General features: G+C 35.8%; 10 protein-coding genes across 14 annotated transcripts; 3 read left to right on the forward strand and 7 right to left on the reverse strand.

The window, feature by feature from the left end:
- The first annotated feature begins 17,355 nt into the window (after positions 1–17,355).
- Positions 17,356–20,259, forward strand: LOC133854482 (beta-carotene 3-hydroxylase 2, chloroplastic-like). Its single transcript, XM_062290708.1, has 7 exons — positions 17,356–18,009; positions 18,114–18,173; positions 18,329–18,400; positions 19,180–19,314; positions 19,441–19,566; positions 19,915–19,971; positions 20,049–20,259. Exons 1-7 carry the CDS (start codon positions 17,626–17,628, stop codon positions 20,139–20,141), a joined length of 927 nt encoding a protein of 308 aa, XP_062146692.1. The 5' UTR covers positions 17,356–17,625; the 3' UTR covers positions 20,142–20,259.
- A 7,725-nt stretch (positions 20,260–27,984) lies between these two features.
- Positions 27,985–29,756, reverse strand: LOC133854421 (uncharacterized). Its single transcript, XM_062290622.1, has 6 exons — positions 29,272–29,756; positions 29,073–29,187; positions 28,909–28,990; positions 28,777–28,828; positions 28,585–28,639; positions 27,985–28,491 (listed from the first exon to the last, which is right to left on the reverse strand). The coding sequence occupies exons 1-6, from the start codon at positions 29,647–29,649 to the stop codon at positions 28,313–28,315; spliced, it is 861 nt and encodes a 286-aa protein (XP_062146606.1). The 5' UTR covers positions 29,650–29,756; the 3' UTR covers positions 27,985–28,312.
- A 9,901-nt stretch (positions 29,757–39,657) lies between these two features.
- Positions 39,658–42,764, reverse strand: LOC133854850 (pentatricopeptide repeat-containing protein At4g13650-like). Its single transcript, XM_062291116.1, has 2 exons — positions 40,031–42,764; positions 39,658–39,735 (listed from the first exon to the last, which is right to left on the reverse strand). The coding sequence occupies exon 1, from the start codon at positions 42,677–42,679 to the stop codon at positions 40,250–40,252; it is 2,430 nt and encodes an 809-aa protein (XP_062147100.1). The 5' UTR covers positions 42,680–42,764; the 3' UTR covers positions 39,658–39,735; positions 40,031–40,249.
- Positions 42,765–53,838: 11,074 nt separating this feature from the next.
- LOC133854839 (uncharacterized) lies at positions 53,839–57,118 on the forward strand. Its single transcript, XM_062291108.1, has 3 exons — positions 53,839–55,066; positions 55,943–56,485; positions 56,792–57,118. The coding sequence occupies exons 1-3, from the start codon at positions 54,179–54,181 to the stop codon at positions 56,891–56,893; spliced, it is 1,533 nt and encodes a 510-aa protein (XP_062147092.1). The 5' UTR covers positions 53,839–54,178; the 3' UTR covers positions 56,894–57,118.
- A 4,644-nt stretch (positions 57,119–61,762) lies between these two features.
- Positions 61,763–73,371, reverse strand: LOC133854714 (mitochondrial import inner membrane translocase subunit TIM44-2-like). The gene is made up of 14 exons (XM_062290969.1): positions 72,987–73,371; positions 72,737–72,843; positions 71,919–72,002; positions 71,711–71,786; positions 71,109–71,153; positions 70,546–70,959; positions 70,356–70,424; positions 69,486–69,550; positions 69,345–69,413; positions 69,173–69,245; positions 68,906–69,010; positions 63,632–63,703; positions 63,462–63,524; positions 61,763–62,160 (listed from the first exon to the last, which is right to left on the reverse strand). Exons 1-14 carry the CDS (start codon positions 73,200–73,202, stop codon positions 62,029–62,031), a joined length of 1,590 nt encoding a protein of 529 aa, XP_062146953.1. The 5' UTR covers positions 73,203–73,371; the 3' UTR covers positions 61,763–62,028.
- A 6,673-nt stretch (positions 73,372–80,044) lies between these two features.
- LOC133853826 (uncharacterized) lies at positions 80,045–82,306 on the reverse strand. The gene is made up of 3 exons (XM_062289852.1): positions 80,991–82,306; positions 80,651–80,849; positions 80,045–80,305 (listed from the first exon to the last, which is right to left on the reverse strand). Exons 1-3 carry the CDS (start codon positions 82,304–82,306, stop codon positions 80,045–80,047), a joined length of 1,776 nt encoding a protein of 591 aa, XP_062145836.1.
- Positions 82,307–87,929: 5,623 nt separating this feature from the next.
- LOC133854123 (homeobox protein BEL1 homolog) lies at positions 87,930–92,379 on the reverse strand. The gene is made up of 5 exons (XM_062290170.1): positions 91,610–92,379; positions 90,461–91,451; positions 89,797–90,179; positions 89,075–89,135; positions 87,930–88,823 (listed from the first exon to the last, which is right to left on the reverse strand). The coding sequence occupies exons 2-5, from the start codon at positions 91,352–91,354 to the stop codon at positions 88,179–88,181; spliced, it is 1,983 nt and encodes a 660-aa protein (XP_062146154.1). The 5' UTR covers positions 91,355–91,451; positions 91,610–92,379; the 3' UTR covers positions 87,930–88,178.
- An 18,162-nt stretch (positions 92,380–110,541) lies between these two features.
- LOC133854265 (phosphoglycerate mutase-like protein AT74H) lies at positions 110,542–113,669 on the forward strand. Of its 2 annotated transcripts, XM_062290372.1 has the most exons (5): positions 110,544–111,110; positions 111,564–111,683; positions 112,356–112,569; positions 113,087–113,167; positions 113,287–113,669. In XM_062290372.1, exons 1-5 carry the CDS (start codon positions 110,618–110,620, stop codon positions 113,423–113,425), a joined length of 1,047 nt encoding a protein of 348 aa, XP_062146356.1. In that variant the 5' UTR covers positions 110,544–110,617; the 3' UTR covers positions 113,426–113,669. The 2 variants fall into 2 exon arrangements, with proteins under 2 accessions (XP_062146357.1, XP_062146356.1); XM_062290373.1 differs by lacking the exon at positions 111,564–111,683 and having other exon boundaries at positions 110,542–111,110.
- Positions 113,670–114,519: 850 nt separating this feature from the next.
- On the reverse strand, positions 114,520–121,106 carry LOC133854266 (uncharacterized). 4 transcript variants are annotated; one of them, XM_062290376.1, is made up of 5 exons: positions 120,780–121,106; positions 119,450–119,516; positions 118,990–119,301; positions 116,213–118,875; positions 114,520–116,113 (listed from the first exon to the last, which is right to left on the reverse strand). In XM_062290376.1, exons 2-5 carry the CDS (start codon positions 119,450–119,452, stop codon positions 114,844–114,846), a joined length of 4,248 nt encoding a protein of 1,415 aa, XP_062146360.1. In that variant the 5' UTR covers positions 119,453–119,516; positions 120,780–121,106; the 3' UTR covers positions 114,520–114,843. The 4 variants fall into 4 exon arrangements, with proteins under 4 accessions (XP_062146360.1, XP_062146361.1, XP_062146359.1 ...); XM_062290377.1 differs by lacking the exon at positions 119,450–119,516; XM_062290375.1 differs by having other exon boundaries at positions 118,990–119,516.
- Positions 121,107–131,402: 10,296 nt separating this feature from the next.
- LOC133854573 (BTB/POZ domain-containing protein At1g63850) lies at positions 131,403–134,635 on the reverse strand. The gene is made up of 2 exons (XM_062290811.1): positions 133,177–134,635; positions 131,403–132,672 (listed from the first exon to the last, which is right to left on the reverse strand). The coding sequence occupies exons 1-2, from the start codon at positions 134,155–134,157 to the stop codon at positions 131,734–131,736; spliced, it is 1,920 nt and encodes a 639-aa protein (XP_062146795.1). The 5' UTR covers positions 134,158–134,635; the 3' UTR covers positions 131,403–131,733.
- Positions 134,636–144,179: the final 9,544 nt, after the last annotated feature.

The raw sequence follows: 144,179 nt of genomic DNA on the forward strand, positions 1-144,179 counted from the left end.
TTGATGGCTCCAATCCTGCGGGCTGGACTTACAAAGTTAATCAGTTTTTTGATTACTATCAAACTCCCCTTCATCAGCGTCTTCGCATGGCCTCATTCCACATGGAGGGCGAGGCCCTCATCTGGTTCCAGGACGCGGAGGAGTCAGGGCAGTTTCCGACGTGGGATGCTTTTGTCCATGCTCTGTTAACTCGTTTTGGGCCAGCTTATGACGATCCGATGGAGGAGTTGATGAGGCTTCGTCAATCTTCATCAGTGGCTGAGTACACCACTCAGTTCGAGGCTCTATCTAATAGGCTTCGGGGGGTCTCTGATAGGAACCGATTGAGTTGTTTTCTCAGTGGCTTAAAGGATGATATTCGGCTTCCTGTCCGTATGTTACATCCTACCAGCCTTATTGCTGCGTTCGGCCTTGCTAAACTCCAGGAAGAATACTTGCAGAGTTTCAGACGTCCTGTCCGTTCTGCTACGTCTTCTTTTTCCTTTGGTCGACAGCAGAGCTGGAACCATGCGGGCTCTGTGACCTCCCCTGTTTCAACCCCAGCCTCTGCTCCATTGGCTTTACAGGCCAAACCACATGCTGGACTCCCAGTACATCGTATTTCTCCTGCTCAAATGAAGGAACGCAGGGAGCGGGGCCTCTGTTATTACTGCGACGACAAATGGCAACCTGGCCATAAGTGCAAGTCCCCTAGCCTGTATCTCCTCTCTGGCTTGGAGTTTTTTTCGGATGATGCTCCCGAAGATGTTTATTATGATTCCACCGACACAGTTGAGCCTACGCCGGAGTTTGACGTAGTGGAATGCAAAGACCCTGAGATTTCCTTAAATGCTATTTCTGGTTCGCTCGGTGCTAAATCCATGCGGCTTTTGGGTTTTCTCCTCCAGCACCGAGTCAGCATTTTAGTTGATTCAGGCAGTTCTCATAACTTCCTGGATCAATCTTTGTTGCTTAAAGTTCCACTCTCCCTTGAACCTACTAACCGTCTTCAGGTTAATATTGCGGATGGCACTTCCGTTCCATGTTCAGGGATGGCCTCTTTGGTTTCCCTTCGGATCCAAGGCCACACTATCATATCCAATTTCTATTTAATCCCTTTAGGAGGCTGTGATGTTGTCCTTGGCGTTGAGTGGCTTCGCACCTTGGGCCCCATCTTGTGGGATTTTACCCATATGACTATGTCGTTTACACTGCAAGCCCAGTCCCTTACATTCACTGGTGTATCCCCGGGTGAACTTTCAGTGGCTGATGGAGTCCACTTTCTTCAGTCCAACTCTGCTGCTACTAAGGGCCTCCTATTGAAGTTACTATCTGGTGATACAACCCCACACCCCACGGCCTTACCTATTCCCATTCAGACACTCCTGGACTCCTTTACTGAAGTATTTTCCACACCCACTGGTTTGCCTCCTTCTCGTACCCATGATCACAGCATTGTTCTCAAAAGTCCACACCCTGTAAATATTCCCTCCTATCGCTACCCTTATTTCCAAAAGGCTGAGATTGAGAAGATCATTCGTGAGCTCTTAAGCACTGGGGTCATTCGCCCAAGCCAGAGTCCTTTTTCAGCTCCAGTTATTCTGGTCCGGAAGGCTGATGGCAGTTGGAGGCTCTGCGTGGACTATCGCGCCCTTAACCGTGACACCGTCAAAGACAAATTTCCAATTCCGGTTATTGACGAACTGTTAGATGAACTCCATGGTGCAACTGTTTTCTCCAAGCTTGACCTTCGTTCCGGTTATCACCAAATCCGGATGAAGCCCGATGATGTTCCTAAGACTGCGTTTCGCACTCACGAAGGCCACTACGAGTTCCTCGTCATGCCATTCGGCTTGACAAACGCTCCAGCAACTTTCCAGGCCCTCATGAACGAAATCTTCAGTCCATTCCTACGCTGTTTCGTTCTCGTTTTTTTTGACGATATATTGATTTACAGCCAGACTTTGGAGGACCATGTGCACCACTTAAAGGCAGTTCTGGAGGTTTTATTGCAGCACCATCTTTTTGCTAAACAATCCAAGTGCACTTTTGCTGTGGCTGAGATTGAATACCTTGGCCATTTTATCTCTCATCAAGGTGTTCGGGCGGATCCGGCAAAATTGGAAGCCATGCTGAATTGGCCTCTTCCACAGTCGATTAAAGCCCTGCGCGGGTTTTTGGGCCTGACCGGTTATTATCGAAAGTTCATTAGGCACTATGGTATTTTGGCTGCTCCCTTAACGGCTTTATTAAAGAAAAATGCCTTCCATTGGTCTCCAGCTGCGTCGACTGCCTTTGAACAGCTCAAGAAGACGATGATGACTCCCCCGGTTCTCAGGCTTCCCGATTTTTCTATTCCCTTTGTGGTTGAATGTGATGCTTGTGGGACGGGCCTCGGCGCTGTTTTAATGCAGCAAGGCCGACCCATTGCTTTTCTCAGCAAGGCCCTTAAGGGCCAGGCTCTCCTTCTCTCTACTTACGAGAAAGAGTTGCTTTCCTTAGTCACCGCTGTCCAGCAGTGGCGGCCTTATCTGCTGGGTCACTCTTTTACGGTGCGTACGGATCATCAGGCTCTTAAATTTCTGTTGGAACAACGAGTGGGAACAGTCTTCCAGCAGCGTTGGTTGTCCAAGCTGCTCGGCTACGATTTCCAAATAGAATACAAAAAGGGCCGTGACAATGTAGTTGCTGACGCCTTATCCAGGTTGCCAGAGTCTGTCCCTTCTATTTCTCTCATCTCTTTTCCGACTCCTAATTGGATCTCGGAATTAAAGGATTCTTATCTCTTAGATCCATACACGGCTACATTGTTACTTACTCTGCAGCAGGGACGGGCTGCTCCTAAGGGATACTCCTTGCAGCAGGGTTTGATCCTTCGCAAAGGTCGCCTTTGGATTGTGAAGGGTTCACCGTTTCAGCAACTACTCTTGGAATTCATCCACGCCAATCCCGCGGCAGGTCATTCCGGGTATCACAAGACCATCCAGCGTGCCAAGGCAAATTTTTTTTGGACAGGGATGCGTGCTGATATTAAGAAATTTGTTCGTGAATGCTTGGTTTGCCAAACAAATAAGCATGAGACACTGCCCTCCCCTGGCCTGCTCCAGCCTTTGCCAATACCTTCTCGGATCTGGTCCGACATCTCCATGGACTTCATTGAGGGCCTTCCGTTGGCTCATGGTTTTTCTGTTATCATGGTGGTCATCGATCGTTTTTCCAAATATGGACATTTCATCTCTTTGGCTCACCCGTATACTGCTGCTACCGTTGCTCAAGCCTTTTTGGCCAATATTTTCAAATTACATGGGCTTCCGGCAACAATAGTTTCAGACCGTGACCCGGTGTTTACTAGCTCTTTCTGGCGGGAGCTGTTTCGTCTCCAGGGCACTACTCTTGCCTTCAGCTCAGCCTACCATCCGCAGTCAGATGGGCAAACTGAGGCTCTCAACAAGTGCCTTGAGACTTACCTTAGGTGTTATGCTGGTGCCAAACCAAAGGAATGGAGTGTGTGGCTTCCTATGGCTGAGTGGTGGTATAATACTAACCACCACTCCTCTACTGGTCTTACACCGTTTGAGGCGGTTTATGGCTATCCACCTCCCTCTCTTCTATCCTACGTTCCTGGCACCTCAGCTAATCTGGCAGTCGACTCCCAGTTGAGGGATCGTTCTACGGTCCTGTCTATTCTTAAGGAGCATCTTCGTGAGGCCCAGCATCGGATGAAAACTCAAGCTGATAAACACCGCACTGAACGTGAATTTCAGCCTGGCGACTGGGTTTTTCTGCGCCTTCAGCCTTACCGTCAGAAAACCGTGGCTCTACGCCGTAATCTGAAGCTATCTCCTCGCTTCTTCGGACCATTTAAGGTCTTACGTCGCCTTGGATCAGTTGCTTATGAACTGGACCTGCCTTCTGACGCCCGCATTCACCCAGTATTCCACGTGTCTTGCTTGAAGAAGAAACTGGGTCTACATATCACACCTCTTTCCACCCTTCCGCCAATCGATGCTGCGGGTGAATTGCGCCCCGAGCCAGAGGAGTTGCTTGCACGGCGAATGATCAAACGCCGCGGCAAAGCAGCTACAGAGGTTCTGGTTCGCTGGATGGGTGCTTCTTCGGCCGATGCTACTTGGGAGCTCTTATGGGATCTTCAACATCAGTACCCGCACCTTGTGGGCAAGGTGCTCTGATGGGAGAGGCCTTGTAATGGGCCTATCAGGGGACTAGCCCATGGGTACCAATCTGCCAAGGGTTATTACCAATAGACAGTTAAGAAGGAATGACGCAGCAGGAAGGTGTAGACCGTTGCAAGGAGAATTCTAGAAGTATTCCAGAATCTGTTATTCTTATTGTTCTTTTACTATTTTACCCTAAGTTTGTTATTGCTTACTGTCAGTCGTTTAAGGAGAGAGAGAGCAGAAGATTCCTAACGAAGTCTATATAAGAACCATGTAGTAAGGGAATAGATATACTTGAGAATTATTGTGATCCTTCCTTTGGAGAGACTGAGCCTCTCGAATCGCTCAGAATTATCAATACCAGTATTATTCAGCTACTTCCTTTTCCATTTTCTCTATTATTCACAAATTCCCTTACAGAAAACCCCTGTAAAACCCTTGGTTTAGAATCTCCGTGGGTTTCTGATTTGAAGATTTAGGGTTACTGAAGGGGTTCCGTTTCCCTTGTTTTTCATTCTTTTTTACTGTGAAGATTCAACCTTTTTCTGTTGTTTCCATAAGCTTTAATTATTGGTCCTTTTTCTTTCATTTAAAAAAAAAAAGTACAATTCTTTTGTAGTCCTGTAATATTGTGTACATCCATACCGCATATTAATTGTTATATTAGAAAACTCGAAAATGGTAAGAAATGTTGGAGACAATATTATATTCTCATCATAAAGAAGAAAACGCGTTCATGTGGAGTTAATTTGGAAGCCTACGGATCGGAGACGGAGAGAGAGAGAGAGAGAGAGAGAGAGAGAGAGAATATTTTCGTTTAGTTTAGCCTCTCCGTTGTTTTTCAAAACCATGTACGTCGTCAGTTAACGTCAACTCAGCAACATACGTTAAACATAAAAATCCAAGGAAAATGTTAGATTTACAACACCAATACAACAACTGTACAACAATCCTTCACATGAAGGTGGGTCCCACATACTGGGGCCCACCCTCATGTGAGGGGTTGTTGTGCAGTTGTTGTATTGGTGTTGTACAAGAATCAAATCCCAAAATCCAAATAGAAGTCTGACGTGGCAGGATGTATAAGATTTGGAAATAGTTATGCAATAATGCAATATAGGTCGTTTTGGAAATAGTTATGCAATAATGAAATATAGGTCGTGCATGAATCACTTCTCAAAATTTAAGATAAACAAAAATGATAAAATTATAATTTTTGCACAACTATTTCACAACTCTAATGGTTGTAGAATAGTTGTGCAATATGAATCAGGTATGAATCACTTTCCAAAGCTAAAAAACATCACTTACACACTTCATACACACCAATCCTCTCACATCGGGTTGGCCCTACCTCATGTGAGAGGGTGTGTATATAGTGTGTGAGGAATATTTTTGTAGGATCCGGCTTCTATGTGGTACTTTTTTAGTACAGCATAGATGATGTAGTTTGAAACAACACCATTTTGTTATAAACACACTTTCACAATAATTAAATGATAGATTTGCCCTTCCTTCCATAAAAAGGATGTCTTAGTTAAAAGCATTCCTAGTAGTCTCATCAAAATAAATAAAAATCACTTTTCTATATTCTGTTGAGCTACTTTCTTAAAATTTTCTAAGCAGCCTCATCATTTTAACTATTTACTATCACTATTCCATTTAAATAATATTTTTTTCAGATTTCTTTATTCTTTCTCTATTTAATCTTTTTATACAACAAGGTATCATACACCTTCATTTTGAGATTAGATCATTACTTAGAAATTTACAGAAGTTTTCATTTACTTCTCAACCAAATTCAAGAAAGAAATAATGAAAAGATAAATGAAAAAACTACAATTTTTTTATGTATTATTTTTATGAAAAGAACCACAAAATTTATGTCAGGAACAAAGAAATCATCATGTTCATAAATTAAGGACATCATCATGTGTGAGAGATAAGAGAAGAAAATGAGAGAAAAAGAGAAAAAAAAAAGTGTGTTAATCATGTGAGAAATGATAAACAAAATTGGTGAGAGAGTTGGTGAGTGAATATTACTCGTCAAAATTGATGAGTATTTTCATTCACCAAAACTTTTTAGTTAAAGTAGTGAGGCTGCTGGGAATGATTTTGTAGTTTTTCGTCAAATTAGCTCACCAAAATAGCTATTTTGACGAGGGTAATAAGAATGCTTTATGATCTGTTTGGATTCAGAATAGAATTTAAATTCTATTCTGAATCCAATTCTACCTTCAATGATCACTGGGACCCACGCACAGTGCGTGGGTCCCGCATTTACTTAATAAAATAATAATAAATTATTATTTAAAAAAAAATAATAATAATTTTTTTTTAATTTTTTTTAAAAAATAATAACTTTTTTTTTTTTTTTTTAAAAAAAAAAGGCAGGGTGGCTGCCGGTTGGTAGCCACCCCTCAAAGGGGGTGGCGCACTGCCACCACCATAGGTGGCCGGGGGCGCCACCCTCGACACTTGGGGAAGGCCGCGCGGCCTCCCCCGACCTCGGGGGTGGCCGCGCTGCCACCATTAAATCTAGGGGTTGGCCTCGCGCCACCCCCTGAGGTTGCCGGGGGTGGCAGCGCGCCACCCCCAACCACTTGGGGAAGGCCGCGCGGCCTCCCCCGACCACTGGGGGTGGCCGCGCGGCCTCCCCAGACCACTGGGGGTGGCCGTGCGGCCATCCCCGACCACTGGGGGTGGCCGCGCGGCCATCCCCAACAACTGGGGGTGGCCGCGCGGCCTCCCCAGACCACTGGGGGTGGCCGCGCGGCCATCCCCGACCATCCCCGACCACTGGGGGTGGCCGCGCGGCCATCCCCGACAACTGGGGGTGGCCGCGCGGCCTCCCCCGACTGGTTGGCAGCCACCCCTTGCTTCTATTTTTTTTTTTTTTTTTAATTTTAATTTTAATTTTGTTTTTTCTTTTAAAAAGAAAAAATATTTATTTTTTAATTAAATCATTATTATTTAAATCATTATTTCACATAACTTTTCACAAATACCAATCATTATACACAACTTTTCAAACTTCCAATCATTTCTTACTATTAAAAATAATATTTTTTAATCTAAAAATTCAACACCTAAACACAACTTTTTGCCTCGAACTTCGCAATTAGAATAAGAATTCAATTCTAATTCTAAAAATTCAATACCCAAACGCACCATTAATATCTAGGCCTCAACACTTGATTAAACTCTAATGAGACCAATACCGGTGTGACACGTCCCCTCCGACCCCAACGTCCGTGGACGGAGGAGTTGGCTGCCGTTAAGAGACAGTCCGCTTTCCGTGCTTGTCTGGTTAGTTTAGTTGTATTCTTTATTTGTTTGCTTGTGTTATTTAATTTCTTGTTCCAAAATTTATTTCTAAAGATAACGAAAGATTAGACGGAAGGAAACGGAGGCCTGTGGGCAGTTACACAACAATTCCTTTGCCCCTCTTCTTTGTAGAAGTTACGTATCCAATCCTTCTTCTTCTACTTTTTCTTCCTAACCACTAGTCTCACCCACCCATCTCAAGCCCTGCGCCAAAACCCATGGCTTATTGCTCAAGTCCAACCAATTTAGGACAAACCCAGTTCGAAATATGGACGCCCTTGTTCAGAAACCAGACCAGTTGTTCTCTGGGCAGGAAAAAATCTGAGCTTGAGCTTTTGATTCTGTAGAGACCTCGGAGGAAGTGCTCAAGGCTTTTAAAGACATGGAGTCAGATTTTGATGAGAAAGAGCTGGGGTTTTATTCTTGGAGAGTGGGCGCTTCCCGATGGCGGATAGCCGGCATGTCCACGAACAACGACTGCTTGCGGCCGGGACTGGGAATAGTGGATGGTGTCATTTCGCTATCAGGGAGGGACATTAAACGGATTTCATATTAGGAAAGAAGCATTTGCCACGCGTGAAGTGAACCACACGCCCCTCATGTTCTCATTAGAGTTTAATCGAGGCGTCCAGGTCCAGGTCCAGGTCCAGGTGTTAGCTAGAATTTCCATTTATGGAAGGAAGGGCATTCCTGTCATTTGATTATCTGTGAAATTGTGTCTATAACAAAATGGTGCTGTTTTGATTATCCTCTTACATATGCATTTGTTTCGGGCGTTGAACGACAAGTGGTTTGTTCCCTTTGCCCAATAATGGAAACGAAAAAAAAAAAAAAAAGAAAAAGAAAAAGAAAAAAAAGATAACTACTTTTACATCCTTCAATAATCGTGTGACACATCGCGTAGGAAACACCATATAGACTAGGGACTAAAACACCAGATCTGACTCAACCAGAGAATCCCACTTCACTCTCGGCAAATCTAATCCAGAGCCACCGTCAGCAACTGAAATGGCATAGACCACCCAAGTGAAATGGCGCCGAATACTAAGATTCTACTTGGAAGAAAATGGGAACTGAAATCGCGAGACAGGAAATGGCATAGACCACCCAAGTGATAATTTGGAGGTACAGAGGAAATGGTATCGTAATGGCTGTGAAGAAAGCGGTCACTGCAAAGAAGATACCAACAACATTGAGCCAGCGGGCTAGCACAGGGAACTTGGGCTTCATGAATTTGCTCACGAAGAAGGTGGCCAAGCTTAATAAGAGTTCGAAAGAGACCAGGTGGAAGGTTGGAGAGAATTTGGAGTGAATTTGGGCATATGTAAGAGGAATTGCTGGTGCAAATGCCAAGACAAAGGCGATCATGAGATTAGCCCAACCTGTAATATGATCTTGAACCCCTGCTTCGAGATCGGGAGGTGGCTGCGCCGGCCCTTGGGGGCGCAATTTGTGAACAATTTGTTGGAGAAAATGCGTGAACATCGCCATTTCCGCTGTGAGTAGTTTGCTTCTGTTGGATTTTGTTGCAGTGTTGGGCATTATAAAGGTTTATTTCTCCATCCAAAAAGAAGTTGCGAAGGAACTTCGCGGCCTTCGCCTGAGGTGTAGACTTTTTTGTAGATTCCTTAACGTACCACGTGGCAACATCCTATGGATTCAGATTGCGGCCTTAGTTTTTTGAACAATCTAAGTCGTTAGATATGCCCCCAACTCCAACCCATTACTGCACAATCTTCCTCGGCAGTTGCGACTTGCGTAACAATAAAGAGGGGTTGAAATTTTTTAAACTTTTCATACTCTAAGACATGAGTTCGTCTATACGGAGGACGAGGGTCTATGAGGCAGCATCTTTACTTTTTTTTTTTTTTTTTTTTTATTTTTATTTATTTAAAAAAAAAAAAAAAAAACAAAGAAAATGCGGGATGAGAGACTTTCAGACAATCATTGTCCAAAATTTCCCCCCATTTGCCAAATCTCACCCTCTCCGACCATCGACCGAGCGCCTCCCACCTAGACGACCGGCCCACCACCATCCCTCTCCCAGCTCAGCGCCTCCCAACTAGACGACCGGCCCGCCGACCGAGCGCCTCCCACCCAGACGACCGGCCCACACCGACACCATCCCTCTCCCAGCTCTCTCTCTCTCTCTCTCTCTCTCTCTCTCTCGGACCCAGCAGGCCAGCGGTGGGTGGATTTCAGCAGGAGGTGAGGGGGGGAGCAGGGTCTGCGTTGGAGCTCCTGTTTGGCGGTGGGTGGCGATCGGAGGTGCTCGTGGTGGAGAGACGCTGTTCGTGGGGGAGGGGAAAGCTGAAACGATCAGCTTGGTCGGCGTGTTCGTGGCGGCAGCGGTCGGAGGTGGGTGGGTAGGGGGATGGAGGGATAAGGCTTGGGGGATTTTGAAATTTTGTGGAAGATGTATTTTCTGAAATGGGGGAAACGTGAAAGGTTTTCACGCGTTTTATTTTTTTGAATTTTTTTTGAATTTTTTTTTAAATAAATAAATAAATAAAAAAGTAAAGATGCTGCCACGTAGGACGAGGGCTCCGTATAGACGAACTCCTAGAACATACCTATGCTGACATGACTTTTCGCTTTTCTTTTTTTTCGTTCATGATCTTCTTTGAATCAGAAGATCAGCATTGGGGGAAAATTATTTCATTTTCCCTCCAACGCTCCTCTCTCTCTCTCTCCCTCTCTACCTCTTCCCTGGAACCCGACGGCTGGCCGTTCCTCTCTCCCGATCGTTCCATCTCTTCTGGTGACAAGTGAAACCCACCGACGCCGTCTCTCTCTCTCTCTCTCTCTCTCTCTCTCTCTCTCTCTCTCTCTCTCTCTCTCTCTCTCTCTCTCTCTCTCTCTCTCTCTCTCTCTCTCTTCGGCCGGTCGTTCTTTCACCGGTGGCATCTCCACCGTCAAGGTCCGTTCCCCCCAACTCAGCCAACCGCATCTATCTGATTGCCGTCTCCACCATTGACAGAATCAAGGTTAGGTTCCTCTGATTTTATTTTATTTTAAAATTTTCTGTTTTCTTACATAAGGCACGATTTTTATTCTTTACATTTTCGTTGGTTTGGGTTCGACTTGGTTTGTGGGTGGAAGATGAAATTTCTGAACAATGATCTAATATTGTGATTGAACCTGATCAATGATCTAATTTTTTGAGTTGATTATGATTGTTGGGGTCATAGTGCATCCCGAATTCACGATGGAGGTGGGAGATTGAGAATGTTAGCATTCTGCATATGGGTCTGATTTGGGTTCTTTCAATGAATGTTGGTTTATCACAACTCTATTTGGTTGCACCCAAGTTTTCAACAGAAATTGAGTAGAAAACCATTGATTTTAGATGTAAAGCAATTTTTTATTTTTTTTTCTGGATTTCTAAAGCATTGTAATTTTTTTTTTCTTGATTAATGAAAGTAGTAGAGGAAAAAACTGGTTAATATGAATTACTGGTTAAGCCGAAAGATGGTTTTTGATTTTGTTGGGTTCTCTGTGTTTAAGAGATACGTGTAGATGAATAGATTTAGTTGAACATGTTTCTTGGTTTTCAATATATGATCTTGTACCTTGATGTTTAATGATTTATTTGGTGGGTTAAATATTATTAGAGATATTGGTGTCAATTTTTGAAATTTTACATTGAAGGAAGCTAACAGTTTTTGAATATTGATGCATGCAGGGATGGATGGTACTGGGTTGGGACTTGTTTTGCACCATAAAGCTCTTTGGAAGTAAGTCATATTAACCTTATCTCTATGGTAAACGTGAATGCTTCTATGGTTGTTTGGGTAAACTCCTTGTAAATTTATTGGTCTTTTCTAAAATGATGATCCTATTCTATTTTCAAATAACCTAATCCCATTTCTAGCTTATGGGGGTTGTTTACAGTAACTATTCATTTTGAAAGGTTTAGCTTTTGAATATCCACCCACTTCCCTTAGGGAATTGAAGAGAAATCATTCTCAATTTTTATTTTTTTCTCATGGAGAGTTAGTAATTTACAACCATCCATTTGTTATCATCTTCCATGGTCTTGAAGGAAAGCTCCAATCATTTTCTTGTGATAGTTAAACCCTAGGAGATTCAAACTAAAGATTGAATGGAGAGGAATAGATTTGTTCGCAATCAGGCATGGTAGACAGCTCAACCCTGTCTCTTAGCCAGTGTTATGTCTCTTAAGATTGTTCCCATTTTGTGCTGATTACATTCTTTATGTGCAGAGTACAAAACTTTAGGGTCCTGTCCTATGTGTTGGTCGAAATATGGGAGCTTGAATGGAAAATCGGTTTCTGTTTTTGTTTTTGAAAACTGTTTTTTGTTGTTTTTTTGTTAAAAAGGTGTTTGGCAAATTGTTTCCAAAAACAATTTTTGAAAATAGAAAACAATGGTAAAGCATTTGGACAATTGACTTTAAAACAGTTTCCATTTAGAAAGAAAGCAGACCAAGTTATACATATGTGAAGAATATACCAAGCTGTAAACCAAGGATCATGGACACATATCCATTCATGAATTTAGTCTAACAAAAAAAAAATGACAAGATTACATCCATAGATCACAATAACAAATGACCACCTTGTATACTACCTGTTTTATGTGGCTAGTGTACTCAAATTTACTACACCTAACATCTTCATGATCATCCCATACTTGCTCCAATCATATACCATTCCATGCTATTGTTGTTACTATTATGATCTGAACCATTCTCTAATCATATACCGACACGTGTCAAGTTGTTACGAAAGCTGCATGCATAAACATTTTTCTTTTGAGTTTATCTGCCACAAAAACTGCAAGTCATGGTGGATATCATTACTGGGCTTTGGTTCAAATAGTAGCCCGATCAATAGGCTGGGCCAAGGGTTTGCAGGATCAATCCAAAAAGTCCCGACCGTCGGATCAACAAGTCCCAAGGGCCAGAGATCAGTTTCTCGTAGGAGGCTGTCCCCAACCTCTAATTGGCATTGTTCCTGCAACCATTCAATTTCAGCAATATATCAATCCCCATTAACTACGAAAGTTCGTATCCATTATCCTAACAACCATATCTTTTGGGTATTCATTTCCATCTCAAATCAGTAAAATACAATTATACAACTTAGAAAAGTAATAGGGATAAATATACTTTGGCCCCTTATACTAACGGTCATTTTTTATTTAATCCCATGAAATGATAGGTGACACTTAGGTACATCAAACTGTCACTTTGTTGCAACTTAGCTCCATCCGTTAGTCTTGACCATTATGTTGGACGAAAAATCAAATTATACCAAAATCTTTCAAAAATACCTTTATTTTGATCATTGAAAAATCAAAATTATCCTTTGTAATTATTAATTAGTAGAAAAAGACTATTAAAAAAAAAATCTATTTTTTTTTTTTAAAAAAAAAAAAATTGTAGAATAATTTTTTCTCTTTTTTTTTTTCTTTTTGTTGAAGGGTTATATATTATTCTGTTCCTAGGCCGGTAGAGACTGGTCACCAGTGAGTATTCCCGAATTTCTTGAGAGATATCTGGTTGGATTTAAGTCACGAAATTTTTTGGATTTATTATTAGCAGCTCAAGGATTAGCCGAAATTTATTTCGTGATTTTATAGGCTCAGTTAAAGGGTCAACTTAATTTTATAAAATGGAATGAGAATCTGGATTGTTTCAATTGTGTAGCAGAAAAGTCTAATATTTAGGCAGAAACTTAGGATATTCAATTAGCCATGCATCTTTGCATATTTCTTAAACCGGTGCTGCAAGGCAGAAGTCGATTTGATGGCAGGTCTGGCACGCCGGATCTGGTTAATGAGAAATAAACTGGTTTTTGAGGCCGTGCTTTTATCCCTAGCCTCCATCCCTGGTTTTCAAAGAGGCAGTTGAGGCTATTGAGGAGTACAAGAAATGGCCAAAAAGAAGATTCTCAAAGTCCTCCCCAGGAGGTTGATAGGAGTTCCACTGTGGCAATTATTTGGCAGCCTCCACCAGCAGGCCTCATCAAGGTAAACTGGGACGGGTCAATCAACAAACACGATGGTGGGTACATGCATTGGAATGGGCTGTGTTGCTCGAGATCATGCAGGAAATTTTTTGGGAGCCAAGTCTACATACCAGCAGATTGTGGTCGATCCGAAGGTAGTAGAAGTCATGGCAGCACTCAATGCAGTCCAATTTTGTAAGGAAGTTGGCTTTCTTGATGTCATGTTTGAAGGTGATGCTTCACAAGTTATTCGGGAGGTCAATTCGGGCCCGCCTTTTCTAAGCCGAATTGGCCATTTTGTTGAAAGTATTCGCCGCGAGGTGAAATTCCTCCGTTTTAATTTCCTGCTTTACTTTTATTCCTGGGGAAGCTAACTCCATTGCTCACACTCTTGTTAAGGAGACAGTTACCTTTAGGATTAATAATGTATGGTTGGAGGATATGTCTAGTAGTATCCAAAGTATTGTAATTAGGGAGCAAGATTTCCCTAGATCCTAATTGGGTCAGTTTGTTTGTTTTCATTAATGAAGAAGTTTTCGAGATGATTCGAAAAATTATGAATTTTTGAAGCAGTAAAAATGTCCTACTATCATTTTGTTGGATTATTTTAACTCAGGTTTTAGTGATCATGCATTATTTTATGACTTGGATTTTATGGCTCCGAACGCTGTAATTTTTAGATATGTAGTAGCCTCATATGCTAGGAATGATTCGAATAAGGTCTCTTTGGATTCCAGTGAGAGAAAATGGATGAATATGGTTAATAAGTAAAGGAGGCCAGGGTCTATAATCACTACCACTCACTAGTTATCACCTATATATGACCCTTAAATACCCTTTAAGGGTATATCATGGAGCTAATTAATGGTGGGTAGTAAGGATTTATAAACCTTTTATTTTAGATTACAAACATAATTCATGCATGACCATTCAATACATTCTTACCAATGTTCTAACAAGGTTATGTTACGTCTAGGTTAAGGAAGTTTATGTGACTCTTTGAAGACTATTGAGATACGGGGAATCCTTAACTATTTCCAAGTGCAATTTCATTGTGCTTTTAAATTTAATGCCTTTTACTGTTTTATATAAATGTCTATATGATAATACTCATGTTTTACATGAATAAATATGTTTTACATGAAGTGTTTTCATAAGAAAATTTTAAACTCAAAAAGTTATTTTGTCACTCAATCTTTTATGGACACAACGTTCTACTTTCATTAAGTTTCTCTTTTTTTTGACGTGTCCACACAAGAGGGGAGGAAGAAGGATTCGAACTAGTGATCTCTGCTTTATGAGGCGTGGTCCTCGGCCAATTAAGCTACCCCTTAGGGAATACTTTCATTAAGTTTCTAAACGAAGAATGTTCTACTTAAATAAATGTTTCTATTTATGGAGATTTTTTTATAAAAATGAATGTATAGAAATGTAAAACCACTACTACATATTGCCCTAAGTTGTTCTAAGAAAAGTAAAAGGAAAGAAAAAAGATTTATAAAATGAGGGTACGTGTGTGGATTGAGGAGATCATTTTGACCTAAGAGAATTCAGAGAAATCACAGCACAGTACCAACGCTAGAGATGGAAGCGCAACCTATTGAAGAACGTTAGAGAATGTGGGATCCATCATCTTTGCTAAACTGAGTGCACCATGAAGTTAATCGGCTGGCCCAAAAGGCACATATGTGGCCATAGACACTGTCATGGTCACAAGGACTACACAACCCTAGTACACAAGGTGTAAAAATGTACATGGGCTTATTATGAGAATGTTACTTATATGTACATGTTTATATGTTATAAGGGGAAAAAAAATGTGCTTTAATTTGGCTTTATTGAAATATGGATTTTTAAAAATAAAAAACCAAAAGGTGATCAATAGCTGTGTCATGAGATTACCAAATATCATTTCTCCTATACAAAAGTGTTGAGAAGTGATATATATGCTTTCATATGATTTTAAAGAAGAAAATGTTTTTAAGAAAATAAAGTTAACTCAACCGATTTTACCGTTAGGGATTTTTCTAACCTATCTCACTCAACCTTACTATGTTTAGTTTTCAAGCTTTGAGCATGGAATAGGAGGTTGGGATGGGGGCTTAGGAAAGCATTAGAGGGCATCTCACAAAATGATATATGTTTATTTTAAATTAGTACACCAGCACATAACTTACTTTTATGAATAATCTTTAGTGAATAGCTTTTTAAGGCATTTAAACCAAACGTTTTCGTATTTACCAAAGTTTTTATTTGATACTATTATCTTAATATGCATTTAATTCAGCATTTAGACAATTGCATGTTATGGTAAATCTTATAATGCTTTGTGCTTCTATGAAAACGAGTTGACGAACCTACTAGCCCTAACTGGTTGAGGCCCTTGAGGGCGTTACACGTTGAGATTGGATCGAAGCTGTAGATATCAGGCAAAAGAAAGTGGCTTGGTGGCTTGTTGAGAATATCAACCAGTTGGTTTTTGCTTGAAAGAAACTGGACCTTCAAATAATGTTGCCTACTCGATCGCAGAGGAATTGAAGTGAAAGAGTGGGTTAGAAGTGAGAAAAACGAAGTTCATGAAGAAGTGATTGCACCCATACCACTTCGGCTGTAGCATTAGCAAGTGATCTATATTCTGATTCCATACTTGAATGAGCAACATTATGTTTCTTTTAGATCCCCATGAGAGTAAGTTTGAACCAAAAAATAAAATAAAAAATGCAGTAGCCCTCCCTCAATTTTTAAATAAATTAATTAATTAATTAAAATAAAAAATTTAGCCTATCAGTCCTGTTTAAAAGAGTTTCTGACTCCGTCTCTACGCACAGAGAATATAATCAGGGACGGAGGGAAGGGGGGGCTGGCAGGGGCCATGGCCCCCCCAAAAATTTCCTAAAAAAAAAAATTTTAAGGTGAGAAAAAAAATATAATCTAAAAAATTAAAAAATTTAAGGTAAAAAATAAAATTTAGCTTACTTGGCCCCTACCCAAAATTTTTTTTCAGCCCTTGGCCCCTGCCCATAAGAACTTCTGGCTCCGTCCCTGATTATATAATAATCTCATTTTCACACCAAATGAGCTACCAAACCATCAAAATACAACCTTCAAAACAAGATGAAATGCAAGTGTCACAACGAGTCGATCATAAGTACCAATCACATAACATAGTTAAACTCAGTCATAATCTCAAATACAGAGAGTCTAGACTCTAGAAGCATCATAAGTTTGTCATAAGTTGATTACCATAAAAGGTCTAACCAGCAACTTCAAAACGTAATTCATGGAAACAAGATTTTTAAAAACAAGTTTGATTTGTGTTCATTCGGTTTAAAGGTTTCAAAAACATGCAATTTGAGAAAACAGTGTTTTCAAACCCAATTAATGAAAACGTAATTTTTAAAAAACACAATTAAGTGTTTAATAAAATTACGGATCTATCTTTAACATAGCTGTTCAACCTTTAAAGTCATGCGCTTTTAAAAAATACACCTTCTTGTCTACAGTTTAAAACCGTGGATTTTTCACTTTTCAATCCCCCATATTTATAAACGCACTCCCAAACACGTCAGTCATCCCAATTTTGTTTAAAAACACGTGGTTAGCCTACAAAATCACGGAGTCAAACGCACTTAAAATTGCAATTCAACCTTAAAAATTGTGCATTTTTTAAAACAACATTTTCTTATCTACTTATACTGCTATTTTTTTTCAAACGCACTCCTAAACGAAATATTGCCCACAATTTTATTTAAAAATGCATGTTTGGTAAGCAAAATCAGGGAGTCAAACGGAGACTAACAAAGGAATAGGAGTTATTTCTTGTCAACAAACAGAGTACTTTTTTAGATGAACATGTTTGACTTGTATCCACTTCTTTTGGAGAAAGATGAATGAATGTACATCGTATTAAGGAGATCATATGGCTTTCCTGTTCTGGCAAACATCTTCCTTCCCCTTACGTCTCATTTCCCACAAATCAACGTCACAACAGTAACACATACAACATGGAGTTCCAAAAGGACCAAAAGCAGAAGGATTTATATTATACCTCACGTCATTGCCAAGCTCGGAAGCTCCCTACCTTTGTTTTGCTCCATTCAGGGCTCTCTCTATCTCTCTCTAAAGCTTGAGTTCGTTGAAGTACTCTGTTTTTTAACAGAGACGCCATGGCGACTGGAGTTTGGATTACTTCAAGCGCATCAACGCACTGTTTCAAACAAAAAACTTACCAGATTCCGACACCCATTTCTAATTCAATCTCCTACTCGCAAAAAATATGTGGAATTTCTTCTACCTTTAGGAAAATCAAGACCTTGGGAGTATGCTTGGTCATGGAGAAGAAAACAGAGGATGTTATCCAAGCTGACGAAGAAATTAAATCCGCTGATGGTATAAAGAATCAGATCACAGGCGCCTCACGTGCGGCAGAGAGATCAGCAAGGAAAAGATTGGAAAGATATACTTACCTTGTCGCTGCAATCATGTCCAGTCTCGGAGTCACTTCCATGGCCGCCATATCTGTTTATTACAGGTTTTCTTGGCAAATGGAGGTACACAAATCACGATTTTCTATCAATTAACCCCATCTTTTTTTCCTTCTTCTCTCCGTTTTTGTTTTCTCAATATGGATTATTTGCTTACATTTGATGAACAGGGTGGAGAATTTCCACTTCTAGAAATGTTCTGCACATTTGCTCTCTCTGTTGGCGCTGCTGTAAGTCAGATTCTTCCTTTTTCTCATTCCCAGAAAATCTTTCGTTTTAGTAATAACTAATCATCCTCTGTTTATAACTCTTTTTCATAACAAAATTTGAAACATCCCAAACGTTTCTCTTAAACAATCACTTTCTGGGTGTCGATGATTTTCAGGTGGGAATGGAGTTCTGGGCTAGGTGGGCTCACAGGGCGCTCTGGCACGCTTCATTGTGGAATATGCACGAGGTCGGTTACCGACTTTGAATTTCACATTCGATTAATTTTACAAACCGACGTGACAATCTTTATTTTCACCTAATTAATTTACAAATATCTTAGATACTGACCTAATAATTCACGTAACATTTAACTTGTGATATGCTTATATGTATATTCTTACTTTTTTTGGTATAATACATTTTAAAGTCGTGATACTCATAAGGGTGCGTTTGGGATTGCGATTTCGTAGACAATAAGTGCGATTTTAAACCAAATCGCAGAACATAAATCGTTTGGAAACTGCGTTTTTAAAAATTGCGATTTGAAAAAACAGAAAATCTGCTTTTTCAAATCGCAAGTAAGATGGTACTTTTTTGAAAACGCATAATTTTAAAGGTTAATTTGCGATTTTAAACGTTAAACTGCGATTTTGTCAAACGCTTAATTGCGTTTTTAAAAATCACTTTTTTCAAATCGCACATTTTAAAATCGTGATTTTAAATCGCACTTTTTAAAATCGTAAACCCAAACGGACCCTAAATCTATTAAAACTCTGCAGTTAAGCGTGTTTCTGCAAGAGTACTATTAAGATAGATGACTAGTTCGAAAGAGCCAAAAACAGATAAGATTGTATCGTTAAGATGGGTCGTTACATAACCATTAACATTGATTTTCAAGTGAATTTGTTAAATACCTATGATAAAAATTGTAGTATTCCGAGCATTTTTCTTGACCTACAAAGTGCTAGTAATTTGTGTGGTTAGATCTTGACCGTTCATGGCTGCTTTGGTTTGGCTCTATTGCAGTCACATCATCGACCCAGAAAGGGTCCCTTTGAGGTCAACGATGTTTTCGCCATCATCAACGCCATCCCAGCCGTTGCTCTTCTTGCTTATGGGTTCTCTAATAAGGGTATGATTCCAGGACTCTGCTTCGGTGCCGTAAGTTTCTCACTTTCAACGACGTCGCTTTCTTGACTTTTTTACACGTCAGTCACCCGGTCCAAGCCCGGTAACATGGCGAGATCTTATTGGCCCCATTTTTCAATTATTTGATGTTAAAAACAGGGTCTCGGAATCACAGTGTTTGGGATGGCCTACATGTTTGTGCATGATGGACTCGTCCACCGTCGATTTCCAGTAGGGCCCATCGCAAATGTCCCTTATTTACGAAGAGTTGCTGCAGCTCACCAAGTAATCATATTCTTTTTCTTTTTTCTTTTCTTTTTTTCTAATTATCCAAGTAATCATATTCATCTTTCCATGAGCATTGCTTTCCTTCTTGAGTTTGATTCACCTTCACTGAAAATATTATTAGAAATTGTATGTTTTTTCAAAATTTAACGACGAAAATTATAAGACGGAGAGAATTCCAATTATTTTTCATTAGAAGTAATCTCTGCCATTAATTTTTGCACAGAAAGAATTCCGGTTTTTTTTTTACCCAAAATAAGCAAAACCTCTTTTTTTTTTTCTTTTTTTTTACACGTACTTCTTGTTTCACTAACATTTTTTTTTTTTTTTTTTTTTGGGAAAAAATAGCTTCATCACTATGATATATTTGGTGGGGTGCCATATGGGTTGTTCTTGGGCCCAAAGGTGAGCTCTCTTTCTAAATTCTAATGAATTTGATTTCTAAAATCTAAAATCTAAAATCTAAAATCTGGGTATTGCAGGAAGTAGAAGAAGTTGGGGGAATGGAAGAGTTGGAGAATGAAATCCAACGAAGGATCAAGCAATCCAAAGGCTCTTATGATAGTCAACTATAGAAATGGGTTGGTCTTATTTTATCATTTGGTAAACAAAAGGCATTCTTACAGATTCATTTGTATAATACCACCTTGGGTGTGTGAAAAATGACTTCTATGGAAAAGCACTTTCCAATTTTGTTTGACTTGTGTTAGAAATGCTTATTTTCCGTCCGCGTTTCTCCGCTCATTCTAGGCCAATCACGACCACATAAACCTTAATCCGATGGTTCACATCACTATCATACATTCTATTACTCTAAGATCAGTGATCACCAACAGCAAGTCCATCCGTTTCATTGGATTGAAAGAATTTTTTTTTTTTTTTTTTTTTTTGGGTCTATAAAATTATTATGTGTCTTTTAATATGTAAGAAGCACATGATTTTTTATTTTTAACATATGATAAGCACTTCATTTTTTTAATAGAACACGCATTTAAAAAAAATGCAAAAAGGACACACATTCAGTTTTATATACTGTGTTTCCTCCGACCCAATTTGCAAAAGCTTTATGTCCGACTAGAACATAGCTAGCATTGTTAAGAGTAGTACAATTTTTACTATAAGTCATTTACAAATTTACTTGAGAATTCTCATGTCACTTCTCACATTTACAAACTGATATGACTATATCTATATGAGTATGTAACATTTACATGCATGGGAAGGTTCTCCCAAAAAAGAAAATTAAAATTTTCCTTCTAATTTTTTTATTTTTTTTCTAATTTCCCCCCTCCCCCCCACACCCTGTCAATTTTTTTTTCCAATTTAGCCCTCCAAGTTGCAGATGTTGGCTCCACCCTTGCTTGCATGTCAGCCAATCCATGTAAGTTTGTAAAAAATGTATAATAAAAATTAAATAATATCTATATATATATATATACCCTCACATAATTGGTGGGTTTTGTATATTATCATGTGCCAACGTGGCATTGTATACAAAACTGATAATTGTTGACATTATATATAATTTCACATCATTGGTGGTTTTTTTTTTTTTAACAAAAAAAAAAAAAAACATCAATTCTCTTTAAGCAATAGACCGAAGGTCAAAGAATAGAGCCCCTACTTACAATATCATAAATATTGGGTGGAGTTTCTCTAACTTCCAACCAAATAAAATCTATAACATGAGCTACCGCCGCTCGATTTTGCTAAGCCATGTGCAGCTGAGTTCGCCTCTTTAGAAGATCAGAAGAATGTCAGTTCAATTTTGACACCATCGATGAAGGGTTAGAATCTGCTCCATGTATGGTTGCACGAATTAATCTCAAAGACTACCTGCAATGCATCTCCCTCTAGCATAATATCAAAAAAAAACCCATGCCATTTCACATCATTGGTGAGTTTTATAGATTATCTGTTGATAAATATGAGAGGAACCATTGGTGATTGGGCAACGTGGGTGTCAATCCAAAAATGGTGCACAAGCCACTTAACCTAACCCTAACGCGTTTGTTTACCAAAACAAGGGCAATGGGCAGAGCCGTGGTCGGTCACGTAGGCCATGAGTGGTGCTGGTGGGGGGCTGATTCGCCAGTCGTCACCTCTATTTCTCTCTACAATGCCTAAAACTATTCCAATTGCCTTCCCTTCTGTTGCTTTCAACATCAAGCCTCGATCACTAGCCAGCTTTTAGTTCCACAATATATATATTTGATTTGGCCTCTTTTGGTACACCAGCATGTCCTATAATTTTTTTTATTGAATAACCGAAAAAAGGGTGTGGGTACGGCAATAACAAAGCCCAAACAGTAAAGGTAATACCAAAACAGAAACAAATAATAGGCAGGAATCTGTTAATGATCCCAATCCCAAATGAACCATAAATGATTCGGGCATTTCTAAAGGCCGCATAAAGCGGTAACAGATGGAAAAGGTGCACGGTGAGGAGCCCCATAAGTTGAAGTGGTACTGCCGAGAACTGAATGGAAATCGAACCAACGTGTCCTACTTATTATTGTTGAACGGACTCTTTTGATAAAGTTTTCCTTTCAAGAAAATTCTTTTAATTTCGTTTATTAAACTAACATTTATTCTTAAAGTGTGTGATTCTCACGTGCATTTACACATCAAAATTAAAAATTCATGTGAGACTCATATGTTATAAGGATATATATATATATATATATATATATATATATATATATATCAATTTAACATATATACTACTTTTCGTCCAACCCAATTTGGAAAAATAAATAATAATGATGATAAAAGAAAAAAAAAAACTTTGGGACTATGAATTTTTTACATGGCCCACATGAACCCAACAGAAAATTAGAATGTTAGGCTTTAGGGTCTAACTCATTTAATTAAATGAGTCGGGTTAGTATTGGCCTATATAGTCTTATATACATACCTCGATATGACCAAACCTGACGTGCGACATTTAGGGCTGGCAATTTTAGATACGACCCGCAAATCTAATATCAACCCAACACGAAATTAGCATGTTAAAGTTTATGAGTTTAACCCATTTAATTAAATAAGAATCAAGTTAAAATTAACTTATATAGTTTTGTACGTACCCATACCTCGACACAATCTAAATCTAACACGCAAACACAAATTGTTGGTCTCCCCTTAAAAAATTGTCCATTTAAATAAAAAAAAATAAAAAAAAATAAAAATAAAAATAAAAAAAAACTAGGGAAAAATCCAGTGCATGCATGATGGCTGTAATTTGTAAACTAGGTGTAGCCTGTAGGGGTTCTGTTCTAACTAATTGAAATAAGACAGAAGCAATTAGGTAATTATGATGTTTTTAAGGGGAAAGTTTTGACGTCCAAGGCAATACTTTAGCTGGGAAGAGATGACGTGCAAGGAAGGTAACGAATTGAGTTTGAGAGAGAGCCACCCTTGCAAGCATCAACTTCGTTATATATATATATATATAACGTAAGAGACAAGCAAAGGCTAATTTGGAAATGGACATGCAACGAAGGAAAATAACTGAAAGAAAACATAATCATTAAAAATAAATAAATAAAGGTAAATTGCGGAATAATAAAAAAGACACAATTTTTTATGTTGTTTGGATTATGACCTACATTCACATAATAAAGTCCAAACGATTACATTTTGCTTTTATCTCTTGATATATTTACAATACATAATACTCAGATTTATAAAAAAAAAAATTGTGATAAATAAGTATGATAATCAAATCAATCTCATGATATATTATTTACGATATCTAATCACAATTATATATATAAAAATATATTCGCTAACAAATACGACCGACCTCCACTTACGCATGCCTCTTGTGGAGGCTACCAGCAAATAACGACCCATGACCACCGTCCAATCACCATTGCATTAATATTATATGGAAGATGACTGGGTATTAATTAATTAAATCTCGTTTTCATCAGGATTGAGACAATTTAAAGGAAAAGAGAAAGATCATGATCAACATGCATGTGTACTTCAAACTCAGTGATCTCTAATTTATTCACACCAATCTCAAACAGGCAATGAGAAAACAAATTAAGCTTCACACCCACTAGCTAGAAGATGGCTATTTTGATGTAGGACAAATAGAGTGACGGGATGAACTGTTCGAAATCTGCTCGAGCGGAGTCAAGGCAATATATATGCTCCGCTCGAAGTCTGCTCAAACAGTTCAGTCACAGATTAAACCGTTTGAAATCCGCTAGATACCACTAGCTTAGCGCCGCGTGTGCTGCAAGCCTGTTTTCGCATATTTTCTGATTTTGGTAATCTTAATTCACAATTCGATTTCCCCTCCAGATTTAGACGGATTTCAAGCAGTATACTTTTCATGGCTATTGTAATTTTTCCTTTCTTTGATTTTGTTGCATAATTAGGGAGATTTTGATTGACTTTATTAGTTGTTTGGTGACTATTATAAGTTATTGTGTCTGCAAGAATAAGGCATGCACTTTTAAAATTGATTACAAGCTAGTTTCAGTCTCCTATCAATGTGTGTTGATTCTGTGTGATTTGAAAACATATAGCCTTTCAATTACTCCTATCCCTTTCGCTACGTCACAATTTTGATTTTCAGGTATTTTGGCAATAGGAACTTAGAATATGATGTGGTGAACTAAAACCTGATATAAGAGAAATTGAAATTAAATTTGAACTCTTGAAAAATCTACAACACATGTGCTAAACTTTTTTCCCGGCACCAAAGCTAAATCCTTTATTGGGTAGGTATAACTCAACAATTTTTCTTTCTTATTAAACGTCTAATAGTTTGTGTTGGTACAGTTTTCGGTATGGTGACGTGTCGAATGGAAATTCGCCTTCTTCAAGATCTGCAAAATAATAAATAGCTCGTCGGGAGTGCCAACTGACCCCACTCCAATGCGCAGATTAAACTCAGAGATTATAGCGTAATTTTATACACTGGGGCAGCAGCTAGGGGTGCACAACCGGTAGCGGTTATTAACCGTAACCGCAACTGGGGTCCCCAGTTATTCCTATTTCAATAACCGCAATCACAACCGGCCTACCGGTTGCAGTTTTTACCAACTGCAGGTTATCCGGTTATTTTAACCTAGTTATTAACCGGGTAACCGGGTTTTATATATTAGTAAATGTTTTCATTTTTTTTTAATCCAATACTTAGCCACGAAGGCTTCGATTTTTTTTTTTTTTTTGCATTGGGTGCTTTGATGTTCCCTTGTTTGATGGATTTTCCCAATGGATGAGCAAATGGAACAGTCCCAGAAATGAGACTACTGGAGTTTTTTAAAATACTATAACCGGTAACCGCAACCGGGTACCCGGTTATCTGGTTGCAGTTATTTCCAGTTTTTCGGTTTCTCGGTTTTTTCGGTTAAAGGTTGTTGGCGGTTACCGGTTATTTCCGGTTAATAACCGCATCGCTTGTACACCCATAGCAAGAGCAGCCTATTTATAGGCACCCAGTTCTGAGACTACTGGAGTGTTCTGATGTAATTCAATTGGGAGTCTGATCCCTAGATTGCATGGGATCAAACTTATTTTCCTAAGAGTTCTTGCAGTTCGAGTAGGACATTCCATTCCAGCTGATTATAGATAGATATTAAGTTTCTTATCCCATATTTTATGGGATAAGAGTTTATCCCGAAAAACCCAAGATAGGGTTCTTCTGCAGATAATAGTCTATCTGGGAAAGTCCAGGATAGAGTCCTTCTGCGTCATGTTAGGGATTTATGAGATCAAACCTTATCCCATAAATCCCAGTCATTATCTTCAAGCATTTCAATATGGTTCATTCATGTTGCTTCATGGTGATCCCAGGAAAGTCGTTCCTAGAACCAAGTGAATTTGGGCCTTCAATCTATTCTTCTAGCATATTCGAGATGATGTGATTCTGAGATGCTAGTACTCCAAGAGAACCCAGTAGTAAGATTTCTTCGGTAAGCATCTAAGGCCTTTGTGAATGAGCGGGTCTAGCTGGTCCATTATGATCAGATGGGCCCCCGGTTCGGCCATGGGCCCACTTAGCTTTGAGAATAATAATTTTCCCAATAGTTTGTAACTAAACTTTAAATAAAATCGCAAATTTCTTTTTAGTTTTAATTTTAGTATTTTTTATTTTATTTTACTTTTTGTCCATCAAATCACATTTCAACATTTCAAATTGTTTTAACTTGGGTAACAAAAAACTCATTAACTTGTGGTGTTAAAATATTAATTAAATATTAAACTTAGGGGTAATTACATTTTCCCCTATGAACTACCAAAAAATGCGCGATGCCCCCATGAACTACCAACTCGACCAAAATAGAGCATTCAACTACCAAAGACAACCATTTTCCCTCCATCCGTCAGTCAAAGGGGTTAAAACAAATGGTCAACGGGTCACGTGACCGTCACACGCCGTTTTATCCTCATTTTCTTCCTCTTTCCCCCCCATGAACTACCACCGTCTTCCTCTTTCCCCCCATGAACTATCACTATCTTCCAACATGCCCCCATGTAAAACGGCACATGACCCGTTGACTGTTTCTTTTAACCCCTCTAACTGACGGAAGGGGGAAAAATGGTTGTCTTTGGTAGTTGAATACTCTATTTTGGTCGAGTTAGTAGTTCATTGGGGCATCGCGCAGTTTTTGATAGTTCATGGGGGGAAAATGTAATTACCCCTTAAATTTATAATTTGTTGACATGTGCCAATATGTTATTGGAACAATGTCACATAAGGGTGGGTCCCAGTGTGGGGCCCACTTCGATGTGAGGGACTGTTGTGCCCATATGTGTAAATAACATTTTCTAAAAGATTAACACTCTAATCATTAGCTGACACGTGTCAAGTTGTAAAGAAAGCTGCATGCATAAACATTTATCTAAGAGTTTATCTGCCACAAAAACTGCAAGTCATGGTGGATATCATTACTGGGCCTCGGTTCAAATAGTAGACCAATCAACGGGCTGGGCCAAGGGTTTGCAGAATCAGTCCAAACAGTTCTGACCGTCGGATTAACAAGTCCCAAGGGCCAGAGATCAGTTCTAGTGGTGGGACCAAACAGCCTAAAAAACCAAAAAGACCGTCGCAGAGTTTGCCACGTAAGAAACCTGAAAATTCCCGAACGTTCTTCGGCTCTCCACATAACATGGAACCTCCCAAAGTGGTCGGTCTCTTACGCCGGCTGCTCAGAAAGCGAAGTGGAGCCATAGCAGGTACTGTTGTTAATCTCGCTCTGTTTCTCTCATTCACGTGATTTTCATTTTTCATATACATTTTTTAGTTTTCTTCGACCCAATTTGCAGAAAATCTTTGTTCATTAGTTTTTGGCTTAATTTGTTGTAGTTAAGATGGGGTTGAAAATTTGATCTGGGGTGCATTAAGGAAGAATTTGAAGCGTGATTTCTATGTTAAAGTATGCATGTGTGTAACCATGGATGATTAAGGTCATAACTGATATAATTCAGGAGTAAATTAAATTCACCATTTCCAGTTTAACGTAGCATCAAAAAAGAAAGTCTAAAATCTTGGGGCGGTAGGGCATTTCTCCTGATCCCAGGTTCGAGTCCACATGGGTGCTATCTCCTCTTGGGGCCAGTCACCTGGGTATATTCCGTATTGAAGGCCTCGCTCCTAAAGTGGCGTTGGGGATGGGCCAGCATATTTCGAGGTACTATTTGGCTATAGGTGAAACAAGATACCTTGCAAAAAAAAAAAAAAGTCTTGAATTCAAACCTTGGTTTGTCAGCTTATCCATTTTAGTTAAATATTTTACATGTTAGGTTTCACATGTGGAGGGAAAATCTGAATCTGCATGTAGGGGAGAGTATTAGAATATTAATTAAATGATTAAATTCATTTTTTTTTTTTTTGGCACAACTTTTTGAGATAAGTGGTGACGAAGTTATATCATGATCTTATTTAGGTACTTATTGAAAAGACATAATTGAGCTTCAATAGATAGGCTTTAAGAAGGTTGATTCATTGTTTCTATGTTATATCAAAACAAGAGTTATTGATAATTTGTGTTGGTCACTAGTGGCAACGAAGTTCTTGGTAACTTTCAAGGGGGAAGGATCTCAAATTCAAAACATTTCCTTAACAAACAAACACAAATGTACATCTTAGGAAGATCAATCAATGTTATTGCTGCCTAGACTTCGCTATCATGATTATATTTTGCTTCATTTAGATTGGTATTTGGATTAGATTCTTGCCCAAATGATGATGATTCTTGATGCATCTTTTACCATGTTTCCACTTTGTAGGATTGCTGGTTTCTTAGTTTAAGTGTTTCTTGCTAAAGAGGCACCCAATAATAACTAGAGCCTACATGCGTGGAACAGCTGTGTTTTCGCCTGCAAAGTACAAATTCAAACAAATCTTCCCTATGGCAAGATCATGGGGTAATTACATACCCATCCTTTGATGCCCTTAAGATTGCAATTGTATTTTAAATTAATAAATTTCCTTTTATCTTACAATAATATGTTATTGAATCAGGTGCTGTGGCCACTTCAACACCAAAGAAACAAGGGAACAATAATCCTGGGGAAGAAGGGCCAGTTACAAAAGAAAAGAATGATCCTATTGTTGCCTTAAGCAGGCCACCGCGACTGCCACCTGTTCTTGGACCATTGGTCGCTCTCTCATTGTTTGATACGTGGTCTAGTCGTGACGGCAATGATGACTGACAGGTAATCTGAAGCCACTCCTTTACTGCTAGCCTTGACGGGGAAATGGAACTTTTATTTTCAATGTTCTCTACTTAAAGAAGATTTTAGAAATGTAGCGCAGAATGTTAAATGTGAAGAAAAGAAACCGAGTCATGACATTCCCAATATTTATGTAGCCTGTTAGTATTGGATTGAAAAAAGGCGCCACAAGCATGTTGTAAATCTTCATTATAAATTGAAATATGACATGGGGACTCTTTAGGAACCCTGCAGTAGACATGTATCAATAGTGTGTCATAATGAGGATATGATGCTTATGATAAACTGAAGTTTTGGAAAGTTAGTGAAAGTTTAACATACATTCAGTGATCCTTGGGAAATCATCAAATAGTGATGTCACTGTCTTGAACAGAATCTGAATTTAATGATGGAAGTCCCATGATTAATAAAATCCAAGGTTCAAAACATATATAGTCATTGATGTTCACAATATTGTCAAACACTTGGGAGGTTTTTTTTTTTTTTTCTGAGAAGTATGGTTTGCAGAATTACCAGAGCAAAGATTCCTGGTTTGATTGGTGATTCAATAACAACTTGCGCTTTCCTGCAGAGAAATATCAATTTGTGAGAAAATGATCTCGGTGCAATTGAAAGGCTAAGTATTGAATAGGATTTTTGCTATACTTGATGGTTATTCTTTCTCCTTCTGTTGAGCACTCAAAGAAGCTGCAGCCTCTGGTGAAGGGGATCTCTGTTTGTTTCCATTCTACCATATCATAGAAGAAAGCCATCAGTCACGAATTATTTTGTATAGACTCAAGTAGATGAAACAATAAAATGGGAATTACCCAAGTGCCATTTTACTCCAGCTGTAAATTCATCTCCTTCACAAACATGTCCAATGCTGAACTTCACATTCTGACCCATGGATGCAGTAAGTTGTTCATAAAAATGCATAATATCCTGCAGCAGTTCATTTTAAGCCCTGTTAAGGTAACAAAAATGATTATTCAATGCTAGTTAAGAAGAATAGTTAGAAGATGAGACCTTTTTTCCATGGAATGGTTGAGGAAAGGAGCAGTCCTCAATATAACAGTCTTCTGATATGAATTCACTTAGTTGCTTCAAGTTCTTCTCATTGATGCTTGTGTAAAATTGGTTGATTGTGTCTGATGGAGATGATGAATTTGACTTGAAAATTGAATGACTATTTGCTGACATAACGATAACGGGTGATCGGTCACTGAACAGTCTACTTTCTGCCTTCCTTCCAACATGAAGGCCATGCTGCAGTGTTCTCAAGCCGTTGTTCTTAAGTTGACAAGTTTCTTTGCAGGGCAAGATGCCAGGGGGGTGCCTTGCCACTGCTTTGGAGCACATATGTGGCCGTGGGGCCTGGCCGGAGAAATTGACAGCAGCAGCCATTACCCTCCGAAAGGATGAGACCGGCCGGGCAATTTTGTTATGAAAGCATTAGAATGGAGTAGCACAGGGTGATGATAGAGAGAAATTAGGGAGGAAAGGAGGATTAATACATGTTGCAGAGTGACAGAATAGAGCAAAGAATAACGATACATCTTTTTCCTCAGTTTAACAAGGAATCTCTATTTAGAAGGATTTTTTGGTTTCCTTTGTTGAAGCTTTCCTATGTTTTGTTCCTTGCTGTGAAATCTAAGAATTTGCTCTTTTGGCAAAATGGTGACTCCCTTTGCAGGAGGACATCACAGCTAAGAATAGCATAAAGGCGATATAAATGACAACGTTACTATTAGCAGGATCGGGAATACTTGAGGATCTCAACAATTCTTCTTGTTCCCTGCAATCGGAAATGGGTTTGTGAGAGGGCTCCATGCCCGAACAACCTACAATCTCTTGTATTTTGAATTCGAATCCTCTCCGGTTCATTTCCAGTTCAAATAAACATATGGGCAAATGTCCAAAAAAAAAAAATGTAAAATGACAATTTTGTCATTCTATATTTTGACATCAGATGACACTTTTAAATTATATTTCATTTTTTAATTAAAAAGAAACTGTCAGGGGACAGAAAACTGTCTCCTGAAAATCATTTTCCCTTACAACTCCCTACAATTTCTTGCACTTTAAATATGAGATTGCAAGGGATGTCGATCCTTTTGCCGTAGGTATTGAGCTCTCATCAAGTTACATAACTAGAAAATTGTGTTACTTGAATCGCACCAAAAAATGAGTAATTAGATTTTTTTTTCCCCTTTGTTTTTCTTTCTCTTCTTCTTCTTCTTTTTTTTTTTTTTTTTTTTTTTTTTTTTGGGATGAATACTAAGTACAGAATTTTTCTAACATTGATACCTCGATTCTTGGAATTATCGGCTAAAATTTTCAGGTAAAGAAAAGAATATATGAAAGTTTGGCCAAGTCCTAAAGGGGGCATTGGTTGCATTCTTTCATTTTCTGCCTTGCTTTTCCAAATTCGCTGTTAAATATGAAATTTTGTAAAAAGAAAAAAAATAATAATAATAATTCTGGGATAGACTTGGAAACTATTTGAAAAATAAAAAATAAAAAATAAAAGAGAAAAAAGAAAAAAAGAAAAAAAGAAAGAAAGAAAGAAGAAGGAGAAGGAGAAGAAAGAAGCTAAGAAATACATGCTGGTTGTGGTGTGTTTGCCCAACGATTTCGCAAGTTAAACATATATTTAAATAAAATTGCATAACGTGTTCCATTTAAAAGTGCATTTGAAATGAAGGATATTAAAGATCGAACTGTAATTTTACTATATACTTAATTATGTTTTTAAAAAACATATTTTTATTAACTGCATTACAAAATCACTATTTTTTTCAAACCGTACGATATTACGATCATAAGAATCTTACATAGCTTAAATGCAATCTTAATCATATGTATATAAGCTCGTTGGCACCCTTCTCTTGCACCACATCCTAAGTTCGAGTCACAAAATGGCCTACTTATAAAATAGAGTAGGTTACACAAACATTAACTGCTAAACGTGATGATATGTTACAATCATAAATGTCTTGCATGACTTATGTTCAATCTTTGTAAATAAACCCTTAAAAGAGTAAATTCTCCCTAAAATTAAATTGCTTTGATTTGATTTGAGTCTTAGCCCACAACTTATTTGGTTGCACCAATCCTTTGGAGAGTATACAATTGGAACATAATCACACTATCAGCAGGCGGGTGGGGGGTGTTGGGAGGCACGCCAGCTGTAATGTGTCACATGTGTGTATAAATTTTATATATATATATATATATAGCTTCAATAGAGTAGCTTATAAAAAAAATAAAATAAATAAATAAATAAAAGTGCTACAATAGAGTAGAGCTCTAGGGCTTGGGAATCTGTTGGCAAACACAGCAGAAAAGTTTAAGTGCATCCATAGATTCATGTTGTTGACTCTGACCAAAAACAATTCCAAGTATTATTTGGATGGCTGCCCATGCACTTGTAAACATGAGTTAAGATTGTTAAATGTTTATCTTGAGGCCTACAAGAATCTTTTATTATTTATGATAAACATAAATAATTAATTGTGTTTTGAAAACAAAAAACATACTTTTTTTTCCCCAAAATCATTAATAAACCATTCAAAATACGATTGAAAAACACGTACACCCTAACTTATGACAACTTTTTGAATATCATCCTCAAATTTTAAAAATTTGCAATATTGATTTCCATCGTTAGCCCTTTTTGATGAACCCTCTACTATTAGGATATTTCGTTAACTCAAACAGCTAATAATTGAGATGCTCTTATATTTTTGTAAAATTTATAAAAATACAAATATACCCTTGATTAAAAAATTCACCCCAAAAAAAAAAAAAAAAAAAAAAAAAAAAAAAAAAAACCTGATATGAAAAAAGATGACCCATGGCCTTGGGTATGTGTTTTTTTTTTTTTTTTTTTTCAGTTTTTTTTAATTTTTTTTTTATTTTATAAACATGGTATTTTGGTATTTTTGTTCATTCCATTAAGATGTAACAAAAATATCCTAGCAGATGGGATGATTGAAAGGGCTAACACATCGGACACTCACATTGCAAATTTTTTAAGTTTGGAAGTCGCATTGAAAAAGTCGTTTTAATTTAGGAAAGGTAAGTGAAGTTTCTCCAAATACAAAACATATTTCAAACGTAGACCAGAACATTTCAAAACCACTATCAAACATGCCCTAAGCATGAGTCTCTGTATCTGTTCTCAAGCAAACGATACAGTAGCACATGGCAAGAGTGGGCAGGACTCAGAAGTGTCAAAGATGAATCCCTGCTTCCCTGCTTCTGTTTTAGAAGTAGTATTGGTTTCCAGGGCGAATGAGCCAAAAACAAGCAAATTTTATATAACAGCATCACAATCAGTGGACAAACCAGTCGACCATGTGATCCAGCATGAAATATACATATAATTGAGCAACTTGGCTTGACCAGTGGCATTGAGATTACCAATGAGATCTCCCTGAAGATAAGGACAGTCATTAAAAACATACATAAATATGAGCTTTGCTTCCTGAAACCCGCTCAAATTGGATTAAACTAACAAATTATGTCTATAAAAGAGAGTAATGTTATTTAGTAGACCGTTATACAATTGTCATACAATTAGGATGACGTGGTAATAAAAATCAATTCTTGGATTAGCACTTTCATGTCATCTCAGTCGTATGGCAGTCTATTAAATATCATTATTATGTTAAAATAACAAAAAAACAAATCACTAAATCCTCACCATTAATATACGATTCTGCATCCTCCTGTACTCCACCTTATTGACTAAAGAAATCCAGAAACCAGGCCCAAGGTCGACAAGGGAGGGAGCTCCTAGATATGTCTTGAACCCACACGTGTGTATGATCAGAAAGGTTCAGAACCATCGTGCACAATAAACTATGGATTACATTTATAGTCAATCAGTAATCAAATTATACTATGGATTTCAAGTTGTCTCGGGCTGAGCTGAAAGGAATCTTGTACAGCCAGACAATCTGGCTGGCATGCACCCCAACCCCCACCAGTCTGCAAAGGCTGTTTCTAGCTTCATTGACCCAGATCAATCACCCCCAGACACTGGTGTTACTAGTGGATAGATGTTGTGCTATATAAACTTGATCACCAATGCAATTGGATCATACCCAGATTTATCAAACAAGAATATCTTCAAGGAAGAAGGAGAAATCACCTTTGTTTACACAATGAGCAACAGGGCCAGTAATGTTCCCGCTACTGCAATCACCAAAAGTTTGGGAGGCGAAAAGCCTCTACCAAAAAGGGGGCAGATAAAGTCAAGGATAGCAGCACATGCTTTCCATTCGATAGCCTCTGTGCTCTCTAAAGCCTCTACAGATCGCCAACACTCCAGCAGGAAAACTTATAGGAGGGAGACCTGAAACAGTAGAAAGTATTGATCCATGTCAGACACTGTATGATCCTTGATGATTAGCTCTTAATGTACTTACTTAACGAATTTCTTCTTCTACTTTATTTTTCCCCCTCTTTCCGTTCTTCTTTGAACAGTGTGTTTCTAGTCAGATCCATTTTACTTAGAAGTTTGCAACATCCATGGTAATATTATCGTTGAAACGGACAAGCATGATTTCACGATTGGCAGAGGTTATGCAACAGAAGCTAACATCAACGCAAATTAGCATGTCATACCATTACCACTACCAGAGTTTTTATCAAAGGGGCTACTAAAAAGCACAACTATTTAATCAAAACCAAGTATGAAACCAACATGCATAGGCCTGAAACAATATGAGATGTAATTTGTAGGAAAGTCAATGCCATGGGGCTATGTGGTGTGTTGAATCCACCTTCTTGTTGGGATGATGTAGCTTCTTTGGGTTCGAATGAGTGGAGGGAAAAAAGTATGAAAGCCTATATTTGTAGGTTAGTATTTGATTCTTCCATTTACAATATTTGGAGAACTAGGAATACTAAGGCTTGATAATAACCCTTCGACTGAAGAAAAGCTTTTACGACGTATTAAGTGGGAAGTGAAAATACTGTTTACTACAAAAGGTAAATTCCACCCTTGCCTATATGAGCTAATAATGTTGTTAGCAGGAGTCTATAATATTATTAGTCTGATACATATTACATTTCGATACAAATAAAACTGATATAATTCTGAACATTATAAAATAAATAAATAAATAATACGTAGCATACTAAACAAAATGGCTGAAAATTGAGTAAATTATACAAACAAAAACAAAAATATTCCATAACACATTCAAATGAACTAAAAAATAAGACACTTAATTTTAGTTTAATCCATATAAATTAAAGCATGTTAAAATTTTTGTGCCCATATGAATAGTTTATAACGAAAAAGAAATATAAAGGAAAAAAAAAAATAGCAAGAAGAAATCATGGTTTAATCTAATTATCAAAGCATTAATAAAAAAAATTAGTAAGAATCTATGATATTATTAGTGTGATACCTATTATATTTAAATACAAATAAAACCCAAGTAATTATGAACATTTAAAAAATACTGAACAAACTAAACAAAATATTTTTTTACGAATACAAAATCTGTCATTAAATATTTAACGCAATCAAATAAATCCTCACATCATGTTCAATGCTTAATATCTCTTTGGTGTTTCAAAAGTATTTATATTCCTTTTATGCACAACAATCAAATAAATTTTTGCATTGTTTTGCTTTCACAAGCATAAAAACACTCTTAAAAAATGGCCAAAAATATAATAAATCACATAAAAAAAATTAAAAAAAAAAAAAAAAAAAACATAAGAGTCTTTATCTTAGTTTAATCCATATATATTAAAACATGTTTAAATCTTTGTTCCCATAGGTATACATGGTTTACAATGAAAAGTATAAAGAAAAAAAAAAAAATATATATATATATATATATATATCAAGAAGAATACATAATTTAATCTAAATATCAAAGCATTAATCCAAAATTAGTATGAATCTCTGTGTGATACTTATTATATTTCAATATAAATACAATGCAAATAATTATGAACATTAGGAGGAAAAAAATACAGAGAAAAATAAATATTTTTTATGAAAATTTATTCCCATAGGTAGACATGGTTGAAAACGGAAAGTATAAGAAAAAAAAATAGCAAGAAGAATATCTAGATTCTAATTATAAAAATGCATAAAACACAAAGTCCTTCAACCTCCACAAAACCAAAAAAAAAAAAATTGTGTACTTCAACAATCTGTTCTTCTCTTGAATGTCGTTGTTGAATGCTCGTTCTTGATTTCAGAATTCAATATGTTTCAAACCCTAAAGAGAGAGAGATGTATAAATAATCAATCTAAGAGAATAATATGACTTTTCAACTTACTTTTACGGTTTCTTTAGAATTAATGTATGCAATATCTATATGGTCAATTATGGGTGCTTAATGTAGTACGTTCTTAGTTTTAAATTGTCTCTCTATAATTTTGGAGTAGTAAATTTTGAAACAATTATAATATTGTTATAATTTTGAACTTAATAAAATCCCATATAAGAAAAAATTTTGAAATAAAATTTTGGAGGAAAAATAATAATAAAAAAAAAATCTGACCACGTAGAATTAATGCATGTTTTTAATTTTAATTTTTTTTAAAAAAAAAATCTCACAACTTAATGCGGCAATAATGACATTTAATGATATAATGTGAAAAAGTTCTTATTTTGGTCTCACGAAGATTTAACACCCATGATCTTTTTCATTAAAATACAATAAATTTATTAAAATCATGACAAAACCAGTTCAACATTTAAAATTCACCGGTTTTTTTTAACTTAAAAAACCGATTTAGTGTTTAAAAATTATGGGTTCACGCCACGTGTCATAATTCTCCATTACACAAAGAACATTGCATGAATATATAAATAACATAAAATTTTACTATCAAAAGAACCATAATTTTAGTTTTAATCCACATAAATTAAAACATTTAAAATATTCTCATATGTATAGTTTAAAATTGAAAGAAGTGTAAAGAAAAAAAAAAATTAGCAAGAGAAAAACATTTTGGTTATCAAGCATTAATAGTAGGAATCTATGATATTGTTAGTGTGATACGTACATACTATGTTTCAATAAAAATAAAATCTATATAATTCTAAACATTAAAAAAAAAAATAATAAAAAAGAAAAAGAAAAGCATTTCAAATTTAATGTTTAATTAACTATTTAATGTTTTAAAAGCAATTCTATTCCTTTTGTGCACAATAATTAAATAAAATTTTGCATTTTTTTGCTTTCAAAAGCAGAATAACACTTCCAAAAAATAAGTGAAAATCGTGTAAATCACATAAAAGAAAAACAAATATCCCATAAAACATTCAAATGAATTAAAACATAAGACCCTTATTTTTAGTTTAATCCGTATAAATTAAAACATGTTAAAATCTTTGTTCCCACATGTTTAGTTTAGAATGACAATAAATAAGAAGAAGAAAAATAGCAAGAAGAAAACCATGATTTTGATTATCAAATTAAAGTATAAAATATAAAATTAGGAATTTTTTATATTTTCGATATGATACCTATTATATTTCAATCCTATATAATTTTGAACATTCGAAAAAGCAAATGAAAAAAAAAAAAAAAATCAAATGAAGAATTGCTCAACCAAAAATTTCACAAACAAAATGGAAACATATTTAGATTTCAACCAAAAATATAAAATACTTAAAGAAATATCTGTCTCCACAAAAGACTCCTACCTGTATCATTAATTGAGAGAGAGAGAGAGAGAGAGAGAGAGAGAGAAAGATATATTAAATAGACCGATTCAATTTTATTTAAAAGACTGGTTCAATACTTAAAAGACCGGTTTAGTCACTAAAAAGTATGAGTTCATACCACGTGTCACCATTCTATGCCATTATAAGGAAAAATCGGCTTTTATATGAATATGATAAGTGTCTTGCATACAATCTTTGTAAATAAACCTTAAAAGAGTAAATTCCCCCTAAAATTTGAATCACAAATTGCTTTGATTTGATTTGAGTCGTAGCCCACAACTAATTTGGTTGCACCTATCCTATGAAGAGTATACAATTGGGACATAATCACACTATCAGCAGGTCCCGGCGGGGGTGGGGGGGTGGGGGTGATGTTTGGAGCCTGGGAGGCACGCCAGCGGTAATGTGTGTATAATTTATATATAGCTTCAATAGAGTAGCTTATAAAAAAAATAAAATAAATAAAAGAGCTAAAATAGAGTAGAGCTCTAGGTCTTGGGAATCTTTTGGCAAACACACAGCAGAAAAGTTAAGTGCATCCATGGATTCATGTTGTTGAGTAAAGAAATCCAAAACCACCTTATTGACTAAAGAAATCCAAAACCACCTTATTGACTAAAGAAATCCAGAAACCACCTTATTGACTAAAGAAATCCAGAAACCAGCCCCAAGGTCGACAAGGGAGGGAGGGAGCTCCAAAATATGTCTTGAACCCACACGTGTGTATGATCAGACAGGTTCAGAACCATCGTGCACAATAAACTAAGGATTACATTTATAGTCAATCAGTCATCAAATCATACTATGGATTTCAAGTTGTCTCGGGCTGAGCTGAAAGGAATCTTGTACAGCCAGACAATCTTGCTGGCATGCACCCCAGGCCCCACCAGTCTACAAAGGCTGTTTCTAGCTTCATTCACCCAGATCAATCACCCCAGACGCTGGTGTTATAGTGGGTAGATGTTGTGCTATATAAACTTGATCACAAATGCAATTGGATCATACCCAGATTCCTCAAACAAGAATATCTTCAAGGAAGTAGGAGGAATCACCTTTGTTTACACAATGAGCAACAGGGCCAGTAATGTTCCCGCTACTGCAATCACCAAAAGTTTGGGAGGCAAAAAGCCTTTTCCAAAAAGGGGGCAGATAAAGTCAAGGATAGCAGCACATGCTTTCCATTCGATAGTCTCTTTGCTCTCTAAAGCCTCTTCAGATCGCCAACACTCCAGCAGGGAAACCTATAGGAGGGAGACCTGAAACAATAGAAACTAGAAAGTATCGATCCATGTCAGACACTGTATGATCCTTGATGATTAGCTCTTAATGTACTTACGAATTTCTTCTTCTACTTTATTTTTCCCCCTCTTTCCGTTCTTCTTGGAACAGTGTGTTTCTAGTCTGATCCATTTTACTTAGAAGTTTGCAACATCCATGGTAATATTAGCGTTGAAATGGACAAGCATGATTTCACGATTGGCAGAGGTTATGCAACAGAAGCTAACATCAACGCAAATTAGTATCTCATACCATTACCACTACCAGAGTTTTTATCAAAGGGGCTACTAAAAAGCACAACTATTTAATCAAAACCAAGTATGAAACCAATATGCATAGGCCTGAAACAATATGAGAAGTAATTTGTAGGAAAGTCAATGCCATGGGGCTATGTGGGGTGTTGAATCCACCTACTTGTTGGGATGATGTAGTTTCTTTGGGTTTGAATGAGTGGAGGGGAAAAACTATGAAAGCCTATATTTGCTGGTTAGCATTTGGTTCTTCCATTTACACTATTTGGAGAACTAGGAATGCTCTGAGGCTTGGTAATAATCCTTCGACTGAAGAAAAGCTTTTACGACATATTAAGTGGGAAGTGAAAATACGGTTTACTACCAAAGGTAAATTTAGGAAGACACATGGAAATGTTATTCTTTGTAATGCATTGGTATAGATGGTTATTTTCATTTTGCAGGGGGATGTTTTGTTGGTTATAAATTTTGTTTGTATAGGGGTTTTTAAGCTTTAGTGTTTTACTATAGCTTTTCCTTGTAAAGTGTTCAGTTGTTTTGTTAATGAAAGTTTCTCATTCATCAAAATAAAAATTCAACCACATGATAGTCAAAGAATAAACATCAGTTTCAGATGGCACGAAACTGGCTCCATGAAATAAACATAATAGTCAAAGAATATGACTTCCTAAATCTAAACAATGTATACATTAATTCTACCACATCCTCATCCATAATAGATTCCTTATTTACCTACTGTCCTCATCCACTTTCTGCAGTAATAACCATAAACCGACACAAAGATAATGTGATCTTTCATATTCTCCTCAACCCACACGTGTTCACAATCAGATAGTCTCATAACCACTACCATATTCAAGCATGAATCAATTATCAGTCAAATGCCAGGTCATTGTATCAATTCAATGAATCTCAAGTTGGTCCGAAAGGAATCAAGTACAGCTAGATATTGTCTTTGCATGTACGCCAACTCCCAACTTATCCATCAAGCATATTTCTTTTTTCTTTTTTCTTTTTCTTTTTCTTTTTTTTTTCCTTTTTTTTTTTTTTTTTTTTTTTTTTAACTCTTCCAGATGAACCGCCACAACTATAAGGCATTGCTCAATAGAAGATACCATAACAAAGTGACTGACCACACCCACAATTTTCAGAAAAAATTTCAGTAAAGTGACCTGATCCAAGAGTCAGACAGCAAGGCCAGTGAGGTTCCTGATACTGCATTCCGCAAAAATATCAAGAGCAGAATGCCACTGCCGAAAAGAGGACAGATAAGAGCCACATAAGTATTACAAATGTTAATTCATATGCAGCACTGTCTAATGTGTTCATTTATATATTTCAGTTGAAAGAACTTCATAATTGTTAATGTTATCCGTAATGGAAGTAAGATACCAATGGTTGAACCTATAACTTGTGATTAGTAAAATAGCACACGAGTAGGTTAACAATAACAGACCTTTAAGTAAGCATGAACACCTTGCAACCATAACTTATGGCTGATTATAATTTTCATGGGGAATTCTATCTCATAGTTGTGTTAGTTACCTTGAATGCACAGCTGCCCAGCGTAATTTATGGCCTTTTTAGACTAGTGCCTCCCTTTGCTGGCCAGAGGAATTTTCTGAAGCCGAATGTAATACACTATTGAGTGGATTTCATACCCCGACCTGATTAGATTTGACAGGGTAATAAAAGTTGATGAGTTCTGGAAACACAGAAACCCCCCACATAGTTAATTGAGGTAAAAATCAAAATTGAATTCCTCTAGTTCATAGCAAATATTTCCATTAGAAAAACATCAATTTGTTCCAGTCCTGGTGACGCTAGTATATGCTCATACAGCCTCATTAGCTCCATATATATTTCTTTACTCTCAGGATGTGATGTGTCACCAGCAAAAAGGTAATGCATGGATCCTCCAATTTGAATCCAACTATAACCAGGTTCTTTGCGAATTACATTTTCTTTCATTTCCTTCCTCAATTTCCCAACAGCATTCCACAAACCAGCAGAAGCATAGAGATTTGATAGAAGAATATAGGCAGATTCATTTCCAGGCTGCAGCTCAAGAAGTTTTCTGGCTGCGAAATTTCCCAGAGCAACATTTCCATGGACGTTGCAGGCTGACAGAAGAATCTGCCATATATGAGCATCGGGGTGAATAGGCATTTGATCTATTGTCCTCATTGCATCTTCTAGGAGTCCAACTCGACCAAGCAGGTCAACCATGCAGGCATAGTGTTCTAAATGCGGGATTATTCCATGACGTTGAAACATAGAGTTTAAGTAAGCATGTGCTTCTCTCACCAGCCCTGCATGACAGCATGAAGTAAGAACTCCAAGAAAAGTTATCTCATCAGGTTCTACACCAAATTTGCACATCTTATCAAAAAGCTCGGAAACTTCATGAAAACAACCATGTTGAGCATATCCCATTATCATGGCATTCCAAGCAGCCAAATTGTCTTTAGATATAATCCTGAAAACCTTCTCTGCATCACCTATGCTTCCACACTTACAGTACATGTCAATAATAGTGCTTTCAACAAAACTATCCTGATCAACTCCAAATTTAAGACACAGGGAGTGGACTACTCTTCCTTGTACCAAATCTGTTATAACACTGCAAGCTTTAAGGACAATACTGAAAATTGTGCTGTCCACCTCAAGGTATGACCTTCTTGAGGTGTGGAACAATGTTAGAGCATCAGCATGACACCCGGAGTTAACAAAGGTACTAGCCATTGCATTAAGATGCGCCACATTGATCTTCTCAATCTCAGAGAATACTTCTTTTGATTCATCAACCCTACCACATTTCCCATATGTTGTAATCAAGCAAGACACCATAGAATCATCCGACATGAAGCCACATTTAATCATATGCGAATGGATTTGCATTGCTTGCTTTACAGAATCTGGGTAGGCAGTCACTTCCAGAATGCTAGCCAGAGTATATTCATTTGGTTGTATTGAAAGATCACGCATCTTAGAAAGCACCTCAAGAGCCTGACCACCAAATCGATTCTCAGAGTACCCAGCAATCAAAGAATTCCAAGAAACAGAATCTCGATGAAGCATATCATCAAAAATACGACTAGCAGCATCCATTCGACCACACTTCCCATACATGGATACCAATGCATTGCTAACACAAATCACCTGCAAAAATCCCGCCTTTTGACAAAGTGCTTGGACTTGCCTGCCAGAATTCAACAGCCTAGGGCCAGCGATGGCAGACAAAATATTGATCATTGTATATTCATTCATCCCCAAATCTCCAGAATGCAAAAATTTAAATAATTCAAAAGCTTCCACACCATCACAAGCAGCTCCTATCCGCTCAGTCCAAGACACAACATCTGGGTGAACAATTTCATCAAACACCCTAACAGCAGCCACCTTATTCCCACGCTTACAATACATGCTCATAATTGCATTATTCAAATGGATCGATCCACCGCATAACAAACCCATCTTAACACCAATCCCATGAACTTGTTCCCCCTCTCTGACATCAAACAATGCACCAAGCACCCCAGTCAAGCAAAACTCATTTAGCTCCATACCCATACCCCTCATCTCCACAAAAACCTCCTTACTCCTCTCAAATTCCCCATTCCACACATACCCAGAAACCATTGCTGTCCAAACCACACTGTCCACTTCCAAACACTCCCCAAAACACTTCTCAGCATTTTCAACATCCCCAGCTCTCGCATAATTCTCAACAAACCCACTCACCAAATACGCAGCCGACCCAAATCCCATTCTCAAACAAACCCCATGGGCAGCTTCGTTTTCCTCCAAACTCTCACACGCTTTCACCAAAGAGCTCAAAGTAAACACATCAGGTCTCAGACCCAGATGTCTTAAACTGTGAAAGAGCTCGAAAACGGGCCTGGGTTGGCGAAACCGGGCGAATCCAGAAATGAGGGCGTTGAAGGAGACACTATCGGGTTTCTGGGTGTCGAAAAGAAATTTGGTAGCGCGAGAGAAATCTCCGAGCTTGGACAAGTGGGAGATGAGAGTGGCGGAGAGGTAGGGGTCGAGGGAGTGACCGGATTTGATGAAGAGGGCGTAGGTTTGGTCTGTGAGGTAAGGGTTGGGAAGAGAGACTATGGAGGCTTTGAGGGCTTCTGAGTAGAGACCGTTGGTGAGTAGGGTTTTGATGGATTCTCTGAGTCTCTTCATGCATGGCGGGAGTGATTTTTGCTTCTACCAGAGCGAGGGGTTGTGGGAAAATTTACAAATAGAAGAGAAATAAGGCGCGAAGCCAAGTTACATTTTTAAACCCAAGTTTCACAATTGAGACACAAATTTCAATGAGAGATGGTTTAGTCATTGCATACACTTTGAAGAGAAACTTAAACACCTTAAGCTTAAACTTAAATTGATCATCTTCTTGGTTGTTACCATTAAAAGCACAAAAAAAAACCTTTCATCCACAAAAATTTCGAGTTGAAGCAACCGAAATTGTTCATTCCCGAAGGAGATTCCATAGAAAAAGACAAGAGTTTTAGAGCTACTACGGTCGGAGGCAAATGGATCGCCTGCTCGTTGAAATCTTGCGAGTATAGATTGGTTGTAACAACATTTTCTTCTATAGTTGAATTCTTTTGGAGTTGGCTAACCCCCGGAATAATTTCTCTTTTGAAAGTTTCTTCAAAAGTTTTTCGATCCGTTACCAAAATATTTGTATTGATTTATTTTATACTTGCTTGGATTTTAATATTGATAACTATGGTATTTGGATTGCCCATTGATAACATTGATCATATGAATTATTAAAAAGTGAGATTAATCACAATTTTTTTACTAAAATTCTGCTGGTTTTGTTTGTTTCCAAATATATACCGAGTTTCTTTCAATCCTTGAGATGAGGCTTCTAAGTCTATATTTATATAAATTGAAAAAAATAAAATAAAAATTCATTTTTGGCTTGATATTTTAGTTGTTGTGATCAGCACTCTAAATTTATATTTTAGTTATACAAATTTTAAATAACATGATAATATATTCACCATATAATAACATATACACCATTAGACCTATAAAATCTAATATTGGTCATAAAATAATTATCCCCATTTCACTTGAAATGAAGAGGATCCTATTCCAATAATAATAACTTAAATCCATAGAAAAGGATAAATTAGCAAGTAAATATTTGAATAATAAAATAAAAGAAATAATATTTTTAGATAATATAGAGAAATAATAAATAATCAGACGTAGAATGTATTTAAAAGTTATTAGACAAAAAAAAAAAAAAAATTGTTGCTTTGGATTAATTATTTTAAATATAAATGTAGACAATCCATTGTGATTCTGTGAATAACCCTTATTGGACCATTTGGGTAGTAACTGAGGGCCTGAGGCCCTATTTCTAGAGTTTTGAACAAAACAAGGGAGGGCAGAGCCCAAGGCCCAATTTCCGACCAATTATTGTCTTCCATTTCTGACGTGTTATTTGTCATTTCCAAGCCCAAGTCTTTACTCTATAGCATAAATATTAAATAAATAAAAAAATAGTAAATTTAATAATGGTCCATTCAAAATTAATGGTAATTTTTACTGACATGACAAAAACTATGCACTTGAGAATGTAAACCATGAGACCCATTACAGTATAATTTAAGTTTGTTAGGCCACATCAAATAATATTTTAATTGAACTCTAAAACGTAGATATATTAAAAATATTAAAAAAAAAAATTTAATATTTTAATAAGCTGTACAATTAAGAATTAAATACATATTTGAAAAGGTTAACAATTAAAACAATGTGGAGTCACACTTGTGTTGACCCGAAGCCCAAAACATCCCTTTCCAAAGATTTTTTTTGGGACCATGTCTCTTGCGAAGGGTTTGCCTATCCGGTGGAGGTTTATACCTTTATAGTATGATTAAAACACACAGAGTGATAGAGAGATTAACGATAAGACATGGAAGAAATCCTGGCAAGCAATTAATTTAATGAATTGAATTCCATTTTTCTTTTCAATTTGGATTATATATATAGTTAGTAGTTGTTGATTAAGGGTGCGTTTGGAATTGCGATTTCGTAGACAATAAGTGCGATTTTAAACAAAAATCGCAGAACGTAAGTCGTTCAGAAACTGTGTTTTTAAAAATTGCGATTTGAAAACGCAGAAAATCTGATTTTTCAAATCACAAGTAAGATGGTGGTTTTTTAAAAACGCAGAATTTTAAAAGCTAATTTACGATTTTAAAGGCTAAATTGCGATTTTGTCAAACGCTTAACTACGCTTTTAAAAATCATTTTTTTTTCAAATCGTTATTTTAAATCACACTTTTTGAAATCGCAAACCCAAACAGACCTTAAATGAGAAGCTTATCATGTAAGCTACTTTGGAAAGGCAGCTAATTAATGGCCCTTTTTGCTCTTGAGTAGGAGTGAGCAAAATGCCCGACCGCCACCAAACTATTATCGACTGCCAACCGACTTCTAGAAGCTGGTAGGCAAAATAAAGTTATTGCTTCGACATCCGTTCGAATCAATAGGTGGTAAATATTTTTTTTAAGAGGTTAACCAAACTTATTCAACCGAATCAGGTTTTTTTCTTATTTTATTTGAAATCAAAATGACAAATGACATTGTTTAACCTTATTAGGCTCATAAATATAGTCTTTACCCAATATAAAAAGTGCATGGTTAATCGATTAACTGACCGACATGTAACTGATTTAACTGAAATAGTCAAAAATTGTTACCGCCGGTATGAAGTCGGTTAATTAACCGATTGTAACAGTTCAATGTGCGAAAAATGCCTCTACTGTCATCGATTTAACTGATACCTGGCCCTACTTCTGAGCCAACACCGATCTTTGGTCTCACATGGGATTAAGAGCATGTTTGTAATTGCGTTAGAAAATATAGATTTTAAAGCCAAAAAGAGTTTTTTTAGAACAAACTTTATTTTTAAACTTTTTTCAAAAGTGTGTTTTAACCATTTATAAAGTAATATATATATATATATGGATTTTTTTTAACAAACAGACCAACTTCTTTGTAAAATTTCAAAGGATCTCAATCCTTTATTACCATACTTTAATATAATGTAGTCATAAATTAAGGGTAAGATGTATCATATTAGTACTCAAACAATAATATATTTTTAGCACCCGATAATAATGAAATGATACTTGGCATATCAAAGTTATCTATCTACCATGGGAAATCCTATGTAAGTGTCATTTTTATTCTTGCTTCTAGATAGGGTTTTTAGTTCTATAATGGTTTAAGCTTTGACCTTTGGAGTCGAGCCCTAAAAACTAGGATTTATGTCTAAAAAGTCATAATCCTGCAAATGAGGTTCACAGGTTTGGTTTTATACCATAAACAATGCCATTTATAGTAGAAATTTAGCTATAGGACTTATTCTTGAGAGATTTGTGGTATTCTATAGCAAGCTTATATATATTTTCTTTCATAAAGGGATGATAGGGACAGAACCAGAAACTTTTTGGGGCCGGACGAAACTACTTATAAGATATAGGCTAAGGGGGGCCATGGCCCCCATTATTTTCAAATCTCCTTTTAAATTTTATCAAAATTAGGTTTGATCCCTTATTCATATTTTAGTTTTCTCAGTTGAAAATTTCTATTTCCGTCACTACTGCAACCCATGGTTTTTGGTATGACAATCCGCATGTAATAGATACAAGAAATCCCAAAAGCTAATAATAAAGAAAAATTTCAAAACCAAAATGAGGATTAGGAGCTTCTTCATGCATGGTTATGGTGGATTTACTTCTATGAGAGAGCCAATTTAGGGCTTGTGTGGATAATAATAATAATAATAAAGTTGAAGGGTGTGAAATTTGTCTATTTTGCTGAAAATTGTGGATTCTAATTCTTTCTTCCTAATTACACAAGATTCAACGATATATGAAGTCCCAAAAGCTTCGGGTATGGTAAATTATCACCGTATTATAATTTTTCCTACAATTTTCTTAAAAATTGACATTGTAGTTTATAATTTAGAAAATGATTAAGAGTGTATGGTTGATGAATCATTCACTAATTAATTAAATTGACAAGTCAATTTTTATTTTTTTTTAATTATTTCACAAATTATGAATTAGTTTATAAAGAAATTTGTAATAAAAGCTGTAGTACTCCTTTTATAGTTGTCAATTCATGTTCACTTGTTGAGTTCAAGTCGTGTCGAAACTTAGATATAAAACTATATAGATCAATCGTAATTTAATTTATTTAATTAAATATGTCAGGATTTTTAATTCTAACTCATTAATTTTATGTCGAATTTGTCAGAAGTGTTGACGTTACTCTATAAACACTATTTGAGGATCGAAAGAAAAGTCTTCCTTACTTAAATTCTACTCGTTTTGTCTTTGAATTCTCTAATCAATTGGTTCCAATTAATTAATTTTATTTAGCTATCAACATCAGTTTTTTGATTTGTGATTAGATAAGCATGTTAAAGAGAGAATAGAATACTCTTAAATTCAAGTTCTTTTGGTCAGGTTGATTTGTCTCATTTGAGGGCCATTTTCAGTTGAGCCTTCCTTATATAATATCATAAATTTAATGCAGCCAAAGTCTCTTTTTTCCCTCTTTATTCTTATTTTATAATTATTTTTTGTTTAGAATTATTGATTTTATTATCTCAGATATCATTAGTGATTCTTAGAAAGCCTAAATATTATATTTGCCCCTTAAAGGATCATAATTTAGCTCAATGGTTGACTTGAGACCTTTTTCTTCACAGTTAGTATTAATAATTCAGAAAAATCATTTTTATTAAGCTGTAAAATTATTGAAAAGGTCTAATTGGCTAAGCTTTTACAAAGCTTTTCACTTTTACAGCCTTCGTTGAATTTCAACCTTACAACATCATTGGCCACCAGAAAACAAAGAAACACAACAAGAAGATTGAAATAATTAGAGACAACACTAGTCTAAGTGAAAGACTAGGACCATGCAGAAAACTTAAGAGTCAAATTAGGAGAGACAAAGTATGATCAAATTCAATTCAAAAAAAGAAAAAGAAAAAAGTATAATCAAATTCTTTCTGTCTACTATCTACGGTCGTGGTTCAGTCATCTTAAGAATATTTTCAAAGTAGTCAGGTACATATTAGGACATGAGTTTAAATTCCGCAATGGAAATCTTTATACTTAAATAGTGTAAACCACCATAGGTTTCACTGATGTTCTGATAGGGCTGAGTCAAGTTATGGCTTAATCGAACTCGAGGAAATGCTTGGATTCCCGCCCTCTAGTCACTCCCTCATGCCTTTTTTGAATGGCTAAAAAAAACTATTTCTTGTCCTTGGTTGGTCTCTCCATTTCTCAATTCTCAGAGTTCTCCTCCAATGATCTCACCTACTTATGCACTTAATTGGGCCTCACCCAATCAAAAAGGATAAACATTTTTTTTTTATCTAAATTGAATTAGAAAAAATTACTCAAAATCAATTTATTAAATTGATATGTGCTTCTAAAGTATCTAAGGATCACTTGCTTTTTTAATTTTTACATGCATTTGTAAAATCGCATGTGCTCCAAGAGTTTAATTAACAGACTGAATCAGAGGATTTCTTCCGCCCAAGCTTTGAGAAAAATAAAAATTTCTCAATCTAATCTATAAAATTGTCATGTGTCTCTTAATATATAAGAACTAAATAATTTTTTAATTAGCACGTGAAAATCGCATGAATTTTTTTTTATAGATTTGGTTGGAGGAAATTTTTTTTTTTTTTTTTCAGCTTTATATGGTATTATATATTACCTTTTAAATACACTAAAATGTGAATAATTTAGTTTTAGTGATATGGCAAAATTTTGATTATATAATTTAAAATTCACTAATATAAACGTGAAAAAAAGGCCCCCCATTTGGGAGGATCCACCTCACCCACTTCCCCACTAAGCACACCTACAATGTTCCACGTATCACAATTCACACACACGAGAATTGATAGGGACACGGTCGGTCCAACGTGCCTCCACACTCATCACACATTATTGGATCCAATATCCTATTGCTTTATTTCTCTTTCTTTTTCTTTCTTTTTTGGCTTAGATGGGCCTCTCATATCATTGAAATCAGCTGCACAAAATGTGGCAAAAAGGTCATGCTTAGTGCTCTCATCTTTCAACATTATTAGTAGATGGTCTTAACCGATGTCAAAGTTAGGTGAAAGGATTTGGAAAGCCTTATAATTAGAAATGGATGGGGATTCTGGTTTGAATTTTACAAAAATTTAGACAGTTTAAGATAAGAGCGCTGTGGAACCATAGGGTTAGGCAGCCACACAAATTAAGAACTCCAAATTAACTCACCAGTATAAGTAAACAAAAACTTAAAAGTTAATGCATCAAATAAATGAAGCGGCAGTACTATATATTCTCGGCGTGAAGACCAAGAAGCGGTTGCCAATTAAGGCGATTCGGCAAGCAAGGGCACCGTGAATGACAAAGTCGAGAGACGCAAGAAGGGCCACAAATCTTGAAAATGTTTGATAACCTAAACCGCAGCCATGACGCCAAAAAAACAATTGCAATAACACACTCAAAGGTGAACCACCGCAGTAGAAAAAACATCGATGAAGGTCAAAACGAAACTTATAAACATGGACTTAACAACCCGGAGTAAACTAGGGAAAAACAAATAAAAATATAGAGCCAAACACTTGCAGCTGGCATGACGGAGGAGTATGGTGAATTGTAGGAACTTGAGTGTGATGGAATATCCCATCAATTACTTTCGTCATTTCATTTTCAAGTCAAGTCTTTTGCCAGCAATTGCCAGTCTTATCTCTTTCTTTTTCTTTTTTTCTTTTTTTCTTTTTTTCTTTTTCTTTTTTAATATATTCTTGCCTAGAAAAATAAAAGAAAAAAGAAAAAAGAAAAGTCCGATGCCTCCTTTGTTAATATAAAGTGATTTTAAAACTAGGAATAAACTTTTGTTAAAACTAGGGTTTTACATGCTGGTGGCCGGCGGCCGGTTCGTTGATAGCAACCCATTGGAAGTTCACGTGCAGTAGAAGTTCAAGACCAAGTGGAAGCTACCCTAATCCTCTGCATATTTATTCTTCTTTCATCTTTATCTAACCCTAGTTGTAGTCCTTTTACATGTTATGTCTTTAGTCTAATTTAAAGTTTATCTTCTGTAGTCAAATCTTGTTTACATCTACTTATAGTTCTTTTATCTTAGGGGTTGAGTTAGTATTTCTTAGCTTGTTTGTGGTTTGTTATTAATTTTAGTTGGATTTGCTTGTGGTTTCTTTTATTCGAAAGAAGTCATTGTGGTTTCTTCTACTACCCGAAAGGAGTTAATAGCATGATATATTTTTATTATATTGTCTTTAATTGTTAACTGCACCGCCTTATTAAGCGGTTAGCAGTTTTGAGTAATCGTACCGCGCCCTCATCGCCGGTTAGTGGTTATTTATTCCAAAACTGCACCCTAGTAACCGCTTGTCCGGTACGAGCTTTTCGAGCCTCTTTTATGGACGTTTTAATGTTTTGGTATGAAGCTTTATACCAAAAATATGGCATTTTGCTATACTATTATATATAAGGGTAAGCGATTATTAACCGCCTCTACTTACCATATTATCGCTAACTGCAGCACTGCCCTAGGCGGTTAGTTGGGAACAGTCAACTGCCTACCCATGCGGTTACATGATTAGCAGATATTAACTGTTAATAATCGTCCATCTGTATAGTCATACTCAAAATCATTCAAAAACAATTCAAAGTACAAAATACTTGTTCAAACGTGTATCTTATAAAATATATATATTGTTTTGGTGTAAAAACATATTTCTAGGAATTTTTTTTTTCCCTATTTTTGAGTATTTTGCCCGGCGTAAAATATTGGTCAACCTAAAACTGTTTTCAGTTGACAAAAAAAAAATAATATTCATGAAGCATTTCTCATTTACGTAAACTATTTTATGGTGCTCTATTTCTTACACCCTTGGACAACCCATAGTGCAAAGCCCCCCTAAGGGTCCAACTACTCAGATAGGTAAACTTCATAAGGGTTTTTTCACAATTCACTGCTCTCATTGCGAGCAAAATTAGAAGACAATTGTATTGGCGATCTCAGTTCCACTTCAGAAGACCTTCTATTTGTACATACTATTTTCCTCCGTAGCTCTTTTGCTTCAAGTTGCTTCTCTCTCTCTCTCTAAGAAACACTTACTGGTTTTCACACAAGCAAAATGTCAGAAAAATATTTTTAAAACCATTTTCAATGTTGCAAACAAACAAAGAAAAATAGTCATTTTTTCACCCAAAAAAAAATCAAAGCAAACAAAATGGAATGGAATTGTGTTTCATCTCAAAACTCAAAAGTGGCAATGTGGGTTCAAACTTGTGTGGACCTAAAGCTGATCAAGTGCAAGAAAAGGACCACCGCAGCATCGCTTTCCAAAGCTTTTTCACCTCATATTGAGAGGTGCTTTGCCTCTACATAATGGGTATGTTTGACAAACAACAAACCATCACACACGACAGTGGAGCACATTATTCACATCACTTTTTTTTAACTTTATCACATTTTTTAATAACAATTCACATTAAAATATTTTTAATTTTTTTTTTCACTTTTTATATTACATCAATATTTTTTTTATTACTATTCAAATAAAAAAATTATTAAAATACAATTTTATTTTTTTTTTTCACTTTTCTATACAAAACTTTTTAACTTTATATTACATCTATCATTTTTTACTAACTCTAAAAAATAACAACCTACTACTCTATCCAATAATACGAGGAAGGTATCTTTGTTAAGCAATTTGGGTTGTTAATTTGTAATTGCTGATTATGTAACCTAATTATCCTTGGTCTCATGCACATGGTATATATTAAGGATGTTGTTGCAAATCATGAAATTATATTAATAAGGTCATGATCTACAAGATGTCATCCTATGATTAAGAAAGCCAAAAGCCAACTAGGGTTAGAGTTGTTGGCTCATTATATATTAAGATAAGAAGAGCAAGGCTTGTATCAGGTATTAAGGACGTAAATGCATTCTATCCACTAAAATCCAAAAGCCTTTGCCCCGTAATATAGAAAAGATTCGTTCTATGGGTTCGTATTTGTTTTGTTGTATTTAATGGACGGAAAATGTTAGATTTATAACACCAATACAATAACCCCTCACATGAGGGTGAGTCCCACACACTAGGGGTCACTTTTATGTGAGGGGTTGTTGTGCACTTGTTGTGATGGTGTAGTGCAGGAATCAAATCTCATATACCAGACTTCTCTCTTATCTATAAATTTCACTCTAATTAATCCTCTTTTTTTAAAAATAAAAATAAAAATTCAATGTCAATGTGTTTTATCAACTAAATTATTTAACCTATCTATAATAACAATCATGTAACATGTAACTGGGATTTAACCAAATGAGGGGGAGAATCACAAAGATTTTTCCTAAACTCGGTTGATGGAAGTTATTAGTTGCTCCAACTTAATCTATAAAAATGTTATGTGTCTATTTTACATATGAAAAACACATATTTTTTAAATATAAAAAACAAAGTTGGAAAAGACACGTGCTTCTTACGTGCAAAACAGACACAACACATTTTTATAGATTGTCATGACGTATCGAGTTTTGAGAGTTAGGCTCTACTTAATGATCGTAATTTGATAGCTAGGTGTTTGATCCGATACGATGTTTTAATAGAATTAACAGAATATATGGCATATTTTCTTAGAGCATATTATTTTTAAAAGCATTTTAAAAATGCAGGTGGGAGGAAGATAAATATCAATTTAAAAAATTAGATTGAAAATTTTCCTTAAACCCAATTTAAAAGAAAATTATATGTAACTTTTTTTAAAAAAATAAAAATAAAATTATGACATTTATTCAATACATTAACCCTTTGCATTTTGTTGAATTAAAATAAATAAATAAATAAACCTCAAACTAATGCATTTAATTACGTTAATGATGGCATCATTAAAAAGTTGAATAATGAGAGTAAAAAAAGTATTTTACATTTAAAATATATATTTTGCATTAAATAAGATGCAATAAATAATGCCGCAAAAGATAAAAATGACAGCAAGCCCCAACTTGAAATCCTCGTCACGGACCTTCAAGCCAGTCTTGCTTCGTGGAAAATTGAACCCTTCCTGGTCCACACGTGTAACACAACCGTGAGATCTCGTTTGTTTATGTTCTTTTTTTTTTTTTTTTTTTTTGAGTAAATATGTTTTTGTTTTCGTGTATGGTTGACTGTTTGTGTTTTTTAATACTTTTTAGGAATTTTTTTTTTAATTTAATTTGACATAAAAATGGAAATAATTTTGTGAATATTGTTTTGTTTGAATTAATTATTAATGTTTTTGTTTTGAAAAGAAGAAGAAAAAAAATTTTATCAAACAAAACTCAATTTTATTTTATTTTTTTCATTTTCGTTGTCAAAAATTTAGAATAGGATAAACATTGAGATAACAAACGAGCGGTTGGTAAAAATAACAAAGATTGATGTGACAATTTAAATTAATTAATTTGAAAACAATAATTGAAATTCAATGCATCCAAATGCAATTATCTATTTTAGTTTTTTTTTTTCGTTCTTAAAATTTTAATATATGATAAACATTAGAGTAGTAATTATTGTTCGGTTGATAAAAATAACAAATATTGACGTGGGACAATTTAAATCATTTCATTTAAAAATAATAGTTGAAATTCAATGCATTCAAATGCAAAAAAAAAATTTATATTTTGTTTTTGTAAAAATGAGTTTAGAAAGAGAATGAATTAAAGGCGGTGCCGTGCGACAAAAGGCTTATCGTGGCGGTCGGAAAAATGCCAGAGAAATGAGACAAGCCACTAAAAATTCAGTGAAGGGCCAACCCTTAACTGACAATCACGGTCAAAGAAATACTAGAGAACCGAAACTAGTTGCTAAAAATCTAATGAAGAGCCGATCCGTAATGTGCTTTAGTTTGGTGAGCTAGGCCATGGATCACAACATAATTGGGCCAAAACCATTGAATGAGCTAATAAGTTAAAATTCAATGCATCCAAACATATTTATTATCTAAGTCTTTCATTTTTGTTCTAAAAAACTGAAGAATTTGTGTTGAATTTCAACAATTATTTCCAATTAAATGGTTGATTTTTTTTCACATCAATATTTAGTATTTATGATATTTTAAAATGATTAACACTAATATGGAATAAATTTCAATAATCTAACTTCAAAATAGTGATTAATAAATGTTAAGGAATTGAATATACTAGAACATATATATATATATATAGAAGAACCATGAGTCCATGACACATCAACATTGAATAGAACTCCAAATCTCACTCATACGTTTCAGAGATCCAAGCAATCACATCCAAAAATCTCGCTCAGGATACCTTACCGGAAACAAAGAAATTCCACACGTATAAAAAGAAAGTGTGTTTCCCAGTGTCGTCTCCATTCGCTGGGAGACTCGGCAACCTGGCACCTCTGCATGCTTTCACCTTTACGGCTTTACCCCCCCCCCCCCCCCCCCTCTGCTTTTCGTCTTCTTCCTCACTCCCATTCCCATTTTGGCTTTCTGGGTCTTCCTGATTCTGGCCGTTTCAATGAGATCTGGGTCTTCCACACGCCGACATTGATTTTTGGGTTTGTGTTTCGAGTTGTGAAGCTCTGAGACTATGAAAGCGGGCCAGAAGGAGTTGGAGAAAGGGATTTGGGATCAGATGAGAAGCCCCTCTGTAGGGACGCCCAAGGCCGGGTCGGGTCAGCAGAGCCGCGCCTTGCCGAAGATCCTGGTCTGGCTCATCCTCTCCGTTTCGGTCACCTACATGGTCTACACACTCAAGCTCGTCTCAACCTCACGCGCCTGCGACGACGAGCCTTTTTCCAATCCCCGCCACCGGCTCTCTTCCTCTTCTTCGTCCTCGGAGCCGAACAACATCACCGAATCGTCGATTAAGGGGCACCGGAGAACGGAGCTCCGGAACGTGGTGTTCGGAATCGCGGCCTCGGCTAAGCTCTGGGAGAAGAGGAAGAACTATATCAAGCTCTGGTTCAAGCCCAAGGAAATGCGCGGGGTAGTGTGGCTGGACCGTTCGGTGAAGAGCTCCCGCGACGAGGGCCTACCGCCGGTGAGGATCTCCGGTAACACGTCTCGGTTTCCGTACACGAATCGGCAGGGGCACCGGTCCGCGATTCGGATCTCGCGGATCGTGTCCGAGACGCTGCGTCTCGGGCTCGAGGACGTCCACTGGTTCGTGATGGGCGACGACGATACCGTTTTCGTCACAGAGAACTTGGTCCGGATTCTCCGAAAGTACGACCACAACCAGTTCTACTATATCGGAAGCTTATCGGAGAGCCACTTGCAGAACATATACTTCTCGTACGGCATGGCCTACGGAGGTGGAGGCTTCGCTCTCAGCTACCCATTAGCGAAAGCGCTCGCCGGAATGCAGGACCGGTGCATACAGAGGTACCCGGGGCTGTATGGCTCCGATGATCGCATGCAGGCTTGCATGACCGAACTCGGTGTCCCGCTCACCAAAGAACTCGGCTTTCACCAGGTCCGTCTCTCTTTCATCAATTGTCGGTGCCATTTGTTTTTTAACTACCGTTGTTTTTACTTTTCTGGGCTTCGTTTCAGATCGTATCGCCGGTATTTCGGCCGATAGTAGATGAACTTCTTAGGAATTAGGATACTTTCCCGATATACCGGGTTTTCTAGACTATAAGATTGGTGTCGTGTATCGGAGCTTTGGGGGTCTGACATAGCTCCCTGTTGTCCATTGCTAGGCTAGTCGGTGACGCGTTGGGACCCACGTGTTAAAAGGCGTTGGGACCCATTTGTTCCCCTTTGAATCCAACGCGCATTTTGTTGTTCGTTGAGATAGGACTCTCCTTTTGTTGAACACTGTTCACAGAGTGAGACTTTCTGAGCATACACACACGAAGAAGAAGAAGAAGAAGAGTGAAAGGTCCAAGAGAGATCTCTATTTTGCTCTTAATTTGAATTCTTATAAACGAAAGACACGTTAGTGGCAAATGACCATTTGTTTGGAATCCTAGGCTGCCTGCATGAAATGAATATGTTTAGTTTGTTGGCAAGTACAAGGTTAAATACGCAAGGGAACTTAATAATGTGATTGAATGAGGAAGTTTTTGGCTTTGTAATTGAAAAAAATTAAATGGGTGCTCTCGTTTGTAATTATAGAGACACGGGTCGAATTCAGGCTCTCTGTCCTAGTAGACAACATTGGCTTTTAGGGGTAGCTTTCTGGCCTTGGAAGCAGTTGAGGATGTTGGTGCCCTAATTTCATTTCTGCAAAATATTTCTGATTTTATTGATTGATTGTGTCCTCCCAAAGCACTTTTGAGTGTATTGTTGTGAAAGATCAACAGCACTGGTTCTAACACTTTGGGTTTTTGGTCAATGACAACAGTATGATGTGTACGGGAACTTGTTTGGGCTTCTTGCGGCGCATCCGGTGACGCCCTTGGTGTCGTTGCATCACCTTGATGTGGTTGAGCCCATCTTCCCCAACGTGACTCGGGTTCAAGCCCTCCAGCGGCTTACCATACCTATGAAGTTGGACTCTGCAGGGCTCATGCAACAATCGATTTGCTACGACAAATCTAAGAGTTGGACTATTTCGGTTTCATGGGGCTTTGCTGTTCAAATATTTCGGGGAGTCTTTTCTCCCCGCGAGATAGAAATGCCTTCGAGGACATTCTTGAATTGGTACAGAAAGGCGGATTATACTGCATACGCATTCAACACCCGTCCGGTTAGCCGAAACCCCTGCCAAAAACCTTTTGTATTTTACTTGTCAACGGCAAGATTGGATTCTTCGATGAACCAGACAGTGAGCGAATATGTTCGGCATCGTGTCGCTCACCCCGTGTGCAAGTGGAAGATGAGTGATCCTGCCCGTGTCGACAGAGTGGAGGTCTATAAGAAACCTGACCCATATCTATGGGATAGAGTAAGTGTTTTCTTCGATTTCACTTAGTTTTCAACTTATTCATTGGAGTTCTGATTTTGCATGAAAATGTTTGATGTTTTGTTTCAATTTTACACCAATTTCTGAGGACTATCAGCTGAATTGGATCAACAAGTCCTTTTCACATAGGATGATCATGTTATTTCATAACTAAACAGACCCATGATGAGATTTCTACCTGACAAGAACATGATTAAGCTCCAATCCAATATGACAAACTGAAATAAGTGTGTTATTAACTTGAAAGCAAAGTGTTTAATGTTGTTTCTTTTGCTTTGTTTCTTGCAGTCTCCACGAAGAAACTGTTGCAGAGTCATGGAGTCGGAGAAGAAAGGCACCATGGTGATAGGTGTGGGTGTATGTAGGGAAGGTGAGATCAGTGAAGTATAGCCATAATTGTTGAAATCTTAGGCTGGGAGCTTCTTCTCATCTGGGTTTTCTTCTTCATCCTCTTCTCTAATTCATAGTCCATTTCTTTAATTGTTCTCCATGTTCCTCCCAAATTTTTATTGTACAAAAATTGTAGTTCATACATTTTGTAGATGGCTGAGCAATTGAGAATTTTGTACTTGTTCGTTTCTAAATGGGAATCTTTAGGTGAGTCTTATTATCAAACGATGTTGAGGATTTTATTTAATTCTTTTTTAGCAAATAACCTTCTTATCATAACATAATACAAGCAAGAAATAATGTTGGTAGAGAACATAATGCAACTGAAAATAGGCCAATGGTTTAGTCTTAATATAGAAGGATGGCGAGAGGATCGACGGGCGGAAAGGGGTAGCCAGACTATTAAACACCTATGTCTACCACCATGAATTGCTTCTAAGGTTACGTTGTACTCTCATTAACTTGATTAATGTCGTTCACAATTAAATAAAATAGTTAAAAAATTTGTGGGGCTCAAATTGAGGGAATTGAGGGAGAAGAGGGGTGGAGGGCGAAAAATCGAAAGAATGGCGATAGAATTTTCTCTCATAGGGAGTTATTATGTTGTTCACAATTAACTAAAATAGTTAAAAATTTTGTTTTTCTGTTTTGAAAATAAAAACATTAGCAAATAATTCAAACATAAAACTCTCGTGAAAATATAGAAACAGTTTTCACATTTATTTCACGTCAAAATATTTTTCAAACAAAATAAAAAATGAGAAATGTTAGAGCTCCTTCTAACGTCTTTTTGGTGTCCTTCTGGATGGTATGGATTTAATAAAAAAAAAAAAAAAAATTATCTCAAAAGGTGACCTTCAAAATATAATTTTTTAAACAAAAGAATTAAATCTACATCATTCAGAAGGATACCAAAAAGGCGCGAGAACGAGCTCTAACATTTCTCACTTATAAAAAAAAAAAAAAAAAAAAAAAAAAAAAAAAAAAAAAAAAAACATTAATAGGGAGTCATTGGGTAAGTAATTAGGCTTCTAAACTGTATGAACCAATCATTTTTTAAAGCAAAAAGTGGAAGTTGTCTTTCAATTGTTTTTTTCACCTTTTCTTTCTCAAGTTTGACCAAGTTAGCTGGCCGATTTTAACCCTGTTACTAATAGCAATTAGCAAAATCAAAATCATGCTACTTTTGGCAAAACTTTAAAGGTTCGTTTGGCAATACTTTTTTTGTTATTAAAAAATATAATTATTAACAAACAATTTAAAACACTCAAAAAAAAAAAAAAAAAAAAATTCCATCTAAAAAGATTAACAAAAAGAACCCTAATTTACTGAAATGGAATATATGAATTGAATAAGTTATAAGTGTGCCAAACGTGGGTCCAAACGCATCCCTAATTTCTTACTCCAAATAAAATAAATAAATAAAATGTCCTATAAATAAATACTCCTGCCTTGGCCTTTTGTTGATGAACTAGGTTTTCCCCAAAAGAAAACAACAGAAAAAAGCTTTAAATACTCGGATGAATTGACACCCTACCAATTATTAAATGATTAAATTAATTATTTTTTATCGGCTTAAACTTTTGGGGTTGTTAATGTAATTTAACATAGCATCAGAGCAAAAGATCTGAATTCGAACTTTGTCTCCGTCATTAATTTCTCATTTTAGTTGATAACTTATTAAGTATTGCAAAAGAAATGACCTGCTGATAGAGCTGGACGGGAATAGTATGCAACCGAACGGGATCATGGGCCAGAGCTCCATAAGGCAATTTTAACCATATTATAAATATTTTATGTGTTAAGCCTTACTTATTAAGAGGGGCGTTAGAATATTAATTAAATTAATATTTTTCTATAGCTTTGAAGACAATTTAGTGATGTAACATTATTTGTTTATTTCAAAAGATTGCCTTCTTCTTCTGGACAGGTGCATCAAGGGCTGTTGGATTGTGTTGGGATTATTTTAATTCAATTTGATACCCTGATTTATTACGTGTCATTTTATTTTATATATATATATATACACACTTCAGTATATGATATAATATAGATTACTTGTACGGTGTACGTGCAAGTAGAAACTATTTAACAATATGTTTTTTGAGAAACCCAAATACTATAATGTAATTAAAGACACTAAAATAAAATATGCAATGGCCAATGGTGGACCATTTTTTTTTCTCTAATTTATGGTAGACCCTTAATTAGTTCTAATTCTAAATTCATGTCAACTTCAATGTCAAGTGATGTCCTGTCTCCCTCTTTCAATTATTATTATTATTTTTTTTTTCTTTTGGGATTGTGTCATGATCTTAATGGGGTCAATTTAGGTATGGGCATTAGATTGGGTCTCGTTTATATGAGATAGGGTTTTTTTTTTTTAATTATTATTATTTAGTGGTAATCTCAATTCTTATAAATTAGTGAAAACAATCTCTTATTCTGCAATTACAACTGTTGCAATACAGCTTGGATATAACTCAATCCAGACTTGATCCATGCGTTGTGAAACAGCCATTCTCGCAAGCTTATACACGACACTATTCCCATCCCTCCTTACAAAATTGATTGCCCAAGATTGAAAAGTTGTTAGGAGCTGTCGGGCGTTGCAACTATGTTTCCAATATATGATAGGTTTAAGAAGCATAATTGTCTAAGTTTTATCAGTTTTAAAGCTTTAGACGTATCGGTTAAATACTTAATATTAGTATCAGAACAGATACAACGTCACGTGTTCGAATCTCGAATGAGACAACTTATAAAAAAAAAAAGGGTTACTAAATTCCGAGTGAAATCTCTGCTATAAAATGGACCGCCGTAAATGTTGGCGCTTGAGTGAAAGTCACCATAACAAAAGTAAAAAAGGATTATTAGATCTCGAGTAATAGTCTCGTTATAAAGTATTTAGATATTCTCCCGTTCATATGAAAAGACAATTTTATCCTTATTCTTTTATTAAAGATCATTGTCCTCCTATATAATGGACCGTCATAAATATCAATCAAAGAGCGTGGTAGACGGTTACGATCGAATTTGGAGAATGGGTACCAAAGTGGGTGTGAAATAATCCGACCAAGGTCACATCTGTCACTCTGGCACATAAAGTAGAGGCCCGGATTCCATTCGTTGATATGGTAAACGTCAATTCAATTCAACGGTCATAAATTTTATATTATTTATTTATTTATTTAAGGGTTAAGGCAATGGAAATTCAATTTTGTCTTGTATCATAAATTTCTGCAGGATCTGCCTGAAGCAAATTCATGGATATAAATCCCATGCCCCCAAAGGAGTGACCATCTGAGCCCACAATAACTCGATCGGACCAAAAAACAGTAAATGACAATAAAAAAGGTCACTTCATATAAAAAAAAAAAAAAAAAGACAATAAAAAAGGTTACGAAAAGTGTCGGTGCTATAGACAATGTGGCATCTGACAGGACATGCATAACAGTGACATGGACTCCATTTACTATTTATAAATACGGCCGACACTTTTTTATACAATTTATAAATTTGATTTGAATTTAAAAATTATGATCGAAGAGTCCGATTTATTTTATTTAATGAGTCAGGTTAAGTTATAACACGACTTAAATTCGACACGTGACATATATTTAGGATTGGTAATTTTTTATACGACCAGTAAATTTAACTCAAAATTAAATAATCTGATCGATTTAATTAAAATGAATCGAGTTAAGATTAATTTATATAATCTTATATTCATACTTTTAACGGGACACGGGTAAAGACAGTAGAAGCCCAGCTCATAAAGCAAGCTGACCAAAGAAATGTACTGGTCCAATAATTTTGGGACACGATAACAGTCTTTAACCCTTACCCTACAAAAACTCAACTCTCCCCCATTGGTTTTTTGAATGGAGGGCGACATTTTCTTCAAGGTGGGTGAGACTAGTGGGCTCCATTTACCTGCAGGCTGCAGCTTGTCTCAATCAGGAGATTCAGGACCCGGAAACGAAGGTCTTCATTCAAATATGGTCCTACTTCCTATATGGTTCATATAGCTTCACCAGACAGACAACCACTACTGGTTAATTATTACACCCAATACTGCTCTCTAAATAGTGGTACAAATAATTATAAGGAACAAGGCCATAAATAAGATTTTTTTTATCAAATAATAATTTTAAAAGTCAAATAATTTTTTAAAAAATAAAAAAAATATAGCATTACTCGAGTGATTCCAATCCACGTAAACGAATTTAGATTCTAACAAACCATCAGTGATCATTGGTTGTGATTTGACCACCTCTAAACGGACCGCTAAGATTGTTCAACCATTCACATGCATGCAATGCAAACTAACTATCCATTTCCTCTCTCCATCATGTTGCATTCTGACGTTTTCATTTAAAGTGAATGACTTCATTTAGAGTTATTGTACCACCCAATAGAGTACAATTGTGTTTTCACTTTTCAGCACTGAAATGTGAGCCTCATTCAAATTTTTGTACACCATTGTGCATAGAAAAATGTGTAGTTTCTTTCTCTTTTACATCTCTTGTTCGTCTCCGTATAAGAGATGGACAAATTCACCATTGAATCAACTCTTCACATTCATTTATCACACATATTCCATATCATCTGATGTAGTATGTTTTAAGTTAACTTCTCGTGTCAATTACTTAAAACACACTACATCTGCAGGTGTGAATCATCATAAATGGGTGTAATGTACATTGCTCTTATATTATAATAGCTTTTTATGCTTCAAGCTATTATCAAATATATCATTTTGCACGGATTTCAACTATTTTTCTAACAGGATCCTTGTAAAATTTGAATTATGCCTCAAGAAAAAAAATAATCAAGAACCACCAAAAAAGGGGGAGAGAAAGGGCATGTTAAACTATTCTGTTCCTCAGTTTTGTATGGATTAACCCTCTATTCATCAATTACAGATTAAGAATTTCTGAGATTGACAAACAAATCAGACTCAGATGAATGAATAATATGCATTGTACCTCTTTTCTTTATTCAGTCAAAAATAAATAAGAAATACCTACTAACAAGTTTCCCTGGCATGAAACAAAACCCAGGGCAATTTATACCCCCAAAAAAGAAGAGATTAGTAAAACATTCATCAACAAAATGGGAGTACCAAGAAACTAGATGAGGGCTTGGACTCCAAATTGTTGCATTTCTCTTAGCCTCCATATTGGGTAGAGAGCACCATCTCCCAGTTCTTCTGCATCTACTAGTTGCATTGCCCAAGCATAGTAAACAGTGTGGATTGTATCCTAGAAATATCACAGAATATGACAGGATGTTTAGTATCATTGAAATTTCTTAGAAGCATGGCCATGGCGGTATAATAATAAAATGTTATATTTCCTTGAATGCAATGGTTAGAGATAGCATCTATATGATCATATAAAAGCACAGCTAAAGCTAAATTCTACACAATAACATGGTACAAATGTTGCGCGATGGGACTAGTGTTGCTTTGTATTAGGTTTCACACTATCAGTCTCATGTTCTACATGAATTACATACCAAGTAACTTGCACTCCTCAATTCACCCGGACATGCTTAAAGCTGGTCATTTTTGACATAACCCGCGAACCTAACATGAAATTAACAAGTTTGGGTTGAGGAATCTGATTTGTTTAATTAAATTGGTCGGTTAGGATTAACCTATATAGTCTTGCCGCCCCATGCTCATGTTGACACAAGAAGAGATGGGTTGCTAGGCGTTTCTAGCCCTAGTTTTGGATCAGCTTCTCCCAATTATGTCTGGTTTCGACACTCCAGATGGTGCAAATCCATGGAAAACATATGAATGAGGTTCTAAGACATGTAATACAACTCAAAAGGCATACCCAAGCCATGGAAATTGACCGGAACTCGATAGACATACCCGAAACCATGATTTCTTAAAATGAGATCCACTTCTTTTATATATATATATATAAGTAATCGAAATATCATTAAAAACGCAAAGCGCAACCCAGTACATATGAAGTATACAAGAGAAATGCCTATCTAGAAGGAGGGAAAAAAAGGAGATCCACTTTATTCATGTTAATGCCTATCTATCAGTTTGTCTGTCACTTTTCCAGCTTGCAAAATAATCTCATAGAACCATTCAATATGTTATTTATCAAAAATGAACAAAAAGGTTCAAAGTTTTAATCTAGATAAATAATAATAATAATAATAATAATAATCAGCAAAGATACAAGAAACACACAAGTAAAACTTCAAAAATGCTTTCAAATCGAAGACTGATGTCAACCATTTTTCAAAACAAATTTTAAGAGTAAAATTTTAGACTTACATCATAAGATTAAAATTTGAAGGTAGCAAAATCTAAACAAAACAACCATTTTTCAAAAGAAATCCAAGCTGAAGAATCAACATAAGCTACTTACAAGAGACCTAAGGTTCAAGTTGTTCTGGTCATGGTTAGACATAAATTTTACACCTATATAATGGTAGATAATAATACCAATGCTAAGGGAACCATGGATACCACTTTTAAGTTTGAAGATGCTCTTGTGGCCAACATAATGCTTGAAAAAAAGAAATTATCTTTTACCTGGCCCCCTTCTGTTATTGAACCATTTCTGTCACGTACACAATAGACCTGCTGTGTTTGGAACTGTGACAATTCCACATAAGAGGGTCATCAATGTCAGCCATTGTTTGCACAAGAGAAGTGTTAAAGATGCTTGCTATCAAGTTCAAAGATAAAATAAATGCATATACCATAAAGATTATAATGGGAGAAGTTCCCATCATTTTGGTCTCTCTAACTTCAACATCTGATATATGTAGAATCTGCATTAAGAAAAGCCACAAATTAGTAACATCACTGCTACATATCCTGACTACTGTCCACTGTGTACCTTAAAACCATTATCTAATCACACTTCAATTAGCATTTTAATTTCTAACAAGGTCTGTTTACTAATAAAATAAGGCTTTTTAAAAAAAAACTTTAATTAACTCGAAACTCACAGAAAAAGAAGTGTTGGAAACCATTATAACAACTTTTATGAAGAATATTTTATTCATGTGCAGAATAGGTTATCTGATTGACACACTTGTACATTTCACCGGATTAAAATGTATTGGAGAACATGTGACTAGTAAGCTAGTTTTTGAGTCCATATCGTAATAATCTAAAACATAAAAGAAACAAACACCAACTCAATGGCTAGGATTGACGTAACCAGCCAATTTCTAGAAAAGGACAAGTCAACCAGAAAGGGGAAGCAAAGAAGACTAGAAAAGTCAAAATTTATAAGGGCTTAACGTTAAGTTTCCATTCAAACTGAACAATGAACACATATTATTGACATGGATCTGCATCTAGTAAAAGATTCAAATGCATAAATGTTTTGAGGTTACTATCAAAAAAAGTAGGGAAAGCTTAATTTTTTTTTTTTTTTTTTTATAAGTAATAAACTGTTCTTATTAAAAGCAGAAGGCGCCCATAAATAAACCGGAAAGATACAAGAGAATGCACCTAACTAGAAAGCGAAAAACGAACAAGAAAATTGCCAAAACTAAGCGACAAAGGAGACACAAAAGACACCGTCCAAATATACAAAGTATGAAAAAACGAAGCTAAACTATCCTCCAAGGACCTTTCCAAATCCTTAAAACACCTATTATTTCTTTAATTCCAAACACACCAAAGAATGCATGTCAGAACCATCTTCCAAATCGCAGCACTCATCGGCCTTCCAGACGTCCACCAACAAGCGAACAAGTCAGAGACTCTCCTAGGCATAACTCAAGACAAACCAAAACGAGTAAAGAGAGCACTCCACAAAACATAAGCCACGTCACAGTGAAGAAGAAGGTGATCCACACATTCCCCATTTCCCTTGCACATGCAACATCTATCCACTAAAATAACATGTCTCTTCCTGAGGTTATCCAATGCAAGGATCTTACCTAGAGCTGCCAACCACGCAAAATATGCCACCCTTGTAGGAGCCTGAGTCTACCACACTTTCTTCCAAGGAAAGTGACTTCCCACAAAGCAAGCTAAAGAGCTAAAGAAAGACCCAACCTTGAATAAGCCTTTAATGGAGGAGACCCACCACAACCTATCTTCACTACCTCTTCTTACACTGACCGAGTGCAACACCTGAAAAAAAGAAGTAAAGACATCCACTTCCCAATCATCCGCTTCTCTAGAATAGCTCACACTCCATTGATTAGAACCACCCAAGAGCTCCAAATTATCCGCAACAAAAGCATCCTTTGCACGAGCAATACCAAATAAAACAGGAAAAGCTTCCTTAAGAACTGTATCCCCACACCACAAATCATGCCAAAATTTGGTCCTACCCCCATCCCACACCTCAAATCTAGAAAAGCCTAAGAATGTCTCCCCTAATCTTTCATTACTTTTGCAATTAAGTACTCAAACTTTTATTTTTTTAAAAAAAATGTGTCAATTTAGGGTATCCATCTTTTAATTTTATCCAATTTCAACTTCAACCTTCCGTTAAAATTTTCTGTTAAATCCTGTCAAAATTCTCAAAATACCCAGTTTTTTTTTTTAAAAAAAAAAAAAATTATAAAAATTTTCAAAGATTCAGGCATGGGTAATTTTGCAAATTCCATTAAATTCTAACCAACACCTAAATCCTTGCAATTTTTTTTTCTTTTTTTTCCCCAAAAAACATTAAGTGTATTTTGGAAATTTTGACATGATTTAGCGGAAATTCTAACGGATGGTTAAATTGAAAAAAAATTGACAGATAGCTACCTTAAATTGACACTTTTTAAAGTTTAAGTTCTTAATTGCAAAAGTAATATGACGTCTCAAAGTTCAAATACATTTCATATCTCATTACTTCCGACATTTCTCACATCTCAATTTTGAAACATATTCTAGACGCCCATCATATCCTTAAATACACTCTTGCAAATGAAAGAGGAAGAATTGAGAATGTGCTAAAAGATTAACATTACGTTGTACATTGTGTTAGAATTATTAGAGTTTCTATAACTTGTAGCCCTTGGTGAGGTGTCCCCACTAGCTCTCAATTCATTCAATTCATGAGTTGTATTGTCTAATTACATTTCCTATATATTTGGAAGAATGGAATGAATGCAAAGAAGATTCACCCCTATTTCTCTTATATTTTGCATATTCACATCATAGTTATCATGGTTTCAGAGCCAGGTACTAAGGTTTTGGATTTATGTTTAGTCCCCTTTGTTTATATATAGTCTTTGTTCTTCTTCCCCTTTTTGGTTGAACTTTCAGCTCTCCCTCATGGCAGCACCACCCATGTGGGCTTTATCCCACATGGACAGCGCCTTGAAGAAGCTCTAAAGGAGCTATTATTGGTGACTGGAAAAAGTCTTCAGTATGAAAATAAAATAAAAAGTTCCTTGTGGGTTTTCTTGGGTTTCTATGTGGGTTAGCTGAGTTGCTCCTGTGTATACTTCCTGTATGCTTGGGGCGCCTTACCTTTTTTTAATGAAATTTTCTTACTTATCAAAAAAAAAAAAAAAAAAAAAAAAAAAATCATTATTTAATTAAGTATTTAATTGACAGTTCATTTGGCAAAAACTTTTTAGAGGGTGTTTTTTGCTTTTTGGTTGAAAAAAATGTTATGATGTGACATAAGGTGAAGGTAGTTTTGAGTGTTTTATATTTAGAGTTGTTTGTTAATGCTTTTGCTTTTTTAGCAAAACAGCAAAAAACTTGGACAGAAAGTGTTGCCAAACGAACCCCGAGTTTGTTTGTTTCAGCGGTGTCAATGGTCACCTACCAATTTTGGTGACATAGTTTGGTGTCCTGTGGTGTTCTTAGTGGTTTCCATGGTTGGAGGCATTCTTTGTGGTGCTCACTGGCTGTTTCACCAACGTCTGTGGCATTTTTCTTTTTTGATATGTAATAAACTCGTTTTATTAAAAGCATAAGACGCCCCTAAGTACGTCGGAAGTATACAAGAGAAAGCACCTAACTAGAAACCGAAAAACGAACAAGAAAATTGCCAAAACTAAGCGACAAAGGGGACACAAAAGCCACCGTCCAAAGACACAAAGTATGGAAAAAAGACAACTCGTGTTTGGTTGCGGGTGTATCTTATCACTATATAGGATAAGGATAATCTCAGTTAATTCCTTATCTAGAATAAGCTAACTCCAATTTTGTTCTTAGGCTGAGTCCAGCCTAATCCACTTCCATTAAATCAAAAAAAGCCCAATCCATGCCTTATTTATTTATTTTTTTATAAGCAAACAAAGTATCATTAAAGGCATGAGACGCCCTCAGGTACACAGGAAGTATACATTAGAAAACACTTAACAAGAAAAGAGAAGGAAATCATGACAACCAATCACCATAGGAGAAACAAAAGTTGAGGTCCAAAGATACACAACATAGAAAAATAACGATTTAATCTCTTCCAAAGTCCTCTCACAGTCCTCAAAACTTCTTTCATTCTTTTCCTTCCGTAAACACTACAAAAGGCGCGAAACCACTATCTTTCAAACTGCAACACCGAGTGCTACTGGCTGTCCACCAACACGCATATAAAAGTCACCTACTTGTCTAAGCATAACCCAAGCCCAGTCCACTCCTTATAACGCAGCCCAAGTATCGTTGAGCCCATATCAAGCCTAAATCTTCTTCACCCGACTTAAGACCAGCCCCACTCAGCAAAAAATAAGAAGATATGTCCGGACCAGATTTGAGTCGACCCGGTCCAATTCACAACCTGGCCCAGTCCATCCCAAGTTAAAAAAAAAAAAAAAAAAGTTCAAATCTAGTTATCTTGGACCTATTCCGATTCATTTAAAAAGTTGGGTCAGACCAGTTTATAACCCGGTCGACTCATATCCGGTTGACTCGGTGGTTTTTAGCATTGATCTGGAGGTCACCGGTGCCGATGTGTCATTTCCAACGCTAGTGAAGTTATTTCCGTCACCGACAAGGTTTCCAATGACTTTTATGGTGTTTGTGGGTTGCTTTCCAGTGCTGTTTCGCCGGAAAAAGTGTTGGCTGGCGAGCACTTCGTTGTTTTCCAACATAGTTTTGCCGGATCTTGTGCTTGTGGGTTGTTTCCCAACGAGATCTGGCCGGCCTTGGTGTTTTGTGGCAAGATTTGACTGCCCATTGATGATTCTGACAAGGTTTTGACCGGCATTGATGTTTCTAGCAAGGTCTCGATCAGCAATGGGTGTTTTCTGGTGAGGATTCAACGGGCATTGAATTTTTTGGCCAATTTTCAATTGGTGTTGACGTTTTAGTGGACTTTCAACTTTCATGTTCAGTGTAGCGTATTGTCTAGTTAATGTTATTTTAAAAAGTTTGTCTTTGTGTTTGTGTGTTCCAAGTTGTTCCAGCTTGAGGGAGAGTATCATAGTTTGTTTTGTTTGTTCCAAGTTGAGCATAATACACACACACGCTACAGCTTGAGGAGTGTTAGAATAATAGGAGCTTTTACAACTTGTAGATGAGGCACCAACTGTTTCTGGTGAGGTGTCCCCACTAGCTGTCAATTCATGAATTGTATTGTGCAACCACTCTTTTTTTACAAGTAATTGAAATATCATTAAAAGCGTAAGACGCCTTCAAGCACATAGAGAGTATACAATAGAAACTAACTAACTAGTAGGAGCAAAAAGAACAAGGAAATCATGATAACTAACCACCAAAGAAAAAACAAAAACAACTGTCCAAAGATACAGGGTATTGAAAAATAAAGATAATCTACTCCAAAGTCCTCTCACGGTCCTCAAAACTTCTATCATTTCTTTCCCTCAATAGACACCACAAAAGGTATAAAAGCACAATCTTCCACAGTAATATATATGGAAGAATGGAATGAAAGCAGAGAAGATTCATCCCCATTTTTATCTTATATTTTTTGCATATTATCACCATAGTTAACACAATGCAACCCAATTTGGACAGAAACAGTCACATACTTTTGTTTCATGCATAAAACTAGAACTAAAGCTAAGAAACAGTGCGATAGACTTGGGGAAAGTGAAATTTATTACCTTGTTATCAAAAAAGATGCCATTGCTTTGATAAGCTTTATGCTCCGCTTTACACCGCTCTATCACTTCAGGGCCACAATACTTCTTAAGAGTTTCAACATCTGCCTGTAAACATAAACCATCTATAATTTGATACAGATGAGAAACTCCAATGGCACTCATATGAGCCACATTCATTTTCATATCTTGGAAAAAAAAATGGATAGAAAATGGCAGAATAAAAGGGCAACACCATTCCAAAATTCCTAAAGAAGCTCAGTGCCTCACCTTCATGTAAGCATGGAGGACTGGCCTGATTGCTTCCTGAACTTCTGCCACAAACTCTGGTAAAGAGAAAGATCTAATCCACACAAAAATTGTAGAAAGTGAAAAAAGTTAGAAGTTTTTAAAATATGGAATGTAAATTCTGAGACAAACACTAGCAGAAACATGAACATACGGATCTCGTTGCCGTATTTCCTTGACTGATATTGCAGCATCTGTTTCTTGAAAGATACTTTCATTGAGACTGTCAAACAGAAGACGGTCAGATTAGCACTCAGAATATAACATGAAAAAATATTAAGGCAGAAAAGCATACTCCTGAATTTTGTGAACAATGGGGTTATCACTTGTCTCCCATCTTTCCCGCACATCTTCTGCAATCTGCCAATTCCAACCCAAACAAAATTTACAACACACATTGCAAGAGGATGAGTATTAAGAAAATTAACATCAATTATAAGGAAAATTAAAACTGAATAACATGTCATTGTCAACGATCAAATTCTTACATGTCAATTAGAATTTGCAATGCATAACATTACAAGTTCAAGAAGGATATAATACTTCAACCCTTCCCTTCTGGTTAGACCAATTTGAATAAATTTAAATACCAAGAAAAAAAAAATGGAATAGAAGCTAAGCAATCATTTTCAGTTACAGTTGACACCAATCAACAAAAAGCAATAAACAAGAAAACAGGCTAAGTATATGGCATTGGCACTGAGAAAACCATAATTCAAGGCTGCATTTTATAGATTAAATTTTCCATCTTTGTAAGGTTTCTAAAAATTCAAATACTAGCTTTAAAACATAACCAGGTACACGTTTACTTCTGTACAAGATGTCCATAAATTGTACTTAGGCATTCAGCTTCTACTTTTTGCATCTCAAGCCCAACTACAAGAAAAACCTCATTATTGGAGGGAGAGAGAGAGAGAGAGAGAGAGAGAGAGAGAGAGATTTCAACCCCATTCTTATTTAAACACATCTGACTTGTCGTGCCAATAAGTGGCATCTAATTTTTGTTCAAACCTTAAGCATGGCCATACAACACAAGGAATTTAATGCCAAGAGTCATTTCAAGAAAAAAAGTCGCAGCAGAAACAAGAAAACCAAGCAGAACGGGTTAGCATTTCAACTAGACAAACTTATAAATGAAAAGAAACAATATTAGATTGAAAAATACCTCCTGACTCTTTGTGACAACAGGTTCACTAAACCCGCTGATACGCTTGAATGTAGGATGACCTTGAAGCTTGGGGGGAAAAAAGAAAAGAAAAAAAAAAACTATTTCAGATGAGAGACAAGAAATTATATATAAAATAGATAGACTTCTATGATTTTAGAAGTAGAATTGGCGACAAGGGTAAATATACCTTCTTTTTGAATGCCTCCCACTTTTTACTCCATGGGGACTGCTTTAAGGGTACAATGACGATATCAGTTTTTGTACTTCTTTCACCTGTTGATGTGGAAGGATTATGTTGCAGGTGCTTTTTCTTACTTGTTGTGCCACTTAATTCATCTTTTACAATATCATATCCCTTCTTTGCTAAGTCAGTGAGTTTTGCTTCCTTGAATTTCTGGAATGCCAAAGAAACCTTCTGGGAAGGAAGACTGGACTTAAATTTGCTAAACAAAGTTTCTGCAGTTTCACCAGATGCAGACTGCTGGTAATTCTCTTCTCCAGATGAGGCCTTGCTTCCATCTTTCATATCGGTGCCATGATTAGCTGAAGTACCACTAAATTCGGAAGACTCTTGCTTCCCAACCCCCAAAGTTTCTTTGACCTGATCACATAAGACAGTAAGTAACTAGTATATTATCATTATCATCATTCAAAAAAATAAAAAAACTAGTATATTATCATCACTCATCAATGCAAAATATGTAGAGCAGTACATCACTGATGAGCTGAAATTATAAACAGAAAGCAGACCTCCTCAGTTGCAGCTGAAATCTTCTCTTTCATGTTGGCAGAAACCTAAAAACAACAACAATATCATGAATAGTACTTCACTAATATAGATCTTAGTCCTATTTTTTTTTTTTTTTTAATTTCCTCCCCCCCCCCCCCCCCCCAAACAAAAAAAAAATCTTCAATTTTGCCCACAAGCCCCAAGGCTTTCCCAAAAAAAAAAAAAAAAAAAAAATTACCCCCAATTTTTTTTTCCCAATTTGGCCCTCCCAAGTTGGGGATGCTGGCTCCGCCCCTGCCCTTGGCAAGGTATTAGCAGCAACAAGTGCTGCAGATCTTGGAAGATGAGTGCCAAAGATACACCTCTAATTTTACAGGCCCTAAGACCCACCCTACAAGCTAAACACAACCTCTAAACATATTTGAAGACACTGCTGATGATGAAATTACAAATGCATGCAAAAGCACACAAAGAAATTCACTAGAGACCAGAACTATGTGTTGCAGAACATCAGAAGGAAGCATCAGGAAAATTTATAAGATGCGACTAATAGAATCTATTCAAAAGTATGAGCTGTTATTTTTAACTTCTTTCAGCACTGCAATATATATTTAAATCAAACCTTTTTAGCCGTGGCTTCAGCCTCCGTCCACACACCATCCACATGCTTGTACAGTTGCTCAGTTGTCTGCTTTGTTCTGCATTCGCCATTTCACCATCTCAATCCCTCCATTGAAGTGTTCACTAAGCCTTGACATACAACAGTATGTCTCAGCCTAATAATTAATAATGGTAAAATTACACAAGTCATTAGGTAATTACAATATTACCTATTTTTCAGATCTTCTTTCACCCCTTTCAGCTCTTCTGCTTTCTCTTTCAGCTCCTTGAGTGACTGTTGGAATTCTGGATTTCTGCATCCAACAGAGTGACAAGTATAAAGTCCCGCACTCAAGATAAAAAATGGAGTTTAAAGAAGACATGAAAGATAAAGTGTTGATATAAGCAAAAACTTGTTTGATTCGGCTTCAAAATCGGAATGGGGACTTGAGCCACTGTCATCCAGAAACTCAACAAATACAGATACTTATCCAAATCCTATATTTCATCTTAACTGCAAAAGAAGTAACACTCTTAAGGATATAACACAATTACCTAACCAAAGACATCTCTCTGCCTACTCCAACAATAAAACCCCTTGTTGATCATGACTCAATCAAAGCAAAAGAAAAGATTTTATGTTCAGATGAAATAAACAAAAAAGTCATACCGGGCTCAGTGAGACTTCATTGTTTAGCCATTCCTAAACAACTAAAAATCTAGACACGAAAGTTATAATTTATTTTCTGTTTCCAATATCATTGTTCATGCAGCGAAATAAAGCAAACATACATACCAAAAATAAATTCAGGGGCAAGAATAAATGTTGAACAAGAAGAAGCAACCAAATAGAGACCCGGTTAAAAAGTCCCTCATCTACTTTCTATCACATACATATTACCCCCTTAAAACAATGATCAGCGACCAAACAAAGCATACATCATTGGTTATCCATAACTGTACAGGGAGCAAGCTTAAAAGGAACTGAACAGAACATTAAAAAAAAAAAAAAAAAAAAAAGGAACTGAACAAACAATACAAAAAACACCTGTTAGCTTCACCCTTCATTTTTTCTGAAAACTCATTGAAGACACTGAAACGACGATTCCCGGAACACCCATTAGCCGAAAGTAATCGTAAACTCGAACTTGAAGCCTGCCACAGCATTAAAATAAAAAATAAAAAAAATCCTTAATACAAAACCCCCAGTTCTCCAAGTTCGGAACAAAAGCAAAGAAATACAAATTCATTTACTTCAAAAAAGTTAAAACAAAAAGAAAAATCAAAACGCAAAGAACCTGAGCTGGAGCACCAAAAAACCTCATGTTATTGCAAAAATCGGAGGGTCTGTTACTGTTTTGTATAACCAAGCTGGGATTTTGTAAAAGACATGGTTTTGCATATGAAGCAGTGGAAGTGATCGAAGACGCGTGATGGTTTTGAAAATAGTATCTCTTCCATTGATACGACAAGTTCTTGAGCTTCGATTGCTGAATTCGTCCCCAATATGTCATTTTCTCTACTTGGAGATTTCGGATTGTCGCATTATCCACGTAATGGCACCTCGCAATTCAAAAGTCCCTCTACGGCTGAAGAAGGATCGTGTTCTTGGGCTGTGAAATTTGTTCAGAGAGGGAGAGAGAGAGAGAGAGAGAGAGAGAGATTTGGGTCTGAAAAACCCTAATAGACCGGGAAGAGATTGGTGAGCAAGAAATCCTACGGGAACTGGGCCGGGCCCCGACCGCAAAAAGGACAAATGGGCCGATTTCTGGCCCATGCTTTGTTTTGAAGATCTAGTCTCATTGGGTACATACCGGGCCTAGCCCATATCTTAAGAATAAAAACTTCACGTAACTCTAGCTACTCTAATTAAAAATGTTTCTATGACAAAAAGAAAAATAAAAAATAAAAAATCATGAAAAATATATCGTAGTGTCGGTATCTGTGCACACAATCTCGTAAGATCCGCCTCCGTCGATCTCAAGATGAGTGCAGTTAGAAATACTACAATTTTTATTAGCTAGTCCACGTAATATTTACCACATCAGCAACTAAACAATAAACTTATTAATCAAATTTTGTTAATTAATTTTTTCACTTATGTTGTACCACATGACATACATATGGACTGCCACATGAATTTATAAAAGAATTATAGAAAAAGTTGTAGTGCCAAACATTTTTTGATCAGGATTAGTGGCATTAATTATCATTACCTTAATTCATTGGTGTTATGAATCCCCCTAGTGACCAAAGACCCCCTCTTGCTCTACCCCATTTATTTATTAAAATAATAATAATAAAAATTCATGGGTTTCAATTAGCTGATTAATTGATAAAAAATTGCATCGACATACATCTAAGAAAGCATTTAAATGAAAGGAGAGGATTACCTCCTAGCCTGGTTTGTAATCTAAAGGCCTAAAATGAATGAATATTCAATGAACCAAAAAGAAAAAAGAAAACAAAAATACTTTTTTTCTTTTTTCTTTTGCAAATTCATATATGGAAATACAAATTAACTATGTTTGTGTAGTGCTGTGAGTAATATAAATCATTTCTTTGATGGGTAGCCCTTAGACGTGGATTTAACAATATATATCACATCAACGTACTACTTATGTAGGCATGGATAATATGCTTTTCAAATTCGATGGTGGCTAGATAATGACATTGATTTCTTCCTATTTAATAATAAATTAAACATATTACAATTGAGTGCTTTAATATCACTTTCCCTAAACTTATCCTCTATTTGTTTGTGCGTAAAATATTTTTTGTACTTTTCGGTGTTTAATTAGTGTAATCGAAAATGATGATCAACAGAAATCATTTTTAGTTTGACCGTAAAACGATTTTTTAATTTTTAGAAAATGATTTACTGTTTTTAACTGTAAATCGTTTTCTGGCTTTATGGGGTCATACACGTGGCTAACTATTAGCCACGTGGGTTACGCGTAGTGAATCCGGCTGTTGCTAAATGTACATTTAGCAACGTGTAATTTTATATGTAGCTATTTAACCACTTGACTTTTAGCAACGTGTCATCCTCAAGTGGCTAAATGTATTTCTTTTTTTAAAAAAAAAAAAATAAATAAAATAGAAAATTACATTTTTTTTAGCCACCTATTCCTTACTCATGTCGCCAAAATCAGGAATTTTTTTTTAAAAAAAAAAATACAAAAAAAGAATAGATATCGATATGTTCTTTTCTTCTTTATTTTTTCTTTCTTTCTAATATTGTATACGGTATACAGAGAAAGGGCCGGTGTACGTCGTCGAGATCCAGCGATCTGGTGAGATTTGCATAAAGGGCCGGTGTATCCGGCGAGATCCGCGCTAGATCTTTGTCTAACTCGTCGTCGAGATTCGGTGAGAATACCCACGCCACCGATCAACGAAAATACCCACTTCAAAAATACTCATTTGGCCGAGAACGAGCAGAAAGCACCAAATACCCACTTCAAAAATACCCATTTCGCCAAGAATGAGCAGAAAACACCAAACGAAACCAACTACTTCGGCAACTAACAAAAAGAACCAAAAAAAATTAACAAAAAGACCAAAAATCACCATCAAAAGGACCCACAAACCACCGGCCTCTTCTCCATGACCAACGACGAAAACGAGCTTCTCCGGGTGTTGGCGATCGAGTCGTGCGTTCGGGTGGGGGTGTGTCGTCGTCTGATAAGAAAAAAATACAAATAAAGTGAGACATTTTTTGGATGAAAAATGGGGAGAGACGTACATGGGAGCTGGGGAGAGACGAGAGAGAGTTGAAAAAAAATAAGAAAAAAAGAAGAAAATGAGGAGAGACGAGAGATAGAGAGATTTCTAAAAAAAAAAAAAGAAAAAAAAATTAAGAAGTCAGACAGATCCGCCTTTTAAAAAGAAATGAAAAAAAAAAAATTAAAAATTGAAATCAAAGACAAATTTAAAACCCTCTCCCCAAAACATACAAATGGCAACGTGTTCATCAAGCACGTTGCTAAACTTTTGGATTTTAAAAATATTTTATAAAAATTATATTTCTTGAAAAAAAATTAAAAAAAAATATTTTAGCCACAATTAGCCATGTGTAAATAATACACGTAGCTAATTGGCTTTTTCATATTTTATGCTACATCTCGCCACGTGGTCATTATGACACGTGGCTAATTGGCCATGTGGATACAGTAACGGCTACTGTAGCCACGTGGCTAATGTCTTTTTTTTTGTAGCAATCTTTTCGTACAGGCTAAATGTCGAAAAATATTTTAAGGTAAATAATTTTCTTTTGAGAAATGAATTTATTGAAAATATTTTACTTCGAAACAAACGGAGCATTAATGACACAAAATTGAAGGCAAATTTATAATTAATTTGAATTATCATATGAATGATCATTTTCGAAGTATTGTAGGATATATAAGGGCCAAAATAATCTCATCTTCCAATTTCATATGCATGACGACTACTATCACTTGTGGTTAAACTTGTGTGTAAAAATAAGAAATTAGGGTAAGGTTGGCAATTTTGACATTTCTTTGTTCTTTAGATACTTTCTTCTTTCTTTTTTCTCCTTTTTTTTTTTTTTTTTTTTTTTTTTTTTTTTCAATTATGGGTTTTTGTTGTCTATCAAAATCTAATTCTTACTTTTGTAACTTGTTATATAGCTATGAGATTGATCGATCAGATTGTTTTTTCTTTTTCTTTTTTGTATAATTAACAGCATTTTTTGCTTCTTTTTTTTTTTTTTTTTTTTTTTTTTTTTTTTTTGTGTATAATATTTACGACGATTTTCATAGTTTATAACATAATGAATATTGTCAATTGGTCATTATATTAACAGGTTTTAAAAAATTTGATTATACTGATAGGAAACACAATAAATTCCAGGTATTTGAGGTCAAATTAACGCAACGAAAGTTTCAAGAATTCTAATGCCAGGAAGTACTTTTCCTTCCCGACATCACACTACAAAAAAAATTGGTTTTTAGTGACTTATATTTAGTGGTGTTTTTTCGTCGTCTAACACGTCATTAAATGTTAGTGACATGTAGTTAGTAGCATTTTTGCCATGCCATTAATTAGTTCGTCACTAATTTTCATTTAGTGGCGTATCTAAGTTGCCACGCCACTAAATTAGTGGCGTGCGTTAAGAACAGCCACACCACTAATTGTGGAATAGCCAAAAAAAAAAAAAAAAAAAAAAATCATCAGTAGTACTAACAAATGAATTCAAGCCCTTTTGATCATCTTGAACTATCTACAACAAAACGAAATCATGCAAGAAGGCAAACCAAAACATCGTTGGCCTCGAAGCCATGTCCAACATAAATATAACCACACTCTTACGATCGACACCGTCGGTATAACCACTAAACAGTGTGCTTCCATCAGCACTCCGACCAGTTCAAGCTTGTGCAGTAGATAACCTGCAATTTAATGCAGAAAATAATATTAAATTCAACAGTTGAAAAAAAAGATTAATTTTTCTTCCTATCCTGCTTCCTTTTTCTTCCTTCTTCACCAAAACATTTCCTCTATGAAACAAAAATCAAACCCATTTTATTGAAACACAGAAAATCACCCATTTGACTAAAGTACCCAAGAAAAGGAGAAACCAAACTTCTCTACCCATTCATTTTCGGTCAACACCCATAACCCAATTGGTTCAAAGAACCAAAATTGTCAAAAAGATTCAAAGACAAAAGAGAGAAGGAAATCGCCTTGCTGAAAGACCATCACACACACACACATATAAAATGAAGACAAAAAAGAAGAAATGAAGAAATGAGTACTTATGTTTTTCTGAAGCAGAGGAGGGCTTGGATCTCTGTGGTCTCAGTTTGGTCGGACAGAAGGAAAAGGAAGACAAGAAAGAAGATAGAAAAAGTAGAGGAGAAGAGAGAACATCTTCTAGAAGGAGAAAAGGACGCGGGAGGGGGGGAGGGGAAATGAAAATAAATAGGGGGTAAGCATGAGTATGCATGAAGAACCAAAAAAAGGGAAAAAATAAAAAGAAGAAGGGGGAAAACAAAAAAAATTAGTGGTGTGATGAATGTACAACGCCACTAATTTAGTGACACGCTACTAATTTAATAGCGTGTGTGAATCGAACAGGCTACTAGATTGTAGTGTGTCAATCAGACATGTCACAAATTTAGTAGCGTGTCAGAGTTAACGCGCTACTAATTATTTTAGTGAGATGTTATTTTTTAACATGTCAATAATTAGTGACATGCCAAAAAATACATCACTGTTGACACGTCACTAATATCAGAGTTTTTTGTAGCGATCGTGTATCATGGCCCAAGCTACACGCCAATCACTACAAAAAAAAACGCTATTTTGAGCCGCTTTTTTAGAACCCTTTTAAGCTCTTAAAACGGCTCTAAACATTTTGAGTCGTTTTTTTTGAGCCGTTTTACAAACGGGTCCACACCTGAAGTATTAAACATTAAAATTGATCCGTTTGTGCAAAAAACGGTTCAAACTGGAGTCGCTTTTATAAAAGCGTCTCAAAACTGTTTGAGACGCTTTTGTAAAGTGTCTCAAAACATTTAGAGTCGCTTTAAATAAAAGTGACTCAAAAAATTTAGAGCCGCTTTTCTAAAGCGGCTCAAACCTGTTTGAGTCGGTTAAGGAAAATCCCTCCAACCTATTTGAGACACTTGTTAAAACGGTTGAAAACGTTTTGAACCGTTTTAAAAAGCGGCTCTAAAGTTTAAAACGTCTCTAAATTAGAAAATTAATAAAATATAAGTTTTGAGCCGTTTTAAGTGTTAAAACGGCTCTAAAATTAAAAATAAATAAAATATATTGTTAGAGCCGTTTTAAGTGTTAAAACGGCTCTAAAATTAAAAATAAATAAAATACAATATTTTTTAATTTTTTAATTTTTTTTAAATACCTAATTGCAAAAATATTGTTTATATATATAAACTCATAACATCCACATAAACTCATATAACTCAAACTTCATATTAAGGCATTAAAACAAAAACAATAATAAATACAACATATCACCATATACATAATTGCAATCAACCCCAAACCGATCAAGTTACCCTAAATCATAAACGGCATATCACCATAAGTAATTTCAAAACATAATACATAAGTTATCTATGATCACAAACCGATCAAGTCCAACCGATAACATCAAAGTTACCTACATCATTTACAAAGTTCAATACTACATTCACAACAACTCAATACGTCTTCTCAACGATGGTTATTTTCACATAAACTCATATATAACACAAACTTCATATATATCAATGCATTAAAACAAAAACAATGTCTTAATGTACACACCAAGACATTAAAACAATAACAAATACAACATATTACCATATATAATTTCACTCAACCACAAACCGATCAAGTTACATACAATCATAAACGACATATCACCATAAGTAATTTCAAAACATAATACATAAGTTATCTATGATCACAAACCGATCAAGTCCAACCGATAACATAAAAGTTTCGTACATCATTTACAAAGTTCAATACTCTATTCACAACAACTCAATATGTCTTCTCAACGATAGTTATTTTCACATAAACTCATATATAACACAAACTTCATATCAATGCATTAAAACAAAAACAATAACAAATACAACGTATCACCATATATAATTTCACTCAACCCCAAACCGATCAAGTTACTTACAATTATAAACGGCATATCGCCATAAGTTATCTATGATCACAAACCGATCAAGTCCAACCAATAACACAAAAGTTACCTACATCATTTACAAAATTCCATACTACATTCACAACAACTCAAGATATCTTTTTCGCGATAGTTCTTTTCACATAAACTCATATATAACACAAACTTCATATCAATGCATTAAAACACAAACAATAACAAGTACAACATATCACCATATATAATTTTTCTCAACCCCAAACCGATCAAGTTACCTACAATCGTAAACAGTAAATCGCCATAAGTAATTTCAAAACATAATACATAAGTTATCTATGATCACAAACCGATCAAGTCCAACCGATAACACAAAAGTTACCTACATCATTTACAAAGTTCAATACTACATTCATAACTCAAAATGTCTTTTCCACGATAGCTCCTTATGCGTATCAACATCATTAAACGTCAAGAGCACATCACCTACATTAGTGATTTAAATAAAATGTGTTATATATATATATATATATAGAGAGAGAGAGAGAGAGAGAGAGTAACAATACACATAATATTTTCAACTTTATATACTAAAAAAATAACCCTTTAGTCCTAATGTACATTTTCAACTTTATATACTCAAAAAAATTATAGTTAATCATATTTGGAGCTAACCTGGTGGACTAGTTACTGTGGATGTCACCCTCACGATGAGCGTGACGCAGACGAAGAGTTGCCTAGAAGTGATGCATTGACTCTAGCAAGATCGTCAATCATCTTCTGCATCTTCTCCATCATATGATCTTGTCTTACAATTCTTTCATTAGTTTGTTTCCTCTCTTCCTCCGCGATTCTCCTCTCTTCATCCGCTCTTCTCCTTTCTTCGTCCGCTCTTCTCCTCTCTTCCTCTGTCCTTCTCTTCTCTTCCTCCCATCGCTCATCCGATATTCTCTTCTCTTCCTCCCACTTTTTCATCATCTCATTCATTTGAGTATTAAATGCATCTTCTCAAACATCTTTGATCACTTTTAAGAAATTAATTGTTTCCTCCTTAGACATCGTGTAGCACGCCGCTGGTATATATGTTTTGCCTCTCTCGTTTGTGAATGGATGAAGTGTTTTTCTCAAACCCATTTTACGTAAGTCCAAACGTGCTGCGTGGTTGTCTTTTGTTTTAAGTTTCATGTCCAATAGGGTCCCAATGATATTATCCATCACATTTTTTTCGATGTGCATCACATCAAGGTTATGTCGTAACAAATTATCCTTCCAATAGGGCAATGTGAAAAAAATACTTTTCTTTTTCCATACCGTGGTCTCATTTGTCCCATGACCTTGTTGCACAGTTTTTTGTCGTTTGTCTCTTCTTGTGTCTTCATGAACATCAAATCCCTGTAATTGTCGTAGGATTTCACCACCATCTGGAATAACAGGCGCAACACCCAGCTCTTGTTTACCGTCAAAGGTTCTTGCCATCTGTCGCCATTTATGATCGGCAGGCAACCATCGTCTATGCCCCATATAACAATATTTATGCCCGTATGTCAACCATGTTGACCTCGTTGAATGCATACAACAAGGACATGCCATTGAACCCCTAGTACTCCATCCAGATAAATCTGCATACGCTGGGAAGTCATTTATTGTCCACATCAATGCTGTCCGCATAACAAATGACTTCTTCTTGGATATGTCATATGTTCGTACCCCTACATTCCACAACTCCTGTAACTCTGATATTAAAGGTTGTAGGTAGACATCTATATTCATTCCTGGTGTAGTTGGGCCTGGAATAATCATAGATAATATGAAATACTGTTGTTTCATGCACATCCAAGGAGGTAGGTTGTATGGAACCAACATGACAGGCCAAGTACTGTGGCTTGTGCTCATGTTCCCAAAAGGGTTAAAACCATCCGACGCTAGACCAAGCCTAACATTTCGTGGGTCTGATGCAAAGTTTGGGTGCAGTGTATCAAATGTTCTCCAAGCTTCACCGTCTGCCGGATGCCTGAGCACACCGTCTTTTGTGCGCCCATCAGCGTGCCACCTCATGTGGGAAGCGGTATGTTGTGACATGTACAACCTTTGCAATCTTGAAGCCAATGGAAACCACCGCAACACCTTTACCGGTCGTCTCTTCAATGTTCGGGATGACCCATCTTCTTCAGTAATTTCGTCCTTCCACTTTGATGCTCCACACACTGTACATGTATCTAACTTCTCATTTTCCTTCCAGAATAACATACAATGATTTCGACAAGCCGGAATCTTTTCATATCCAAGCCCCAAGTCTCTTAAATATTTTTTTGTCTCATACATACTTTTAGGCAAAGCTGGCTCATCTGTTGGTACTATCTCATTGATGAACTCAAGCAACAATGTGAAAATCGTATTACTGAGTCCACCCACACACTTCAAGTTGTATAGATGAACAATAGCTGACAATTTGCTATATCGTGTTTTATCATGAAGTGGTTTGTCTGCATCCTGAACCAAGTTGTAGAATTTCTTGGCACTCTCATTGATCTCTTCATCAACTGCTTCAGGTACATAATCGGCTTCCACTTCCACTTGACACTCATCATCGTCTGCCCGAGTACTATGCATGCCAAAAACATCTTGCAACATGGACTGCATCGTTCTTGACTCGTCGAGTATTGGTACAATATTTGCAGCCGGAGCCGGCCTAGGAGATTCAACAACACATACTTTATTAGGTACAGGAGCCCTAATCTTCTCCCCATGCCAAATCCATTCAGTGTAATTAGGCATAATTCCCCTTCCACCGGTCAAATGATCATATACTTCTTCTGGCCGTAGGCTCCTATTCAAACCACACTTCTTGCATGGACACACAATTGAATTTTTATTTCTGGAGTTCGTAACTGCATACTTCACGAACGCTTCGGCCCCTTCCATATACTCCCTCGAACCTCTCCACTTCGTCATCCAACTTTTGTCCATATTTATCTTACCACATTACAATACACAAAATGGTTACAAATATATAACACAAATTAAGGATTGTGTTATATACACAAACGATCCTCAATTAATTACTAGAATCTTTTTCTTTTTTTTTTGGCAAAGAATTGAAAAAAAGGAGTTGATAACCTAGAGCATTATCTTAGACAACGCGGCCTCTTCTTAAATTTATTTGGTCCTAGGTCATGAATTTATTTTCACATTTAATGGGTCAAATTTAAGTTGGGGCATGATTCAACAACCTGGGTATAATGCAATCCGGCCTCCAAGTTAAATTCTTAATTCTGTCATTAGATTTTTTATTTGCATACTATATTTATCTATTTCGTTAGTTATATTTTTTAATATTTTGAATCAATTCTTATTTACTTTTTTTTTTAATTTAAAAAAAATTAATTAATTCTCCCGAACAAAAATCATAACTCCACTACTGTTTTCCTTCATAATTCACCAAAAATTAACCAGAAAATACTAGGGTATTACACTGTTACTATGTTTTTTAGTTTTTCTTTTTTACAATATTTTGTTCTTCCCTAAAAAATTTTAGGTATGAATCAAATTTTTATACTAATTTATTTTTTGATTATTACATTGTGTAAATAAGCATTTATATTTAGATTGCTATTTTAATATATAGATTATTACACTGTATTGTCTATGAATATATATTTTTTGTTATGTGTTTAAATTTTATGAAATATATAAATGTAAAAATAATATATAGATTATTACATTGTATTGTCTATGAATATATATTTTTTGTTATGTGTTTTAATTTTATGAAATACATAAATGTAAAAATAATATATAGATTATTACATTGTATTGTCTATGAATATATATTTTTTGTTATGTATTTTAATTTTATGAAATATATAAATGTAAAAATAATAAAGCAGCAATAAAAATAATAAAGCAGAAAAAAAAAATGTAAAAAATAAATAAATGAAAAAAAAAATATTAAAAAAGCATGAGGGAGCTAGCTGTGAGAGACCTTGTTCTTCGCCGGTCGAAGCTGTGAGCGTGGCCTTCTTCGCCGGTCGTCGGAGCTGTGAGGAAGGCACCTGCAGAGAGAAAGCGTGAGGGAGAGAGAGCTAAACAAAAGCGTACAGTGAGCTAGAGTTTAGGAACTTACCCGGCCGGTGGTGGGGGTTTTACTGAGAGAGAGAGACCGCCGAGGGAGAGAGACCGCCGAGGGAGAGAGACCGCCGAGGGAGAGAGACGACCGGAGGAGAGGAGAACACCGCGCGTGCAGGGGAGAGGAGAGGAGAACGCCGATCAAGCTAGAGGAACCGGGTGGCCGGCCGGCTTCACTGAAATGGCCGGACGGCGAAGACAGAGAGAGAGAGAGAGAGAGAGACGTGAGCTAGAGAGCTGAGAGTCTGATCAGAATGGGCGCCGGAGGGATGGAACAGCGCATGGCCTGGCATGGGGATGAGCACGTTGATTTTCAAAAAATCAACTTTCGCAATAAATGCGAAATGACAAGAAGAGAGGCGCGGGACAGAGCTGTGTCCCGTGTCCCGCGCGCCTCCTGACTCCAAACGGAGTCGTTTTACTAAAAACGACTCCATTTGGAGCCGTTTTTAGAAAAACGACTCCGTTTGGAGTCGGGAGGCGCGCGGGACAGAACTGTGTCGTCCCGTGTCCCGCGCACCTCCGACTCCGAACGGAGTCGTTTTTCTAAAAACGACTCCATTTGGAGTCGTTTTTAGTAGAACAACTCTAAATGGAGTCGTTTCTTACTATAAAACGACTCTAAATAGAGGCCGTTTTTCCTAAACGATTCTATCTAGAGTCGTTTTAGGACAAAAACGACTCCAATTATTTTCAATTTTATATATATATATATATATATATATATATATATACATATATCACAACAAATCAATAAATATTAATTATAATCTATTGATAAATATATAGTTAGTTATTAATATATATATATATGTGTGTGTGTATGTGTGTACATGTACGTATATATACATATATATATTGACATATATACTAATCAAGTACTCTACTCTCTCTTTAGAGAAAGAACGTTTGAAGTTTCTAGAGAGAGAGAAACCTAAAAGCTTTGTTCGTCGGGGAGAGAGAGGCTTCACATCTCCGATTCCGATGTTTTTCTCCTAGCCTTTAAGGCAATTTCGATCTTTTTATACTCGGTTGGATTTTATTCGACAAAAACTGTCTAGGTGTAGTAGCCGGCCTTTTTTGGACACTTAATGAGCTTGTGTGTTTCGTCTCTAATTGGTGTGTGACCCACACGTGCTTGTGGTTTAGATATTTTGTTTTATATGCGTGTGGGCTATAGTTATTATCTCTAGCCTTGGAAGATGCCGATCAAAGTTCGTAAAGATCGTCCATCGTTAAGGAGGTTCTCAAAGAAGGCACATGAATGCTTTACACACGCCAACTCCAGCGGTCGTTTCTTTCTCGGAACCAAGTTAAATTTTAATTCTTTATCTTTAATTCACTTCGATGACCTTTAATTTGGTCAATCGGGCTTTAATTTGTTTCTCACCTTTAATTTGGGCGTTGTGATTATATATATATATATATATATATATATATATATATATATATATATATATATATATATATATATATATATATATTAATTACTTTTATTTTTAATATATATGGCTAGAATTAGTATAAATGGAGTTATTTTTAATTTTTAAAATTGGACTCTGTTTTTATAAAATTAAAGTGCTGAAAATAGAGCCGTTTTTACAGAAAACGGCTCTAAATGGAGCCGTTTTTAAATAAAACGGCTCTAAATGGAGCCCATTTATCTAAAACGGCTAGAAATTGAGCCGTTTTTCAAAGGGCTCAAGATTGAGCCGTTTCTTACAAACGGCTCTAATTTGAGCCGTTTTAGATAAAAGGGCTGAAAATAGAGCCCTTTTGCTAAAAAGGTCTCTAACTAATATAAATAGTCTGCTCAAATTAGAGCCGCTTAAAATTAAACGGCTCAAAATGGAGCCGTTTTTTTGAAAGCGGCTCCATATAGAGCCGTTTTTTCTTAAGCGGCTCTAAATTTTTTGAAGCCGTTTTAAAAACAGGCTCAATTTTGAGCCGTTTTTAATTTAAACGGCTCCAATTGGAGCCGTTTTTATAAAACGGCTCCAATTAAAAACCTTTTTAAAAAACGGCTCCAAATGGAGCCGTTTTTGTTAAAAACGTTTCAAATTGGAGCCGTTTTTATAAAACGGCTCCAACAGAAACGGCTCAAAATGCCTTTTTTTTTGTAGTGAATAAAGTTTAATTCATGCTTCTTGACATTAAAAAAAAAAAATGCCTAGTAGGACCAATTGATTAATGCCACCAAGTCAAAGGCCTTCATAACTTAAGTCAACCTTTCACAGGCCAGTTACATTGTGAATATTAGTTTTGTTTAATGAACTTTATTTGAAAATTAAAAAAAAAAAAAAAAAAAAAAAAAAAAAAAAAAAAAAAACTTTTATAAACTAATATATGGTCTTAAAAATTATATTAGAGTGGCCGAGGGAGGGAGGGAGGGAGGGATGAAGGCAAAGTATGTATGTATTGGCATCCTGCCACTTGGTGACCTTCATGATCGTAAAGAGAACAAAATTAAAAGTATGAATTTATAAACTGAATCGCTTTTTTTTATTATGCAAATCTAATTTATTTTTTTCCCTCTAATTAGATTCGCAAATCTCTTTAATTAATTTGCATGCATGAACCTAGGCAATTAATGGCAATGGTTTTAAATTGTGAAAGGACAAAAACAGTAGAAGAGTAATAATACTTAATATATATAAAGCTAGCTTTAATTAATTTACGTTATGATTCAAGGCAACCATGCATGCAAAGCCTAAAGCGTACGTCTTCGATATCTATGTCGCCCTATATATAAAGGTATATATTTCAGCAAACATTTATCACATTATGTACGAGAAGCCATAAATATATGTGGCATGCACATCGTCCATATACATGCATGCAGTCATGTGTACACATATATATATATATTGAACACGTACTCTTTTCCCTTCTTGTCACTGTCTTTTGAAAATAAAAAAAAATAAAAAAAAATAAAAAAAAAATTGCATTTATATATATAATGGTAGGAGTGCTTAATTGGTTACCGGACTCTCAATGGCCACCCACCGAAGAGTTTAGAAGGGCGTCAAGAATCCGAGCGCACCCTTACTAAACTACACTAAAAAAGGGATCGGGTTAGGTGGGAACTAACATCTACAAAAAGAAAGGCGAGGGTCCTCCTCGAACGGGGTACACCCTATACATATATATATATATATATATATATATATATATATATATATATATATATATATATATATATATTTATTTATTTGAACAAAATTTTGCTTTCGTTGGATCCAAACCCAGTTTTAAACTCCCAGCCCTAACGACTTCTTTTCTTAATTCTTTGTAGATTTCCTCTTTGATGAACAGCTAGCGTGTGGTTACTGTCCTAACAATGTCATCAGCTTTAATGCTTGTAAGAGAAATATATCTGCTATATCCCTATAGTAGAACTGTTGATCACGCTGATCATGAAAGTATTTCTTATTGAACAGATGATTTTTTTAATACATATTTATTGCGACTCCCTTAAGATTCTCCGAATAGGATATATATATATGAATGAATGAGCTTTGGGGTACTTAATTAAACCGAGTGTGGATTGTTCTTTTGTTTGACCAAATATAGGAAATGAAAAAAATATTACAATTACCGTTTGCATAAGCCTGAAGAACACCATGCATTTATATATAAACTTGTAAATCTCTTTAATTAGGGTCTACTGCAATGGAGAAGTCCTATACGGTGGTGGGCATCTCCTCAACCTTTAATTAACAAGTTGCACCTTGAAGGGAACCAATAGTAGTAGTCCATCAAAAAAACCCTAATGCCTCTCTCACTAACTAAAAAGGCAGTTAATGAAAGGAACCTTTTCGATCAATTGGCAAAAGCAGCAGCATAAACTACACCAAAGTTGACGAATCATAACGCAATAGCAATTCTTGTTGGCATGGGATATATATCATCTTCATGAGGGTCGAATTAGGGACCACAACCCCTCAAATGATCAAAGATATTTTGTAATTTCTAAAGGAATTGTCTTAATCTCCAAAACAAGGGAACCAACCAAATTGTGCTCCTATATTTAATTGCATTTATATAAATTAAAAAGAAAGAAAAAAAAAAGATCTTCTTGAGGCCCAACAGATATCATGAAATGTCAACTTAAACAAGAACCACATATGATTCAATCACTTTGTTTCAGCAATCCCAAAAGGAGATATATAGAAATTTATGACTAGCTACTTATATTCGTAAGAGGTTAATTATATCTTTTAGAAATGAGTAATGTTATTTATACGACTGCCATATAATTTAATAATATAATAGTGAAAATTAGCCTCTGAATTAGTATTTGAAAAAAAAAAAAAAAAAAAAGGAGCAAAATAACCAAAGACTTGTTAGCTGATTTTCATTGCTTCGTCAACTCAGTTGAACGACGGCCGACAATCTACTAAATAGCATTAACTTTGTATATATAGAATTTTTCCAAAAGATCAGGGAAGAAAAGATATGTATGTTCTCGCATCAATCACCAGAAACTTCAAATTAACCTATAGGGTAATAAGCATGTTCTTACAATCAAGAAGAGTTTCCAAAAAAAAAAAATGATACCAGCCATGGAAGTAATCATCATCATGATTTTCATACTACTACCTACCCAAGTATAGCTTTATGCATGTATATATGTATGAAAGTATTTATCTGTACCTAAAACAATTTATCTACCATCGATCGATCACCATGAAGATCCCTTTTACTTCTCGATCTATCCAGCCAAGTCGTGGAGCAACTGAGCTCCCATCAAATTTCTGTATGGCAGATTCTGTCCTTCGCTGTCCAGAAGCGAGTACTGATGAACTGGCTGGCATTCTTCAATGGGGTCTCTGCCATAAAACAAAGAACTCTGCGAGGCAGGTGAGAAGGCTAAGCTCACACCATTCCCATGACCATGCTGCTGTAACCCTAACGTCAAAGACACGCCGCCTGCACCACCACTGAAGTTCTGATTAACATTATGATTATTAGCATAGGATGAAAAGTCCAGCTCCATGCCACCAAATGTCTCAATCCGACCAAAACCATGCTGCTGCTGCTGTTGTTGGTGAATGTGGTGGTTTTGGACGGTTTTGGTGGTTTTTGAGTCATTTTTTTCTGGGTTTGTGACGATGGATGAGAGGCAGTCTGAGTCAATTCGGACGAGTTGGTCCTGTGTAGGCTTTTTATCATCCTCAAGGCGTGTTAATGGAGGTGGGTTTTGATTTTGCCGGCCGTTAATACATTCAAGATCTGCAATAATCCCATCTGGGGATGTCATGTCCATGTTGTCTTGTTCCTTTGTCTCTTCCACGTACATTTCTTCCACCATGGGCTTCCACAGCCTCACCCTCGCATTAATGAACCAATTCGACACCTGTTGAAGCATATGTAACAACAACAGCAAAAAGGCATGCATTAGATTATTATATATTATGCTTTTGTCACTTTCTATGTCTATTTATATTAAAGTATGGATCCCAACAATTATTTACCAAAAAAAAAATTAAAAAAAATTATGGATCCTAAGAAGATATGCCCGATTGATATTATATATATATATATATATATATATATATACTAATATTCACGAGAAGTTAAAATAAGCTTATAAAGACGTAGACGTACTTGGCTTCTTGAGAGACCAGTTTGGCGGGCTAAGATATGTTTATCAACATCGCTTGGGTAACTGCAAAAGTGCCATGAGAGAATAGCATTAGACCCACACAAAAGTAGCCAAGAAAATATCCAGAAAGAAGTTAAGTCATTGATAGTAATATGACAAGAATGAAATTGGAATCTGAATGTTGTTTGGTAGAAACAACCAAAACCTTAGTGCCTTCTCACGGATGATAGAAACTCTCATGGTTCCAAAACAACAACCGTAAGTATCGCATGTTTCCTTTTTCTTCTTTGGTGAAAAAACATTGATTCTCTTTTGAAATCAAATTTGTAGTTTACTTTCATTAGGAAGAGTGAATACGCAAAAGAAAGAGAAATGATATTTAGTAGATTGTAATACCATCTTTATATAACTAGTAGAAAAAATCCATCTTAAATGTTCTTTCTTTTCACAAGTTTTTGTTGATGTAAAGTCGATTATCATTGTCACGTTAATTACTTATATGACAATTGTAAAACAGCCTACTAAATATTATGATTAGTATTAATCAGAAGAGAGATTTACGGGAGGAGAAAATACTTAGAAATGCAGGTTAAAAAACAGTCTATTAAATACTTCTAATAGTTAGAAAAAAGATAGAGATTTACGGGAGGAGAAATTGTTCAAAAAAGAGAGTACTAAATTGTATTAATAGCAAGAGAAAAGATATATAGCAAGAGAGATTTACGGGTGGAGAAAATGCTCAAAAAGCCATGCTCGGAGAACAGAAACGGATCGCTCGGGAAGGCCGCGTTGGGGTCTCCAAGGGTGGCTCTCCATCATGCTCATTTGCTGAAACGCCCTCTGTTGCCTGAGCGTTTGGTCAAGAATCCTAAGCCTTGGTGTTTCTCCTCTGCTTGCGCCGGGTGCAACAGGATCTTTCTCACCCATGGCTCTCTTGGTGGCCTGAATCTGACCGGCAATCCCATCTCTCAAACATCTGAAATGCCTTGACATGGCTTTAGAAGCCAACGCGGAGTAGACCGTGGCGGCTCCGTCGCCGGCCACGGCTTCGAAGGACGCCACCACCGCCTTCATTTGGTTACAATAGTGTCTGTACCTTCTGTCCACCTTAAGAAGAAGATCGATATAGAAGCCATGAGAATAGTAAGCTTGAAAATAAGATGCCATGAAAAGGAAAGGAGGTGGGCATTAATGAAAAGGCCCGCAGTCGCCAAATAATTAGTTCAAGAATCAATCCATCAACCACCGAGTAAAAAGTTACAAATGCGTTTGATATTTTTCCATATTTATTTCCATATTTTGAGGAATGAATGAAAAGTTGTGGGGTAAATGGCAAAAAGAAAGGAACTTTAATGGAGCAAAACAAGATCTGAGACATTTATATGTACCTCTTCCAGCATTGAAAGCAGTTTTGTTTTTCTTTTTTGTAAGTCCATGTATTCGAGGGAGAAAAGAGCCTGCTTTCTGGAAGAACTACTGCTGCCATTATTATCCTCTTCCCACTGTTTGGCCTTGTGGGATTTTTGCTGCTTCGGAGGGTGATGATCAGTTTGCTTTGTTCCAAGGCTACAGAACTCGTTCAGAAGCTCCTGAGCAGGGGCCAAGTACTTCGAGTTCCTTAGCTGGAACTGAAGATTTGCAGCTTTTCCCAAAAACCCATCTTGCATAATTTGTTGCTCTTGGATATTTGATGGTTTTCCATAAAACCCATCTCTAGAACTTGAAGCAATAAACCTCAGATCATCTTCTTGCTGATGATCTTGATGGTGGTGATGATTAGAGTGCCTTAGTTCAAAAGATTGTACTCCTATGGCTGAAGGATTGGTTGAGCAAAGAGAGAGAGAGAGACCTTGACTAGGCCTTTCGTTTCCTTCACAAGGGAACACACACCTTAAAGAATTAGAACCATCAACAAGCAGTCTATTATTACTCTCTTGCCAACCTTCAGAAATCTCAGTTGTGAAATCAGGCTTATTGAACACATGCTGATAGAAATCACTCGTGGAGGACTCGTTGATCATCTTTGAAGAGGATGATGAACCAAGCTGAAGATTTCTCCACATGACTGAGTTACTGTGATCACTCTGTTGCTGTGGATTCTTTGAAAACCCTATCATCTCCATCCCTGTTGTCAAGTTAAAGATTTCCTGGTTGTTGGACTCAAAGCCTTGGATCTGGTTCACCAGATGAATGGTCGGGTTACTTGATGAAACATCAGAGTAACAAAAGCCAGCTGAAGAAACCATGTTCCCGGATTTGTCTTCACAGTGTTCTTGAGCCATGAAACAAAAATCTTCTTCTTCTTCTTCTTCTTCTTTTTTTTCTGTGTATATTACTCTTGCTTGTAGCCAGCTACAATCCCATCAAGATCCAGTACTCCTACAACAAGACCAAGAAAACTTTATCAACCCACAGTAGGAGAGCATCGATAAAATTTCAAGGATCAAAATTTATGGGACCAAAAAAAGTACCCTTCTGATTAATCAGATAAAGAAAAAAAGAAAGAAAAAAAAACTCGATCTGTTTTGGTTTCTTACCAGCTTCTTTTTCTCAGACTTCTTCTCCTAATAAGCCAACATGGTATACCATGAAAGCCAACCTCGGAAGAAAGATCAGAAAAATCTCCTCAGAAATAGAAGGTCAGATAAGAGTGATGATGACTTTCAAGAAATGTTCATCATTTGATATATGCCCCCCCCCCCCCTCTCTCTCTCTCTCTCTCTTGCTAAAGTGGGTCAATGCAGCATGATATAAATACATCCAAAATAGACTTCTTAGAGAGAAAACCAAATAAGCCCCTCAATTATTTCACACCCAATAATTAAAAAAAAGGGATTATTATAATCAAATTAAAAAAATAAAATAAAATAGTAAAACTCAGTAAACTGGTAGAGGAACAGAAACAACAGAAAGTAATGGAATGATCGTCCTCCTCTATACGACTATACCTGGTACACCATTACACAAACTACAAGCTTAGCCGCCACACGACATGTTATGTTTTACTTTAATGATTATTTTCATAACCTCCCCCATGCAGAGTCATAGGAAATCCTACCAAAACACCCAGAAGAGAAGAACTCAGTAAAAACATTAAAAAACGAAATGGGTTTTTTCAGAGATCTTTGTAGGCTACGAATCCCAAGAAGCCATTTCTAAGTAGGAGTCGTTTCCAGGCTTTTTCAGATGGGTTTCAGTGAGAGGCTTCTGGTGGGCCTTCTGCCTTTTTGTGTACTCTCTTTTTTTTCTTTCTTCTGAACCAACATAATTCAGGCTCCTCTCAGATTGTCTTTCACGCAGAGAGAGAGAGAGAGATGAGAGAGAATAGATTCTCCGATCTGGGTTGAGCACAATTGTTCCCAAAATAAGGACCTGTGTGGGATGGGATGAGGTGGTCCAATGTTTCTCCATCTAATTCTCATTAATTCGTGTATTAAAGCACTCCACCCATCCCCTCTCTCTCTCTCTCTCTCTCTCTCTCTTCTCTCTCTCTCTCTCTCCAAATTGCATGGGACCGCATGTATTCTTTTTATTATGATGAAAATAGGCCAACTCCACGCGCAGAATATGGGGTGTCATTGCCAATAACACAAACCCTGCTGCTATCAGACTATCACCGTGTTTTTAAATTTGATAGAAAAATGGCCAAAACTGAAAAACAATGGAGGACTTGGTATTGAAGTTGCAAGCTGTCAAATAATAGTTTAATTATTTAATATGTGAAATATTTAATTAAAATAATGGATGAACGGAAGAGATATTATTATTGTTTGAACTCATGATCACATACTCTAAAAATTTAAATTGCTTGAATATTTAATCTTTTAATTAATATCTTAGACCTATTAATTAATTACTTCATAATTCCTTTCAATTTTTTCATGGATTTATTTTTGAGTAAGCTTTTGTATAATTGTTTGTTAACTTTTACTCCCACTTTTTTTTGAAAAAATAAAAATAAAAATATAATGCTTTAGATGGTAAAGGAAAATTTTTGGATTTCAAAATCCCTAAAAGATATATTGTTTGAACTTATGACATTTATTCTTGTATTATGTTAAATCACGGTTTATTCCGAAAACTTAAAAATTAATAGAAGAACGATGATTTTAATTATGTAACTAATAATGTTCTAGCATTTTGTAGCATGCATGTTTGAATTATATATATATAGACATGTTAAAACTCAAGTTTAGAGAATCACTATAACTTGTATCATAAGAATCTCTTTTGACAAAGAAAGACAAAAGAACAAATTTTTAAGTCGAAATCAAATTAGAAGCAAGGCTCATTTTCTGAATATAATTTTCATAAATAAATTCTAATTCAACATGTGAATAACTCCACCCGGCCCCTTCAAGCCATTTTCACTAATTAATAAGTCTTAATTTTCTAAAAAATAATGGTATACACATGCATTATATATATGTAAAGCCTTTAAGATTAATTAACAGCTAGCCTTTAGTTCCTGAGAATTACATCTACACACGTTTTTTGTTTCACTTTCATTTTTATCATTTTAAAAAACAAACACAAAAAAAGGTTAATTCATCCCCATCAAACCAACAACACATATCGATCTCCAACAATTTTTGGTGTCGAAATTGCTTGAAATTCAGACAGTAAATATGAGAGAGTTTTTATTAGACTTATGGATTAGGATTCCCCACAATTAAAAAATAAAAAATAAAAATTGTAGATTCTCAAATTACAAAATTTAAGTATGTCGTTTTTAGGCATCAAAACACTTGGAAAGCAACCCCTATTAAAATGGTGGCACATTAAAGTTGAGAATTGAATATATTTTCATCTGATTCTTGCTCTTTATGTTGTAAAAAAAATTTGAACAAACACTGTCTTTTGATTTTTTGAACAAGAAACGCCTTTACAAAAGTAAAGAAAAAGCATTTTAGGAGGATAATTCTTTCTAACCGTGCAATAACATACCGCATTTTTAATATATGGCATTTTCTAAGCGTTTCGATGCTTAAAAATAGCCTAAATTTAGTAATTTAAAAATATACAATTTTTTTTTAAAATTGTATAAAATCTTAATTTTTTAATTTTATTTGTCCGAACAGATCTCGAGCAACTCCTTCCTCAGATAGATGGATTCAACATTGAAACTCCATGAGTACCACACGCGCCCAAGTGTGAGAGTGGGGCTTTACAAAGCCCATTAAAGAGTACTCTTAATTCTTTGTCCTTTTAAAATAGGTGGTCCTAAATTAGGAGCTTTCTCCTCCGCTTGCCATTTGCTTCTCTCTCTTACCCCATGCCCTACACCATGCTGACGACATTTTCCTCTTTGGCTTTCCCTGCTTGTATCTCTCTAGACACTATGCGCCCCTGGGCACATTAGCAACCACACAACTATTCAATCCAATTAAACGGGACAATTTGTCTTCCTGTGTCAGGTTTAGGTCTTATCGTGTTAAGATATAGGTATAAGAATATGTAGATTAACTCTAATCAGACATATTTAATTAAGAAAAATATTTTAACTTCTTTCAGTGTCTTTCTGGCGTCCATTTAGAATGGTAAAAATATAATAAAAAAATTACATTTATGTCCTTATAATTTTTTTATTATATTTTTGTCCTTTCAGATAGACACCAGAAGAATTATAGAAAGAGTTCTAGCATTCCTCTTTAATTAAACGGGGTTAAATTCATCAACTCTAATCCTTTAATTTTGTGTTGGGATTCGATTCAAGTTTGCAATGCATGTCAAAAATTGCATACAGTTATGTTGCGTGTCAAGTTATCTGTATAAAACTGTATAGGTCAACTTTAACTCAATTCATTTAATTAAACGGGTTAAATCGTTCAACCCTAATATTTTAATTTTGTATTACGTTAATACCATGTTCACAAATTATATAAAAAATTGTTTATTATTATGTCACGTGTTAAGTTTAAACCGTACCAAAATATGCACGAAAGATTAATTAATTAGGCAATACTTTTTTAACTTAAGCCCTTTTATTTTACATCGAGATTGAGAGATGGTATCAAAAATTGGCAGCACCAAATCGAGTACACGTACCTTTTTGTGAAAGACCGAGTCCTCTGCCTTTTCATGACTGATGATGATGCCTATCCATAAGCATGCACCCACAAAAGACGGGGGAGAGTGAAAGAGAAAGGCCATTATTGACAGCACTGTATAAATTTTTTTTTTTTCCAGAGGAGCTCGAAACTTGTAACTATGGAAGATAGGGGTATTATGGGGATGAACAGGGTGGTCCTCGATCTGCCACAAATCTTTTTGCATGGACCATTCTACGAGCTGATTTCTACAGCTTTTTCACTGGACCTGCTAAAAGCTTTTTCAGTGGGACTCGAAGCATGGCTATGATCAACAAGTGGTGTAAAAATATGTCATTAATGGCTGCCATGGGTCCACTGAAAATGGCGTACTTCAGAGTGTACGGAACTGAAGTTTGGCAGGTCTGTGTTGCTTTTTCATTAGACGTTTGCTGAACGCTGATCACAAGGATGAAGGGTTTATTTGCCGATGATCACCATCGAGCTTGAGTTTGTTATGGATAATGGGGTTAACGTTGAGATTTCTTCTGCAAAAGTAAAATAAAAAGCTTTTGGTTTTGTCATCGATGATATTGTTGTACTTTAGCTGGTCACGGGCTTTCGTCTTGTCATCATCTTTAAGCCTAGGTTTAAAATACAACACCTATATATATATATATATATATATATATATATATATATATTTTTTTTTTTTCACTTTTACGAGGGAGACAAAAAGTTTCCCATTAATTTGATTTTTTTTTTTTTTAAAAAAAAAAAAAAAAAAACCCAAAATGTTGCAGGAACCCACATTGGACTGCACCGGAAGTTACTGGAATCCGTCATGATGTTCACCAGAAGTCACTAGGAGTTTTTTGTACGAGTCAGACGTCAAAAAATATTTTTTAAAGAAATCATACTTAAAAATGATTTTGTTAAAAATATTTTTCGACGAAAAACTTTTTACATCGAAATAAATGGAGTATTAGTTTATTAATGGAAATGGGTAGAACACTAGAAGACTCGCGAACTAGACACAAATTCAACACAAAATTAGTGGGTTATGATTGAGAGATTAGACCCATTTAATTAAATTGTTCGAGTTAGAGTTGACCTTATAATCTTATATCTATGACTCAACATAACTTGAACTTAACACGAGATATAAGAACTGACAATTTTTGACACAACTTGCGAACCCAACACAAAATAATTAGCGGGTTAGGGTTGCATGAAAGGTTTGACCTTTTTAATTTAATGAATCAGAATAGGGTGGACTTATATATAGTCTTATATCAATCTTTCATCGTACATGACCTAAACTCAACATGCAAACACGAGTTGCTACCCCCTATTTAAAATACATAGGAATTTTTATATATATTTTTTATTCTCGCATGTATTTTTAATAGAACATATGATTCTCAAGTACATTTAAAAAAACACATATGAGAATTATATGCATTTCAAACGTATATGAGTTTAATAAACTGAATGGAATAAATTAAATTTCTTCAACCCCAATTTGGAAGAAAAAAAGAAAAAAACTTTATATCTACCGATCGGTTTGCTATTGTAGGCTATTTTCGTCTTTTTTTCATTGTAACAAATGTGAAACTCAAGACCCTTGTCATATTTGTGGTATATAATCACTAGTAGTGATTGATATGTATATACATTTGAAATGAGGGGTGCAAGTCAATATCTCAACCTCAAAAGGTCATTTCTAGATGAAAGAAAGAAAGAAAAAAATTGATGAGGGACCTCTCTAAATGTGTCATTGTTTGATTGTTACATATAATATTTGTCCACCACACGTTGAAATAGGCTTTCATGGCAAGAAAAGTATGTCATTACCATTTGGTTTTGGTGTGAAATAAAGATTAAGGGCTGGCTAAGGAAGACCTAGAGCATCACCATTCTCCTATATTTAATTGACTAAAAGCTATTATTGTTTTGGCCTTAATGCCATGCCATCCTATCTATCATTGGTGTAACAAAATTTTCCCTCTTGTCCCTATCTTTTCCATGTTATATTCCTTCAAAACAATGGCGGCTGCATGAAATTAATACCAAGCAATTCCCTCTTCATCAGCTGCTAGCTACCCTTACAAAAGCAATGACAATGGCACAAATTATGGAAAATAATAATTAAGATGTTATTGTCGCTATTAGCCCTATTCAGAAGTATATTATATTTTACTAAATCAGTTGTACTCTTTTTGCCCCTTTTTCTGGTCTATATATGTCGTCAACTTCTGAGGTGAAGTATATTACTTCCAATTTCATGCTTTCACCACTAACCTAATCTCGGTCTTTTTCCTTTTATCCTCCTCTTTGTGTAAAGTTGGCTATATCAAATAAACAAAGCATTCTTTAGAGACTAACCATAATCTTCGCACTCATTTTACATTAATTAATGTGACTTATTTTAAGTATGATTGTCAATTTAGGTTGGCGGGTCGGATTTGAGTCGACCCACTTGACCTGCCAACATGTTAAGTGTCAATCCGAACATAGCTCGTAAGTGATAACCCGACATGACCGACCAATTTAATAAACGAGTTGACCCATTTGACATGATTAGACCAAAAAACGACCTATTTAACCCGTTTATTTGTTTCGACCCAAACACGACCTGTTTCAACATGTATTTAATATATAAAAAATATATATAATTTCATAAACAGGTCAAATGGGTTAACCCGTCTAACCCACATGTTGACTCGTTTATTAAACCCTAACCCTCTAATGTAGTGTCGGATTCGCATGTCGTGTATAAAATTATCAAGCATAATTTTAAGTGACTTTATTTTTTATATTTAAGCGGTTGACATAAAAGTTCATTAAAATATGTCACGTCAACTAATATAAAATTTGTGTGATAAATAAGTGCGAAAAATAGAAGAGCCTAAGCCTAAGGCAGTTTTGTTCGGACAGGCCATGCACCATGATATGAATCAAAAATGGCCCTTTTTGTCTCCATAGCCGTTAAAATTAGGTCTCTTTTAGCAACATCAAAATCATCACCCATTTTTGTTCTTGAATCGACTGTCATGATCATCTGATTGATGCTTTCTTGATAATCAAGTATCCAATCCAGAAGTCATCCATCAAACCAACGGGCTTGATCAAATAGTTTAAGCAATCAAGTCTACAAATCTTGAGGGCAGTTAAGGGACAAAAGGAGAGGCTAAGTCCTTCTTTAAAAATGTAGCTGAAAGTGAAAGAATAGATTTTATATTGTTTTCTGGTATGCATCTTTTAGAACTAGCTAATTCCATCTAAAGGGATTTTATCTAAAAATATTGAAAGAATAGAGGACCAAAAACAGTAAGGTATAATATTTATTTATTTATTTTTCAAATTAAAAAGGGTCTCGGTCCAAGCTTTGAGAAATTTGAAAATGTTAGGTGTGACAATGACACCCGTGGATGCCTTATATATATATATATACACACACCAAGGTTTTGAGTTCTTACTGAATTAACACACATTTTTGGAGAGATTATATAATAACTCTAGAGTTTATATTAAATCCTAAGTTTTCAATTGCAACATTATAGGTCTTTTATGCTCTGTTTGTTTCGACGTAAAATGTATGTTTTATGTCGTAAAACATTTTTAACGAAATCATTTAAAAAAAAAAAAATTCATGAAAATATTTTTCAATGTTTGGCTCGTACGAAAAAATTACTAATGGCGAAAAACTACCATTGATTAAATTCCAACAATTGTGGCCAGAATCCAGCAGCATTGGCCAGATTCCGTCTTTGACAGGCAAAATTCTTACCAGTTTCGCCAGATTCTGGTGAAATTGGCCGGAATCCTACTGTACTGGCTAGATTCGCTAGAATTCAGCTACTATTGCCAAATTCCGGTGATTGAGCCGAAATCCGATGCAAATGGCCAAATTTTGGCAAGAATCCGGCTTCTATTATCAAATTTCGGCTACGATGGCTGAAATCTAGCGCAAATGGTTAGATTTCGGCACCGGCTGACCAAATTCCAACAACAATGATAGGAGTTTGGTAAAAATTGTCGGGTTCCGGCCATAGTGGCTGGAATCCGGCAACTAGTGTCGCCGAATTCCGATGCCCAGATCCAAAATCTAAAAACCTTCGGCACAAATTCAAGCCGCCAACAACCTCAAATATCCAGCTGTGGTGAATTCCCACGAACGTGCGTGCAAGAATGAAGTATTTAAATTCAGAAAACGATTTACTGTTTTTAAAACTGTAAATCGTTTTCCAAAAATTATAAAGGCTTTCTCAGTCAAACTGAAAATGATTTCTATTGACCATCATTTTCGGTTGCACCAAACACTAAAAAATACTGAAAATAAAAAATATTTTATGTCCAAACAAAATGAGCAATAGTTTCAGAATGATCACAATTTCAACCTATTAGATGGAGGGGTGTCTACAGTGGGCGCACCCCTCCATGTTTTGAGAAAGTTAGGCATTAGGTCTTAGGTTATTAATAAATAAGGTATCCACAAACGCTCTTGCTCTTTCGTCTCTAAGATATCCTATCATTAGTTGGGTTTTCTAGGACGTAACCTTAATCTAGCATTTAAACTACAGTTTTTCTGCATTCTAATTGATACCAGTAGAACCTACCTATGTACCATTCAAATGGTAGGCACCGTTATGATCATGATATGTACCTGAACAGTGTTCAATCGATCAACATCGATAGAATGGTATTTGACGATCAACCGAACGGTACAACGTTCTAACAACTCGAACACTGTTAGAACCATACGCTATTCATCGTCTCATACCTTTGAAAAATTTCACTTTTACTACCTATGCAGAATCCAGAGACTCCAAAACTCGAAAAACCAGCCTCATCATTTTTACTTCCTATAAATATTAGTATTTATAGGCATTTTTATTTTTATTTTTATTTTTTGTCAGAGGAGGAATAGCTCTACTCATGTCCCAAATTGTGAAGCAGTGGGTAAATTAGAACCTAAAGACTTTGAAATTTTGCCAACCAAAAAAAGCCAAAAAGGCAGGTTGAATTGGATAAAACTTAGTTCTATATATAAGAGGGATTAAAAATGGCACTTCCAATATTTAACATTCCCATATGATGCCTTTCAACTCTGGTAATATCACCTTCTTCTCTTTTTTTTTTTTCTTTTTTCTAATTGAATAATAGTAATATCACTTATTAGTATTCAAAATGCACTTAATTACTATATATCACCACAAATGTTACACGTTGACAGCAATGATGTGATACATTGGCATTATAATCATATTAAGAAATTTGGAATGTCAATAGACTAATAGATATGGTCATATAATCATGACTGTCCAATATGTTGGCTTCTTGGATGCTTTCCTTAAGCAAAATCAATCAATCAATTGATCAAAGAATGTGGATTATGCAAAAAGTTTGTAGAGGATTTATGATGAAGAATCATGGAGATCGAGCATTGTCCAAAATATTTTAAATGAGTAGTTCACTTTGTATTATTATACAACAACATGTAGGGAAAACGGCATCACATTACTATCTTTCACACAGACAGCTCTATTTCCTTGCAAGTTATCGATTTAGATTTTTAAAATTTTGTTCTTTTATGTTTTGTTTTATGTTTTCAAAACAAAAATATTATTAAATAATTCAAAATATAGAATACTCAAAATTGTTTTCATCTGAAACATCTCCTAAAACACATTAACAAACATTTATCGCCGTGACTCTGCGCTGGCCGGGATAATATTTGTAGCATTATTCAATTGCATACATGCCAACAAAGTTATATGATCCTATATATAATTGGGGGGCATGCATGCTCACCTACCCTAGGCTCCCACACAACTTTCTCTTTCAATTCTTTTATTTTTATTTTTTTAATATTGATCTATCCATGTTTCTAAGGACCATAACATTCTCAAGAGTCTATATATCTAAAGGTATAATCAATCACCACTTTGTGACTTTGTGGCCGGGCCAAATGCGCTCAATATTGTGCTAGAAACTCGATTTGGATATAGTTAATTAACTAGATTTCAAACATTTGTTTCATTATGCTCTCTCTCAATCTCTGAGTCTTTATCTAGCTATCTACAAGCAGCAATCATATATAACATGCATGTGAATTAGTATATGGAAAATAATGTATGGCCTTATGCAACTTTTGCTACAATTACCTCCTTACAAATTGAGATGACAATTCATAATTAGTTATACAAGTAAAGATTCGTTTTGGTTTGCGATTATAAAATAACGATTTTAAAATGTGCGATTTTAAAATGTATGTGATTTTAAAAAATTCAGTTAAACATTTGGTAAAATCGCAGTTTGGCCTTAAAATCGCATACTAACCTTTAAAATTTTACGTTTTCAAAAAAGTATCTCTTTGCCTGCAATTTGAAAAGGCAAATTTTATGCATTTTCAAATTTTTGTAATTTTTAAAAATATAATATTTTCCAAATGATTTATTTTCTGCGATTTGGTTTAAAACTGCACTTTTTATCTACAAAATCGCAATCCAAATACATCCTAAAAGTGTGTAGTTGACAAGTGAGTCACAAACTACTTAAATCGACAAGTCAAATTCTTTGCTAAATTATTTTACTAATTATAAATTGACATGTGAGTTTGTAAGAAAATTTGTAGCACCATGCACATAGTCAGATTATATATATATATATATATATATATATATATATATATATATATATATATATATATATATATATATTATTTTATTTTATTTTATTTTATTTTATTTTTTTTTGGAAATATATTTTATTTTATTATTATTTTTTTTTTTCCAACGATTAGCTTTTTTATAACATGCGCACTAGCAATTAGCAATGGAAGCCATTAATGGAGAAAAGTCCTCCAAGCTTCCACTGAGGGGCTTCCAGGAGTCATCCAGACAAGATGAGCAATTGGGTGGTCCTGATCAAATGAATTTTTATAGTCTTCTAAGGGTCTTGACCCACTAATAATTAATTCCTCATAATTAAAATCTAATCCTTCAGCAACAAACCCCCCTAAATTCCCTCGTCATCAAGATATATAATAGGATAAAGTTTTTCTCAAAATAATTTTTTTTTTTATTACGACTTATTAACTGCCATCCATGTGTCCAGAATATATGTAAGAATTAAAAACAGTTTAATAGACTAAATTAGAAAAAAAGTCCTAACAAATGGGTTAAAAACCCCGCTCAAGACGTGAGTTCAAGAATGAGGCCTATAAATCAAGTTGTTATCAATCATTACTTATCTCAAAAGTTTAAGTTGATAGAAAAATGCGAATTTAATTATTTAATCAATACTTTAACACTCCCCCTCAAGTGTAGGCTTAAACTCTCTCTTTTAATAAGTAAGACTTAATACGTTGAATATTTAATTGAAATGGGAGGTGAATGACTTAGACAAAGTTCGAACTTATGAATTTTGACTCTGATACCAGATTAAATCACCACTTTCCCAAAAGTTTAAGTTGAAAGAAAGATGTGAATTTAATCATTTAATCAATACTTTCTCACAAGTAACATTTTATCACTTAATTGCTACAATGCAAAGTTTCTATAATTCTATGAATTAAGTGCTCAAAATTTGAAGTAAACCTCTTAAATGAACGGGTGGTATAAGGGATTGATACTACAATTTTTACCATAAATTATATACAAACTAACGTACATTATCACGTGACACGTCAATTTGTAATTTCACGTGACTCATAAATTTAATTATGGTTCACATGAAAAATATTACATGAATTGTCGTGTTAGTGTCGCACGCTACTTATCTCATGCGGTGGTCGCACTCTTTGAAAAAATTAATAATAAAAAAAAAAAATCTAATTTTTTTTATTATTTTCTGACTAGTTAGTTGGTACGTAGTGTACTTTGAGGGGTGCCTGAGACCAGCAAATTGACAAGAGCATGAGCTAATGGACCCTTTTGATGTAAAAAGTCAGTAAGGAACCTCATTGCTATGACAGAGAAGTCACCCAAGCAAAATGTATGGCTCATGGCTGGACTTTGAACACAAAAGGTTAAAATATGCCCAACAAATTGCAGTTTCTATTTCGTCCTTTCTCTTTCGTGTGTTTGTGTGTTTACTTTGGAGTGTGAGCAGTGCCTTTTACAAGTCTTTTGGGTCATTTCTGTCGGTTCACGCGTTGTTGATACAGTTAACCGCATTCGGTCGGTCAAGAACACCAATCTAGAAAGATAAGCAATAACAAACACGGGAGACTCGCTAAGAATACTGATAGCAGACACTCCGATTCTTAAGTCAACAAGGTAATCTCCGAAAAAGTAGGAAGCTATAAGAGAAAAGACTAGGGTTTATAACCCTCTTCATAGGATTTCCATAGGTCAGGCAAAGTAGGACTGATATTGTAAGCACCAAAGGTATATATGGGACTCATCACTCATTCATGGAAGGCTGCAGATTCCCATGAATATCCTCGGGCCTTATTGGGTCCCTGATGGGCCTGCGGTATTTCCATATTATATATATATATATATATATAAAAGTAGAGTTTTATATGTGTTTGAGTTTCTCAAAATAAATAGGTGTATATTAAAAGAAACATTTTCTCAAATAGGAATTATTAGAAAAAAAAAAACACTTCAAAATTAAGCCAATTTTTATTCTCATGTCATGTGAAAACACTTTTTCAAAAGAAAAAAAAAAAAATACAAAATACTCTCTAAATCTCATTAACAAACATTCTCGGCATGCACAATTGTAGGTGAAGTACTTTTCCAAAGTCTCATAGCCCATAAAATCAAACTTATAAATAGAAGAACAAATCACCAAATGGCAAATTTTCCAAGCAGAGGGACCACGTTAAAGTCAAGCGAATATTTGCAATAACTCAGGAAAAATCGTTCAGCAATGACCAAAATCAGTGACTTTTCTTTTTCTTTTTTTTGGCTTAAAAAGAAAAATGTGGCCAGTCTAATTCTTATTAATGCAGATATGTGAGAAGTTTCCACTGTTCTTTTGATTTTTCAGTTGGCTGTGGAAATTTATTTTTTGAGGGGAATGTTATACTTGTTATTCTTGGAGAAGCGGCTGTTCTTTCAACTTTTTAGTTGACTGCATCTTTTGGTTGTGGAAATTTATTTTTGGAGGGCTGCTCTACTTGTTAGTTTTATTTTAAAAGACTTTGAAAGTGTCTCGTAATGCTAACTTTTGTGCACATTGTTTAGTTAAGTGGGCCGTTTCTAATCACGTTTTTAGAAGCATTTTCATAGGATCTCTTATCTTCTCTCCCATTAAGAAAAGAAGCGGGAAAGATTCACCATTGTAACCCTCCTCCCATAATTAATTAGGAAGGACAAAAAATTCCTAATGCAGTTCCAAATACAGTGTTTTGATTGGCAAAATTTTTGCTTGAGGAGCATTTGGTTTTGTATGGAAATTAATCGAATTGCTCTAATCCATTATGATTTTAGAACTAGGACCAAACTCAGCAACAAAAAATTAATGTCATGACCATAATCATTAGGATAGGCAATTTTTTACACGTCCCGCAACCTCGACATGAACATATCACAAAATTAGTGAATGAGGGTTAAGACTTAGGAGATCTGGCACATTTAATTGAATAAGTCGGATTATGGTTAATTTATATAATCTAATACCCATGTTTTGACACGATCCGAATCTGACATGCAATATAAGGGCTGTCAATTTTTGACCCAGCCCGCGAACCCGACATAAAATTAGCAGGTTAGGGTTGAGCGGCCTGACTCGTTTAATCAAATTGGTGGGGTTATGACTATGATGAAAAATCAAAACACTACAATTAAAATGAAGTTAATTCTACATCCTTAGTTGTTTTAGGACAGAATTTTCTTTTAAATTGAGTTAAAAAAAAATTCATTCAACTCAGCTTATTGATTTATATTTGTTAAATTACCACTGTGTTCCAAAAGCTTAAGCTGATAAGAAAAGGAAGAGATAAAATTTAATCATTTAATCAGAACAATGTGCACGTGTGGGTTCAAACTTCATTTTAATAGGCGAAGCCCAATACGTGAAATATTTAATTAAAATGAGAAGTAAATGAAGTAGACATTGTTTGAATTTAGAACCTTTGCTTTAGTACCATATTAAATCACAACTTGTTCCAAAAGCTTAACCTCGTTAGAATATATGGAGAATATATTATATTTTCCGTATATTCCATATTTGGTTAACATTGAAATATTCTCTATTTACAGATTAATTGTATCAAATATTGGGATTGTAATCAAATCATGAGGATTTGATTACCATACTTGTATTTAGTCTTTACCCTATATATAAATATAGACCTTTATATTGTAGACACAAAACGTTAATGAGAGCACAATGTAGTTCTAGAGGCTATTCAGAGTGGTGGACGTAAGTGTCTAACACCGAACCATCCGTAATTTTTTGTCTCTCTTTTCTCACTCTTTGTTATGCTATTATTCTCATTTTTTATATTTCTACACAAATCTTAACAATATTGTTTTTAAAACATATACTTCTCAATAGAATTAACAAAAACATGTGTCCTTCGAGAAAACTTTGTGTGTGTGTGTGTGTGCTTTTTTTTTTTTTGAAAGTACAATAAAAAAAAAAAGAAAAAAAAAAGAACAAGCTAAGGAACATAGAAGGATGAACGGAAATCTTTTCTAATACAGGAAGAAAAAGAACTAGATAAAGGAAAAATTATGGGAATGCAGCTGGAATAAATTCTAGTTGCGGTCTAATTTGCTTCATGATAGGTATAAAAGTTTGCACTTTGGTCAACTTTACTAGCTGTCAAACTAGTAGTTGATGGAAGTATGGAATGGATGACTAAAATAGTGGAAATAATTCTCCAGTCTTAAACTCTTATGTAATGGTGGACAGTTGAAATAACAAAGTAACTATAAGCAAGTCACCTTCTAAAATAGAATTAGCTAAGGAACATAGAAGGATGACGGGAAATCTTTTCCAATACAGGGAGAAAAAGAACTAGATAAAAGAAAAATGATGAGAATGCAGCTGGAATAAATTTTGATTGCGGCCCAATTTGTCATATGATGGGTATAGAAGCTTACACTTCAGTTAACTTTACTAGCTATCCAACTAGTAGTTGATTGAAGTATGGAATGGATGACTAAAATAATAAAAACAATTCGCCAGTCTTAAACTCTTATGTAATGGTGGAAAGTTGAAATAAAATAAATTTTTTTTTTTTTTTTTTTTTTTTTTGGTAAATACCAATTTCATTCATCAAGAGCAAGTTACAAGCACTGAAAACAGAGGGGTGAGATACCCCAACAAAAACCCAAATCTGATACAGTTGTGCGTATCACATGAAAGAGGAAACGGGGTGTTTTTTCAATTCTAGACTACTCTTTGACAGCTTCATTGGCGGCAGGAATTGATACTTTAAAATGTGATATAAATATAGTGATTAATTAAATTAATTAGACATCCCCAAGGGCATTAATCAATCAAACAATCCAAATGGGTAGAATTTTTTTTAAAGTAATACTTCCAAAACTACACTCTTCCCCACTATTAAATTCCCTTTCTCCTTAGCTTGCACGAAAGATGAGTCACCGACAAGACTAAAGTCAATGTAAATGACAATAACTAAAAGAAATAGAACCCTAGGCCTTTGTCTTATATGGGGCATGTCTCTTCAACAATTAATTAAATATTTATTTTTCTTGTTTCTTTACCACCACATTGCTTACAAGTTTAGCTGAATTAAAATACAGTAAAGTTTTCGTCCTATTTAATCTTTAAAACCCGACATGTGATCAAAATACACGTAAAAATTATATATTCTATTAAAAATATACGTAATAATAAAAAATGCATGTATTTTGAACGTATGTTATGCTCTTTTCATTTGGGCGTAAAATATTTTTTTTATTTTTGGTATTTGATCCAACCGAAAATAATGATTAACGAAAATCAGTTTTATCGTAAAAGTCTCTTTAATTTTTAGAAAACAATTTACGATTTTAAAGCCTATTTAATTTTTGAAAAACGAGCTAAATGTCGAAAAATATTTTTAAATAAATCAATTTTTTTGAAAAAATAATTTCGTTGAAAATATTTTACAACGAAATACATTTTATGTCGAAACAAACGAAACATTAGTTTAATAGGCTGAACCAATTTGATGGAAAACTTAATCAATTTGAGGTTAATTAATCTTGCATGTATGCTGGATTGAATAATCTTTTGTGTTGGCAATTACAAGAAGTTTCTTAGCGAACCTGGCAGCATTTTCTTTGGGATGATTAAGAAAACCCATTTCTATAAGATACAAATATATATATATATATATATATATATATATATATATATATATATATATACACAATTGAAGTTATCAAAAATAAATAAATAATAACCATTTAAAAAAAAAAAAAAAAAAAAAAGGACTTAAAAGGGCTACCCCTTTTTGGTATTTTCAGTTATTCCTTTCTTCTTCTTTTTATTTTTTTATTTTTTTTATCATTTTAATTTTTTCCAAATGATAATTTTTAATAACTTTAAGAGTATTTTGGAATAAAAATGAAAATGTGTTGAATTTGACATACGATAGTAGTTCTGGAGGCCCTAATGTCAATTTTTAAAGTTTGGAGGCGTAAATAAAAATATAATAATAATTGAGAGGGCTAAATAAAATATATTTTCGCCAAAAAAAAAAGCTAAAAAAGAAAATGAAAATGAAAAAAAGTTAATAAGTCTCGGTTTGTTTTGGTGTAAAACATATTCAATTGAAATTATTTTTCCAAAAAATTACTGATTTTTTGATGTTTGACTATTACACAGAAAATGTTTTCTTGAACACACTATTTTATGTTTCGTTGGTATTAAAAATGTGAAATTATTAATATCCAAATTTTCAAACAAATATTGTTTAAACAATCTCTAAGCTCTCTTATCCTAAATCAACGGAATCACATTTTCTCAAGCATTTCATCAAACATTTCTCCAACATATCTGATTTCCCTAGTTTTTGCAAACATGTAAACTACAGAATTCTCATATGAGATGCATTCAAAGTAATAATTAATATTGATTATCGTAGTTTATATGAAAAATTTCATCTAATTTCTCTAAATTTTCATCGTTTTTGTAATTACTTTCATAAAGTTTTAAAAAATTCAATTTAGTGTATTCAACTTTCAATTTTTTGGAATGTCACCATTTCCGTTAGGATTTGGGGTTAAATCAGATGGTCAAATGGGTGAAATGACCCTTATACCTTTTTAAACTTGATAAAATTACAAAAATTACCCTTCAATTACAAGTAATTTTTTTTTTTTTAAGAAAACTTCACTTAACCCCCTCGAACTTTTATTGCTTTTGCAATCAACCCCCTCTCCAAAGTTCAAAAAAATTCAATTAATTTAGTGTATCTAACTTTAAAAAAATTTGCAATATCATCCCTCCCATTAAGGTGGGATTAAATCAAATGGTAAATGGATAAAATTACCTTTATACTTATGTAAAATTTATAAAATTACAAAATTACCTTAATTAAATAATTAAAAAAAAAAAAGCTCGTACTATGGGTCTGGTGACCCACAGCGGGGTCTGGTTGTGACCCACATTGGGACCCAACGTGGTAATTTTATTTATTTTATTTTTTAAAAAAAGAAGACGGGTATTTTGGAACAGAAAATCCTACTGGAGGTGTGACATTTCACATATTTTTAAGTTTGATATACTAAATTGAGAATTTTTGAAATTCAGGGGTGATTACAAAAGCAATAGAAGAAAAATTTTAGATTTGTAATTTACTAATGCGTGATAGTCTACATGACACTTATTATGTTTATAAACTGACATAACAGTCTATGTGATGCTTACCATGTCAGCTACTAAAATGAGGACAACTACGTGATTGTCCACATAATACTTATTTATTTATGTAGTATCTCAAGCATTTTTCAAGATATATGCAGATAACATAATTTCTTTTCTTTTTTTTTCTTTTTTTTCTTTCTTTTTTGTAAGTGCAGATAGCATTATTAGTTTCTTATTTTTGATGAAATGCTAATGACATATTGATTTATGACACAATATATATAGGTAGGACTAGGAGGAATAAAAACACATAAGAGTTTTTGTGTTTCATCAGACTGACTAGCATGGGCCTTATCAAAAATCTTGCAAGTCTCAGCCCTAAGCCTCATCTTGGCAACTGGATTCACAAACTATGGCCTGTCTTCCAACTAACCTCTGGACTTGGACTGCAACAAAAAGGTTAATCAGGCAAACCCTAACCAAATTGGATCAATTGCACAATTAACTTATTGATCCAATTTGTAAGACAATGAGCATAGGATTTGACTTGCCTCGATCCATGATTAAATAACTGGAGATCTCCTCTATTTCAAACAAACGGTTTATATTGCAAGATTGAGTGACAACTTGACTGACATGAGTAATGCTACATGGTACACTTTCATCCCGCTGTAGTGATAGTAGTGCTAATCAGTTATTGATTTTTATTTTATTTTTAACAATGACCGACGGGCACTGTTACATCAGGCTAGTGGGATAAGAGTGTGAGATAAGGTGTAGTACATAGCATTACTCCACCGACAATGATAAAGACTAAGATTCGTCTAACAATTCTAACCGTTTGTTTGAAGAACAAATGATCTCTGGTTATTTAATCGCTCAAAACGAGCCAAACCCGTTAACATAACACAGCCATGCATTCAAAACTTCACGGACTATGTTATATCATCAATTGCCATCATACTTGAGATTCCTCATTCTACAGGACAAATTATTTGGGACCCTGCAGAAGCATATTGGTCCCCTACTCCACCAATAAGAGTCTTAAGACCAATGACCAAAACTTTCTCACCTAACCTCAATTTGTATGATTCATATGATCAACTACTTTTGTTTCGAGTGAAGCATTCACAAATTTCACAAAGCTTAAAATGGTCCCCTTCCAATTTCCACCACACGTCCACAGCCATCAAATAAAGTTCAGCAGCAACGTGCAAGCAAAGCACGTACAAAATAGGACCGATAATTTTTACACAGCCCGCAAACTTGATACGAATTCAACTCTCATACCTATGTCCCGACATGACCCCAACTCGACAAACGATATAGGGCTGACAATATTTTACACGACCCGTGAACTCAACATGAACCCAACACGAAATTAACGGGTTAGAGTTGAGAAGTCTGACCCATTTAATTAAATGAGTCGATTTAAGGTTGACATATATAGTCTTATATTTATGTCTCGACACAAGTCGAACCTAGCATCTGAATATGAATTGCTAGCCCTAGACTACAAACTGTTTCCCATGACTTGAAGGTGTGTAGGCCACTCCTTTTGGCATGAAAAGACTTGTTTCATTGTCGTTTAACCGAAGTGAAATGAACTGAAAACTTGCCTATCAAAGACTTGATCAACCAGAGTCAAGTTTCACATACTAAGATGAGTCAACTAGACCTTTTCACTTTTGCTGCTACTTTGTTATCTTTTTGGATAGCTCTCAAGCTATGGCCACTCTTTCTCCATCTCTATCTTCAGCCTCAGTTCTCCCAATCTTGCAACCAAAACAGTTCACTTCCAATTTCATCCGATGCTGTGAGAACCCAAGGGATTATGTGAAGCTAACAAATAATGGGCTGGCTAGTTTCCCTGAAAAGAATGCTCTTAGCAGTGCAGCTGCCAAAGGCCCGCCTCCTCGGCCGCGCCGGATAATCCTGGTCAGGCATGGACAGAGTGAAGGAAATGTTGATGAGAGTGCCTACACAAGAACTGCTGATCCAAAAATTGCTCTGACAGAGAAAGGATTGGCTGAAGCTGAGGAGTGTGGGAAAGAAATTAAGGAGCTGATTGAGCAAGACAGAGCAAATGATTGGAAGGTCTACTTCTATGTGTCTCCCTATAGAAGAACCCTAGAAACATTGAAGAGCTTAGCTCGTCCTTTTGAACGCTCAAGAATTGCTGGCATGAGAGAGGAGCCTCGTCTAAGAGAACAAGATTTTGGTAGGTCATCTCATTTTAGTCCACCTTGCTAACTTAGAAAATACAGAGATTTGATAAAAACAGTAAAAAAAAAGTTCGGTATAGAGGGTCGAAGCAGATTTTTGAACGGCCGGACTGGCGATGAGTTACTCGCAAAATAGATAAAAATAGTCCCGTTAGTTTTTCCTTTGTTTTGCAGGTGACCCGTCACCCGCCCGGCTGTCCAAAAACTGTGAGGAATGTTGAAACCCAAAAATTCAATTGCAGAACACTCACCAAATTGGAAACTGTCTGTAGACAGGTTCACTTTTCCAAATCATGTCATATCTGTGTCTTAAAACCCACCAAAGTTCAGTCCAGTTTCCAAATTGTTATTATACCAATAATTACTCACCCATTTTAACTGTAAATTGTTTTGATTCCAAAAGAATTTAAAACTCTCAAATGGGTTTCATTTACAACTTTCCATAAAAGGGAATTTTCAGGACAGAGAGAAGATGCGAGTAGAGAAAGCCATGCGCATGCTTTATGGTCGTTTCTTTTACCGCTTTCCCAATGGGGAATCTGCAGCTGATGTTTACGACAGAATAACAGGTTGTTTTTTTATTTTGCAATCATTTTTTGTTAAAAATTTTAAATGTATCGTATGACATGACTTAAGTATAATCTTAATTATGTGTATATAAGTTTTTGAGAAATACTATTTAGTATGCTGATATGCGATTGTTATATAATTAGGATGATGCGGCAGTGAAAATCCACTATTGATTTTTCTTTTTACAAAGTCAGTGCTGATCCAATGACTGATTTTCATTGCCACGTCATCCCAGTTGTATGACAGTATGATAAATAGCATTATTCATAAGCTTTTAGGCATCATTTTCTTACAAGCAAATTTTTAAGGATAAGTTTTACCTAAGTTTTGTATCATTTGGTCTCAGAGTTAAGCATCACGTTACGAGTTCGAGTTACAGAGGGTGCGACTTATAAGATAGAGTGGGTCCCCGTAGACGTCGGATTCGGAAGCATGGTGTTATGTTAAAATTTTAAATGTATATGTATATACGCTCTTAGGCACCCTCCCCTTATAAGCCGTTTTCAAGGGTAAGTTCTACTTGAAGTTTGTATCATTTAGTATAAGAACTAAATACCATGTCACAAGTTTTAGTCACGGAGAAGCGACCTGTAAAATAGAGTGGGTCACCGTAGACATCAGATTTGAAAGCATAGTGGTATGTTACGAATTTAAATGTATCAATGCAACAGGATTCAGAGAAACGCTGAGATCAGATATTGATATTGGACGCTTTCAGCCTCCCGGCAACCGTAACCCAAACATGAACTTGGTGATAGTCTCACATGGTTTGACACTGAGAGTGTTTCTAATGAGGTGGTACAAATGGACAGTGGAGCAGTTTGAGAGGCTTAATAACTTGGGCAATGGAAAGATGGTTGTTATGGAAAAAGGTTACGGTGGAAGGTAATCCTTTTGATTCCTCTGCATGTCAACAGATTATATTGAAAACCTGATAATACATTTACATATTATAAATTTAGGGTCCATTTAGATTTGCACTTTTAAAACCTGCAATTTCAAAAGGTGCGATTTGCAAACCCAATTTCTAAAAACGCAGTTAAGCTTAAGGTAAAATCGCAACTTAACTTTTAAAATCGTGCGTTTTTAAAAACGCACCCATTTGCTTGCGATTTGAATCAAACCACGATGTTTTAAAAACGTACCCACAAATGATACACTTTTCATGATTTTGTTCAAAATCACACTTTTGGCTTGCGGAATCTTAGTATATCTTTGGTTTTTCATATATATTTGGATAAACTTTTTATCAATCATATGCATTTTTAATAAAGTATGTCACATGCATTTTTGACAAATATTAGTTTGACAAACTGTGCCGGAGAAAATGACTCTAACCCAATTTGACCAAAAATAAAAAATTAAAAAAAAATAATCCTAGGATATCTATTATTATCTACAGGTACAGCTTATTAGTGCATCACACTGAAGAAGAGCTAAGAGAGTTTGGATTGACAGAAGAAATGCTGATGGACCAGGAATGGTAAAAATTAGTTTTTTACTTTTTACATTACCAAATTCCTGAGTGGTGGTAAATTTCAAGTTTTCAATATCTGTTGAGGCTTACTAACCTTGGTGTTTGTTGGCTTTTGTTTTGATAAGGCAAAAATTTGCAAGGCCAGGTGAACTGAACTACGATTGCCCAACCATGAATTCCTTCTTCACCCACTTCGATGAAGATGGCAGCAAAAAGACTGGTGAAGATGGCAGCAAGACTGAGTTAAAAGATTGTATCATATGATTATCAACAAATTGCACCACAAAAGTACCAACAGGCCAAGAGCCTAATGATATACTACACAAACTAGATCAGCAATTCAGCATGCCCTAGATGGTGTTCAGTTGAATCTCCAATATGGTTGTGGAAACCAGAAAACTAGCTTCCTTTTTCTTTTTTTATTTATATATAGCCCTTTTTTTTCCCCTTATTCAGTGTTAGCTCAATAAATTTTGAAGATTTATAGTCCTAGTTTCTTTGATTGGCATTTTGATTAGTCCTAGTTTCTTTGATTAGCATTTTGATAATCATGGCTTCTACTGCTCTGGCATTGAGAATAATAACATTAAGCAATCATCTGGGTAGGCAGAACAAAGACATTAGTTTCATTTGAAAACTAAAACATTAACTAAAAACTTCAAACACAAAATACTCAAATTTACTTTCACTTTTATACCACATCAGAACACTTTCTCAACCAAAAAGCAAAAACCACCCTCTAAAAAGCTTTTATCAAACACACTCATGACTCTCAATTGTAACCTCAGGAATGATTCCCGTGCGATTCAACTGTGTTTCTTTTAATCTTGTGTCTTTTATTCTGTTCTTAAAACAAAAACATTAGTAAACAACCCAAAACACAAAAAGCAGTTTTCACTTCCATCTCACCTTAGAACACATTTTTTTCAAACCAAAAATAAAACACACACCCAAAACACATTAGCAAACAAAAAGTGATCCGGTCCACCAATCAAAAGACTAATCTACCAACCTATCCAACTATTGTAAAGAAAAAGTAAAAAGTCCACTTGATCCTTAAACAAGAGAATGACAATTACCAACATCTGCAGCTACAATTTCAACCATATGAGCCTGACCAATGGTCCAATGTTCCAATGGCAATTTACAAAGTTTTAATCCCTGTTTCCACAGAAAACAAGGCACTGGATATCATGACCAGAAACGTAGATGGACAGGCTTCAGAGCTTTGATGCCACATTGTAACAACATGGCCATGGGCACAGCCGCACAAGACTTGATGTTAATGGTAGGAAACATGATGGATTTTTCTTAAATTAACATGGAAAACTTAAAATAATTTCACTTTTGGGCAAAACTGACAAATAAATGAACTTTTTCATTGATTTGATGATATATTTCAATGGCCACCAAAGAGGCTATATCACCCAGAATTGGCCACAAAACAATATATATTTAATATGGAAAATCAAAAATGAGAGAAGCAACAACTAGACCTCACCTACAATTCATAAAGAAAAGAGAGTGAGTGCAAATCCAACAAGCACTGGCATATAAGGAGAACTGCAGGATTTGGATGCTTTCCTGCTGAAAATGAAAAAAACATCAGCAGGGTGAGTATATTTCTGTCTGCTTGCAGACGCACCCAATGTGAAGGCAAAAAGGGGCACTGGGTAAAAAGATCACGAAGGTCTTTTCCTAGGAGATGAATCCTCTTCTACTTCCCGCATTGTAGATGAATTTGATTTAACATCATATTTCCCATCTCGTTGGTATTCATATGGGCCTCCTACTCCAGATCTTCTAGGCACGTCGCCTATTCGGTTGTCGATGCCCCTGTTGTAATCCTTAGGTTCCCATCGGCCATTGAAATCAGCACCATCCTGATAACGAGAGTTCCGTGCAGCCACAAAACCGTCTTCAACATCATAACGAAAGCGCTTGATTGGTCCGTCTGTATCATTACGCGGTACAAGATTACCTGATCGGTATTTATAAACATCTTTCCTTCTATCGTCATATCTTAGGCTGCCTCTACCAACTCCATCCATCTCCGACAATCTTCCAGGATGCAACGATCTGAAGCTACGAGGGGCATCCATCAAGTCAAACCTGTCATCCCGTGGGCCAAATCTCCCAGGTAATCTCTTGTCTAGAATTGAAGTACGTTGATTGTATCCATGCTCCCTGAAACCCACTTCATCCCTCCTATCTCCAATCCATCTTGAGTCATGAGGTGGGGAATCACGAACTCTTCGCATCGGCCTAAAACCTACCATATGATCTGCCAAAAAGCCAGGCCGCTGGTGAGGTGACCGCACACTCTGCATCCCAGTCTCAGGTCTGAAATTAGGAGACTTACTTCTGTGTCTGAAACCTGAAGTACCACAAATGGGAGAACGAGTTCTAGATCTTGATGGAGATTTTGTGCAGGATTGATGTGCATGAGTATTTGCTCTTCTTTCTGTAGGAGAGAAGCTTCTCTCTCTCCTGGCCGAAGGATGCGAATGGTTAAAGGAAGATTCACGGAAATTACCACGCAGTGGTCCATGATATCTCCCCCTAGTTCCTCTCCCGTCAATTTGAGGGCCATATCTTATGGACCTGCCCCTGCCAAGAGTCAAACGCCTATAAGGGCTCATCTCTCTAGTTGGTCCAACACCCACACCCACACGCATACCAAAAACCTCATCCCTTCCTACCGGTGACCCACTTCTTCTAAAAGACCGATGTATACTGTTTTCTGACCCAATGTGACGTAGAGTCATTGGACCATGATAACCAGGAGAATGGTGACGCTTTAGGCCCCTATGGTTTTCTGAAGAATCCACCCAACGATCACCTCCCCGACCTCTGGTGTGAGAATGCCGAGAATATCTACCCCTACCAAACGATTCAAAAGATCCCGACTCCCTTTCAAATCTAGGATTTGAATCATCAGTATCACTGTATCTGAAAATTAAAAATAATTAGCAAAAAATCATCAATACCAGCTATGTATCTAATTTGAGTACCAATCTCATAGGAAAATAACAAGTCACAGATGAATACCTGCTTCCCTGCACAGATACCCTATCCCGTCCAAAAAGTATGTTCCGTGATGTTCTTCCTTCAATGCGCGACCGCAAATCCCTCTTAAACACTCCCGACTCAGCAATCCTTGCCTCAGTATCCTCCGTATCCAACTCATCTACACAATCTCCATCAGTTTTCTTCCAGCTGCTGCCGTCTCTGACTCGAGTCTCTAAATCTGAAGGATTTTTATGGCACTCCAGCGATTGATCCCATGTAGACATTTTCATATCTAAACTACCTGATTGAATTGCTTTCCTCGCAACATCTCCCCTGGCATCAATCTCATTATTTCTGGTCACCTTGCCAGTACCCACACCAGGTGTGTTGTCAACATTATCACTTGTCCCAACCACATTGCTTGCATCTTTCCCTGTTAACAGTCCTCTCAACGCACTTTCCATTCCAGATCCTGCTGCAATAACTTCTGTCAATAATGAGCCACTTGGATGAGGTTGGAAGCTAGATTCCTGGGTATTCTTTATGATTTGATCACCTTCACAGCCCAATGTGATAGTATTGTCAGATCCATAATCCACGTGTTCAGTTTCAACATCCTCACCATGATAATCTTCCCAAGCATGCAAAATGGATTCCCTGACTTCCCCATCTTCATACTGAGAATCATAATCCACCTCAAGTTCGCTCGCTTCTTCAATTCCAACTAAATGACCATCATCATGACATATATCAGAGCCATAATTGTTTCCCAAAAGTTCTTCTGGAACCACCTTATCAGAAATATTAACAAGATCATCAGAAGAACCTGGGCATGCATCATCAGAGGGAGAGTGTAACAATGCCACGCACTTTTCCAAGGGTTTGGGTTCATCGCCATTGAGCAGCATTTGAGAGCCACTTTCAGCATTATTTTGAACAGAAACTTTGTCTTGTCGCGTGTTCATACCCACAATCACTGCAGCTTGACTTCCAACCAGTACACCCGAGGTGGGTGTCTCTATACACATGTGAGAATTTTGAGGAACCGCTTCATCTGACTTACAAGTAGAGTTTCTTACAACATTATCAAGAGGCCCAAATTCTTGTGGTTGACTGGTCTCCAAGCCAACTATATTTGTAGGGGCAATCCCATTATCAAGAAAGGAACCTCCTTCAGCACCTTCAGCATCGCCATCTGCAACATCCCCATTCTCACAGGCAGCCTTAATACCAAAAGCTATGGGAGTAAGAGCAATCTCCTGCTTCTCAACCTGAGTACTAGGGGATATAACTTCACCTGTTTGAACACCAGCAGTGTAATCATCTACTCTCTTCACGCTAGCAACGCCAAAGGATGCTGCATTGCTGTTTCCTTCAGATACACATGTGCTTGTACAATGGTTTGGTCTAGGACGAGTGAACTCTGAACATATATCCGAGATGCCAACTTGATGCATGGATAAACTTTCATTGCTCCCTGTGGAGCCAGAAGTTACACACTGGGCTGAAGCATTTCTATCCACATTAGCAGAAGTTTGAGGTCCAAGTGCATTATCTGCTGGAACCAAGTTAACATATCCAGAATTAGGGCTAATACCCTCTTGACCATGAAAGGATTTTGTTCCTTGAACTGAATCCAAACTTCGAGCATAATCACTCTCAGAAGAAAGCAACCTTTTTTGCAAGCAAACAGACCTACCAGTATCAGTGCAAGCATCCAATTTATGTTCTTCCTTGTTTGATTGTTGCATTTTATGTACCATATCTCTCGAATAACTAGATAGTGTTTCCTTTTCAGCACCACCTTTAATGCTTCCAATTTTCCTGTGTAATTCATAATCTTCTGAGCTCCCCATCCCATCACTACAAGTACTGTTCCCGTATTCAGAGACACCAACCGCAACATTGGTCTGAGAATCCGAACACTGATCAAAAGGTTGCCCCCATGCATCCATTACTGTATTTAAGTCCCAGTGCAACCTATCATCGCGTGAAGAGGACTCCTGCAGTCTAACTGTTTCCTCATCCTTCTTGCTTGAAAGATCCTTTGATGTAGTCATAGAAAGATCCTGTGTGGAAGTACCCTCCGTCGTATATCTATGAGGTAGACAGTTTGAGGAATTAGCAGTTCTTGAAGAGGCAGCAACTTCTACAGGCATGATGGAAATACAAGAACCAGCTCCTTCTTTAGAAATTTCAGTAGAACTCCGGTCTTCCTTGGAAATTCCCTTCGACAAAGAACATGGTTCATTATTCATTGAACCCCCAAAAGCAACCTCATGCACAAGAGATTCTTCCATTCCCAAACCCTCCTCAGCATGACCATCATCTCCTCCAGAACAGTTACTGCAGGCGGCAGCAGCAAGTATTGAGATACCAGAGAAATCTTCAGTTTCATCAAATTTATCATTAGCCCTAACCAGGTTCTTCACATCAATAGGAAGTTTGGTATCTACTATTTGACACAAATCATTAGTAGAAGCAGGAGCTTTAATTGCAACAGGTTGAGATTTGGCCAATGATTCGCTATGAAACTCCTGACGCAAATCATTTTTATACTTCAAAAGCAATCCACTCTTCTCAGAAGACGGAGAAGGGACTGCAGGAGGCGGAGATGGTGACCTGAACAAAAATCTCCTCTTCTTGATCGGTACATGTTCTGCCTTTTCACTGAAGCGGCACCCAAGAACACTCACTCCGAGCTGCCAAATAGAACAGGATAAGATAGTGTCATGTCCTATTGCATGGGCATTTTTGCTGAAAAGAAATTGCTAAAAAAAAAAAGAGACCAAAAAAATTTAGCATGTAAGGTTCACCTTCTCAGATTCAGAAACAGGCATGTCCACAACTTTGGGATCCTTATTGACCAGTTCTGCAATATTTTTCAAGCCTTTCCTAGCCCGCCTTGACGAACTCCTATTACCTTTCGTAATCTTCGTCCAAGTCAAATCAGAGTTGATAAAACTGGTAAGTTCCAGACCTACGGCACCCGGCATGCTACTGGATGACGACCCCCTCCCATTAACCAAAGGCTTTCCGCCACAGGTCTTACAGCATGCCGTTGTGGCTTGTTTTCTGCTTATCTCAAGAGTAGAGGCCGACGCCCCAGTGCAGGAACAGAAGCAAATCTGCAAATCAAAACAAGATTCATCCATATGTACGTTGACAACATTTAAACACATCCACAATCATTGTATAGCCATATAAATTTTCTCTATTCATATCTGAACCACAATGTGTCACGATGCAATGACGAAAATAATCCTCAATGCCCACCATTATAAGGGACCTCTCATTGTTGACTAATCAGAGATGAAGTCCAGAAGCTTCTCAGACTACCAGCCTGTGAAACATCCAATGCTTAGATCAGCACCACGCGCAGCACCAAAATACGGTAGAAATTTATATTAAAAATACTTAAACAGCCCAATAAAAAGTTTCTGTAATGAGCACATAAACTGATGAGAAGGCTCCACTATATGGCTGCCTTTAACTGCTGACTTCAGGGCCACAAGACACTCAATACAAAATTTGGCTTTGGGCACAGCCAACACTTGCAATTCGGAACAAAGGGTTCAAAGAATGAACAATGAAAAGACCATACACAATTTCAGGTGACATAGATGCAAGGCAAACACCATGAATGTACGTCACCATTCACCTGCAGCAACACCTCAACAATACTACACGGCCGGAAAAAAGCCTCATAAAGTGCTGAATTTGAGAAAGAGCAGCAGACAACATAGAGGCATAGTAGGGCTTCAGATAGAACATATAATTTAGAAGAGGAGTTTCCTTCACAACCAAAAAGATGGAGACAGAGCCGAACATTGTGACGAACACAACAAGCTCTCTCTTAACATCAATTCGCAAATTTCTAGATGCATTGAAAAAGAAAAACTAAACACTACGGCTTCAAGAAGATGGCAAACCCCCATAGAATTTTGCCGACCATCCAGGGGACCAAAACAGAAACTCCCATCTTTTGATCAAGCAACCCTGGATCGCGGCCTCGATATCACAACTTGCTAACAAAGTTTACATAAATTTCATGAAAAGCAATCGTAGATAATCGGCAGAGAAAACGTGTTGAACCACAGATCTAATCAGATCAATGGGATCCAATCAGATTCCCTCAATACCTACAAAATACTCCAATCTACGAATCAGCGTCGATTCTCATCGTTCCAAACCCAAGCCCAGACAGCAAATACATCCAGCGAAGAGGAACAAACTACTCCTTGCTTGCAATCAGTCTTGAGAAAAAAAAGGCTTTCAACAAATTGCGAGAGATTAAACGGCCGCGTTGAACCGAGCGAGTCCACTCCAAAAAAAAATCCCTAAAAACAGATCTACAAGCAAACCCTAAACCCCCAATGAGAGGCTTCAAATCTTCGACCTGTTCCAACCTCGCAATCCACATCTTCCTCTAGCCCGGTAGATCCTTCGGAGGCAAAGGCGGCGCCGCCTTCCCCAAAACGCACAGCCGAGAAAATCGCTAGGGTTTTCCAGCCCATACTTTCTCGGAATCCAAACAAGAAACAACGACAAAAACACACAACACACACAAGAAATTCAAGAAGAATGATGATAGGGTTTCGGTTACCTCCACTGAAATCCACAGATCTCTCTACACGCCGATTCCGACTGTTACAATGAGAGAGGCTTCGCTCAAAAACCCCCCCTTCCTCTTTTACAGTCTCTTTCGGCGATTCTTTTCCTTTCCTTTCCTCTTTCCCCTTCGGAATCCAAAACCTTGTGCTCTTCGTCTTCGCGATCTTTCCTCTGCTCTTTCCTTCCACACAAATATATATATATATATCTATATATATCTTCCTTGTCCAATACGCCAACGCCGCGCGGAAGTTGGCTTTCCTTTCCCTCTTGCGCCTTCTTTTTGATTCCTTTCCTTTCCTTTCTTTCCCCCAATCCCTTTCTTTCTCCAATACAAAGAAGAGAGCCCCCTTCACCACGTATTTATGCTAATTTTACTCCCCAAATCACCCCCCTCTTTTTTGCCCTTTCCTCCGATTCTACCCCTACCAGAAATGGTGTTCCATTGACCATAGTCAGTAGTCACCATACCCTATCAGGATTCCCTAAAATTCAAACAAATTAATGGCTGAGATTTAACTAAATATAAATATATACGTGGCAGATTGGACGACTCTTCCTTCTTTGAGAAATGATCCCTACACTCATTTCTCACAACAGCCCCACAACAAGCTGATGTGGCTGGTAATATTTTATTATTTTTTTACAAAAAGAAAACAAAACAAAACAAAAAAATAATAAAATATTACCAGCCACGTCAGCTTGTTGTAGGGCTGTTGTGAGAAATGACTGTAGGAATCATTTCTCTCATTCTTTTCTTTTCTTTTTCTTTTTATCTTTTTCATTTTTCATTTTTCATTTTTTCTTTTTTCTTCCTTTTTTTGAAGTGACACTATTTTATTTGGCGAGTTAGACAATTACTTAAAAGTCCACGTTAAAATAAGGCCTTCAAAAAGAAATAGCATTAATAATATTATTAGAAAAAAATAGTGGCTTTCTGAAAAAATTGGTAAGGTAATTCGAAGAACCTTAAATCTCTCAAAACAACTTGAGGGTTGAAATACTGAATACTTGATAATATTAATCATCAGTCTCTTCCTTAAACGAGTGTAGAAGTAGGGTTGGCAAAACAGGTAATTGTGTCGTGTTCGTCTACGTAGAAGACATTGTTGATAAAAATAGAGTAGAGATGAATTACATTAGGTTTCTAGTGTAGATATTAGTACTACTACTACTCTCTAATGAGGAAGAGTAATGCTAAACGTAAAATCTTTGTATTCATTTTGTCTTAAAATTTATGTTACTTTTAAAATTATTATTGGATTTAAGATAAATCATTATTAGATTTTAATCTAATGATAATTTTAAAAACCTTATTAATTTGGAGGGGACAATGGTACATCTTACGTTAGCGTTACTCAATGAGGAAGAGATCGACCATCTTATTATGGAATTCTACTAAGGAACTTATCGTTGTATTCTAAGAGTCCTACAATACGACTACTCTCGGCCACTCCCCTTTGTGAGAAATGTTATAAGAAGGATTAAGTCATCTCAAAATTAATATGACTTTTAAAATTATCATTTAATCAGAATTCAATAGTAATTTATTATACATTTAATGATAATTTTAAAAATCATATCAATTTTAGGAGGACATAAATCTTCCTTTTAGCATTACTCATCCCTTGTTGGTAATTGATAAAATTCTACCTAAGATTTACAATGTCACAAGAAATATTAAGTAGATTAGCCATATTATCAATTAAAAATGAGATGTTAGAAAAAAAAAATTAAATATAAAACTTAATGAATAATTTTACATTTCAAAAGGCGAGAAGAATCATTTTTATAAAATAACTATTATTTAATTAGTGTTTTAAATAGAAAAATATATAATTTCAATTTATTGCTTTAAACCTCAAAATCTATCGAACTAACCCCTGGTACTAAAATATTTTTGTAATTCTAAAGAATGTTGATCTAATACTACATTATATTTTATGTGGTTTAGCACTACCTTAGAGTATGATAATACTTATTTTAATAGAAAAAATAGGTACTTTTAATCTATTATCACGTATGATGATGATTGTTTGCCAATGCAATGGATTTTTTTTTAAAAAAATTTTTTTGTTTCTATTCAAATGTAGAGAAGGTTACGAGGAGCATTGGATTTGTTTTGTTTAGATGGTGTTGGATGTATTTTGGTAGTGGTTTTTGGTATGGGAAATACCAATGCAATAGCATTGAGGTGGCAAATTTTGTAGATGGTAACATTTTGTTGATTTTTCTTGCTTTGAAACTATTGATCTCTTTGTGTGAAAGGTAATAAGACATAGATTGGAAAATTCCTATGCAATAATATTGAATTGGCAAATTATGTTGATAGTGACATAGTGATTTTCTTGCTTTGGAACTATTGATCTCTTTGTGTGACAAGTAATAAGACAAAGATTTAAGTTATGTTTGTTGATGTGTTTTTATGAATTTTTTTGTTTGAAAATGTGTTTTGATATGATATAAATGTAGATTTATTTTTTATTTTTTATGTTTTAAAAAGTGTTTTGTGCTTTGAATTATTTGTATTTGTGAGTCCTACAAATTCAATAGTTGATTTGAACAAAAAACAGATAGCCAAATAGGATATGTACCACAGAATATGAAACAACATTTCTCTATTTGTTAACGTTTTAGGAATAATGTTATCCTTCACACTCATTTCACACCGGCTGACGTAGCATGTTTTAAGTGGTCTCTCATGTTAGTCACTTAAATACGCTATGCCAGCCGATATAAAATAGGCATGAAGAGCAAATTACTCATGTCTTTGACTTGAGGACAAAAAAAAAAGAAAGTCGTTACCAAACATAGCCTAAAGTTACTGTTGAATGTATTTTGGGCATGTGTTTATATTTGGATAAATTCCTATGCAATTGTATTGAATTGGCAAACTTTTTAGCTTGCTATTTAATCTCTTCATGTGAAAAGTAATAAGACCTAATTTTGAAGAAGAAAACGTAGCAATTTTAGAACCTATTTGGGGGGTTGTTGGTGACATTGACAGGGGTCAAAGATCATATACTTATTTTACCAAGGAATTTGACTTTGACATTGGGGGGGTTAAATTAGGTTAATAAATTTCAAAACTTTATAGTTTTGGGGGTACACAACAATGTAAACCCTAGACTCTAATAAGGAAAAAATTTGATTCCATGTTTTTTTATACAATTCCATTAAAAAAAAAAAAAAAAAAATCCAATTGTATGCTTTATTTTACTTTTTTTTTGGGGGGGGGGGGGGGGGGGGGGGGGGGGGGTAATGTTGCCCACCCAAATCAAGGTAGGAATTGATCCTATATCCCTTTAGAATAACTTTCTCATATTTTATTATCATGATTGTAAGTTCTTTGAATATTGAATTTTAGGTTATCAACTAACCATATTAGGGAATTGATCCTATATATATATATATATATATAGTCAAAGAAATCTATGCCATCTTTCTCGCCTTTATTTTCCAACAACTTCGGTCGGATTCAATGCAATATTTTTTGTTATGGCATCCAAGCTCCTTTGTTGTTGTTGGAAATGACTCTCTAAACAGCTCATCTCTTGAGTGCTTTAAATATCGCAGGTCTAGCAGCCCTTTCTTTGCCTTCGGGCTAGTAAGATATTGGCCAAGCCAATTCTCTAGCTCATTATTATGATTATTATATGTTTTCCTTGAGTGTTGTATTGAGTTTGTTGGGGTCTCCCACCCTCCCATTATGTACTTTTTTTTTTAAAAAAAAAGCTGTAATAAAATTTTATTTTATTTCTATTCAATTTGGTTGGATACATGGATATATCAAAAAAATATTACAAAAAAAAAAGTCGGCAATTTCATTACCAACCTTGAGGAAGTTGGTGAAATCTCATATCATGAGGGGTCAATTTTGTTATGAAATCCTCAAGGGATCAATGTTATCCCATTCTCACCATATATTAATTTTATTGTGAGATGTGTTTATACCCTCCTTTTGCACGCTAATCAAACAATTTGACATATTCCTATTCTAAAAGGAATCACCTCATATGTGTACATGAAATAAGGTCATCTTCATAACCCTATTCCAACTTGGCTGCTTCCACAAGTACACCTTTTGGTCCCAACTGGCAACTAGGGCTAAAGGTGTTATAATCTAAAGTAATTCTAAATGTCATTTAAGGGTCTATCAAATGTTTATCAAGTGTCAATCAAAAAATGAAGTAGCTTTTAAAATTATTATTGAGCGTGTGATTGATCAAATGGTAATTTTAAAACCCACATCTTTTTTTTATGGACACTTATATGACATTTAGAATTACTCTATAATCCATGAGAGAGCAGGTGAGTGAAACTCCTTATTCAGACAAGAGATCCCCTCTCACAATCCCCGGCCCAATAAAAGGAATTAGGAATCAATAATAGTAATAGAGATCTCTAATAACAAGGAATATTGCAATGATTCAATGAATCTCTTCCCCTTCATATTTTATTTTATTAAATGCTTACCCTTATGAGAAATTTTCTTCTAGTAGAGGCCTTGGTCAGGGTGACCCACTTTCTCCATGTCTCTCACAATCCCCGGCCCAATAAAAGGAATTAGGAATCAATAATAGTAATAGAGATCTCTAATAACAAGGAATATTGCAATGATTCAATGAATCTCTTCCCCTTCATATTTTATTTTATTAAATGCTTACCCTTATGAGAAATTTTCTTCTAGTAGAGGCCTTGGTCAGGGTGACCCACTTTCTCCATGTCTCCTTATAATAAGAGCTTAAATCTTATCAAGACTCAAAAAGAGGAAAGCAAAGGTGCCCTCGGGATCATCCAAATCTCTTGACATTTCTCATCCATTTTCAACCTCCTTTTTGCTAATGACTTAATTGTCTTTGGTAGAGCCAATTCTCCATAAGCTTATAAAATTAAAAGACGTGTAGATCTCTGTAGCATCTGATCTGGTAAAAAAGTGAAGTGTTGTGGAAATTCTCAGGAATGAGCAGACATTGTTGACCTGCACATGGCATCCTGATTGTAATGTGCTTGTACAATGTAGATGCAGTAAAGGGACATGGATCCCACAAGAATTGTCTGCTTCAGTTGCTAGATAGCTATTGTAAATCCATATGAGACTAAGGTTGACAAAACGAGTTATCGTATCAGGTTTGAGTCGATCCAGTTGACCAGCCAACCCGAACCCGACACAATTAGCTAAATGGGTTGACTCGAGTCAACCTGTTTATAAACATGTCGCTAAACCTAAACCCTAATCCTATAATTTTGTGTTATATTCGTGTCGAATTCGTAAGTCGTATAAAAAATTGTCAACCCTATATGAGATCTACCTGCCCGAATAGGTGGCCGGATAGCCCAAATTTTATTTAGGCAGATAAATTTCATATAGGCTCTCTCACATTGACTGTCCGAATTGCTAGCAATTTGAACAGATAATTACTGTAAATCCCAATCTCCCAATAAAGCTCTCTACAGAATTTCTTAGTACTGGGCGACCCAAAAAATTCATTTTGTTTCTTTTGTTACTTTTAGATCGGGACTGACTGGTCTGTTTTTAGCTGCAAACACTAAAATCCACTCCAAATTAATCTTTTCTATCAGTGGTTGGTTGGAGAGGCTTGCTAAGCATTATTCCCCATACCTGCAGTGTAGCTTGGGCTTTATAGAAAAGGATTTCTATAAAGTGTCACATGTATACATATAAGAGTGTACGTGGCAAGCAGTTGATGAGAGTTGGGGATTTCGGTTATGACCTTTATGTAGTTGTAATTCTGTTAAGCAATTGGGTTCTATAAATAGCCCTATTTCAGTTTTATTGAGGTATGGAAGAAGAATTGTTGTTTTAGTCTTAGTTTAGTTTAGTTGATAATTGGGAGGTCAATCTTCCTCGAATTAGATCAGTTTATCTTGTAAACAAATCATTTCTTCATCATCAATGCAATTCAGTGTTTCTGTTGAATTTCATTGTTGATTCTTTTACAAGTTTTATCAAAAATGCCTTAGAAGTTAGGGGTGTGTAACAAATTTGGTATCAGAGCACTTTCTAGGATAACGCAAGCTGCAAGATATGGGTTACAATTTTCAAGATGATAGAGCGGCAAGATTCCAGTACCAGGAAGAGAGAGCTGGAGGATCAAAGTACCAAGAACACCGAATTTCCGAATTTCATTACCAGCATCATTCAGAAACAAGAATTAGTGGCTGGCAGCAACTTGGGGAATTCGTTCCAAGAATGCACTTCCAAGATGGTCGATATGATAGGATGCAACACTATGAAGACATTCCTCCAAGAAGGCAATTCCATGCTGATTACCAACCTAGGTTGCAAGATCAAGAGGTTATGTGTGCAAGAAGGGAGTGGCAGCAAAGTGGGGAAGCTTTATCTGATACCAAACTTTCTTGGCACATTAGAAGAGACGTTTCCATGGACATTGTTACAGGGTTGGACCGGTTATCCGAGAAATTTGAAGAGATGATGAAAGCTTTTGCTGAGAGAAGTCGGAGAACGAAGGAATTGCGTGAGGAAGAATACCGGCAGATGAGTTGCGCAATTGACAATATGATTGAGACTTGTCGAGAAATCGAACAAGAGGAAGCAAACAACAGGAAAGAGGAAGCAAAAGACAAGGCACCCATTCAGCAAAATGAATTCCTTGTTCAAGATGAGGAGATAGGGTACAATTTCCAGGATGCCCAGGAAGAAAGAATCCAGCACCAGGCAAATATGGTTACCGAACCTCAAGTGGAATCAGTTGAAGAAGAAATTCCAGAACACAAAGATCAGAGTTTCTTGGAAAAGAATAAGCAGATCACGACTTTACCTATTCCATTAGGAGGTGTCATCGATCAAAGGGCAGAGAGTTTCATGGATCTCAATCCGAAGGGTGTTCTACAAGATGTTATAGAAAAATCCATTACAGATTTGTCCACGGCAGTTAGGGCAATGGAAGAATGGCCTCTGATGAAGGAGAGGAAGCAAAAGAAGCCGATTCATATTTTGAGCTCATTGGGTGTCAACAACGCCCAAAATAAAGAAGTCCAGACATCAAGAATGGACCAAGATATCAAGAAAGAAGATATGTTGCAGCAAGATGAAGGTAATTTTTTTGATGAAAAGCTAAAAAGAAATTTAGAGGATGGTTTCTTTTTCCTTTGGTATGGCAGATGGAGTTTTGATCCAGGCAAGAAAACTTTATTTCTTGAATATAGGAATCTTGGATTCTTCAAGAAATATCAGGATTTATTAGATTTTGATGAAGAAGTGTTTGGCTTGTGGCACCGATGGCGTTGGAAGGATAGACGGAAGTTGCAGGGTGTGGTACTCGTATATGGAAGCTTTAAAAACGAGAGCTGGCATGGGAATCTTCAAGAAGATGGATTGGTGCGTGATAGATGTGTGCGTGACAGATGCATTGTACAGCTTGTTGGCTGCATGTGCATCTGGAACATCATCAAGTGAACACATGAATCGATTTTGGCATTGGAAATGGAACTATGGAAGGGGCGAGTTTCAAAGCCGAATATAGCATTTATCCTGATTGTGGACAAGTCAAATTGTGTCTTGGTAGCTGGACAGGTTTGCATGCATGATAAGTTCTATGTCTATTCAAAATTTCGCCTTGGGTGAAGAGCTGTTGGAATATTGATTGGCTTGGGAAGCTAGCAGTGCAGCCACTGAAGCTGTGCGTTTTGGTGTTTATCAACAGTCATAAATGAAGAACATCGGAATGTACAAATGAGCTTATTTTTCTTTAAACCGCACCTTGTGGGCAAGGTGCCTTTGAAGAGGTGAGTAATGTCACATGTATACATATAAGAGTGTACGTGGCAAGCAGTTGATGAGAGTTGGGGATTTCGGTTATGACCTTTATGTAGTTGTAATTCTGTTAAGCAATTGGGTTCTATAAATAGCCCTATTTCAGTTTTATTGAGGTATGGAAGAAGAATTGTTGTTTTAGTCTTAGTTTAGTTTAGTTGATAATTGGGAGGTCGATCTTCCTCGAATTAGATCAGTTTATCTTGTAAACAAATCATTTCTTCATCATCAATGCAATTCAGTGTTTCTGTTGAATTTCATTGTTGATTCTTTTACAAGTTTTATCAAAAATGCCTTAGAAGTTAGGGGTGTGTAACATAAAGCAATAAGAACCACACCACAAAGTTATCTCACAAGGCATCCACTTCTCACAGCAGCCTCCTCTAGCAGCATTAAGATTATAGAATCAAAGATCAATGAAGAAGCAAGTTATATTCCCAAAGGAAAACCCTTGCATAAGTTATTCCAAAAGAATACTTGGGTCCAAAAAATTAAATAAAAGAACAATCATCTAAATTATATATTATCAGGCCACAAAAAGAACCCATCATCTATGTTGTTCTGAGCAGTCATACTTGCAAAGTCATCTTATCATGTAACATCCAACATCATAAAGCCCATCTTTTATCTCTGAAACTGCAAAAGATAATCTATGATAGGCCTCAAATATACCCAGAGCACACTAATCAAAAGCTCAACATGTATAAGATATATACTACAAGGACTATGCTTGGTTCAAAAAAAAATTCACTTTAATAAAAAAGAGAGATGATATTTTGCCACCCAAAGACAACCATTGATACAACTATTGACTTTTTTATTTTATTTTATTTTATTTAAAATAAAATAACAGAGATCATAATCTAACATCTCTTATCAGAATTAGGATGTGCTAGTGCTTTCCTTAATGCCAATAAAAAAGAAATCAGTAAAACACATGACCAAGCCCAATAAATGCTTATGATGAGATATAACAGCACAACAATAAACAGTTAAGAGATTGCTGGGTCAGAAACAACACAGAAAGAAAGATAGAAATGTTTAATTGGAAAGAAATGAAAGAGATGCTACAACAGGATTTGTAACTACAAGATTCTCATCTCCAAGGACGAAAGGTATAGAACCTTTTAAAAAATAGCTAACAAGGATCTCATTTTATATGAAGTGGGTGTAGACCTATGATAAAAAAAAAAAAACTAAAATTTCACACTAATGGCATATTGCAAAGCTCCTAGAGGAAGGATGAGAAAGGGAATCTAACTTTAACTTTGTGTAGACTATTGGTCTCAACAAATGGTTTTCTCACAAAACGTACTTTGATGAAAATACAAACACTGAAAAAAAAGAAAATAACAGTCAGACATGAAGCCCTATTGTGTTGAGCATTACAAAAGTATTACTACCTCTTCCACCATGAAATTAATCGAACAAGAAAAGAAAAAATAGAAACAATCACTATTTTAGTCGAAACAGTAAGTAATAAATACCTTTGTAGTTTTCATTCTTCCAATTCCTGAACTCCATGCCATCAACAACGAAAATTCTAAATGACCATAAGCATATTGTACAAGAATATTCATAAAATTCGCACCTTATTCACCTTTAAAAAATCAAACCTGCGACCCCATTTCTTCCCTTCCCAAAAAACACAAACACATATGACATATGAAAGAGAGAAGGGAAACAAAAATGGAGACCCATGTAAATAATCAATCAGAAAATTTGGCTCTATAGTAGAAATTTACATTTTTGTAATTTTTCAACCCCAAACAAAAAGCATTAGAGACCCACAAACCCACGGCCATTCAAGCATCAGAGACCCACGATTCACAAAAAAAAAAAGCATTTGAAGTTAGGGTTTTAACCATTAGATATCAAACACGAAATTCAGATCCTTTCTCTCTGTATCTCTAATCATCCACCACACCAACCAAATCGATGCGAAATTATACAATAATCCAGAGCAAATAGCAAACAAATCAGATATTTCTGTGAAGTTGGTCTCACCTGGAAGTCGTCTTCTTCGTTTGGCTAAATGGAAGTCGTCTTCTTTGTCTACCTATTTGGAGAGAAAATGGAGGAAGCCATGACAGACTTTTTTGGAGCAAAATGGAGCGAAATGGAATTTGGAGAAAAAAAAAAATTCAAACTTCGTGACAATCGACCAGTCACCTCCGACACGGTTTTCAATTTTTTATTTTAAATAAAAACAATTACGTGGCTTACGCCACATCAGTGGTGTGATAACTGTTCATTCACACCGGCGTGTTGTATAGCATTACTCTAAAAAATAATTCTACAAGAAAAAACTGAGAACTCAAGGTAGACCAACTTTCTACATGAAGCATATGGAACTAGAGCATTTGGATCATGAGCTAACATATATCATACATAAATTATACATGCATAGACATTATCATGCGTGGACGGATGTGGTTTGCATTATTCAAAGATGCATTTATTATGAGTGAGTGACAATGTAATGATTTGACCATTTGCCTTTCAGAAATATTTTATTGAAATCAAATGTCTAAGTTAATCAAATCAAACTGTCATTATGATCTACTAAATCTGATAATTCCAAACTTTCTTCAGTGCTGGCGGGGAGAGAACTGGCTGCTTGAACCTTGAAGAGTGAAAGAACAGCCAGTCCACTCATCTGTCATTCAACAACTGATTCCGGTTGAATAATATATCTGTTCTTTTCTTTGATAGAGTTATTCGTCTAATTAGAGAAACCATCAAATACAAATAAGATTCTGCATAAGATGAAAACTACTAGACTATAGGAAACACAAATTCAGATAAAACAGTAAGGGAGAGAAAAAAAGAAAGAATTGATTTTAAACATCAAATCACCAATTTACTCAGTTTACTTCTCAACATGATAAGGTCGTCGCATCCAGAGACCTTTATCTTCTTCCAGGCTAAACCTGGCTACTTCCAGTCAAGGCAAAAACAGGATACACCTCTATGGAAGTTACACTCCTCGATGAACAACTGCCCATCCCGGTTTAGAAAGGAAGAAGCCAAAGTAAAAATACAACCGTCAATGAAGGATCATAACCAAGGTCATCACATAAGGGAATTGGGAGACAACAGAGCCATTAGGGCACCGACCTTTCCTACATTGTGGAAGTATAGAGTTTTAGTTCTCAACAGTGGCAGTTGTAATTCTTATTGGTCGTTGTCTTTCCTGCTCGGCATTTCGTCTCCAAAAAGCCCTCCTCCACCAAACTTCAAAACCTCTTTGTATGTTTGGACAATCTTCGCCAGAGTTTAAGAAACGATTAAACCAAGCTAGCAAAATTTCCTGCTGTGAAGCTAGAGGCAGAGTGAGAATTGTGTTACTAAGACCATCTTCAATTAGGTGACGATCAAGGCCTTTTGATGCCCTTCTCATCCACCCAAAATCATCATAGAATGGCTCTAGCCATGTCCGTAATAGCAAGCACCTCACATCCTTGGAAGCCAATAGCTGCCCCTTCCCAATCCCAACAAATAGCCGTGCCGTAACTCTGCTAACCTCAAACCTATGAACTGCAGCCACTTTAGAATGTGCACTGGACAATTCAGATTGAGATGCCCATGTTTTCAAAAAATCTTCAGCAATCTGCCTATCTATCAGAATATCCAAAATCCAATGCAAATTATCCGCTTGCCGCGCAATCTGACCCACATCCTGTAAGTCCGACCCTGCTACCCGCAAAAAATGGTGGCAAAGCAATTGCAAACACCCATCACAAGCCGAGTACAACGACTCCTTCCGGAGATCACTCTGCGCCGAGTTCTCACGAAGCATCTTCGACACCAATCCCTTCATTTCCCGCCTCGCTTTCTCATCTTTACCTTCAAGAACTACATGCAAAAGTTTAAGCAGCACTCCTTCATTGTCATTGCCATCCTCAGTTCCATTAGTAACCTCAATCGAAACCCTTTTCAAAACTTCCCCAGCTCCAACACCTTCAAGACGGAGCTCAGACAACAATGAAGCCACCTTCTCTTCCTCATCCTCAGCCCAAGGAGCAGCTTCTAAGTACTCCAAACAAGATAACACCCCAGCATCAAACCCAATCGCTGCTGATACCTAAACAATAACACAAACACAAACCATTTCAATACCTTCACAACCCCAATAGTCCCTCAATCAAAATTTGGTTCCCAAATTACAGATTTGAATCTTTTTTCATTCACTACCTGTCCAAAATAGAAAAACCCATCTAAAATTATAAGCTCAAAGGTTATAGCTTTCTCAACTCCAAAAAGCAGCAATTCTTACAACCCACGAAGTTTTAACATCTCTGTGACTGTCTATTCCTACAGTTTCTCAGCAATCAAAAAGAGCACAAAAATAGAAAGAAAAAAAAAACATAGATTAAGCACAAAGCTAATAGCTTTCTCAACTCCCCAAAGCAGCAACTCCTAAAACCCTTTTTTTTTTTTATCACATCCGTATATTCCAACAGTTTCCCAGCAATGAAAGAGAGCATAAGAGTAAATTTTCTTAATACACCCGTCTATTCCCACAGCTTCCCAGAAATCAAACAGAGCATAAACCATTCAAAACAAGAAGAAGAAGAAAAAAAGTTACCTTTAAGACGCCAAGAACTCTGGGAACATCCTCTTTCATGAGCCTCTTCCTCAGATCCTTACAATACATCAACCTCAACGTATCGATGTACACCTCCACGTCGTCGCAGTCCGCAATCTCCACTATATACGGCGACCCCGTTGCTCTCTGCGTCTTCGTCCACCGCTCAGACAACTTGACCGAGAAGAACCTGCTGTGCGCCACGAGAATTTGACGGTGGAGATTCACTGACACACTGAGACCCTCTTTGGAGCTCAGTGTGAGCTTGATGTCGCTCGAGGTCGGGTCGTTGAACTGGTTTCCGGGGCTCCGACTCAATAGGATCTCGGAGATTCGCTGCATTGTGAGGGCTTGACCGTCCGGGGGTGGCTTGGGGACCAATACGGCGCCGTTTTGGGGTGCGATCTGGCCTCTGGGTTGGTGGATTTCGGGCTCGCTGGCCATCATTTCGAAAAGGGTCGGGCTGGATCGGGTCGCTTTTTCGGGTGGGGGTGGCGGCGACATCGGGTTCAACAGCCCGGCGGTGAGGGCCGAGTTGAACTTGGTGAAGCTCGACGGGAACGAATCGTGACCGTTGATCATCGTGGTCGAAGTGGGCGTAAAGTCCATGACCGGCGATTGACTGCCCGGAGAGAATCGGATCCTGAAGCTTGACGGCGAAGTGGACGGCGACGAGTTACTGGGTTCCGTGTTCCGGCTCTGGGTACCTCGGGTATGTGGAGGAGACGGCGGAGGAGGTGGAGGTGGAGGGGTCTTTGAAGCTGGGCAGCACCAGGGATGGTGGTCGGGCGAGACAATGGCCGGCGGGTCGGGTTTCCTGGTCTGGTGATATCCGGGAGAGTCTGTGGCGGTTGCGGCGGAGGAGGAGATGGTGGTTTCTCGGTACTTGCGTCGTTTGGGCTTGGTGGGTTGGTGGGTTTGGGATTTGAGCTGAGTACTCGCTATCGCTGCTGTGGTTTTAGTTGTTGCTGTTGCTGCCATGAAATGTAGGCGTTATTTCTTTAGGCGTTGTTGTCCTCTTGTCCTCTTGTTTATGGAGTGCTGCTACGAGTCACGATTACGAGAAATTTTAGAATTCACTCTGGTGTTTTTGGATAATATTTTTCTTTAGTTTATATTTTGGGGAAGAAAATGAAGCAGAGTTTTTGGAATCATTTGCGTAATATTTTCCTCTAGTTTAATAAATTTTGGGGAAGAAAATGAAGAAGAGTTTTGGAATCATTTGGGTAATATATTTTCTCTTTGTTTATGGCATTGGCATCAGACAGGGAAAAGAATTAAAAATGGCGGTGGAATCGAGACGGGGTTTGTTGGATTGAAAAGAAAAAGACACAAGAACAGCAAACAGGGACTGAGGAAAGCATTCAATGTGAGAGATGACTCCTAAATATCTGCTTTGCTTTGTGTTGATGAGGGCTGTGGCCGTGTGGTTTGGCTTTTGCTTTGGTCACTTTGGCTGGGTGAGTCTCTGGAATTGTCTTATTATAAGAAAAAGGAAGGAAGTGAATCACGATGGATGGAGATCACGAGCAATTTTAAGACGGTAAATACGAGAGAGTTCTTATGAGACCTATTTATTCTAACAAGTTTCACCCGTTTCGAACCGCTTTTACCTACGTGTTAAGACAGTAACTTGAACCAAAAAATTACCGAAAATCTCGATCCATAAAAGATAGAGATGGGACATGAGTGATCCAGCAGGCATAGACCCACAAGGGAACAGTGCATGTTTGTTTGGTTTCTCTGTTTTGGGACATGAGTGGGGATTGTGCTATGTTTGTGTTTGTATATATTCAACTTTGGATCTTTTTAGGCATGTGAGTAGGAGCTAGGCACTCTTGGTTTATCAAATGGGGTGGTTTGAATCGGTTAAAATATGGGATTATTTGTCATCATTCAAATCTATTAATCTAATGTAAATTGAGACATATTGTTTGTCATGCTCTTTGACAGTCATCGGCAGCCTAGGTCAATGGAGTCTATTGATTGGACTTGTTTGTAAATTATAATTGTTCCTTTGTCAAGAGCATAATATATGATTGATTGAAGTTGTTAACGTTAATTAGTGGGTGCCAAAAACTCAAACACTCGAACTCACATGTGCTGCTATTACTCATCACCACTGGATTACCCATGTTACACGCAAGTGTTCATTCTATTCCCACTTATTGCATAAGGAGCAGGTTTGGTGACATGAACACATGATCTTGGAGTATTCCTGGCAGTTTTTTAACCAAATTTTTAAATATCGGAAAAAAATTACTTGTTATTTTCTTATAAAAAAACACTCCACAGCAGGTTCCCTTCATTTTTTTTCTATATCATTAAAATATTATTTTTTTAATTTTTACTTTAATTAAAAGTAGGAAAAATAAGATAAAGTAGTAAAGAGATATTATATTTTTTACCTTTACTTTAATTAAAAGTAGAAAAGAGAAATAAAGTAAGAGAGAAATAATATATTTTGTGAATAAACAATTGAATGGGAAGTGAAAATTTTAGGGAAGCTGCTGTGGAAGAGTTTTTGTAACTTTATTGAAATTTTTTCTAAAACTTAGGGAACAAATCCCCTTTAGGAAAGCTGCTATGAATGCTCTTACAGTTTTGCTATTAGGATGGTTAACAATTCAGTTAGTAAATATAAGAAAATTTTTATAAAGTCTATCTGTAACAACTCAGGAAAAAGTGCTAGTCACATTGCGTTATCACTCCAAAATGACTAATCAATTTGGAGCTTTTTCCTAAAAGCTCTTATAAAGCCTAGTTTCACGTAGTAACTAAGCAATGTGGGACTTAGCACCCATGAGTATTTTTATAAATCATTCATTCTATGTGAGCTATTTATTTCTTCATAATATGGGACTAGTGACACAGCAGAAATTAAAACAAACAAAAAATTAAAGAGATAAACATTTTGCTAACCTAGAGTCTCACCAAACTAGCAATAGGGAAGAAGAAACCAGCATCTCACCGGTTTTGGCAGCTTCTCACCACCAAAAGATAAAGAAGGAGTCACACCTCATAGAAACAAACATAATTTTCATTCATCATAATCTGTCTTATTACAAGAGAACATTAGGCTTAAATAGACACTCCAACCCTAACCCTAATGCGACCAACTTTTGGCCAAAGGCCAAGCCCACTTTTAAAATGACAAATAACTTAAATTTAAATGACTAACTGTGGGCCAATCTCATTATTGAATTACAAACAAAAACTAATAATTTAATTAAACTACATGACATATTTATTCTTGTCTCGTCCTGCATCAACTAGGATGTTATACTATTTGTTCGATTAGGTTTCGAACAAGCTGTCTACTTATTCAGACAAATTTTAATCCTATAAAGACTCTTTCGTAAGCAATCTGAACAACAAATTGCTGAAAAGTCCAAATCCTGTGATATCATGGTGCTTGCTTACAATGTCTAACGAACAATTTATCGGTTAGCATAAAACAAAACATAGTGAAAAATTATTCATTACCTCTAGAATATCATGATCTTACTAAGAGCGCATTTGACTTGGCGTGTTTCTAAATAAGTGTTTTGTTTGGAGTTGCGTTTAAAAAAAAAAAATAGTCTAAATAGATGGTAAATTCACGTTTCTAGGCATAATTTTTTCAGACCGTATATTTGATCAAATGCTTAACTTTGTTTTTAAAAATTATATATATATATATATATATATTTTCTTCAGATTGCATGTTTTGAAACCGTTATACCAAACCAACACCGGCATAATTATATATTATGTGTTTTACTGTAAGGTTCACATGCAACCCAGTTGACCATCTTTATGACAGAACACATCTAAAGAAACAACTTAAGAAGAATTGTTATGACCTGGTAATCATTATGTTTGATTCATGTGGTTGGCTGCTGACAGGATCTCCCCATGATGGGCACCCTTCTACGTGGGACTATGCTTCAAATGGAATCGAGGTATTCTTTGTGTCTAAGCCATGAGTAAATTGTGTTCAGACTCCTGCTAAAAGCATAATAGGATCCTTTTGAAAAAGAAATCGTACAATGGTTTAGGTTTAATTTTATAGTATTTAACGGTGTATAAATTATTTATATTGTCACGTCATTTAAAACTTAACATGACGTGAATACCACGTGCATTGTTAAATGTCGTAAAATTTAATCTAGTTCTTATTCATTATACTTTAAACGGAGAGAATCATGTTCCACGAAAGGGTATAAGTAAAGTGAAAGTAAGGGCACCCAACTTAAATCAATTTGTTGGACTTAATGAGCATGATTGGAGGAAGACAAAGTGGATGTTAGACTAAACTCTTTTTCATTACAGGCTGTGATGTTTTGCTTCCTTTGCACTTTATTTTGATACCTTGGAAATTTTGGGTATCATGTTCTCTCTCTCTCTCTCTCTCTCTCTCTCTCCTATGTCCCTTTCTTATTATGGGTTTAATTTAGAAAAAGCATATGAAGGATGGTAGGTCATAAAATGGCCATCATGTGGCTTATCTAATGAGATCCTATCATCTATATGCATTATCTTGCCCTTTATAGCATTTTAGGCAATGATGGTTATTATTTTTATTTTATTTTATTTTATTTTAGCTAATAATTTTTCAATACAAATTCCAACTGATTATCTATTTTACTCTCTACTTTCTTTAAATATTATTTTTCAATGTATTTTTTATGGATTAGGATAATCTACAATTACCTGCCCGAATTTGAGAGAATTCGAGCAAGTGATTGTGAGATACCACTTATGAGACCCACCTGACCAACTAAAAATTGTGTCGTCCAACCACTTATCCGGTCAGGTGGATCCCATAAGTGGTCTCTTAGACTCTCACAATTACCTTTCCGAATTCTCTCTAATTCGGTCAAATAATAGTAGATGATTCTAATCTATTTTTTTATTGTGAAAGTTGAAGGAGAGGGAGAGAGAGAGAGAAAAGGAAAGAGTGAAGATAAAAGAATAGAAAATTAAATAAAATTAAATAATGCTATTTTGAAGATATATATCAAAATAGATGGAGATGCTCTATTTTGAAGCATCTATTAGAGAGATAAAGTGACTCATAATAGAATATAGCTATTATGAGCCATATGAAAGATCTAATGGAAATGCTCTTACCATATAATTTATAAGGGCTTGTTTGCTTACCTTCCTCTTTCTTTCTTTTTTCTTTTTTTTCTTTCTATTCAAAAAATTTCAAATATTAACAAGCAACTTTTTTCACAAAAAGAACTTAAAACTACTTTCATATGTATATGATCACATCAAATATAGCACATATTACATATTTACAAGAAACATAGGATCACATCCGCCGAAATCAATACCAAGGTATCTTAGAAGGACCAGATCCCCTACAATCTCCTATTCGAAGTGTAAAGGATTGTAGCCATTTGTAGAGGATTATAAGACGCCTTCGGCGGAGTTCATCTGTCCGAGCAGGCGTTTAAGCTGTCTAAACACCTTGCAAATGATAAGAAAATTTGTAAAAATCTTCAATTGTAAGGGATTCTAATCCATTTTAAAATAAATCGAACAAACAAAACCTCAAACACAGTTTTTTTAGTATGGTGCACATTTGATAGGATTTGGTGACAGGTGAATTGGGCCACATGGACACTTTGCTGGTAGAAACATCTACTAGGATGTACGAGGAAAACCCCATACACAAAGCCCAATGGTAGAATTCAGCAGCAGCTTCTTCTTCTTCTTCAAATACTTTGTTAGAATCAAATTGCAACATCAAATGTCTGAACTATTTTCTTGCTTTGTAGGTTGAGAGCATAGATCCTTTTCAACCTATATTTCACCAATTAAGAAACAAATTATTGGACACAAAGCTTGATTAATTTGTAATCAACCATTAACAATTTTATGGTAACAGATGGTAAAAGAAATCCAATTAATTATATCCTTAATCCACGTCAAATCAGAAAAGTTAAAGATTTGCTTGAAGATATGGCAACGAGAAAAAATAAATAAATAAATCGTGATTTAACTTACAATTTTTCCTTATTAGCATATAACATAGAAGCACTACGTCATGTCGAAGATAACCACCGCGCGATTTCTTTACCTCCAATAGAAGTGAAGAATATCTCAACCTTATCAATAAGATGAAATGATGAGATAAAGCGTATGTGAAGTTTGGTGGACTATTTTGTTAAAAAAAACAAGTATTCCGCAAGCTAACCACCGGTAATTCAAGTTACTTTAAACAAAAGCAAAAGCAAGCACGTGTCATGAAGCTCATTTACAAATTTGTTGGCCTTATGGGCTGGCACAGGATAAAGATTATCAACAATTTTACTGTCTAGATTGTTAGCAATTTTAGCTGTAAATATGATAACGTTAATATGGCGTTCACCTGCCCAAATAAATTTTGGTCTGCCCACCTATTTTGATAGATAGTCTTATAAAGATTCTCTTATATTTACTACCCTACTTGCTATCAAGAAATAACTGAAAATTTGAACCCATTGGGTCATGTGTATTGCTTAGTACTGGACTTGAGAGACAGTTGCTTTGGACTCCCATTGTGATATTCTGCAGATGCCATGGCCTGGCCTGGCCTGGCCGGGCATATGAAATTGGGCCAACATTCCAAACATGGACTATTCTATAGTTCCCCAGCTTGTCAAAGGTTTTTTGTTTTGTTTTTTTTTTTTAGAAAAAAATTATTATTATTATTATTAGAAATTATTTATTGAGCTCTTATAGCTCCTGCTTGGGCAATTATGGCTTGTTAAAATAAAATTTTACTACAACTTGTTACAAATTGATGTAGCACTCTTTCTGGTGCTGTCATATTAGTCACAATTAAATTTAATCATTTAATAACTGACATAGTAAATACAACGTGGTAGTGCCATGTCAATCACAATCAAATGAATTATGAAGCTTCATTATATATTTTATTTTTTGTGTTTTTTTGAAGCATTCTGACTAAGGATACCCGCGTGAAGGTTGTAGCCGCTTTTAAAATGGCTTTCCTTTGCAACAAGAATGGCGCAGCACTTAAACAATTCTTTAAGCTTGCCCCTCACGTTCTCACCCACTTAGGATTTGCAGTTGGTCCGCCCTTTGCGTGACTAAATGTTAAAAGTAAATACTCCCGAAAAGTAGAAATTTTTTGTTTAATCATAATGTATTATTTAGTTAGTAGTCAAACCTTCACAGTCGAACTCGAAAACTCGCAATGAGAAATAAACATCGATTTTTATTTATTTATTATTTTTATCAATTTGAGGTGATTCTAATACAATATATAAGACTCGTGATTCAAGACTCATGCAAATTTCATAAAATCATATATACTAACCATTAAACCATTCATATCGGTTGAGAATAATATTGAAAATAAATTTTCCTATTTATGCTTAGCGGGCTTTATGATCCATTTAATGAAGTTAACATGGGCCTTACAAATGGGCCTGTACATTCGAAGTCCACTTATTTGGACTTTGCCTAAGAATTAAACTAGGCTAGAATACTGAGTGTTACAATCTTTTTATTATTATTATTATTATTATTTATTTTATTTTATTTTATGTATTTTTATTTTTATTTTTTTGGGCAAATATAATTATTGGTCATTGGCTCATTGCCACTGCAATTTCAGCTGTAAATTATGTCACAGTACTTATTAAGCATAATTTGTTCATGTTTTATATCTTCCATCCATTATATATATATCTTTTCATTTTTGTAAATGATCATGGCAGCTATTTCTTTTAACACACTTATAATGTGATATGGCAGAACATAATTAGGGAAAGCATGCAATTGCTGCATTAAAGATTTTGTCAATTGAGTTTTTGGTATGATTTTGGTGGAGTCCAATTTGGAGTATGGGCGTTGGGCCAACCTAATACGAGATGTTTTTAAAGGCATAACTTTTTATGTTTTAATAGCTTTTAGAGTTTTTGATGTATTGGTTCGGTACTTAACATTGGTATCAGAGCAGGCACCACGTTACGTGTTCGAATTTCGAAAGTGTCGACTTATGGAAAGGGCTATTTTGGTACTTGAGGGAAGCTGACACAAAAGTGGAAAGGGCTACCAGATCCGGAGTGAAAAGCCCCGCCATAAAGTGTGTTGTGAGTGCATTTATGGATATTGTCTCCCATATTGAGAAAGTATAAACAAAAAAGAGTATTTAATATAGCCATGTGAACCCAAAACCATTCACTTAGGCTTTTGGGCTAGAAGTTGTGTCTTAATATGTACATTAACTCACTCTTGTTTGACTCTCCGGTGCTTCTCTCCCTAAGAGATTGGATTGCCATGAATATAGCATAGAAGCGCGATGAATTGTTACGATCCTGCTCGGTTTCAATTTAAATATGGACACTAAACTCGGAAACCCTAATATAAGTTTAAAGACTTAACTTTTCTAGCTCGTTCCATCATCTCTAAAGCCTTTTTTTTTTTTTTTTTAGTATCCGAATGGGATATATTCTTGAATTATCCCAAAATCCAAACAATTAAGTCAATCAGGTATTGAAATTGAGTTGGGTATTATTGTTCAGATTTAATAATTACTCATTAAGGCGTTGAACAACTGGACTAAACCCAAAAATCACTTAGCACAGTATAGGGCAATGCTAGAAGAAAAAAAAAAAAAAAAATTATTAAACGGATCCTATCATCCTAATACTGCAATTAAGACATTCTAGAAATGATATTCCCTGTGAGGCAATGCTAAAATCAATCTTGTAATATTCAGTGCAAGTGAAAACATTTTTGGTTGAATAAAGCCTAAAATTGCCATTAAGAGCATCCCATCGGCACTCTTTATTAATAGGGAAACTTTATTTATAACTCTTGATTTTTTATTACTTTTGTAAAAATGTACTTAAACTTTAAAAAGTGTTAATTTATATATCCATCTTTCAATTTTTGTTAATTTCAACTCTATGTTAGAATTTTTCGTTAAATCCTATCAAAATTTTTAAAATATCCATGTATTTTTTTTTTTAAAAAAAAAAAATTAGAAATTTTTTCAAAGATTTAGGCATGGATCTTTTTGCTAATTCCGTTAAATTCTGACTAACACCTAAATTTTATCAAATTTTTTTTTCTCTTTTTTCCTAAAGAAAAATTATGAATATTTTGAAAATTTTGACAGGATTTAACGGAAAATTCTAACAGAATGTTGAAATTGGAAAAAATTGAAAGATGGATACCCTAAATTGACACTTTTTAAAGTTTAGGTATCTTTTTGAAAAAGTGATAAAAGATCAGGAGTTATAAGTAAAGTTCTCTCTTATTAATATGTTTTGGAGGGCATTTTTTTTTTTTTTTTTTTGTTTCAAAAGTGTTCTGCTGGTGGCTTTGATCCAACCAACTTTAGTGTCTCTTTCCCTCCGGTGGTGCTACTCTTCGATTGCTACAATAATTGTTGTGTAGTTAGTCCCGTTTCAAGACCACTTCAAACTGCCTCTTGTGGCAACCAATTAGATGAGTGAAAACTGTTTTTGTGTTTTTAAGAGTGTTTTGTATTTGAATTGTTTGTTAATAGGTTAGGAACCCTAAATTTTTGTTACCTTAATAAGTTGTATCAACATATTTTGATTCTATGTATTTCCCTAGTAGACTAGTCCCTAGTAAGCTAAACCTAGATTTTCTTACCTAAATAAGTTCCGCTTTATTCTATCAATTCAGTATAGATGTCTTATCAGTATGGCAAGTCAATGAAGAAGAAGCGTAATTTTGTCTAAAAGCACTAGCAACAGATTCCTTAAATTTCATTCTCTTTTCTAAATGTATGGAAAACTCCTAAAAAATCCGTTGAATCAGATTTCCTTATTGTTTTCTAAACTAAGGAAACACTTTAAAACTAAAAGTTGTACCCTAGATCTAGGGAAACAAAAGTGGTTTCCTTAACCTTATTTTAATATAAAAAAAAAACTTTCTATTTCCTCTCTTATTCCTCTATCATTTATTTAAAACAATATTTAAATTATTTATCTTTCCTCTTTCTTTGTCCTAACATTTAATTTAAAGAATATTTAAATAGTATATGGAAATGATAAAGGAAGCTATTGTAAAGTGCATTTAAATAGGGAAGCAAAAAATGGTTTAGTTTCCTAAATTAAAGAAAAGTTTAAGAAGGGCTATTGCTAGTGCTCTAAGGCAATTGAAGGCCGATCCCCTCAAAGTGATCAATTGGAGGTTTGATTTCTTCGAAGCAATCAATTTATTCCTTTTATTATTATTATTCAATCTATATGAACCCTTTAAAAAAAAAAAAACTTATCTTCCTCTTTGACATAAATCTTACATACACTATATTTGTGTGTGAGAGAGAGAGATTGGGGAAAGTTCACATTTGTAAGCACTTTTGGTTAGGTACAAGAACACCAGACATCCCCACATGCCTAGATGACCCACCATTCTGACTTATATCTCTGCTTAAATCGTTATCTTTCCATCAACCATTACAGTGTGAGTCTAGAAATCTCCCATTCACTTGGCTTTTCTCCAGCAGGGCCCCATTGCCATCCACCTACAAAGCCCTAGAAATCTCCTTTTTTTGACCCTATGCTTAGCTTCACTGATTAACAATGAGCTTATGCTACTAATTAATTGTAGTTCAAATGTTCAATCATCTAGAATGTCACTCTATTCTACCAACTTTAGCATTACTTTCGAGTATTCTGTGAGAGGAATCAATCCTTTCAAACATTAGTTAAAGACATTTTGTTGTACAAAAACTACCATGTGTATATGCTTATGCATTTCAAACAACCCCGCTTGATTGGAAGATGAAACCGTTTATCTCTGAAGTTCATCAGCTTTTGGATCTCATCCCAGTTTAGTCCTTTCATTAAATTCATCGCAGTGCAAGTTAATTTGCGCATAATCTCGCTAAATAGACCGGCGATCATTGTCACCAATTGTTGTTGTACCTATTAGTATGCTCTTAATTCAATGAATTGTTGTTCAAATGTTCAATCATCTAGAATGTCCTCTAAAATATGCTTTTCATTCACTCTATTCTT

This window comes from Alnus glutinosa, chromosome 13 (assembly GCF_958979055.1).
Source record: "Alnus glutinosa chromosome 13, dhAlnGlut1.1, whole genome shotgun sequence".
Taxonomy (NCBI): Eukaryota; Viridiplantae; Streptophyta; class Magnoliopsida; order Fagales; family Betulaceae; genus Alnus; species Alnus glutinosa.

Coding starts and splice junctions, on each gene's coding strand:
- LOC133854482 (XM_062290708.1), top strand. CDS start 17,626: ATGGCGACTGGAGTTTGGATTACTTCAAGCGCATCAACGCACTGTTTC. Junction 18,010..18,113: donor GGTTTTCTTGGCAAATGGAG/GTACACAAATCA, acceptor TTTGATGAACAG/GGTGGAGAATTTCCACTTCT. Junction 19,315..19,440: donor CAGGACTCTGCTTCGGTGCC/GTAAGTTTCTCA, acceptor TGTTAAAAACAG/GGTCTCGGAATCACAGTGTT.
- LOC133854421 (XM_062290622.1), bottom strand. CDS start 29,649: ATGGCTGCTGCTGTCAATTTCTCCGGCCAGGCCCCACGGCCACATATG. Junction 29,188..29,271: donor AACCATTCCATGGAAAAAAG/GTCTCATCTTCT, acceptor GAACTGCTGCAG/GATATTATGCATTTTTATGA. Junction 28,492..28,584: donor TTTCCCAAGGATCACTGAAT/GTATGTTAAACT, acceptor TGTCTACTGCAG/GGTTCCTAAAGAGTCCCCAT.
- LOC133854850 (XM_062291116.1), bottom strand. CDS start 42,679: ATGAAGAGACTCAGAGAATCCATCAAAACCCTACTCACCAACGGTCTC.
- LOC133854839 (XM_062291108.1), top strand. CDS start 54,179: ATGAAAGCGGGCCAGAAGGAGTTGGAGAAAGGGATTTGGGATCAGATG. Junction 55,067..55,942: donor AAGAACTCGGCTTTCACCAG/GTCCGTCTCTCT, acceptor CAATGACAACAG/TATGATGTGTACGGGAACTT. Junction 56,486..56,791: donor ACCCATATCTATGGGATAGA/GTAAGTGTTTTC, acceptor TGTTTCTTGCAG/TCTCCACGAAGAAACTGTTG.
- LOC133854714 (XM_062290969.1), bottom strand. CDS start 73,202: ATGACATATTGGGGACGAATTCAGCAATCGAAGCTCAAGAACTTGTCG. Junction 72,003..72,736: donor ATGAAGGGTGAAGCTAACAG/GTGTTTTTTGTA, acceptor TGTTGGATGCAG/AAATCCAGAATTCCAACAGT. Junction 62,161..63,461: donor CAATAACAGAAGGGGGCCAG/GTAAAAGATAAT, acceptor TGATATTTCTAG/GATACAATCCACACTGTTTA.
- LOC133853826 (XM_062289852.1), bottom strand. CDS start 82,306: ATGGACAAAAGTTGGATGACGAAGTGGAGAGGTTCGAGGGAGTATATG. Junction 80,850..80,990: donor GTTATGCGGACAGCATTGAT/GTGGACAATAAA, acceptor TATGGGGCATAG/ACGATGGTTGCCTGCCGATC. Junction 80,306..80,650: donor ATGGGACAAATGAGACCACG/GTATGGAAAAAG, acceptor ATGATGAAAAAG/TGGGAGGAAGAGAAGAGAAT.
- LOC133854123 (XM_062290170.1), bottom strand. CDS start 91,354: ATGGCTCAAGAACACTGTGAAGACAAATCCGGGAACATGGTTTCTTCA. Junction 89,136..89,796: donor TTTGAGCATTTTCTCCACCC/GTAAATCTCTCT, acceptor GCACTTTTGCAG/TTACCCAAGCGATGTTGATA. Junction 88,824..89,074: donor CTGGTCTCTCAAGAAGCCAA/GTACGTCTACGT, acceptor ATGCTTCAACAG/GTGTCGAATTGGTTCATTAA.
- LOC133854265 (XM_062290372.1), top strand. CDS start 110,618: ATGGCCACTCTTTCTCCATCTCTATCTTCAGCCTCAGTTCTCCCAATC. Junction 111,111..111,563: donor TCTAAGAGAACAAGATTTTG/GTAGGTCATCTC, acceptor TTTCCATAAAAG/GGAATTTTCAGGACAGAGAG. Junction 112,570..113,086: donor GAAAAAGGTTACGGTGGAAG/GTAATCCTTTTG, acceptor TATTATCTACAG/GTACAGCTTATTAGTGCATC.
- LOC133854266 (XM_062290375.1), bottom strand. CDS start 119,355: ATGTGTTTAAATGTTGTCAACGTACATATGGATGAATCTTGTTTTGAT. Junction 118,876..118,989: donor CTGTTTCTGAATCTGAGAAG/GTGAACCTTACA, acceptor TCTATTTGGCAG/CTCGGAGTGAGTGTTCTTGG. Junction 116,114..116,212: donor GTATCTGTGCAGGGAAGCAG/GTATTCATCTGT, acceptor TTTAATTTTCAG/ATACAGTGATACTGATGATT.
- LOC133854573 (XM_062290811.1), bottom strand. CDS start 134,157: ATGGCAGCAACAGCAACAACTAAAACCACAGCAGCGATAGCGAGTACT. Junction 132,673..133,176: donor GAGTTCTTGGCGTCTTAAAG/GTAACTTTTTTT, acceptor GTTATTGTTTAG/GTATCAGCAGCGATTGGGTT.